Source organism: Canis lupus, chromosome 6 (genome assembly GCF_003254725.2).
Source record: "Canis lupus dingo isolate Sandy chromosome 6, ASM325472v2, whole genome shotgun sequence".
In the NCBI taxonomy this organism is placed as follows: domain Eukaryota; kingdom Metazoa; phylum Chordata; class Mammalia; order Carnivora; family Canidae; genus Canis; species Canis lupus.
In genome coordinates this window covers 20,726,946-20,871,124 of record NC_064248.1, presented here as the reverse complement: position 1 = coordinate 20,871,124, position 144,179 = coordinate 20,726,946, and the positions used below count along the sequence as shown (strand labels likewise).

At 43.1% G+C, this 144,179-nt stretch overlaps 2 protein-coding genes, 2 long non-coding RNA genes and 1 other non-coding gene across 7 annotated transcripts; 3 read left to right on the top strand and 2 right to left on the bottom strand.

The window, feature by feature from the left end:
- The first annotated feature begins 16,796 nt into the window (after window positions 1–16,796).
- Window positions 16,797–24,556, top strand: AQP8 (aquaporin 8). Of its 2 annotated transcripts, none has more exons than XM_035717605.2 (6): window positions 16,797–16,950; window positions 17,157–17,410; window positions 19,228–19,354; window positions 20,964–21,178; window positions 22,763–22,897; window positions 24,062–24,556. In XM_035717605.2, exons 2-6 carry the CDS (start codon window positions 17,214–17,216, stop codon window positions 24,108–24,110), a joined length of 723 nt encoding a protein of 240 aa, XP_035573498.1. In that variant the 5' UTR covers window positions 16,797–16,950; window positions 17,157–17,213; the 3' UTR covers window positions 24,111–24,556. The 2 variants fall into 2 exon arrangements, with proteins under 2 accessions (XP_035573498.1, XP_035573497.1); XM_035717604.2 differs by having other exon boundaries at window positions 16,831–17,018.
- Window positions 19,469–24,124, bottom strand: LOC125755267 (uncharacterized). Its single transcript, XR_007411226.1, has 2 exons — window positions 22,454–24,124; window positions 19,469–22,353 (listed from the first exon to the last, which is right to left on the bottom strand). It is a non-coding gene; the product is annotated as an uncharacterized LOC125755267 (long non-coding RNA).
- Window positions 24,557–32,499: 7,943 nt separating the features above from the next.
- ZKSCAN2 (zinc finger with KRAB and SCAN domains 2) lies at window positions 32,500–51,635 on the bottom strand. Its single transcript, XM_025478584.3, has 7 exons — window positions 50,896–51,635; window positions 49,320–49,503; window positions 46,601–46,692; window positions 46,144–46,270; window positions 42,138–42,824; window positions 39,347–39,838; window positions 32,500–37,114 (listed from the first exon to the last, which is right to left on the bottom strand). The coding sequence occupies exons 1-7, from the start codon at window positions 51,298–51,300 to the stop codon at window positions 36,192–36,194; spliced, it is 2,910 nt and encodes a 969-aa protein (XP_025334369.1). The 5' UTR covers window positions 51,301–51,635; the 3' UTR covers window positions 32,500–36,191.
- A 1,591-nt stretch (window positions 51,636–53,226) lies between these two features.
- On the top strand, window positions 53,227–76,711 carry LOC112679193 (uncharacterized). Of its 2 annotated transcripts, XR_007411225.1 has the most exons (4): window positions 53,674–54,762; window positions 55,532–55,812; window positions 71,630–71,699; window positions 75,982–76,711. It is a non-coding gene; the product is annotated as an uncharacterized LOC112679193 (long non-coding RNA). The 2 variants fall into 2 exon arrangements; XR_003148153.3 differs by having other exon boundaries at window positions 53,227–55,812.
- On the top strand, window positions 57,105–57,295 carry LOC112641111 (U2 spliceosomal RNA). Its single transcript, XR_003124511.1, has one exon. It is a non-coding gene; the product is annotated as a U2 spliceosomal RNA (small nuclear RNA).
- Window positions 76,712–144,179: the final 67,468 nt, after the last annotated feature.

The following is a 144,179-nucleotide window of genomic DNA, read 5'->3' as shown; positions in this document are numbered from 1 at the left end:
TTTTTATTTAGTACCAGTGGCTTGTCTGTTTCTTCTCCATTTCTTTTTTATTATTATTTTTTTTAATTTATGATAGTCACAGAGAGAGAGGCAGAGACACAGGCAGAGGGAGAAGCAGGCTCCATGCACCGGGAGCCCGATGTGGGATTCGATCCCGGGTCTCCAGGATCGTGCCCCGGGCCAAAGGCAGGCGCCAAACCGCTGCGCCACCCAGGGATCCCTGTTTCTTCTCCATTTCTAAACTATTTAATCTATTTTAATTATTGTTATTTGGTACCTAGTGGAGCCAGTTCCCTCTACTTCTATTTCTTTCCTGAATATTCTCACTGTGCCTTTACCTTAGAAATTCATTGGCAGGCTTAGTTAGCTATTCCCCAAATATTCATTCCCGCCTCCTACAGCATTGGGAAGATGGGGGTGGGGAAGCTGCTGGCCAGCTTCAGACTACACTTCCCAGCTCCTCTTTGCCTCTAAGATTTGGCCAATGTGACTAGTTCTCAGCCACAGGATATGAGTGGAGACAATAGGGGTCATGTTGCCCTCAATGTGGCTAAGAAGTGGGTCTCGTTCTGGACCTTTCCTGTTCTCCTTTTCTGACCACCTTGGAAGCCTAAAATTTCTAACAGGTGGGGGGAAACAGGATGGAAGCAGCTGGTCTGTGAGTCACTGCAGAGACAACGCCCTGGCAGAGCACTCAGGGGTGGTAACAATCAATAGCAACCAAACCCACCACACATTTAATGCATTTAACCCCTGAAATGAAAGGTTTATGTGCCACAGCAGCTAGAATTATTTTAATGTATTTATTTATTTATTTATTTTTTTAAGATTTTATTTATTTATTCAGAGACACACACAGAGAGGGAGGCAGAAACACAGGCAGAGGGAGAAGCAGGCTCCATGCAGGGAGCCTGATATGGGACTTGATCTCAGGACTCCAGGATCATGCCCTGGACTGAAGGCAGGCGCTAAATACACTGAGCCACCCTGGGATCCCTATTTTAATGTATTTAACATCACTTTACTGAGTTCTCCCAAACTCCTGGTGTCTTACTTACATTGGCATTAAATTCATAACTCAAAGGGAACTAATGTCATTACAATATGGAACACTGGGCAGCCCCGGTGGCTTAGCAGTTTAGCGCCGCCTTTAGCCCAGGGCCTGATCCTGGAGACCTGGGATCGAGTCCCGAGTTGGGCTCCCTGCATGGAGCCTGCTTCTTCCTTTGCCTGTGTTCTGCCCCTCCCTCCCCTCTCTCTCATAAATAAATAAAGTCTTTAAAAACAACAACAACAAGAAACCAATATGGAACACAATGTCTTTGTATATATCATTAGGCTCTCTTTTATGACCACCAGTAGAGTTTATTTATTTATTTATTTAAAATTTTATTTATTTACTTGAGAGCACAAGTGGGGAGGAGAGGGAGTGGGAGAGGGAGAAGCAGACTCTTCACTGAGCAGGGAGCCTGATGTGGGGCTCATCCCAGGACTCTGGGGATTATGACCTGAGCTGAAGGCAGATGCTTAACCAACTGAGCCACCCAGGCACCCCTACCAGTAAAATTTAAAACAGATCTTTTATATCATTCGAAGATAGTGACAATGCAATAGTGACCATATTTCAGGAATCTCAATGTCCAGTCATAGGTGGCATATGTATTTAATTTTACCTGAATGGAATCATATGACACATGCCATTTTATTTATTTATATATATTTTTAAAGATTTTATTCATTTATTCATGAGAGACACAAAGAGAGAGGTAGAGACAGAGGCAGAGGGAGAAGCAAGCTCATGCAGGAAGCCCAATACAGGACTTGATCCCAGATCCTGGATCATGCCCTGAGCCAAAGGCAGATGCTCAACCACTCAGGCATCCCAACACATGCTGTTTTAGACACTACATTGTTTATTTGAGAGAGAGAGAGAGAACACAAGCAGAGGGAGGGGCAGAGGGAAAGAGCGAATCTCAAGCAGATTCCGTTGCTGAGCACAGAGCTCCAGGCAGGGCTCAATCCCATGACCCTGAGATCATGACCTGAGCCAAAATCAAGAGTCGAAGGCCCAGAGGACTGAGCCATCCAGGTGCCCCTAGAAACCACATCTTTATTCCAAAATTTGTACAATACTACATAGAGATCTATATACAGAAACTGACATTTTTTTTAAAGGGCCAGATAGTTAACATTTTTGACTCTGTAGATCAAGAGGATATTATAGAGGTCTTTAATAAACATTTAAAATGTAAAAACCTTCTTAGCTTTTAGTCAATAAAATAATAGGCAACCATCCAGAGCTGGCCCATAGGCCATAGTTCGCCAGCCTCTAGTTCACATCATCATTTAGAACAACCACTTACTTAAGTAGTCTTCTGTTAATGGACATTTATATGGCTTCCATATTAATTTGCTATTAAAAATACTGTGGCAGTCAACATTGTGTGTAAATCGTTTCATACTATCTATTTATCCCCATAAGGTAAATTCCTAGAAATGAAACTGACCTGATAGGTCAGAGCAGAGCATATAATATTTTACTCTGTGATATGTGTTGTCAAAATATTCTCATTTATATTTACATTCTCATCAGTTATGTACAAGAGAGCCTGTTTTACCACATACTTTTCAACACTGGATATTATCAAACCTCTAATTTATCAGTCTAGTCAGTAAAGAAAAAGTGATGTCTCACTGATGTTCTTACACTTAAGATGACTGTCTTTTCACATATTATTGTGAATTTTTTATTTACAAATTCCCTGTTTGTGCTTTTTGACCACTTTTCTCTGATTTTTTTCACATTGCTTTGTAAGAACTGTACATAGTATAGAGAGTAACACTTTATCCTTGTGTGCAATATTTTTCCCCCCAGTTTTTCATTTTTCTTGTTCCTGGTAATCATTTTTACTTTCTTTTTTTGTTTGTTGTTTTTTTTTTTTTTTTTCATTTTTCCTTTCTGTCTTAGAAGTTCCATATTTGGGCAGCCCTGGTGGCTTAGCGGCTTAGCACCACCTTCAGCCCAAGGCGTGATCCTAGAGACCCGGGATCGAGTCCCACGTCGGGCTCCCTGCATGGAGCCTGCTTCTCCCTCTGCCTGTGTCTAAGCCTCTTTCTCTGTGTCTCTCATGAATAAATAAGGAAAATCTTAAAAAAAAAAAAGAAGTTCCATATTTTATCTGGTTAGGTCAATAGACCCTTTTATTATATAATAGGTGTCTCATATGTGTGTCATGCCTCTCCCCTTTTATGATTATGAAAGCTTTTGCCTGTGTTTTATTTTAGTACTTTTTATAGTCTTTCTTTTACATTTTAACCTTAGGTTTTTTTAGAATTTATCTTTAGGTACAGAATGAAGCAGACATTCACCTTTTTTTTTTTTTTAATAAGGTTAGCCAGTTTTCCTAATACTATTTAGACATCTTTAATCTATGATTTTGAATCCCAATATAAATTTCCATATATTTGAGCCTAAAATAAAGCCTTTGAATTTGAGCCTCACTAAAAAAACCTCACTAGCTATCAAGGAACCGAGTATTTTGATTCTAGCAAATTGTCCACTCCTGGCCTTAAAAAACAAGGTATGCTTTATCTTTAACTGGAAAATTTTTTTAATCTGATAACAATCTGTATATCAAAGATAAAATTCTTATTATTTGGGTTGATAGAAGTGTTTGTGTTTCTCCTGAGCAGAAGGACAGAATTGTTTACAATTGAGAAATACAGCTCCACTAGTGCTGTATGTTTGTACTTTGTACGTATGTGTGACCATGATGACAGACATAAAATAATTTGCACAATGAGTTGCCAAACCTAAAGAGTTAAAAAAAAATCTTAAGATGACATTTCATCAAGGTTAAAGAATAAAAAAGGCACCAATTTGGATGCAGTCTGGGCGGAATTCCAGCTCCAGAGTTCACAGGTGTGGGGTCCTGAGCAGAGCACTTGCCCTCTGTGAGCCTCAACTCTCTCTTCTGTAAAATGGGTTAATAATTAGAACACCTGCCTCACAGTTTTATTGTTGGGTCTCAAGGAAGTAGGCAGGAATCCACTGTACCTGGGGTTAACCATTGCTGTCCAAGGGCTCTGACACCTGTGGGTTTTTTTTTTTAAGAATTTATTTATTTATTCATGAGAGACACAGGGAGAGAGAGGCAGAGACATAGGCACAGGGAGCCTGATGCAGGACTCAATCCCAGGACCCCAGAATCACGTCTTGAGCCAAAGGCAGATGCTCAACCCCTGAGCCACTCAGGTGCCCCCGCACCTGTGGTCTTAACTTCAATTCCTTTCCCCATCTCACACTGGCATCTCCAGTTTCTGGGTTTTATTCAACATGCCAGTGCCTGACTACAGAGTATACTTAGCCAAGTCCTTGACCTTGGCTTTCTTCCTATCCACCCCTACCCCACTGCTCCTGGGGTCCTGTGCCCATTACAGTCCAATGCCACTTGACTTCCATTCTTGCCCAAACCCCAGAGAGTCCTGGCCCAGCAGTGGGTGTGACCTTGTAGCTCCAACCAGAGGTTGCCATGTCCTTTGAGCCCTCTGCATTGGGCTACTGGCTGGGGTCCCACTTGTCCCTTTCCTTTCCCCTTGAGGATACTCTCACCAAGTATTTGCATTCCATGGAAAGATGACTGGGAATGCAAATGTCTGCTCTTACTCTCTTACTGTCAGAATTTCTGGCATTGTGACAAAGAGGGCACAACTGTCTGATGGACCGGAGGGTGGGGGGCATCCTGGTGGCAGCCATAAACACCAGGGTAGTTAATCTGAAGGTGGCTTTTGCTCTCACATTTTGCTTATGTAACAGTTATCATGTGCCTGACACATCTCCCTGATTTGACTGTAAAGTTCATGAGACATTATCTCTTAATCATCTCAGTTCTGGGTGGAAGAGTGCACCACCCCATGACTAAGGATCTGCCCTGCCCCCCACCCACCAGCAATTGTCTGTGGTCCTGAAACACCAAGGAAAGATTTGCTTGCTCAGAGTTCAGAGTTCTGAGATCTGAAAAACAAATGAAAGCTGTGGAAGAAAAGAGAATGTGTTCAGTGGATTCTTTTTCTTTTCTTTTCTTTTCTTTTCTTTTCTTTTCTTTTCTTTTCTTTTCTTTTCTTTTCTTTTCCTTTCTTTCTTTTCTTTTCTCTCTTTCTTTCTTTGGAAAGAAACCAACTCCAACTGACTGAAGGAAGGAAATACACCTGAAAAGGCCGAGGAAAGTCCAGCTTGGCAGGTTTGGGGCGGGACAGGGGGAGGGGGAGCATAAGAAAGCTGTCGTCCACCTTGTTCTCCCTGTTTGCTCTCTTTTCCTCTGCATGCTTTCCACACTCTTCGGGCTCATCCCTCATGGTGACAAAGATAGCTGCTGAGGGCTCCTGGTCTCTACCCCCTGCTCCTGGCAGCACTGGAGAAAGACACATCCCATTGCCAACAATCTCCAAGAAGTGCGTGTTCGTGGTCTGACGTGGACCATAAGCTCATCCCTGAGCCACTCAGGATGGCCTGGGGTTTGGAGTGTCTGATTGGCTGGCCCCAGGACCAAGTTGGGGAGCAGAAGAGTTGAGGGGAGGCTGCTAGCTCTGCTCAGATGGGGGTAAACTGAGAGCCAGTGGAGGACCTGTGGGTCCCTCCAGGAAAATCAAGAGGCTATCACCCAAAGAAAGAGGAATTCTCTCTTAAGCAGACGCTCATGCCAGGCATTCATTACAGGGACAGGGCAGGTGAGAGAGAGAGACAGAGGAAGGGAGACAGATGTCAGGGAAGCCAACCACTGACACAGAGGAAAAAGACAACTTCTGCAATTTTAAGAAAAAATTTTCTTTTCTTTTTTTTCTTTTCTTTTCTTTTCTTTCTTTTCTTTTCTTTTCTTTTCTTTTCCTTTTCTTTTCTTTTCTTTCTTTCTTTCTTTTTTTCTTTCTTTCTTTCTTTCTTTTTCTTTCTTTCTTTCTTTCTTTCTTTCTTTCTTTCTTTCTTTCTTTCTTTCTTTCTTTCTTTCTCTTTCCTTCCTTCTTTCTTTAGTTAGCCATCAAGAAAGCATTATGACACTCATATTCATAGTAGCATTATTCATTATTTAATAAGGATAAGGTGGAAACAATGCAAATATCCATCAATGGATGAAGGGATAACCAAAATGTGGTATATCCACACAATGGAATATTATATAGTCTTTAAAAGGAAGGAAGTTCTGACATCTGCTACAACATGGATGCACCCTCAGGACATTATGCTAAGTGAGACAAGTCAGACATAAAAAGACAGATACCGGGCACCTGGGTGGCTCAGCGGTTGAGCATCTGCCTTCGGCTCAGGGCATGATCCTGGGGTCCTGGGATCAAGTCCTGCTTCAGGCTCCCTGCAGGGAGCCTGCTTCTCCCTCTGCCTGTGTCTCTACCTCTCTGTGTCTCTCATGAATAAATAAATATTTTTTAAAAGAAAGACAGATACTGTATTGAGGTACCTGGAGTAGTCCAATCCACAGACACAGAAGGTAGAATGCTGGTTGTCAGGGGCTGGGGAGTAGGGAGGATGGGGAGTGATTATTTAATGGGTAAAGAGTTGTGGTCTGAGAAGATGAAGAAATTCTTTAGATGGATAGTTGTGATGGCTGCACAATAACATGAATGTACTTAACACCACTGAGATGTACACTTATAAATGGTGACTTATAAATGGTGACACTTATAAATGTCAAATTCTCAGTGCTAAAGACAAGCCTCAGACTAGGAAAAAAAATATTGCCACACACAAAGTTGAAAAAGGATTTGCATCCAGAGTATTCTCCAAGCTCAGTAACAGGAAAACAAAGAACCAGAATTTTAAAATATGGGCTTTAAAGATTTGAACAGTCATTTCAGTAAAAAAGACATGCTGATGGCAAATAAGCACATGAAAAAAATGATCGACCAAATGAGTCATAATTAGTGCAAATTAGGGTGTCTAAATTCCAAAAGTCTGGTCGTAACCGCTGTTGGTGAGGCTCATATGCTGCAGGTGAGAATGTATGGCCATTCTGGAAAACAGCTTGGCAGTTTCTTAAAAGTTAAATTCACACCCACCTTTCCCCTCTCAGTATTCACACAAGAGAAATGAAAGCACATGTCACTGAAAGACTTGTTACAAAAATGTTCATTGCAGCTTTATTGGCAGCATCCAGAAACTGGAACCATGTCCATCCAGGGGCGAGGGGTAAGGAGGTTGTAGGGTCATCATACAGTGGAACACTACACACCAACCAGAGAAAGAGGACTTCGTATGTGCTAGAATGTGAATGAACCTAAAATAAATACAACCAGGGAAGGAAGCCAGATGGAAAAGAGCACATACTGTTTGATTTCACATATGTGAAATCCTGGAAAACTCGAATTAATTAATTAATTAATTAATTAGATTTTATTTATTTATTCATGAGAGACAGAGAGAGAGAGGCAGACACAGGCAGAGGGAGAAGCAGGTTCCATGCAGGGAGCCCGATGCGGGACTTGATCCCCGGACCCCAGGATCACAACCTGAGCTGAAAGCAGACACTCAACCACTGAGCCACCCAGGTGCCCCTTGAATTTATTTAAAGTGGCAGGAAACAGATTAGTGATTGCCTACAGATGAGAACAGGGTCACAAGAGAACTTTGGGGGTGATACATATGTTCATTGTGAGGATGGTCTCATGGGTGGATACATATGTCAAAACATCAACTGTGTATTTTAGATATGTGTAACATTGTGTATCAGCTATACCTCAGTAAAGCTATTTAAGAAATAATTTTTAAAAATCTGAAAGATTCTTCCGGTTTCTGTTTTGAGAAATAGTTTATTTTTTTTTATTTTTTTTTTTGAGAAATAGTTTTTTTTTAAAAGATTTTTTTATTTATTCATGAGAGACACAAGAGGGAGAGACAGAGGCAGAGTCACAGGCAGAGGGAGAAGCAGGCTCCACGCAGGGAGCCTGATGTGGGACTTGATCCTGGGACTCCAGGATCACACCCTGGGCTGAAGGCGGCGCTAAACCGCTGAGCCACTTGGGCTGCCCCAGAAGTAGTCTTTTTTTTTTTTTTCTTCTTCTCCCTCTTCTACTTCTCCCTTTTCTTCCCCTTCCTCTTTTCCCCTTCCCCTTCCTCTTCTTCTTCTTCCTTTTAAATATTACCTTTATTTATTTGAGATAGAAAGCAGGAGCGGTGGGGAGGGGCAGCGGGAAGCCAGGGCAAAGCTGGCTTCCCGCTGAGCAGGGAGCCCAAAGTGGGACTGGATCTTAGGGCCCCCCTATCATGACCTGAGCCCAAGGCAGAGGCTTAACCACTGAGCCACCCAGGCGCCCCAAGATAGTTCACCTCTTGTAGAGATGAAGAGCATAGGCTCTCCAGTTAGTAAACCGATTCTGAGCCCAGTTACGTATGACCTTCAGTGAGTTGCCAGGTCGTTGAACTTCAAACAGGCTCAATACCTGCCATGAAGAGTCGGCAGGGTCATGTTTGCTAAATGCTCTGTATGAGGTCAGGGATGACCTTGATGACCCTTGACCTTTGTTATTGACAACAATTTCCATTTCTGGAATAATAAAGGGCATAGTGAAGCCTTCCAATTTTTTAAAAAGGCAGTTTCTAAATGGGCGTGTTCTATTTTACGGGCATAAAATGTGACAGTCCATGACACAGACACTGAATTCAATGCTCTCTTCTAGGGACCATAGATTTTTGCACCTGCAGATTTCCGCCTGGCTTTGTCCGGAAGGTAACTTTGTAAACACAGACTGGTTTTATTTGCAACTTTTTATTGCAGTGTAATATATGCAAGGAAGAGCGCACAAACTATAACAGCTCAGTGAATTTCCTAAAGTGAACTCACCCTGTTCTGAGCAATCAAGAGACAGAAGGTGACAGCATCTGGAAATCTCCACGTGTCCGGTCCTTTGCTTTGCTTATTTTTGAACTTCATATTGTACAACCCGTACTCTTTTGTGTCTGGCTTCTTCCACTTGGTGACAGTCATCAAATTATTAGCCAGCTCACATGATTTGCATTTTCCATGATACTTTCTTACTCCCTTTACAGACATTATCATCTCTTTGTTCAGACTTGAAGAATGAGTAAGGTTTTGCCAGATTTAGGGAACAGAGTGAGTAAAGGAAACAGACCATCCAAAGGCTTGAGGGTGTGTAGAACTATGGAATATTCAGGACACTAAAAGGAGACATGCATTCTGGAGAAGACATTTCTACTTAGTTCAACTGTTTTCTCTCTCTCTCTCTCTCTCTCTCTTTAAGATTTTCTGCTTATTTATTCTTGAAGAGACACAGAAAGAGGCAGAGACACAGGCAGAGGGAGAAGCAGGCTCCATGCAGGGAGCCTGATGCGGGACTCGATCCTGGGACCCCGGGATCACACCCTGAGCCGAAGGCAGATACTCAACCACTGAGCCACCCAGGCGTCCCTCAACTGTTTTCAATAATTATGATCTTTGGGGGATCCCTGGGTGGCTCAGCGGTTTAGCGCTGCCTTCAGCCCAGGGCATGATCCCAGGGTCCGGGGATCAGGTCCCATATCGGGCTCCCTGCATGGAGCCTGCTTCTCCCTCTGCCTCTCTTTCTCTGTCTCTGCCTCTCTCATAAATAAATAAAATATTTTTTTAAAAAATACAATCTTTCAGATAGTTCTCATATTTTTCTACAATAAAAAATGATGAAATAAATATCCCTGTACATTTACTCCTACCTATTGGAGCTTTTCTTTTATAGGATTGATTTTCAAATATGATGCTTGCTGGGTCTGTGAATTTAAATATTTGATAAATACTGCAAGTTTGTGTCACAAAATCATGTAGCAATTCACATTTCCGCCAAGAAGTCAGGAGCTCGCCTATTTCCCCCTCTGTCAGCATTGGATGTTAATCAGTTTTTTAAAATTTCTGTTCTGTTGCTTTCATTTGAATTATTTTTTTTCCTGGCTATTAGAGAGATTGAGTGACTTTTCATGTTTGTTGGCCATTTGGCTTTCCTCCCCTGCAGAGTTGTTTAGTTTGGATAGTACAGAAAAGGGTAACAGCAGAAGCAGAAAAAAAAGAAAAGACATGAGAATGTTCTGATTGTGCTGAGCAGTGCCAGCTCACAGGAGGTCCTCAGTAAATGGGGGCCATTCTTCTACCATTTTAATTGTTCAACATATACAGATGGTGACCAAGGAACCCTTCCTGGTGAGATTTACTTGGCTGCTTCCTTAGTCTGGTGGCCTCCTGGCTGTAAAAGGTTCTACAGTAACTGACATACCCGATGTCTGGTTACCAGTGACTCAAAAGACATGAACATTTGGGGGCGCTTGGGGGGCTCAGGCAGTGAAGCATCTGCCTTCGGCTCAGGTCATGATCTCAGGGTCCTGGGATCGAGCCCCGCATCGGCTCCCTGCTCAGTGGGGAGCCTGCTCCTCCCTCTCTATCCTCCCACTTGCTCTCTCTCTGTCTCTCTCAAATAAATAAATAAACAAAATATTTTTAACAAGACATCAATATTTGAACCTGTACGCTGCAGAGGAGAAAATAGGGTGCTGGTGGCTGCTACAAGGAAAGAACAGGCTCAGGTTCAAACGAAAGCCGCCGCTTAGCAGAGAGACAGGTGAACAGACTAGGCTCCTCTCCAACAACCAAGCTGCCCTGAGCTCCAAGTAACCGCGCACGGAAGACAGTGGCACAGTTATTTATATAGAAAGAAAGCCACTGCTTCCCCAGAGGCCGAGGGGTGCTGCTCTAAGGTTCTATTTATTTTATTTTTTAAAGATTTTTATGTCATTTACTCATGAGAGATACAGAGCGAGAGAGAGAGAGGCAGAGACACAGGCAGAGGGAGAAGCAGGCTCCATGCAGGGAGCCCGACGTGGGATTCGATCCCGGGTCTCCAGGATCACATCCTGGGCTGAAGGCGGCGCTAAACCGCTGCGCTACTGGGGCTGCCCGCTCTAAGGTTCTATACCTGTCCTCAGGTACAGAAAAGGATCAGCCCGGAGGATCAAGCGTATGCGTTACAAATAGTGGCCAGTTTCAAGAAGAAATTATTAAGTTGAAGGCCTAGCACTGCCAGGATTTGGGGAGGGGGTGTATCAGCTGGAAATGTTCTCTGCTTTGCTACAAGTGATACAAAACTCAACTCCCTGTTCCTGAAACAGAACATATGTTGTTTATTTCAGAGGCTCCCAAACTTTCTTGGTTCACACCCTTCCTGGGCCAAAAGATCTAATCTGTCCTATTTATTAAACAGATAGTTAGGTCCAAAAAACATAGTAAGTATTTATGTCCGAATAACTTAGTAGCCATTTGACAAGAAAATACATGTCTATTGAAAGGGAAAATATCTTATTTATATTTTTATTTCATCTTCAACTGACTATTCAAGTAGCTCAGTTTTTTTTTTTTTTTTTTTTTTTTTTTCAGTTTTTTTTTTAAAGATTTTATTTATTTATTCATGAGAGACACAGAGAGAGGCAGAAACACAGGCAGAGGGGGATCCCAGTGTGGGACTTGATCCCAGGTCCCCAGGATCATGCCCTGGGCCGATGGCAGTGCTAAACCACTGAGCCACCCGGGCTGCCCTCAAATAGCTCAGTCAAAATGAGTTCTTAAGTAACTTCTATTCTTAAATGCTACAGGTCATTTACCCGTGCGATGTATGTACCCTTGGGCACTGCTCAGTTTTCCAGACCCTGGTATCTCGTTGGACACTACCATCCACCTTTCCTCTTCTACATTGATTTTTATGTGGTACTCACTTCTTACTCAGGCAACCCCTGTAAAACCAGCTTTGCAAAGGCATGATTTTATTGGAAGGAATGTAAGGCCACTTAATACTACAACTCTGAACAACCACCAGCTAGTCAGTCACATGGTGTCTGACAGATATGGAGCATCACTGTATTTCCCTTGGAATTTTCTAATACCCTGTAGTCCCTCTGTGAATTCAGTGGGGGCTCTCTGGGGTGCCCTAATACACAATCCAGGAAGTGCAGGTTTATTTAACAAGAAAGCCTGAAGTAGTTGATCTTGGGGTTAGTCTGGTGGCTTGGCGATCTCATCAAAAATCCACTCTTCTGGAGAGTTGTACCTCATGGTCTCAAGATAGCTGCCATGGTGCCTGCATCACGTGCTTATACCATACTGCAGCTATTAAGGTGAGAAAGGAAGGAAGGGGGGTGGGCAGTGTGACAGGATAAAATAGACCTGCTTTTATACTCTAACAGGCACTGGAGGTGGATGGCAGACAGGTGCCTATGGTGACAGAGACATCTTGAACTAAACAGGGATAAAACTTAGAGGCTTTGGTCATGTCAACCAGACCTGGAATTGGAAAACTAAAAAGTTGGCCAAGCCAAACAAGTTCTTAAGAAGACACTATCTCCCTAGCCCACCTAGTGGTTCTAGTGGTTTGGGGAGACCAGGGCGCTGTGTATGGAGACATCAGGCCCGGCAAGAAATCTTCAGTTGTAGAAACATGTTTTGCCTGAAAGACATTCAGTTTTTCCCCGGACAGCCACCAGTCTGGGAGCTACAGAGGCTGGCCCTGGCTCTAGCGAGGGAGCATCATGTCTAGAGGAGAGACATCTAATTGGCCCAGGAGTCGGGGAGAATGGATGCCTGGCCTGAGATTTGAGAGCAGAGTCGAAGCTGGTACAGAGGGCAAAACAGGACTCCAAACTGTGGGGAGAGCAGGTGCAGGGAGGGGTGCGGGCAACCGGCTCATCCGACACATTGTTTAAGGTTCATGTGGCTGGAGATGAAGTCAGGGGAAGGACCCGATGTAGGAGAGATGTTAGAGTTGGAAGCTGGTGGCCAAGAAAGACTTTTTTTTAAGATTTTTAAATTTATTTATTCATAGAGATGCAGATTCAGAGAGAGAGAGAGGCAGAGACACAGGCAGAGGGAGAAGCAGGCTCCATGCAGGGAGCCCGACCTGGGTCTCCAGGATCATGCCCTGGGCTGCAGGCGGGGCTAAACCACACCACCGCGGCTGCCCCCAAGAAAGAATCCTTAAGGATGGTTTTATTAAAAGCACCAGGACAGGACCCATGGGCAGAGAGAGCTGCATGGGGGTCATGAGGAGTGGCCCATTATCAAGTTGGGAGGGGGGTTTGGGAGAGGGTAAGCCTCCTGGGTATTTTGGAAACAAGGTTTCCAGGATCCTGAGGGGGCTGGCTATTGTTGGGAAAAGGTCATTTTTCACTGTTTAGTAAGAACTCAGTCATGAGACCCTTCAGATGGATATCAGTGGCTCTTATGCTTGGGGGATGATGGCCAACATGTATCTTTGGGGTTAGAGATAAAGGAAGTTTCCAAAGGAATTTTTATATGTTAAAGCAGACTTACAGGATCCTGGGGGTCAAGCTAGGATTGCCTTTTGCCCTTAGCGAAATACCAACATCGAAGCAGTTGAGTCCCTAGAGGAATGTCACTCTGCCTGTTTCAAGGACTTGTTGATGGGCTGTAGGTAGTAAGGAAATGTAATAATTCCTCTTCTGCCTTTGTTTCCCACATCAGGACTCACAACCTAGCTCATAAAACATCTGGCACACCTCCCCTACATTGTCTCTTTCCCCATCTGCGGGCTGGTGACCTAGATGGTGGGTCTCCGAGGTGGCAGTGGCCTGGATCCCTGTGTTATGACGTCATAAAGGGCCTGCTGTGAACTATGCTATCAACAGTGGATCCGTTTGTATTTTGTTAAGCCATCAAAACGTTGGGTTCTTTGTTGCACGGGTTTGGCGCCTCTGATGCGTGGATACTCCGATGAACTGTAGTAATAGGTACTATTGACGGGGCACCTGCTTGGAATTGGGCGCTGTGCTAAGTGCACTGTCTCATTTAATCTTACGGGGTTGGGGAGCGCCATTAGCCCACTTTTCCAGAAGAAAACACCGAGGCTTAAAGAGAAGCCAGAGGGTGAAGGCGGAGAAGCCTGACCCCCACTTGGACCCAAGTGCCCAACTGTGCCCTCCTGGCTCACAGTACCAGAGGAACAGATTACATTTGGGTGAGGCAAGAGGCCCAGATGAGGAGTTATAGTAGCTCCAGCTGGGAATTCCTGCTTCTTGTGAAGTGGAGAAGATACCAAATGATTGTAAATATTAATTGAAGGAATGCACGGGAGGTGTCCGGGGCGGGGCCTAGACTCTGGCACGTGTATCATGACCATTTGATTTTTTAAAAAAGATTTTATTTATTTATTTAACGTGGAGCAGGGGGAAGCATAGAAGGAGAGGGAGAAGCAGACTCCCTGCCGAGCGGAGAGCCCCACTGGGGCTGGATCCCAGGACCTTGAGATCATGACCTAAGTCGAAGGCAGACGCTTAACCAACTGAGCCACCCAGGCGCCCTGACCATTTGGTTCTTTTTTCAAGAGACTAAGCAAGAACTGACAGAGAGGCCTGGGTGAAACCAGGAGAAAAATGTCCTGGAAGCAGCTCTTGGCAGGACCTGAGCAAAGTGTGATGAGATGGGGGAAGCAGAAGGCTGGACAGTTGTCTTGTTGCCATTTGCAGGGACAGGGGAGGAAGGGCATAAGAGACATCTCGTACCAGACAGTGGGCTGTGGGTACAGAGGGAGAGCACAGGTCTTAAGACAATCAACCCTAAACCTCCTGACATGTGCAGATAGTCAAAGGAGGGGCTGTGTTCCCAGGCGTCCCGCTGAAAAGAGCTTTCAGCAAACTGTCCCAGCCTCGATGAGTCCTCTCTGTCCTGAAGCAGATACGGTTTTGTCTACACAACCTTGGGCTAGTCCTTTAACTTCTCTGTGCCTTGGGTTTTATCATCTGAAGATGAGGATAAGAAATCATGGGGTTGTTGTGAATATATGCAGAGTGCTTAGCACAGTGTTAGATATGTGGTCATAGTGCGTAGTCAATAGATGGTAGACATTTTCATTAAATTCTTTCATCCCTGACATTATTTCTCTATGTGTCTCTATCTGTACAGAAAAACACCAAGATAATAGTTAGGAACGCCAGAAGACTCTTTGCCCATTTTGTGCACTGCTATGTTTCCAGTTAGCTCTTAGAACCAGTTCACAGGGAACCCTGGGTGGCACAGCAGTTTAGCGCCTGCCTTTGGCCCCAGGCGCGATCCTGGAGACCCGGGATTGAATCCCATGTCGGGCTCCTGGTGCATGGAGCCTGCTTCTCCCTCTGCCTGTGTCTCTGCCTCTCTCTCTCTCTCTCTCTGTGTGACTATCATAAATAAAAAAAAAAAAGAACCAGTTCACAGTAGGGTATTTAAATATTTGTTGAATGGATGAATAAAGAAGCCCATCTCTTTCCTCTTCTTTTCTTCCTCTCTCCCTCCCTCCTTCCCTTCCTTCCCTCTGCCCCTTCCTTTATTCCTTCTTCCTTCTCTCCATCCATCAGCCATCCATCCATCCACACCCATCCATCCATCAACCATCCATCCACCCACCCATCCATCCATGCATCCATACATCTAGAAAGGCAGTAGACTGCAGTGGCTTAACCCACAAGTTCCCCCCACCCCATGTGGTAAAATATACACCACATAAAATTCACCATTTCAATCATTTTTAAGTATAGGTCAGTGGCATTAAGTACATTCATATTGTTGTGCAACTATCCATCTCTAAGACTTTTTCATCCTCCCAAACTGAAACTCTGGACCCATTAAACAATAAGTCCCCATTCTCCTCTGCATTCCAAGCCCCTGGCAACTACCATCTACTCTTTGTCTCTATGAATCTGATTACTCCAGGGACTTCATAGAGGTAGAATCATGCAGTATTGATCCCTTGTGACTTAGCCCATCAGTTTCACAATCACAAAACCTCTGTGACCCTGGCAAATATAACTTCCTGAATCTCCACTTCCCCACGTAACTTGCTATAATAATAGTACCCACCTCACAGGGTTGATGTTGAGGTTTAAATGAGATGCTACATAGAAGGTACTTAGCTCAGTGCCTGGCAGGTAGAAGACATGTAGAAATTGCTCAATAAATATAAATATATAAACATAAATCTATATTCTTTTTTTTTAATTTTTTTTATTTATTTATGATAGTCACAGAGAGAGAGAGGCAGAGACACAGGCAGAGGGAGAAGCAGGCTCCATGCACCGGGAGCCCGATGTGGGACTCGATCCTGGGTCTCCAGGATCATGCCCTGGGCCAAAGGCAGGTGCCAAACCGCTGCGCCACCCAGGGATCCCTAAATCTATATTCTTAATTAGTAGACACGGGTCCGGTGCCGACTGTGTGTCCGGCACTGTTGTAAACCCTTTGTTATATTGACTCATTCAAGTCACACAACGACCGCACGTCGCTGGTGCACGTCACGGAGAATAGCAAGGTGCAGAGAGGTTCCACGGCTGGTTGGCGGCAGAATCGTGATTGAGGTCCAAGCAGCCTGTTTTCGGGGCCCGCAGGCTTCCCCGCGGCGCACGGTGTCGCCTCGGCTGCCTCTGGCCATCGGGCCGGTCATCCCTCTGCATCCACGCACTCATCCTGCATCGGGCTGTGAGGGTGAAGTGAGCGCGGTTGTTGAGATACGAGATATCTGAGGGAATCCAGGAAAAAAATCACTGAGGATGAGTTGGCCATTATTTCCCAACCCCCTGGGACCCCCTCGTGCCCACATGCCGGTCTCCTTTGGACCCTGCTGGAGGCCGCAGGGCGCTGGGGCGCTGGGCCGGCCGCCCCCTGCCAGGGAGGGCCCGACGCTGTCCGGCGACGCGGCTGGGCCAGGGCCTTTCCCCCGGTTGGCAGGCGGCTCAGCAATCCTCCCCTCGCCCCTGCCCCGCCCAGCTGAGATAGAAAGTGCTTCCTCTCCTGGGCCCCAGGGCCGCCTCCCACTCACGCTTTATTGCCCTCTTGGCACCCTCAGGGAGCCTCTGCAACCCTTTAAAAGAGCCAGAGCCTGGAGCAGGACCAGCAGCCCCGGCCCTGGAGATAAGAGGGCCCCGGGGAGCAGGTGCGGGCTTCCCAGGCGGCTCAGGCAAGCGCAGGTGCCAGGTCCCTTTGGCCCTGATGTCTGCAGAGGTGAGCCCACTGCTGGCCTCTGCCCTTGGAACCCGGCCATCCAAGGGGGTGTGAGAACCAGTTCGAGGCTAGGGCGCTGGGGGCTTCTTTCTGGGCTCTCCTCCCACCTGAGCCCACTCTCCCTTTGTCCCACCGCAGGCAGCCGTGTCTGTGTGTGACCCCGAATTTGGCAGTGGCAAGGTGAAGGAGCCAAGCATGGGGGGCAGGAGTCGCGGGTCCTGGTACGAGCGGTTCCTGCAACCCTGTCTGGTGGAGCTGCTGGGCTCTGCCCTCTTCATCTTCATCGGGTGCCTGTCTGTCATCGAGAACGGGACGGACACCGGGCGGCTGCAGCCGGCCTTGGCCCACGGGCTGGCCCTGGGCCTCATCATCGCCACCCTGGGAAACATCAGGTGAGACCAGCTCTGAGCCACCAGCCCGGGGAGCAAAGCTACCGGCAGGGACCCTGGGCATGGACTCAGGGTTCCAAGAGCATCGTAGATGGAGTGTGTGCTGGGGAGTCAGGCTGTCTGGGTTCAAATCCTACCTCTGCAGCCTGTGGCGAGCTCTGTGGCTTTGGGGAAGTCCCTCTCCAAACCCCAGATTCCCCACCATAACATGGGAAGAATAGAGGTGTTTTTTTTTTGTTGTTTTTGAGTTTTTTTTTTTAAAGATTTATTTATTTATTCATGATAGACAGAGAGAGAGAGAGAGAGAGAGAGAGAGAGAGGGAGAAGCAGGCTCCATGCAGGGAACCCAACGTGGGACTCGATCCCGGGTCTCCACGATCACGCCCTGGGCCGAAGGCAGGCACTAAACCGCTGAGCCACCCAGGGATCCCCTGTTTTTGAAAGAGTTTTTATTTATTTTATTTTATTTTTTATTTATTTATGATAGTCACAGAGAGAGAGAGAGAGGCAGAGACACAGGCAGAGGGAGAAGCAGGCTCCATGCCCCGGGAGCCCGACGTGGGATTCGATCCCGGGTCTCCAGGATCGCGCCCTGGGCCAAAGGCAGGCGCCAAACCGCTGCGCCACCCAGGGATCCCTGAAAGAGTTTTTAAAAGAGTTTTGTTTGAGAAAGAGAGCAAGGGAGTGGGGCAGGGGCAGAAGGGGAGAGCAGGAGATGGGGAAGCAGACTCCCCACTGAGCTGGGAGCCCTGTGTAGGGTTTGATCCCAGGACACTGAGGTCATGACCTGAGCCGAAGGCAGACGCTGAGCGGACTGAGCCACCCAGGAGCCCCAAGAAGAGAGGGTTTTTTTTTACATTATTTTTCTCAAGCCCACACATAGACAATGCGAGTCAAGTGCCAGGCGCTGCTCTAAGCACTTTCTAGATAGGAGTTCAGTGAAGGGATCCCTGGGTGGCGCAGTGGTTTGGCGCCTGCCTTTGGCCCAGGGCGTGATCCTGTAGACCCGGGATCGAAACCCACGTCGGGCTCCCGGTGCATGGAGCCTGCTTCTCCCTCTGCCTGTGTCTCTGCCTCTCTCTCTCTCACTGTGTGCCTATCATAAATAAATAAAAATTAAAAAAAAAATTAAAAAAAAAAGGAGTTCAGTGAAGCCTCACAACAGTCTTTGGGGGTAGTTGCCACCCCCTGCTCACCGTATGACCACAGAAGGTCACAAGACTTGTCCAAGGTTACGTGGTCAGTAAGTGGCAGAGCCGGGAGGCAAGGCCAGGTGGAGCGCCCCAGAGGGGAGACCTGGGAATTACAGGGTGAGCTTAGCCTGCACCGGGTGCTGTGCTGCCGACGTTCCAAGGGGGCTTTACTTCAGCCTGGGGAGAGCAGGGTTCAGCCACTTGGGAGCTCTTTTCCAGGGCCCGGGTACCTCTCTCTGTCTACCAGTCTGGAGTCTGGGGTCCCATTCTGAAACGGGGCTGCTCCTCTCCAGGGCTGGGCCTCTGAGCCAGTCTGGAAGGAGTTGAGGGATGGTCACCCACCATGTCTTCCTCTGGGCCCCCTGGGGTCTGGGTGCAGGGCAGGAATGGGGCTGCCCTCTCCTCCCCACTCTCCCCCACAACCCTCCCCCCACCACCTGGCACCTCAGGGAAGATGGGTGGGATCCGTGCCTGGTTTCTACTTGACCAAGGTCCATGATTCACTCTGGTGCTGCAAGGCCAGCCTGGGCCGGGGGGTGGCGTGGGGGGATGGCTGGGACGCATTCCCTCGGGGGGCCTGCCTAGGCCTTGGTCTCAGTGGCTTCCTTCTGCTTTTGTGGGTGACAGTGGAGGACATTTCAACCCTGCAGTGTCCCTGGCAGCCACGCTGATCGGAGGCCTCAACCTGGTGATGCTCCTTCCCTACTGGATCGCCCAGCTGTGCGGGGGGCTGATCGGGGCCGCCTTGGCCAAGGTGGGTGAGCCCCACGGGGGAGCGGGGAGGGGCAGGGCATCGGAGGTGCCCCGCTCTTTTCCTGTCAGATTTTCCTCCAGCGGGATTGGGTGGGTCCTTTTTTCCCGGGAAGGGGGCCTTTGGGTCTCACTAAACACACCCTGTTCTGTCCATGTCTGGACACAGCCCTTCCCTGGAAAGACCAGGAAGCAGAACTCGGGACTTGAAGTTTCTCTTCCTGAGGCCATTTCGAGCTTGGCAATGGCTTTGGACAATGTTTCTAGTGTGTTTTCATTCATTTGTATGTGTATTCATTCATTCATTCATTCATGCATGCATGCATTCATTCACTCGTTCATTCATTCGTTCATTCATTTGTTCATTCACTTGTTCATTCATCCTACAAACTGAGGGTTACTCTCCTTGATAAACTCCTGGACCAGCTTCTCTGAATGTCCTCCAGGCTGCCTGCCTTTACGTGGAGTCCCTCTACCTGTGATGGGAGGTAATATTCGGTCTACACCTGGAACCTTCCCTCCTGCCAGCTCCTCCTCCCCGCCACAGAAGTTTTATAGCTCCACATGTAACTTCATTGATGGACTCCCTTCCTCCGGCCTTTGCTTCTCTTTTTCTTTCTTCCCTGTTGCTGTTAGGTCTCAGTCCAACTGGGGGCCCCCGCAAGATGTAGGCTGTGTGGACCTGTGTGTTGGGGGGCAGGGGGGGATGCCTATTAGGCCGGCTGGTGTATGGTGCGTAGCTGCAAGTGCTAGCCCATTGAAGACTTTGGTCTCGAGTCCCATCTCCCTGGCTCCCCTGCCCTGGCCTCCCCATGCCCCCCTTTGAGAGCCCCCCACCCCGCTGCAGAATGAAGCTGGACCTTCCCGCTCTGATACTCAGTGCAAAGCAGTTCCCAAGCTCTCCCTCAGGCCAGGCCACTTGCAAACCTGCCCAACACAGTAGTGAGCATTGCAGGGCACATCCTTCCCATGTGGCAGTTTATACGTCTTCTCTTGTTAAATCTCCTCGTGACATCATGAGAAGCCACAGTCAGTTCTTAGGGGGCCCTCGCTGCCTGAGCTGGGGGCTGTATTGGCACCCCCACTTTACCGAGGAGGAAACACAGGCACTGCGGAGTCGGGTTGGGCCACGTTCAGCCGAGCTCGTAAGCAGCAGAGTCCAGATTAGGTCCAGGGTCCGGAAGCTTGCTCTGCCGCCTTCCCTCTCCAGGTGCTGGGACGACCCCTGAGGCAACATTCCCCAAGAAACTAATGGGGCTTCACCTTCCAAGGGGCCTTGCGGGTCTAGCGGTGGGTTCATCTGACCACATGTGGTTTCAGGGTGTGTTGAGTAAGGAACTTCTGTGTTCTTCTCAAGGAGCGTCATCTAGTTATATAAGCTCTGGACTCACAACCCCCTGCAGCCACTGCTGGGCGATCCCATTTTACAGATGAGCAAAAGGAGGCTCAGGGAGTCCCGTGGTTCTCACTGAGCCACACAGTAAAAACTGGAGCAGATTGGACAGAACTGGTCACCACTCTAAGGATGGGGGGCATGAGCTTTGAGTCCCCCTCCCCTTGGCTCCCAGCCTTCTCCCTGCCCCCGCTGTGAGGCTGAGCGCTTCTCTCCGCAGGCAGTGAGTCCTGAAGAGAGGTTCTGGAACGCGTCTGGGGCAGCCTTTGTGACAGTCCAGGAGCCAGGGCAGGTGGTGGGAGCCGTGGTGGCTGAGCTCATCCTGACGACACTGCTGGCACTGGCCGTGTGCATTGGCGCCATCAACGAGAAGACGCAGGGCCCTCTGGCTCCATTCTCCATTGGCTTTGCCGTCACCGTGGACATCCTGGCGGGGTGAGCAGTGGGCCCTGTGGCCAGTCCTGGACCAAGCCCTGGAGGAGGTCAGGTCAGGCCTGCAGGGCTTCCCTGAGAGTCAAAGACTCGGTAGCTAATGGGGGCTATGGAGGCGACGCAAACAGAGGAAGTGAGCCGGCATTCGCAGACAATAGGGAGTGGTGGGGACTGGGGTATCTAAGGAGGCACGACTGTTCACCTCTAGTAATCTATTGCTGTCAGGGAACATGACCCAAAAGTCGTTCTAGGGAAGTCAGAAACCTGACTTCTCTCTCTCTCTTTTAAAAGATTTTATTTATTCATGAGAGAAAGAGAGAGAGAGAGAGAGAGGCAGAGGGAGAAGCAGGCTCCCTGCAGGGAGCCCGATGCAGGACTTGATCCCAGGACCCCGGGATCACGCCCTGAACCGAAGGCGGGGGCTCGACCGCTGCGCCATCCAGGTGCCCCAGGAAACTGGCTTCTCATGTGAGGTTTTCCATTTTCTGAAAGCTTGTGTGTTCAGCCAGTGGGTGGGCAGGTTTTAGCCTCAGACCTACACAGAGCCTGCATATTCACTGACTCATTTAGGTTGTGCCCCTCAGGAGGCTCAGGAGGCAAGCCTGGGTCTGGGATTATTTCTCCCATCTTACATATTTGAGGAAAACGAGGCCAGAGAGAACACAAGCGACTTATGTCAAGTCATTGGACAGTGGCAAATTAAGGACAGACGTGGGACGAGAGCCCGAGTCTCCCAGGAAAGGGGGCAAGGGAGCCCCTTCCTAAGGCGCACCTGCTCCCTTCCTCGGGGACACCCAGTGGAGCTTTTCCAGGCCCATCCTCCTGGGAGGCGGGGTCGGGGGTGGGGGGTCGGGTGTGCATAGAGCTGCAGCGGTGCTCTCCTGCCCCTAGCGGCTATTGGCTCCTTTGCAATTGACTTGAGCCTTCTGACTTGGGACCTGGCGAGGCCTGTAGGACCCCAGCTTGGGTGACCCCAGATCCAGAGAGGAGAGGGGCTCCTGGAGGAGGGCCCCACCGCTGTAGGAGACGCTGGGTCCCAAGCTAGTGGCACAGCACAGGCCTCAACAGGGGTAGCTCGATGAAATCCTTGTATGTGACTTACGTGTGAGTCACGGGCTCTTAAATGCATGATCTCGTTCATTCCGGGCAACAACCTGTGAGGTAGGTCCTCTCACCTCCTGTGAAACACAGAGGGGTTCAGTAAAGGTCACGCAGCTAGAAATAGCTGGGCTGGGTTTTGAATCCAGGTCAGCTCGACTCCAAAATCTGTTTACTTACCTGATGACTGCTTTTTCAACGTTGGCAAGGACCCAGATGAATCTTCTCTGCCTGTCATCACAGCGTTCTCTGCTGGCCTTTCTTCTAGAAGGATGTGTGGTGCATCTGCCGTTAATAGCACTTCCTGGCTAATAGCCCTTTCGCCCGTGCCTTCTCTGGGATCCCTCCTCCCTCCGCCAAGCCCCACGATATGCTGGCTTCAAGAGGGTTTCTGGGTGGAGTGTGACCTAGACCTAGTTGGGGAAACAAACTTGGCATGAGTTGGGGCCTGGTCGGGATCCTGGTGACCGCCCGGCTGGGTGTTTGCAGGGGTGCTGTGTCTGGAGCCTGCATGAATCCTGCCCGTGCCTTTGGACCTGCCGTGGTGGCCAATCACTGGGACTTCCACTGGATCTACTGGCTGGGCCCGCTCCTGGCCAGCTTGCTTGTAGGACTGCTCATCAGGTAGGAGTGTGACCCACGGTCACTGGCCCCTCTGATGGATACCTGGTGATGATTTCCAGAGCGTCTGGGGCTAGAATCTCAATTTGGGGTTGAAGAAGGGAAGACAGAGGCTTCTTCAGAGGCAAAGATTATGGCTCTAGGACCTTTGGTTACAGGCAGCAGAAATCCATTTCAACCCAGTTTATGTCACCAGGGGGAATTTACTGGCTCAACATAATTGAAAACTTCACGGGTAGCACTGGCTTCGGGTGGGTTCTCAAGCAGTGTCTTTAGGCCATGGTCTCTGCCCCCCTCTGAGCGGGATTCATGCTCTGAGAGGCTCTCCAGGAGAGGCAGAGATGCTCACCAGGACCTCTAGGCTCATATGCCAGCAGCTCGACGACTCCAGAGGAACTAGAACAACGGCTTTAGCAAAAGTCCGGGGTCTGATGTTCACTGGACTGGCCCAGCTTGGGTCTGAATCCATCACTGTAGCCGTGGGGTCAGGCACGCTTACTGGCTGTGTCTGGACTCGAGGCAAGGTCATGGTTCCCTGTGCAACCATGTGGACCAAGGGTGGGAGAGGAGTGGCTCCTCCCAGGGGTGTCGTACAACTCCAGGGAGCCCTGTCCACCGAGAAATTCATGGCCATGGTGCCCCCAAGAGCAGGCCTGCTAGCAGGTGCCATTCACACGCGCTATAGCATAAACAGCGGGGTGGGTAATAAGGTTGATATTAGGGAAAGGAGCCTATCTGCTTTACTGCATTTCCCCGAACTCTCCTCTTGTGAGCCTCCAAGGTCTGTAGGGTCCTGTGTTTTCTGCTCCAGGTCATGCAGGGGTTAAGATCTGGGTCTGGTCCAAGCTAAGCATACCTCCCACAGTCTGGGAGAGCACAGTCGCTGGGTGGGGCTGGTGCGAAGTGTCGCCCTCACTGCCCACCTGCAGTCCTGGCTTAGCCACTGGCTCGGGCAAAGCATCACGGATAAATCTGCCTGTTGCTTTTGGAAAGGCAGAGATGAGCATCTTCAGGGAAAGGGCTGGGACAGGATTTGGCTATTGAGGCTGGGAAGGCTCAGAAAAGCATCTTTCTGGAGAATTCTGGGCCTGGAGATCTTTGATGAAGGGCTGGGTCTCTCCAGAGCCCCAGATGCTCAGAGACCTCACTGGGTCATCTTTTCTGTAGGCTCTTCATTGGAGATGGGAAAACCCGCCTGATACTGAAGGGGCGGTGACACTGAGGTGGTGGTGTTCCTGCGGCCTCGTCCGGATTGCAGACGGGCGGCCTCCTGCTCGTGCGGCTGGGGTGGAGGCCCAGGGGAGCCGGCCACCCGCTTCCCCCACGTGGGCCTGTCCTTCCTGATGACAGACTGCTGCCAAGGTCTGAGGATGCTCTGGGCTCTCCGAATTCCTCTGTGCTCCTCAGCGCCCTCAGCCTGGGGAGCGCGCTGCCAGCCCTGCCCGGCACAGGCGTTTTTCCCCGACGGGGAAGCTCCTACGAGCAGAAGAGCAGTTGGAAGAGGCTGCTGTGTATGCATGAGCTCATTTCTGCCACCCCCTTTCTTTCTCCTTCTCCTGGCCCCCGACTCCTCTGTTACAGAAGGGCCTTCTGTGCTCGGTTTCCTTGCTTCCTGCACTGCCAGTCTAGCTTTGCAATAAATAGTCCAGTATTTGGTGTGGACTTGCTTTTTTTTTATTTTATTTTTTTTTTTCGGAAATGGGCACTGCTGGGAAGGAAGCAAAAATCCGGGTGGGGCCTTAGCTTAGAGTCTAGTTAGCTGGGGCCTGGCTCAGCATCCAGCGCCAAGGTAGGTACGATGCAGGCCCCCCCCAGAGCCTGTCTCCCACTCAGCTCTGCCGGGAGCTCAGAGTCCATCTCTGATCACAGACTGCAGGGGCCCGCTGCAAAGCCCAGCACCACCCAGGGTGTGGACACGCCCACTCAGGGCACTCTGCTGGGACCAGGGTGGGTATGGGGGCAGAGCTGCAAGGATCTCCGGAAGAAGCTGATAATGTGGCACAACATGGGTCCGGAGAGACAGTGGTCTTTGGAGGCAAGATATGAATATCATGAATAAGGAAGGATTGGAAAAAGAGAAGACATGTTCTGAACTTCACACCTTACAAAAAGAGTGTGCATCGTCTCTGTAAAATCTATGAGTCATTTATGGAAGAGGCTCATTATAACACCATAAAGAAGTACTAGAGAAAAGTAATTCACAACAAGTGAGGACTGGCTCACCATTCCAAGATGAGCAAAACGCTCACCTGAGTAAAAGTGAAGAAAAGGCTCACTAGAGAAAATCACCAGTATGCTTTAAGGCCGCCTGGTGCGAAAACAGACACACTAAGTGCCCAAATAGCCAGAGCAGTTTTTGGAGAAGAGTAACAAATGATAATAATAACATCAATGAGCCTAAAAAAATAAAAAAGACAAAGGGAGGCAATAATACAAAACCAGAAACAAGCAAAGTAGAACACTTACAAAGAGTCAGAAATGTTAAAAGTTACAGAGTCATTTGGCTAAATAAGTAATGAGGGATCCCTGGGTGGCGCAGCGGTTTGGCGCCTGCCTTTGGCCCGGGGCGCGATCCTGGAGACCCGGGATCGAATCCCACGTCGGGCTCCCTGCATGGAGCCTGCTTCTCCCTCTGCCTGTGTCTCTGCCTCTCTCTCTCTCTGTGTGACTATCATGAATAAATAAATAAAATCTTTAAAAAAAAAAAATAAGTAATGAAATAAGCCTTTGGTAAATCTAGTCAGTAACAAAATAGTTATACACACACACATGCCTGCGCACACACTCATGCACACACACACGTGCATGCACACACACTCATGCACACATGTACGCACACAAGCATCTGTATGTATACACAGCATGTATGCACACATGGGCACAGCTAACACTGATTATTTGTTATGTGCTTGGCACTAAGCAGAATGTTTTATATGCATTATCTCATTCACTCCCCACAACAACCCTATGAGGTAGCCCAGTGGGCTGAATAGCATCCCCCCGCATCCCCCCGCATCCATCCACCTGGAACCTCGGAATGTGACCATATGTGCAAATGGGATCTTTGTAATGTAATATGGGTAAGGATCAATCACAGTGAGATCATGCTGGGTTAGGGCGAACCCTAAGTCCAACGAGAGTGTCCTTGGAAGAGACAGAAAAGGACACACAGAGATGTAGAGAAGGCAGGGGGAAGACAGACGGGGGCTGAGAATGGAGTTATATGGTGCCATGTGCCAGGACCAGGGTCCTCAAGAGCTAGAAGCAGCGAGGGAAGGAGCATGGTCTTGTTGACACCCTGGCTGCTGACATGTGGCCTCAGAACTGTGAGAATAAATTTCTGTTGTTTTAAGTCACCCAGTTTGGGTAATTTGTACAGCAGCCCCAGGAACGTAATACAGGCAGGTACTCTTACCCTCCTCATCTTTCAGAGGAACAGATGGGAGGATCCACGAGATGATGTTACCCAAAGTCACACAGTTAAGTGGTAGAGCCAAATTTTACAATCAAGAATGTTTGACTGTAGGGTTCATGATCTTGGTCATCACACTTCACAGTTTCTGAGTGAGGGACAGTGTGTCTCCTGCCTTGTCCCCCACTTGGCTGTTAGTCCTTCATTAAGAGGGGCAGGAAGACAAGCGTCGTAAGTCTTCTCACCGCTAACGTGCAATTGGGTTTCATGTCAATTTGTAGACCACAAGTGCTCAAGAGGAAAGACGAGCTAATGCATCTTTGTAGCGCCACATTATTTCGGGGCAAGAACAACACAGGCTGATCCCAAGACTCTCAAAGTCATTCAGACCCTACAGGGTAGAATCCGAATCAACCCAGATCATTCCCACCCCACCTCGCATTTTCTCAAAATAAGCAAAATCTGGAATTTGCGGATAATAGAGCTAGAAACTCTATGATAGTAAAATACAGTTGCTATGAGTTTGGATTCTGAGAAAGAGCTGAATTTAAATCTTAGATCGTTCATGATTTTGCTGTGTAAGTTTCAGAGGCTATTTCTCTAGGCTTCTTTTTCTGTACAATGAAGGTATTGCTACGGAATGCTCGGGAGTCTGATGCAACATTTTGTAGAACATTCGCTCCATGCCTAGTACAGAGTAAGTGGACAAGGTGTTTGCTCTTAACATGTATGGTTATCTAATTAAAGGTTTTGCAACTTGCAGGTGTCAGAATGGTGGTGAGGGGTGGGTTTCTGGCACGGAATTTGCCTTTCTTTTTCTTTCTTTCTTTCTTTCTTTCTTTTCTTTCTTTTCTTTCTTTTCTTTCTTTCTCTCTTCCTTCCTTCCTTCCTTCCTTCCTTCCTTCCTTCCTTCCTTCCTTCCTTCCTTCCCTCTTTCTTCTTTCTTTCTTTCTTTCTTTCTTTCTTTCTTTCTTCTTTCTTTCTTTCTTTCTTTCTTTCTTTCTTTCTTTCTTCTTTCTCTTCCTTTTCTTTTTTCTTTTTTCTTTCCTTCCTTCCCTTTTCTTTCTCCTTCCTTCCTTCCTTCCTTCCTTCCTTCCTTCCTTCCTTCCTTCCTTTTCTTTCTCTTTCTTTCTTTTCTTTTTCTTTTTTTCTTTTTCTTCTTTCTTTCTCTTCTTTTTTTTCTTTATTATTTTATTTTTATTTTTTAAATAAATTTATTTTTTATTGGTATCCAATTTACCAACATACAGAATAACACCCAATGCTCATCCCGTCAAGTGCCCCCCTCAGTGCCCGTCACCCATTCACCCCCACCCCCCATCCTCTTCCCCTTCCACCACCCCTAGTTCATTTCCCAGAGTTAGGAGTCTTTATGTTCTGTCTCCCTTTCTGATATTTCCCACATACTTCTTCTCCCTTGCCTTCTATTCCCTTTCACTATTATTTATATTCCCCAAATGAATGAGAACATATAATGTTTGTCCTTTTCCGATTGACTTACTTCACTCAGCATAATACCCTCCAGTTCCACCCACGTTGAAGTAAATGGTGGGTATTTGTCGTTTCTAATGGCTGAGTAATATTCCATTGTATACATAAACCACATCTTCTTTATCCATTCATCTTTCGATGGACACCGAGGCTCCTTCCACAGTTTGGCTATTGTGGACATTGCTGCTATAAACATTGGGGTGCAGGTGTCCCGGCATTTCATTGCGTCTGTATCTTTGGGGTAAATCCCCAACAGTGCAATTGCTGGGTCGTAGGGCAGGTCTATTTTTAACTCTTTGAGGAACCTCCACACAGTTTTCCAGAGTGGCTGCACCATTTCACATTCCCACCAACAGTGTAAGAGGGTTCCCTTTTCTCCGCATCCTCTCCAACATTTGTGGTTTCCTGCCTTGTTAATTTTCCCCACTGGTGTGAGGTGGTATCTCATTGTGTTTTTTTATTTTTTTATTTTTTTTAGTTTTTTTTATCATTGTGGTTTTGATTTGTATTTCCCTGATGGCAAGTGATGCAGAGCATTTTCTCATGTGCATGTTGGCCATGTCTATGTCTTCCTCTGTGAGATTTCTCTTCATGTCTTTTGCCCATTTCATGATTGGATTGTTTGTTTCTTTGGTGTTGAGTTTAAGAAGTTCTTTATAGATCTTGGAAACTAGCCCTTTATCTGATACGTCATTTGCAAATATCTTCTTCCATTCTATAGGTTGTCTTTTAGTTTTCTTGACTGTATCCTTTGCTGTGCAAAAGCTTCTTATCTTGATGAAGTCCCAATAGTTCATTTTTGCTTTTGTTTCTTTTGCCTTCATGGATGTATCTTGCAAGAAGTTACTGTGGCCAAGTTCAAAAAGGGTGTTGCCTGTGTTCTCCTCTAGGATTTTGATGGAATCTTGTCCCACACTTAGATCTTTCATCCATTTTGAGTTTGTCTTTGTGTATGGTGCAAGAGAGTGGTCTAATTTCATTCTTCTGCATGTGGATGTCCAATTTTCCCAGCACCATTTATTGAAGAGACTGTCTTTCTTCCAATGGATAGTCTTTCCTCCTTTATCGAATATTAGTTGACCATAAAGTTGAGGGTCCACTTCTGGGTTCTCTATTCTGTTCCACTGATCTATGTGTCTGTTTTTGTGCCAGTACCACACTTTCTTGATGACCACAGCTTTGTAGTATAACCTGAAATCTGGCATTGTGATGCCCCCAGATATGGTTTTCTTTTTTAGAATTCCCCTGGCTATTCGGGGTCTTTTCTGATTCCACACAAATCTTAAAATAATTTGTTCTAACTCTCTGAAGAAAGTCCATGGTATTTTGATAGGGATTGCATTAAACATGTAAATTGCCCTGGGTAACATTGACATTTTCACAATATTAATTCTGCCAATCCATGAGCATGGAATATTTTTCCATCTCTTTGTGTCTTCCTCAATTTCTTTCAGAAGTGTTCTATAGTTTTTAGGGTATAGATCCTTTACATCTTTGGTTAGGTTTATTCCTAGGTATCTTATGCTTTTGGGTGCAATTGTAAATGGGATTGACTCCTTAATTTCTCTCTCTTCAGTTTCATTGTTAGTGTATAGAAATGCCACTGATTTCTGGGCATTGGTATCCTGCCACGCTACCAAATTGCTGTATGAGTTCTAGCAATCTTGGGGTGGAGGCTTTTGGGTTTTCTATGTAGAGTATCATGTCAACGGCGAAGAGGGAGAGTTTGACTTCTTCTTTGCCAATTTGAATGCCTTTAATGTCTTTTTGTTGTCTGATTGCTGAGGCTAGGACTTCCAGTACTATGTTGAACAGCAATGGTGAGAGTGGACATCCCTGTCTTGTTCCTGATCTTAGGGGAAAGGCTCCCAGTGCTTCCCCATTGAGAATGATATTTGCTGTGGGCTTTTTGTAGATGGCTTTTAAGATGTCGAGGAAAGTTCTCTCAATCCCTACACTCTGAAGAGTTTTGATCAGGAATGGATGCTGTATTTTGTCAAATGCTTTCTCTGCATTTAATGAGAGGATCATATGGTTCTTGGTTTTTCTCTTGCTGATATGATGAATCACATTGATTGTTTTATGAGTGTTGAACCAGCCTTGTGTCCCGGGGATAAATCCTACTTGGTCATGGTGAATAATTTTCATAATGTATTGTTGGATCCTATTGGCTAGTATCTTGTTGAGAATTTTTGCATCCATGTTCATCAGGGATATTGGTCTGTAATTCTCCTTTTTGGTGGGGTCTTTGTCTGGTTTTGGAATTAAGGTGATGCTGGCCTCATAGAACGAATTTGGAAGTACTCCATCTCTTTCTATCTTTCCAAACAGCTTTAGGAGAATAGGTATGGTTTCTTCTTTAAACGTTTGATAGAATTCCCCTGGGAAGCCATCTTTCTCTTCTTTTTTAAAGAGATTGAGAGTGAGAGCTAGGGGAGGGAAGAAGGAAAGAGAGAATCCCAAGCAGGTCCCATGCATGAAGCTCAACACAGGGCTCAACCTCACACCCCCAAGATCATGACCTGAGCTGAAACCAAAAGTCCAGTGCTTAACCAACGGAGCCATCCAGGAGCCCCTGGCAAAGAGTTTCCAAATGGACTTTGCACATATATATTTCCTCAGCCAGCTACCCTCTCTGGGCCTCTCAAAGCGGAAAAGATTGGGAACCACTCACACTGCCCAACCCCAAAACCCAGAGCAGCTAAATAATTTAACTCAGTCACTGTGTGATGGAGCAGCAGAGCTCAACTAGGATCCAGGATTTTGGACACATTGTGTTCTTTCTTTTTTTTATTATTATTTTTTTATTTATTTATGATAGGCACACAGTGAGAGAGAGAGAGGCAGAGACACAGGCAGAGGGAGAAGCAGGCTCCATGCACCGGGAGCCCAACGTGGGATTTGATCCCGGATCTCCAGGATCACGCCCTGGGCCAAAGGCAGGCACTAAACCGCTGCGCCACCCAGGGATCCCCATTGTGTTCTTTCTACTCCAACAAGGGATGTGCTGCTCCAGACCCCAGGTTTGAGTAGTGATTCATTTCTTTTCACCAGAATTGGCTTGAGTCCTCACACGCTGTGTTGGTGGGAAGCCCACTGTTGCACTCTTGCATCTGTCATCACACTGTCCAAGAACTCTGTTTCAGCAGTCCCAAAGAGAAGCATGCCCATGTCCTACCTTCATGCCTTAGCTTCTTTGTGCCTGCTGCCGCCGCCATGTGCCTCTCTGCCACATGGTGCTGCTGTTGGGAGTGGTCCTTGGACGTGGCGTGTGCCGAATCACACTCGTCCAGGACAGGGTGGGTTCTTGGAAGAGGAGTCCCTTACTGAGAATTCCAGAGTTTCCACACCAAACACACTGGCATGCTCCATGGGCTCTGTGCTTAGGTACCCAAGCAATCTTATGCCTTAAGGCCAAAGGCTTTCGGGTCTTGCCCCCTCTTCCCTATTCTCAGGTTTTACCACCTCCAAATGGGTTTGGGTCTTCACCTCTCTTGAACCCAAAGCATCGTTTGCCTTTCAAGCCCTTGGACTCATCATGGAGTCTGGGGTGTGTGACTAGCTATATTCCTTTTCGAAAAAAATTGAAGTATAGTTGGCCTGCAGTGTTAGTTTCAAGTGTACAACCTAGTGATTTGGCAGCTCTAGTACATTCATTGTGCTATGCTCACCAGTGTATCCACACGGCCCGGTTACCACTCACTAGTACAGTACTACTGATGATGTTCCCTACGCTGTGCTCGTCATCCCGTGACCTACTCATTCCATAACTGGAAGCCTGCACCTCCCACTCCCCACCTTCCAGCTACATTCCTTTTAGTTCTTAAACACAAAAACATTCATTCTCTCCCTTCAAGTCTAATCAGTTTAACTGGTTTATAGGAATTGAAAATTTTTAGGCCTTAAGACTTTGTTTTTCCCTTAGAGATCTGAAGTCTCTCCTCTAACTTCCCAGACCTGGCTCAGTTCACAGATCTAAATGTCTGTGAGGGAACGGAGGCTTTTGTGGGACAACATTGACAGAACAGTGCACGTGAGTGTTGCAAGCCATCATCTTCACTTCCTTGGGTGAATGGTTGTGGTCTACTGCTGCAGTTGGCTGCACAGAGTAGAGGCTTACAAAGCCCAGGTGAGAGATGCATGCAGTCTACCCTACCTTTAGGTGGATGGCTCTCTAAATCCATCCTGTGGCTCCTCCTACAGTACCTGTGAGTTTAGTTGGAAATCCATCCTTGCCAAGTGGCAAAATCTCCACGTTGGCTCTACGACCTGTGGATTTGAAACTGTTAGGGGAACAAGGGTGAAATGGAAACCACTGGAACTCTTTGAATGAAAACAGTAAATCCAAAGCCACACTGGGGGATCCTGCATCTTTGGGGGAAATTGTCGATACTTGTTCACCACCAGGAAAAGCTGTGGGTGGGGGCCTCGCTCAGAGTACATGAGCTATGTGTTTCTGGGATGAACTCCACCCTAGAATCAGAGCCAATGCTTGGGACAGTGGTGGAGACAGCTCCAAGGGCTGCTGCACATGGACAGCTGGGAACTCACAAAGAGTCTGTGTTGTGGGAGAGCAGGGAGCTGGAATCACACCAAGACTCTTTAAGAGAGCTACTGGGATATGCTTTTATGACCTCTTGGATCAGTAGTCTTTTCCCTTAACAGAACACCTCCTTCAAATTATGGCAAACACCAACAGGAGTCACTTATTTTAGACATTTATTTCACATACAAGTTTTCAAGAAGACATCTAAGTGAATGTGAATACAAAACAATGAAGAGACATACACTGATACCTGGAATGCACTCAGAGGCTAAAGCCAACAGCTGTGCAAGCTGCTCACACATGCCTTGCATTTGGGGCTGCCCCAGCTCCTTCACAGCTGAGTCTCGTGCATTGCTGAGCAGGAGACCTCACATACAGGCTTTCTTCACTGCAGCTACCTGCCATCGGCTACCAAGGAGCTTCACAAGTTGCCTTCTGGTGAACATGAATGAGGAGTCTTTCTCCTCACTGCGCAAGCTCCTGGGCTGCTCACAGCCTCCTTCTTCCTAAAGTATGAAGTGTAGCCTGGGATGCGGCCTGCAGCGGTGGGCCAGGAGGGCTACCTGGTCTTATGACCTCTTCCTCACCTATACCACACCCTGCCACACCCTGCTGTCTCACTAAATATTAGAGCCAGAGCAGTCTTGGCAATCAAGTTCCATGTCTCTTCAGCTAAGGAACACTGGCCCAGAGAGGCTGAGGTTTGTCAAACAACACTCGGTTAAGCGATAGTGACAAGACTAAAACGTGTCCCTTTTGGCTTCTGGTCTAATGCTTGCTCCCCCAGGGCAGGCTGCCCTGAACAGCTTAAGCATATGTGTGAAGTTTCCATTTTAAAGAAGATTTATAAACAAGGTAGGTTGTATGTGTAATAAAATCACTGGTAGGAACTGGAGGTATTTGTGGGGGTAACAAAGCAAGTGTAGGCAGGGAATACAAGCCAGTTTCCAAAGTGCCTTGGATAAAATGTCAGAGAATAAAATGTCCATTTGTTCATACGACTTTAAAAAAAATAGGAATTGGGGTAATCTTCAAAGAAATGAAATAGGATTAAACAAATATAGGTTTTAGGTAGTTGGTTGAGGTGGCTTGTATGTTTTGTTGAGCTTTCCAGCAGCCAGAACAAAGAGAGAAAAGCAGTAAGTTATAAAAATCACAGTGTTTGTAATTTTTTTTTTTCCTGCTTAGGATCAGAGCTTTCCCTGGTACCAAGACCCAGAAAAAAATCTTTTCCTATGGATCTTCATAAAGGCAATGTTATGTGATATAAAAGACATACACTATTCATTTTGACTTTCATGCTCCAGTTGAAAAAAGACAAAATGTAAGTTGTCTTGGTCTAAGATGATAAGTAGGATCTTCTATTTCTTCAGCAGAGACAGAGTTCACGAAGGCAATTTAACCCACGTCCAAAAGCCGATTTACCACTAGGACTATAGGCAGGGAACTTGGGTTGCACCTTTGTGTGACCCCAGACATGTGAAACTCACACAGACTTGGTCTGTTCCACTGGAGATGGAATCGGTCCTGCACCTTTTCTGCCACTGGGGACGTCTGAGAGGCAGAGGTATACAATTTTAGGCAATTCAGAAAAATTCTTTTGCAAGCGATGGTGATTTTCTCATGCTTGAGTCATTGGTCTTTTGCAAGTGACATGAAGGTGAATGGCATTAATTACCTTTTGCTGGAATGCCTCCTCTGTCATATTGCAAGTTCCTTGAGTAGGGGCACCATGTCCTTTTCTATTTTCGCTTCCTCTCATAGAGCCTGGAACATGGCCTTACACATAACAGTACTTAATAAATACTTACGCATAAATCATCTACTTTCCTGAATCATGCTTTGATATAAGTATCAATCCTGTGTATGTATTACTAAGTGGAGATTTATTTCTATTCATGTGCATCTTCTCTAGAGCTGGAATTCCGGAACATCTACACAAAGCACACGCCCACGGGCACCGCACGCATCTCACTGTGCTAGGCACACTAATGACATGACACTGCACTTACCATTAGAAGTCTATAATTCAGACCACACGCAGGAAACCAACCTACCGAGGTGTGAACAATTGTAACATCTCCAACAAATGTAAAATCAGAAACATGTATCAATGTGTACCTGAGTCACCTGCCATCCAGCAGGCCACATCCTATTCTGGCACCATGAAATGGATTTCTTTCTACGCTGCCTACCCCACTTGCTACAATGTTGAATAGGCTTTGAAAGGTTCAAACATACTCAAAGGAAAAATATTATCTCCAGAGGTCTTCAAATAAGAGAACATCTGACAAAGCAGAGAAGAGATAAGATCAAAAGAAGCTATGCACAGCTCTGACTGTGGCTGTCTTTCCACCAAACTTAGGACCTGTTTCCCAAATCAAACCCCCCCTCCCCCCACCCCCAGGGTTACCTATGTACTAAGGGTATAAATGTCACTGGCCTCATCCTGGAGCAACCACCTTTGGAAGATCAGATTTCTTGGTTTCATCTGTAACTTCCAGAAATGAATCAACTACTTCCCTGTCTCTCCCCTCGCCATTTTCGCTCTTCCTTCAAGACCTATTGGGCTAGTGCTAAGGAATTATCAAAGAGATTTTTTAAATAGGAAAACGACAATGGTGTTGTAGATTGGAGGTTTCTGTAAATCCTTCCATGTTTACTCAGTAAGCTATAGAGTTATATAAATTACTCAGGGCTCTACAATTGGGTTGATGATTCTAAGAACAGGGAGTAGAAGACTCAGAAAAGGATAGTGTATTTAACAAATAGCCCTGGAGGTCACAGTCTGAATGAGGTGGCTATCTGATCTAGAGCAGGCCTAAGGAGTCTGACTGGTCTTAGAAACAGTGACAGTTTTCAGTTTCTACTGTACTTTTTCCCTATCCCCTTAAAGTTTGAGAAAACTATCATTAATATAATATTACTAAAGTATTGGGGCTGGGGGGCATGAAATATGCCAACATGCCAGTCATGTTCTAGGTAAGAACCAGAGCAGTTGTAGAGTAGAATGTGTCTGAGTGAAGATTCTACTTTAATGAGACCCACCATGGACATGCATCCTCTTTACTCTGGAGAGGGCCTGGTGGTTCAGGAGAGTCAGATGAGAGCATCCAGAACACCCTGGAGGTTAAGTGTAGGACTTACAAGAAATGGTAAGAGGAACTGGATCAGAGGATGAGAAGCAGCAGCCCAGGGGGTTTTGGTCTTCAGGTCTGGAGAAGGTTAGCATGGTGGGTGAGCAGGTGCTTCTCTTCTCTGTGGAGGCCGAGGTGTTAGTTACATGGTTTCATTGACAATACAGGGACTCCACCCTAGCAGTGTGGATCACCTCGACCAAAAGGGTATATAGTGCAACAGACTTCCGAAGGAAGCGCTACAATCTCAATGTCCCTTTTGTCTTCAAAACTAAGATGTGGTGTCAATCTGATCAGACTCCTGAAAGTTCTACCCGAACAAGAGATCTGTGATCAGGTTGGGTCCAGGATCCTATGTGGTGGGCAACAGGAAACTTTCAGCATGTTGGGTCTGCTTGAAAACAACTCTCCTCCATGTGGAGTCACCTTGAATGGTGCTGAACTTGGCAATCCCACAGCAGAGGTCTTGACATCCTGAAGGGACTGTCATTCTGAACCCACACAGGACATCTTCTCCACTTTGCTAAGGGAGAAGTTGAGAGGAACGGACTGGTCAAGTTAGAGGCAGAGGTGAGAACATGAGGTGGACCCATAGTTTATTCTCAAGCTCATCTTGGGAATTACACTTCATAGCTAAGAAAAGATTGCTTCTAACGGTGAGGCTGGGGTAAAATGGCTAATGGGGGCACGTAGGAGGAGAAGAGGTCAACGTCAAAAAGTTTTCCTGAATTCATCAGTCTTTCCCTTAGGTGGGTTCTCTGGGGAACATGAGGACGGTGGGTGCGGCAGAAGCTTTTCCCTTGAATGAACCTCCCGATGTTTGGTGAGGACAGAACTCTTACTGAAACGTTTGCCACACTGGGCACAGCCGTAGGGCTTCTCTCCAGTGTGGATCCTCCGATGCTCTCGAAATCGTGTGCAGTTATTGAAACTTTTTTCACAATCCACACATTTGTAGGGGTTCTCGCCAGTGTGAACCCTGCGGTGGGCGCTGAAATGGGAGCTGTTGGTAAAGCTCTTCCCGCACTCCCCACACTGATAGGGCTTCTCTCCAGTGTGGGTTCTCTGATGTATGATAAGACTCGAGCTCTGACTAAAGCATTTTCCACATTCTCCACACCTGTAAGGCTTCTCCCCTGTGTGGATTCTCTGGTGGGCACCAAAGTTGGAGGAGTCATTAAAGCTTTTCCCACAGTCAAGACATTTAAAGGGTTTTTCTCCAGTGTGGATTCTTTGATGTCTGATTAGGCTTCTGCTTCTACCAAAGCACTTTCCGCAGACACTGCATTTATAAGGATTTTCCTTCTGGTGGGTCATTCGGCACATAAGACGAGCATTCCTTCCAAAGCTTTCTCCATATTTGAGAAGTCGGTAGGGTCTCTTCCCCATGAAAGGCCTCGTATGAACTACAGCTTTCCCTAAATCTCTAGGCTGAGACATCAGCTTCCCCTGTCTGATTCCTTGAAGGTTTTCCCATTGTCTTCCTGAGATGTATTCCCTTTTGCAGTATTTACCTGGATCAGCATTCTGGGAAATGACCCTTTTAGACTTTTCTATTAATGCCCTATGCTGCTCCATGTCCTTATATATTACCTGTGTTGTGTCCTCCTTGAAACTACCTCCAATTTCGAAATCTGAAAAAAAAAAAAAAAAAAAGTGATTGTAATTTCAGACCAGTCCTGTATTAACATATAGAGCATGGCCTATGGGGCTTTGTTAGGATCCCTGCATACTTCTCTGGCCTCTTGGGTCCTATTACCCTTCTCTGATTCATTATGCCTTATTTTTATTCAGTTCCACGAGCAGTCAGTAACACCTAGTACGAAGTAGGCCTTCTGAAATGTTTCTGAATTGAAATCCAAGTTGTTATTCTCCACCCATATCCTGAGTTAACAGGGGACCAACTTAGCATTCTCCTTGAGGTTCTACTCTCACCCATCCTGCTTTCAAAATTTCACATCTGTGCTAAAACACACTGCGCTGGTGTTCAGAGCAGATTCCAGTGATCCGGTTTCAGTTCCTCAATGGACTTCCAAGTTCACTGATATCTAATCATACCCTACCCAAGGCTATTTCTTCCTTCTCTTCAAATGTTCTTGTCACTGTTTTTTTCCAGCTGTCTCACACATAGACCACACAAATTCAAATCTTAATTCTCATCATTCCTCAAACTGGAATTCCCTCCCTTTCACCCTGTTGTCTATGTCCCACGTTCACTGCAAGGTGCATCTTGCTGCCAGCTTTTCCAGGAGGTCTTCTGGACACACAGTATGATGTGGTGAAAAGACACAGGCTTTGGAATCATACTGCTCTGGTTCTGATTCCATCTTGATTCCTTATTAACTGTGTGGCTTTGAACTTTTTTATTATGGAAAATTCAAACACACAGAAAAGTAGAGACTATAGTATGTAAAATGAATTTCCATGAGCCACTCACCCAGCTTTAATGATGATCTACTCATGGCCAATCTAGTTTCCCTTCTATTCCCACCTTCTTTCTGCTCCCTCTACCCAGATTGTTTTGAATCAAATTCCAGAGACTGTATTATTTCACCCAGGTTTGTTTGATCCCCAAACCTCTGTTCTTCAGCATTCTACTATGCTGCCTTGTTTCTACTTGCCAGTTTGAACATCCCTGTCCTTGCAGACATTGAGCTGAGATTGCTTATATCTCTCTGTCCCAAGTGGGGGGGGGGGGGCTGTGGGATGGGTCGGGGAGAGGAAGGCAGCCATCAATCAGTCCATTAAGTTAAGTGAAAGCCCTAACAATGTCATCTTTCATTTAGCAGTTCTTTTGAAGTGTTCTCATTGGGTCCAACATTGTCCTGGGGTTTGGAGGAAGTCACAGCCTCGTGGTTGGCTAGACAGAGTATGACGATTTAGCAACAGGTCTGCAGCTCGATTTAAAAAATGAGACTCACAAGGAATGGTACTAAAGGACTTTGTTTCCAGTAACCAAACCCTGGGTTATATAAGAATTAACGATTTCAGCCTTCAAATTATAATTTCCTGTATAGACGTTAGCAGAAAGCACATGGATGCCCCCTCTCTAGCCTTTGTTTTGAATGAGCAGAGTATGCTGGAAAGAAAGGACAGAAAGATAGGATGGCTGTGGAATCTTAACACAAGCCTGATGAGGAAACCTGGATTGGGGTGGTCTGTTACAAAAGTCTTGGCAAGAAGCAGAGAAAGGTTGAGACTTTCCTACCACAGCTGGTAGCTGTGTTAACTAAAGAGGGGATCTGTCCAGATGTTCTACAACAGGCGGAAAGACAGTATCTGCTTGGATGTAAATCATGAGAGAGAAAGCACCAAAAATGGTCTCTGAAGTTTTAGGTCAGGATGTGGGAGGACACAGGGAAGAGCTAAGACGCAGAAAGGAAGACAGTGATTTTAGTCTTGAAAGTTTGAAGTCTGGGACTGATGCCCACGAGGGCGCCAGCAGTCTGTGGGAAACATGCCGGTGGGGCGGGGAACCAGAGTCAAGTCTCTCTCTAATCTTGCCTCTGCCTGACCTTTTTCTCAGGCATGTCACAAAGGACTGAGACTTTTGTGTTCTGAGCCTATGGACACACCTCTTTCTCTGACTTTTTTTGCAAGTTCTTCTTCCCCATAGTATTTTCAGGTGACATGAAACACTGACCCAAATAGACAAAAACCAAGGCTGAGATCCCAAAGCCTGAATCACTAGAATTCTTTGAATAGAAGCACCAGGAGAAAGACACTTTGTTTTGTTCATTGCTAGGTCCCCCGTTTCTCACACAGCACAGGATCCTCAATGTCTGCTTAATGAATAAATACTCATGAGCTATACGCTCAGTTACTGATTTTGCAGTAAATCATACTTCCCCCTTGATGGTCCTTACCACTTGGGCTTGGCAGTAGACCTGGAGGCCCCTGGAATGCTGACTCTTGTACAATTTCCTCCTCACTCATTCTCTCGCTGCCAGAATCTTCAGCCATCGCCTCCTGTGAGGCCTCCTCCGGTTCCCAGCCTATTGGTTCCTGGGGTTCAATCTCAATATCCTCTCCCTCTTGCCCTGAGGGTGATGGGACTTCTTCTGGGGTGTTGGTGGAAGGAGCAGAGGCCCGAGAGTTTATCAGGGCATCCATCTCCTTGTAGAATGCGCAGGACTCTAGCACGTGACCATTTTTGACTTTGCGGTAGCTCTTCTGGAGGCTTTTGAACTTGGTCCGGCACTGTTCCGGTGTCCGGAGAAAGCCACACTCACGCAGTTGCTCAGCCACAGCCCCATACAACTTGCTCTTCCGATGACAAGCCTGGAGAGCTTCGTAAAACCGAGTCTCACGGAGGATGTCAAGAAAAGTCTTGGTTTCTTCATACCCCCAGTGTACACCTGCCATGGAAGGATAAAATTCAAAGATATAAGAAAAAGAGTCTGCAGCCTCTAAACATAAGGGGTAAAAGAAAACCCATTCATAGTGGCAACAGGAACTATGATATGCTGGGGGAGAAGATATGCAAAAAATGAGAGAAAAAAATCTGTAATTTACTGAAAGTCATCAAGGAACTAGAAGACACAGAGAGGCGCTATGTTTCTGAATAGTAAAGACTCAAGTTGTACAGGTATCAATTATCAGATGAATCTATGAAGTCAAAATCCCAATAGGATTTTTATTTATTTTATTTTTTATTTTATTTTATTTTTTTTCCCAATAGGATTTTTAAATTGAAATTGTTAAACTGGTCTCAAAGTTTATTTGGTAGAGTAAGAATGTAGTCCCTCAGATCTGCCATTGCTATGGCGATTAACTAAGGGTACAACTATCTTTTCCAATGGTTAAAACTAACAGAGGAGGACACTTGTTAAGTCAGTTTTCCTTGAAGAGGAGAACTAATCCAGAGTCATTTTTGATGTCACTGAGTCCTCTACTGTGAGAGATGAAATGACTCACAAGAATGAGCAGATGTTCTGCTTCTATGGGAGAATCAAACTTCTCAGGACATGTCTGAATACAGTTTGTTAAAACTATGGTATTTGTGTGTTTTGCGAGTATGAAGAAATCACTTCTATCCTCAGTCTTGCCTGGTGATCTCCTCCAGGATAGCACTGCATTCCCATGTTTGGGTCTGCCCTTGTGTCTACGGATTTCCAGATTGGGGAGCACCTGTACAAGTATGATGCATCTTCCCCGTGTTTTTCTGAGCTCTTTTGAATGTAGTCATGAGTGTACCCCCAACTCTCCTAGCCTGATTTTTCCACTCTAAGAACTTACCATCTTCTTTTAAAAAGAATTTATTTATGTAATTGAGAGAGAGCATAAGCATGAGCAGGGGAAGGGGTAGGCAGAGGTAGAGGGAGAAGCAGACTCCTTACTGAGCAGGGAGCAGGATGCAGGGTTCAATCCCAGGATCCTGAGATCATGACTTGAGCCTAAAACAGACGCCTAACTGATTGAGCCACCCAGGCATCTTTTTCATAAAGCAGAGTGGAGAAACTTTCCTAATAATAGTGATACCCAGCTATGTCTCATTGCATTTAACCAGAATAAAGTCTCTCTCTTATTTTGCCTCTGCCTCTCTTTTTTTTTATCATGCACATCATGAAAAACGGAGATATCTGTGTTTAACATCTGCAGAATGCCTTCCTCCATTTTTACCTACCACCTCATTTAACACTAAGGATCCTGGAATCCTGGGTCATGTTTTATTGATGAGAAAATTGAAGCTCAAAGTACTTATCAGTGTGTCTACTGTCACCCAATCATTAACTACCGGGTTAGTTCTGCATGTCCCCAGTTTCAACACCAGCTTTTGTTTACATGGTATATAGTATATCTTCTCTACCTTTTAATTTCAAGGTCTCTGCGTCTTACACTTCACATGCATCTCCTGTAAGGAGTATTTTTTTTTAAATGACTGACAATCTTAGTCTCTTAAGTTTGTAATTAATGATGTATTTGGATTTATGTCTACTATCTTCCTGTGTTTTCCATTGGAATAATCTACTCTGTGTTCCTTTTTCTCTCCTTTCTTGTCTTCTTCTACAATTACAGTTTTTTTACTCTAGTTAGTTATATGTTCTTCAACTGGTTACCCTAGAGTGTATAAAAAGGTATCTTCGACTTACTAGAACCCAACACAACTGACTTATTATATATAACTTAACACAACTTATTATAATTCAATACAACTGGTTGCTTTATACCAGTCCTCAGATGTGGGCTCCCCAGTCCTTTGACTCTATCATCTTTCTTTTCTCAAATATTTATTTATTTATTATTTATGATAGACATAGAGAGAGAGAGGCAGAGACACAGGAGGAGTGAGAAGCAGGCTCCATGCTAGGAGCCTGACGCGGGACTCAATCCCGGGACCCGATCCCGGGACCCCAGGATCGCACCCCGGGCCAAAGGCAGGCACCAAACCACTGAGCCACCCAGGGATCCCCTCTATCATCTTTCTATAGGCTCCAAATACTCAAATCCATGCTGTGCTTTAGCCTGAGAAAGAACCTCCACGGCCATTACTCAGACTGTCCCAAGGCAGCAAAAAACACCAGAGAGTACGTTCAGTGATTAGTGGCAAGGTGCTCACGACAGCACTCTCCTGGTTTGGCTGCCTCCCATCTACTCTTTTTACCACAAGCCCCTATCATCCATTTTCATACCCAAAGGAAAGAGCACAATTCTTACCACTGAGGTTCTGAAACAAGACAGGGGCACCACGAATCTCAGACTTCCGGATAAATTCAATGCCTATTTCATCACCATCAGATTCTTCTGCAGCATCTTCCTCCTCCACCAAATTGATCTGTTCTTTAGCACTGATATCAACTCTCTTTAGTCTGGGGAGAGAGAGAATCTCCTTTGGCTTATCAGCAGATGAAGCATGGGCTGCGGGGTTCAACAGAGCGTCCATGTCCTCAAAGAAGGCACAGGGTTCCAACACGTGGCCATTTCTCACCTTCCGATAGCTCTTCTGGAGGCTTTTGAACTTGGTCCGACACTGTTCCGGTGTTCGGAGAAAGCCACACTCACGCAGCCACTCGGCTACAGCCCCATACACCTGGCTGTTTCGGGGACAAGCTTGTAGTGTCTCATAAAAGCGAGACTCCTTGAGAATGGCAAGGAAAGTCTTTGTTTCCTCATAGCTCCAATGAACGCCTGCTATCTTCTCGTCTTCTAAACCCCAGTGCTGCTGCTCGCCCCATACTCTCCCCGCACTTCGTGCAGGGATCTGAGTGGCATGAACTGGCTTCTCCTTGATGTGGTTGCTTCGTAGAATAATATTCCTTTTGTTAGAAGAGTGTAGACCTAAAGTCCAGGGCTCTTTTCTTTGCTCCAACCGGGCAATCTTGCTAGATGCAGATGCAGTACTTCCTACAGGAAGAGAAACACATTCCATGGTAAACCCAGAGGTCAAAGCTGCACGCCCTAATCTGCTGCTGCAGTATGCCCTCCTGGACATGTTCACACCTATCCTTGAAAGGTCTTGTCCAATCCCCCTCACTTCTAGAGCCTTCCTCAGCCATGACAGTACACAGCATGGTAATTCTTACTACTTATTGTATAGTTATAGTTTTCCTTATATCTCTCTTCTTTGGCACAATCACCTACTAGCTTATATTCCCATTTTACTTCTCACATATGTACCACTTCTTTCTCCAGCTAGCTGTTAAGGAAAAACCTTTAATGGTAAAAAACATATATTTTACTAACTTTGATTCCCTCTCAGTGTCTCACATTGTTTTGGGTTCAGTGTTTACTCCTAACTAGCATTTGGACAACACTTATAAAATTATAAAATTATAAAATCAAGTGTGCTTATATCTGCTCTCCACATACTTATAAAATTATAAAATTTTAAAATTATAAAATCAAGTGTGCTTATATCTGCTCTCCACATACTTATAAAATTATAAAATTTTAAAATTATAAAATCAAGTGTGCTTATATCTGCTCTCCACATACTCCCACCCCAACACACACACACACTCTGGGGCTAGGAGAGATAAGTCAAGAATTTTGGGATACATCTGGCAAGGTTAATAGGAAAGAGATGTAAGGACAGGGAAGCACATCAATAGTTTGTTGTCTTACAGCACTGTGGAGATCAACATGTCTTAATTGTGAACCCTGACCTCAGTAAACCCTGCTTTCCTTTTGGACCAGGGGAAAGTTTCTTAATCTCGGAGTTTCAGTTTCCTAGGGAATGCTGGCCTCTGTTCACAGAAATGCTGGGAATATTATATAAAAAATTGTCTGATCCCAATGCCCAATAGGGACGTAATAAAATTTGGTTTCTTCTCTGGATACTACACACAGAAACTTCACAGAATTCTCGAGAGAAGGAGCATCACATCAAATCCTTTCTGAAGGAACCATGGGGATGGAGATTTGCTCTTTATTTTCATATGAGAGAGTTAAGCGTAGGGTTAATGAAAGCTCAAATATCTATAAGTACCAGGCAGGCAGTGCAAATGAGTGAAAAATATGGCAGTTCAGCATGAGCTCCTTGATTTGGGTCTGGCCAATTGCTGCTATGTGAGAAGGTGGGCCTGTGCTGATATTTGACTTTTGAAGAGATATAGAAAATCTGGATTTACAAACTAATATTAAATTAAAACTCTGTGCAAAGCCAAAATATGTGTATAGGCTAGAATCAGCCTATAAGCCATTCATTTACAATATATGATAAAAGACTGGGGCAGGTGTTTTTGGACTTGGGTCCTTCCACTGTAATCACAGTTGACTCTTAAAGTAGAGGTTAGGGGAACCAACCCCACAGTTGAAATCCATGTGTAACTTTTGACTCTCCCAAAACTTAACTAATAGCCTACTGCTGACCAGAAGCCTTGCTGATAACATAGTCGATTAACACGTGTTTTGTATATTATATATATTACATACTGTAGTTCCTTAATAAAATAAGTTAGAGAAAAGAAAATATTATTAAGAAAATCCTAAGGAAGAGAAAACATATTCACAGTATTTATTGAAAAAAAAATCCATGTAGAAGTGAACCTGCGCAGTTCAAACCATCTTGTTTAAGGGTCACCTGTACGTATGAAGGTAGTGGGCTAAATCTGAATTCTTGGAAGATGATCCCCATCCCACTAGTGGCACATTTTACTCAGGACTCTCATAAAGCATGCCATGTCTGGACAGCATGTGAGCTGAGGTTGCAGTAGGAAATACCTGCATGTGCAAACCCAGGCAGACAGCTGGGATGCCTACTGCTCTGGGAGGACTGCCTTGTTATCTCTGTGTCATCAGTGCCACCTTACTCTGGTCATTTCTTTCAGTTGCTTTAATTGCTTTCTAATTATAAGCAGTTGTTGGTATATCTTTATTCACTGAGTTTGGTATAGCCTGTTTATAATCTCTAAACTTTAGAAGCTACATGTAGTGTTGTCCAACAGAACTTTCTATGATGACAGTAATGTTCTATAATTGTGCTGACCCAAATAGCTATTAAATATTCTGGTGGTGGGCAGCCCCGGTGGCCCAGCAGTTTAGTGCTGCCTTCAGCCCGGGGTGTGATCCTGGAGACCCGGGATCGAGTTCCACACCCAGCTCCCTACATGGAGCCTGCTTCTCCCTCTGCCCCTCCACCCCTCTGTCATAAATAAAATCTTAAAAAAGAAAGAAAGAAGAAACATAACATTATAAAAAATAAATAAATATTCTGGTGGTGGCTATGGCCACTGAGGAACTTAATTTTTAACTATTTCATTTTAATTAATTCTATAAATTTAAATAACCCTATGTGGCTGGTGGCTACCCTATTAGCACACGTCTACAGCCTCTCTAGTATGGGCTAGTACACATTTTAGGCCTGTAATTTTATTAATAAGCAGTCTTTGATTTTTTCGTTATGTATGAACAAACTACTTATTATGCCTACTACTTTTTTTAAAAAAGATTTATTTATTTATTTACTTATGATAGACAGAGAGAGAGAGAGAGAGAGAGAGAGAGACACACAGGAGGAGGGAGAAGCAGGCTCCATGCCGGGAACCCGACGCGGGACTCGATCCCGGGACTCCAGGATCGCACCCTGGGCCAAAGGCAGGCGCCAAACCGCTGAGCCACCCAGGGATCCCCTATGCCTACTACTAACGCAGGTGACAATCCTTCAGACGTTTGCTTCTAAAGTGACACTTCAGTTGTTATGTGTGCCTGTATATTTGTGCTATTTAAATAATTCACAACATACCGCCGAGGTTATTGTATTGATATTACTTTTTTCCTTCCATCTGTAAGATTTCCATCCATCCAACAATTATTTTCTGGCCACTCACCCATGGGTCCAGCTGTATGCAAAGTGTTGGGTTACTGCAGTTAAACAAGAACAAATCATAAAGAGACCTTGTGACTTTATAAAGCTTTTAGTCTAGTGAGTATGTATAAGCTTATATTTAAGTAGTAAGGATATGACAGTCGTATATAATACCTTACCAATGTTTTCATCCTTAAGTTAGAAGAATGTGTATCTATTTTGAACTGGAAGAGAGGAAGGAGTGGGGAAGAGTACAGGGACAGTTGATTACTAGGTCTGGTGAGCTGGCCACAGAAATGACTAGATAACCCAAGGAGGTCCTTTAGGTGTTGACACTTTTAACTAATGTATAATCAATAGAAATAAAGATATCAAAAATCCCCAAATCTTTTATGTGAAAAGGGAAAGAATCCTTACCCAGGGAGACCATGTTCCCAACACTCTCTTTCCTAATATCCCGGTACAGGTCTCTGTGAGCGGGAATCTGATGTACGCTCTTTTTGTAGGAAAAACCTCTCGCCATGTGGACATCTTTCACTGGTCCCTGTAACAACACTAACAGCAATGACTACCAAGATAACCACATGGGTTTTCAAAGGATGAATGATCATGGAGGAAACACAGAAAGGCCCCAGAGAAGAATTAAAATCAGGGAACCAAGTGTGTATGATGTGCCAAATGAAGCAGAAGATATTATAAAGAATCATAAGAGAGATGATCCAGCAAGGAGTCTCATTAATCAGAAGGCTGGGTCCAGTCTTCTCTGCAAAAGGAGTCAGGGGGGAACAGTGTAAAAGTCTGAGGACAGTGAAGGCACAGGAAATTCATGGGACCGAATACCCTAGGGAAGGCAGAGAGAAGATTTACCACGTACCTGAGACACAACAGGTTGTCGTGTGGTTGTTACTTCCTGATCCATGCTGTTCCATTCGTGAGCAGGGGCAGGAACCCAGGGAGAAGGCTGAGCTGCAAAAAGAGAAAGGAACAATCAAGGTTCTAGGCCCTTTAATTCATGCAGCTTCTCCTTTTAAGAAATGAACATATATTAAAAAAAAAGACAGCAAATATAAATTGGTCATTTCATTAATGAGTTCAGAACAATATTCGAAACCATGGTACCCTGAAGCCAGGCTCACAAATGTGAGTGATCTCAGGGAGTTAGCAGACAAAGTGCCTTGTGAAAGGGCCCAGGTGAGGAATGGGGGAACTGGACAGCACACACACCACTGAAAGGACATACAGCTGATGCCCACTTCCAGTTAATGCTTCAGTGGGCAGCAGTGGGCCTGGGATACTGAGAGCTTCTAATTTTTTTCAGGAGAAGCCAGAAATCTGGACTTTTGTATAAAATCTCAAAAATTTTTAAACTTGAGAACTGAAAACGAACAAATAAAATCCCCAAACCAAAAACTCCTTGTAGGTGAAACACAACAAGTCTGACGTGGCATGTGAGTTACCAGTTTGCAATCTCTAGCATAAGTTAAGCAATGCTTTCATATGATAAAGAAGTTAGCATACATACATACATAGATACATGGTCTGGGACGTGACAGGCAAATACACAGTACACTCCCTCAAAAACCAGGAGGAACATATATAAACATACACAAAGCAACTCTGGAACTCACTGTCTAGGGAAAACTTGCAGAATGAATATTACTGTGATCAAGAACTCAAAAGCTTGGGGCACCTGGGTGGCTCAGTGGTTGAGCATTTGCCTTGGGCTCAGGTCATGATTCCTGGGTCCTGGGATTGAGTCCTGCATTGGGCTCTCTGCAGGGAGCATGCTTCTCCTATGTCTCTGCCTCTCTCTCTGTCTCTCTCGTGAATAAATAAAATCTTAAAAAAAAAAAAAAAAAGAACTCAAAATATTGCTCCACTACTTTCCAAAGAAGCAAACTGAATCATTTCCTTGGAAACATAATACAGATATCCCCTGCTTCTTGAAAGTTCATGTGATGCCACTTTGTTTTTTTGCAAAAGACATTGATATCAGTACCTATTTTTGCTAACTGAAAGAAATCCAAAAAAGGATTTTCATTTTTACAAAAAAAAAAAAAAAATGGTGAAAAGCAAAGATACTGTTCAGTGTGTGTTTCTCAGCGAGCTATTATTTTCTATTTTTTTTATTTTTTAATTTTTGTTTATTTATGATAGTCACAGAGAGAGAGAGAGAGAGAGAGAGAGAGGGGCAGAGACACAGGCAGAGGGATAAGCAGGCTCCATGCACCGGGAGCCCGATGTGGGATTCGATCCCGGGTCTCCAGGATCGCGCCCTGGGCCAAAGGCAGGCGCTAAACCGCTGCGCCACCCAGGGATCCCTCAGCGAGCTATTAGAGGCAGTGTGCATTCAAGTGGGGAGAGTGGCACGGGCACAGTGGCACCCTCCTGGTAAGTACATACTTTTCCACTTCGTGAGTTCCTTATCACCCTGGGGTGGCAAAATCCAAATACACTATAAATTTACTGGACTAAGCTTATCGGCTAAAGTAACAGAGCATGTGATCTATGTGAACCTCGAAATTCAGAAAACATTAATATTTGCAATGAATTCTATCACAACATGAATTTCAGGAAAGATAAGGAGTTTGGGTACATAGCAGTGAATCTTGCTACCTGGTGAGGGGTTGTATAAAATCTGTGTGAGATTTGGAGTTTAGAAATAATTGTGCCATTACTGGAGAAAGGGAACTAACATTTACTGACCACCAAATGTACTGATTGGTCCATTTATGCTGCCTCCTTCAATCTACACTAACAGTCTTATTGCTTTCCTTTTACAATTGACAGAATGGAAAGTTTGAGAAGTTAGGTAACCTGACCAAGGCTGCACAGATAAAGGATGGCAGACCTAGGTTTTGTGTCTGGTTTGTCTGCCCCTAAAGCCTCATCGCTTAACCTCTGTGCATCAATGTTCCTTCCCATATCACTTGCCCTAGGTCGGACAGACAAGAGGGGCAGAGACAAGAAGGTATAAAACCCAAGCCTTCCACTGTAAGTTCAATGATCTTTCCATTCCTCTCAGCCTGACACCAGACTGCTGGAATGGAGAGATCACAGTGGACAGGGAAAGACAGGGTGTTCAATTTCCTCCTACTTGACTTATTAATGTCCAGGGCAGCTAGGGAGCCTGTGCTCCTTCCTCTATGAAATCTATTCTTTATTGTTCTCATATGCTACTTCTGTGACACCTTACTTGTGAGTCAATTTTTTAAAGTAAGTATCTTGTTTCCCTTTCCACACAGTCTTTAAAGTTGTTTATATAGTCAGCCAAGAACACATACACATATATCCACGGCAGGACAGAAAAATTCAAGCTGGTTACAGACTGGGAGATTCTTACATTTCACTGCAAGTCCTTGAGGCCAGTCTGGGCAAGCTCAGTTTTCCCCAGAGTCCATTTTTAAGATATGCCTTTTACTTACGCTGTGCATCTTCCTACCTCTTGAAGCTAAAGAAGTCTTTCTCCCCAAATATTCAATTTATTTTCAAAAAGGTATTGAGGGGATCCTATCTGAGTAAGTCACAGTGTTAGGGTTACAAAATACATCTGCCATGGTCTCTGCACTGGGCATGCTCTGAGTTCTTCTTACCATTCTTGGGTAAGGGCCGATGCTCTCTCTTTCGGTTCAGTTGCTCCTTGTGTCCTGAGTGGAGGCTTCCAGCTTCCTCCAGAGACACCACTCCAGTGGTCTCCACCTGCTCTGGCTGAAAGTCCGTTACCTCCCACGCTGCTCCCAGTGGGGCCTGCTTCTCTGAGTGCACAGGGCTGTTAACCTGGGAAATAAAAGCTAGTGCTGTAATGGAAAGAGGGAGGAAAACAGGGCCCAATGAGGGCCAAAGTCCCCCCAGAAACATATCAGAGAAGGACAGAAGATGTGGGAAGGAATGAAAATTTCACTCCATTCCCAATGGAGTCCCCAAGGGCATTGGAGAAATAGTACCGTCCAGAAGTCTAGGTATAAGGAAACAAGACAGTGTTCTTTCTTAGTATACAGAGAAGGAAAAATCTATCAGGAGTAAAATACAGAGCCTCCTTATTATTAGAATAGATACTGAGGGACACCCAGGTGGCTCAGTGGCTGAGCGTCTACTGAGCATGATCCCTGGGTCCTGGGTTCGAGTTCTGCATCGGGATCCCCACAGGGAGCCTGCTTCTCCCTCTGCCTATGTCTCTCATGAATGAATACATAAAATCTTTTTAAAAAAAATAGACGTTGAGTGCTTACATCTATTAAGGTTCACAGATTAGTAAGATACATTCACTACTGAACTGAAAACGTAAAATTAATCTCCACATGTCGCGTCTATCCCTGACCAACACAGCAGCCTGCTGACAGTCAGGTCTTTATACGAATGCAAATCCCGTGCAAGGTGAAACTGCAAATCTTGCAGGATTTTATGAGGTTAATGAAAGGGCTGTTGAAAACAACCAGAAGACCATGAAATGCCACTGACAAATGAGGAGCTGGTGGTTAAACCAGAGAAGAGTGACAAGGATGATGGCATCCAGGGCACTTCAGAAGACACACATTGGAATATTAAAGGACTAGAGAGGGCCCTGGGATAACCGATGAAGTTCTGTGGTTCTTTCCTCGAGTAAACGGCCCTCTTTAGGATCAGGCTGCAAAAGTCCAACCCTGAAAAACATAATGTGTTGTTCTCTCACATAAATTCTGAGAAACACTCCAGAGACTTAAGTATTGTGATGCATAATGTCTAGCTTCATTTGCAAAATAATATTTCAAGCAAGGGTTCTTTTTTTTTAAATCTTTCTATTTAATATGAAATTTGGACCCTCTTTTAAGTAGATTCACTTTAAAGGTCTCTCATTAGTACCACTTCTCCCTCCATAGCAAGCCCCATCTGCAAGGCATCCCTGCCCCGCCCCCCCGCCCCCCCTTACCTGTCCTTTTTCTTTTTTCTTTTTTTCTTTCTTTCCTTCTTTCAATTTTTTTTAATTGGAGTTTGATTTGCCACCATATAGCATCACACCCAGTGCTCATCCTGCCAAGTGCCCCCCTCAGTGCCCATCACCCAGTCACCCCAACCCCCCTGCCCACCTCCCCTTCCTTGTTCGCTTCCCAGAGTTAGGAGTCTCTCATGCGTCCCCTTCTTTCTAAATACAACAATCTGGAAAAAAGAAAAAAAAAAGAAGTCCTCTCTCACCTGCTGTCTTAGCCTTCCAGCCTCTTTCTCCAAATGTATCACCAGGGCCACCGCCTCCTCTCCACTCTCGGGACACTGCTTCTGCGCCCACGCCTGAATCTTCTTCGGTAAAATGGTGAGAAACTGTTCGATCACCAGCAGCTCAAGGATCTGCTCCTTGGAACGCACTTCGGGCTTCAGCCACCGGCAGCAAAGTTCCCAGAGTTTACTGAAAGCTTCATGGGGTCCAGCCACATCCTCGTAACAGAACTGCCTGAAGCATCTGCGGAAGGTCTCGGACTCGGAGCCCTCCGATGCTTCCAGAGAGGGCTCCACCGCCCACTCGGGCTCCTTCTCCACCTTCATTATTAAGCATCCCTCCACCTCCAGGGGGACGTCGATCTGAGGGTCCAGGGATGCAGCCATGCTCCAACCCGCGGCTGGGGGGTGGGGAGGTCAGCCTCGCGCCTAGCTCAGAGCGGAGCCAAATAAACCTAAACCTCCCGGAGCTCGCTGCTTACTGACGTTGGAAGCGTGGCTGGGAGGGCAGGGAAGTGCAGAACGGCAGCGTCAGCCGGAGCCGGGCACTCGGGGCTCGTTCATCATCAGATCTATCCCGGGCGCTGGAAGAGGAGGACGTGCACCCTGAGGTCCCAGACCCGGCGTCTTCTCCGAACCAGGTGTGCTGTTCCGGGGTGCATCTCTTTTAGTGCAACGTCCGCAAGACCGAGGCCAGGGGACCGGGAGAGATTTCAAGGGGACTGAAAAGAAGCGGTGGGCGGGGGCTGGACAGCCGGGCCGGGAGGGGGCTGGGCTCCGGGGAGGCGAGGCCCCGGGTGGGTGGGGCCGGACGTGCAGGCCCCGCCCGGGCTGCGGGGTGCGGGCTGCGGGGTGCGGGGTGCAGGCTGCGGGGTGCGGGGTGCGAGGCTCGGCCCCGGCGGCGCGTCCAGGCCGCTGCGGGTGGCCGGTCGGGCCCGCGGCGTCCGAGGCCGGCGCCAGGCTCTTCCGGGGCCAGGGCGGTCCGGGCCGTCCGTCCGCGGACACCTCCGCACGCCGACGGGAGCCGCCGGGCGGTACCGCCCCCGAGGGCAGCCCGGCCACGGGGACCCAGCGAGGCCTCGCAGGGGAAGGCGGTCGGCCCCGCGCGCGCGCAGCCCGGTCCGCTCCGCTCCGCCCCGCCCGCTGGCTGCGCGGGGGGCGCTGGGAGCCGCGGCCACGCATGCGCCGCCCGCCACCGCGCGCCGCGGGGTCCCGGGAGGCCTCCTCGCGGGCGAGGGGCTTCCGTGTGGCGGACTCTCGCGAGAGCGCGCGGCGCGGCGCGGCCACTCGCCGCCGGGGGACTTGAGAAGCGAGGAGGGGGCGGAGGGACACAGCCGGGGCCGAGCGCACGTTTTGCGGGAGAAGATGGCACAGTGTGGAAAAGGAAGAGTGGGCGGCTTCCCTCGGCCGCGGAGTCTGGGAGGCGGGGAGACGTCTCTGAGGTGAAGGAGCACGGCTGGGGAGGCGGCGCCAGGGCCTTTCTACAGCGGAGAAGGGAGAGGGAGCGGGGACTCCTTTGCCTGGCGGAGGGGTCCCGGGCATCCTCTGCGAGCGGCGCCGGGCGCCCGACTGCGGCCCTAGCTGGGGGCTCGGCCCGGCGGCCCCCCCGCCCCCACCCCCACCCCGTGCGGGAGCATCTGGGCCACCGTCGGTCCTCCACGCGGGAGCAGCGGGGGCAGCCGGGTCCCACCCCAGGGCGGCGCGGGGCGGCCCGTCGGTCCTCCACGCGGGAGCAGCGGGGGCAGCCGGGTCCCACCCCCAGGCCGGCGCGGGGCGGCCCGTCGGTCCTCCCCGGCGGGAGCAGCGGGGGCAGCCGGGTCCCACCCCCAGGGCGGCGCGGGGCGGCCCGTCGGTCCTCCACGCGGGAGCAGCGGGGGCAGCCGGGTCCCACCCCCAGGGCGGCGCGGGGCGGCCCGTCGGTCCTCCACGTGGGAGCAGCGGGGGCAGCCGGGTCCCACCCCAGGGCGGCGCGGGGCGGCCCGTCGGTCCTCCACGCGGGGGCAGCCGGGTCCCACCCCCAGGCCGGCGCGGGGCGGCCCGTCGGTCCTCCACGTGGGAGCAGCGGGGGCAGCCGGGTCCCACCCCAGGGCGGCGCGGGGCGGCCCGTCGGTCCTCCACGTGGGAGCAGCGGGGGCAGCCGGGTCCCACCCCAGGGCGGCGCGGGGCGGCCCGTCGGTCCTCCAGGGCGGGAGCAGCGGGGGCAGCCGGGTCCCACCCCCAGGCCGGCGCGGGGCGGCCCGTCGGTCCTCCACGTGGGAGCAGCGGGGGCAGCCGGGTCCCACCCCAGGGCGGCGCGGGGCGGCCCGTCGGTCCTCCACGCGGGAGCAGCGGGGGCAGCCGGGTCCCACCCCCAGGCCGGCGCGGGGCGGCCCGTCGGTCCTCCACGTGGGAGCAGCGGGGGCAGCCGGGTCCCACCCCAGGGCGGCGCGGGGCGGCCCGTCGGTCCTCCACGCGGGGGCAGCCGGGTCCCACCCCCAGGCCGGCGCGGGGCGGCCCGTCGGTCCTCCACGTGGGAGCAGCGGGGGCAGCCGGGTCCCACCCCAGGGCGGCGCGGGGCGGCCCGTCGGTCCTCCACGTGGGAGCAGCGGGGGCAGCCGGGTCCCACCCCAGGGCGGCGCGGGGCGGCCCGTCGGTCCTCCACGCGGGGGCAGCCGGGTCCCACCCCCAGGCCGGCGCGGGGCGGCCCGTCGGTCCTCCACGTGGGAGCAGCGGGGGCAGCCGGGTCCCACCCCAGGGCGGCGCGGGGCGGCCGGTCGGTCCTCCACGCGGGGGCAGCCGGGTCCCACCCCAGGGCGGCGCGGGGCGGCCCGTCGGTCCTCCACGTGGGAGCAGCCGGGTCCCACCCCCAGGGCGGCGCGGGGCGGCCCGTCGGTCCTCCAGGGCGGGAGTAGCGGGGGCAGCTCCCATTGGGTCCCATTCCCCAGGGGCGATGGGGGGGGCGCCCCAGCAGTTCGCTGCCTCTTCCACGGGAGCGGGAGCGCTTGTGCTCGGCTCCATCCCATACCCCAGGGCTGGCTTGGGGATACTCCTTCATCTGGGGGTTCTTAGGCCCCTCGCTCGGGGAAGTTGATGTGGCTGACCGTGAACAGAGGGGGTCCTGACCCAGAGTCCCGCTCTTCCCTCTCCACCCGCCACTGCGGAGGAGCTGTCCTCACCCCCCAACTCAAGTTTCACCCCTGTGGAACTCAAGAGTGACGCCTGCCTGCCCACCCATCCATCCCTTCATTGACGAGGTGCCAGGCGGTGTTTTAGGCACTTAGCATATACATCAGCGGGCAAAACAAAAATCTCTGTTCTAGGAGTAGGTGGCCCTATTAGAAGAGCTTAGTGACTACTCTTTCTCAGCAGAAGCCTTAGTTAAAACTCAGCCTACAAATTCCAGCAGCCCAGAAGCTAGGAGTGTCGTTTATGTGACAGGCATTAGGTGAGGGAGGCTCAGAGAATTTATTGGGTACCTTGTATGTGCCAGGGGTTGTCTTTGCAGTTCACTTTTCTTTTTAGTATTTTTTGAGCGTGTATTTTGTGGCAGGCATGATGATAGGTGGTGAGCAAAAGCAGGATCCATGGCACTCTTGCACTTCCAAGCCTGTTGGGAGGAGCAGGTATTAGTCAAATAATCAAATAAGCTAAGGTACAATTATAATTGCCCACAGGTACTACCAGGAAGAGGAACATGGTGGGAGTATCCACATATATTAGAGGGATTTGACCTAGTCAGGAGGTCTGAGTAGGTTTCTTTGAAGAGGTATTGCCAAGGATGAGATCCCAGAGAAGAGTAAGAGCTGGTTAGGCAATGTCTAGTCCTCACGGAAGTCCTGTAAACCAGACATGATTGCCTCCACGCAGCAGGTAAGAACATTAAGCTCTCAGTGAGGTGACGTAACCACCCAAGGTAACTTCAGATTAGTGGCAACTCAGGATTCAGTTTCAGAGAAGAAAAGGGTCTTTTATGTGCTTTTATGTTCTCATGGGGCCATTTGGTGGTTTTAGGAGAGGCAGGCATCACAAGCAGCTCAGGGACTTTGGAGAGCATGGCTCATAAGCCTGCAGAACTCCTGCAGATTAATATAAACGAGTGAAGTAGGCAGAGTGTAAGACAGTAGGGGATGGTGGGGACTGCAGTGAGATGGAGGCCACATTTTCTCTCTAAATGAAGCAGGTGGAATCCACACACTTGGCAAATACATTTATTTGTTTCCCCCACCAGAAAGTTAGCTCAATGAAGCAGGACTTTTTGTGTTTGTCACATGTAGCAAGTGCTTATAGGCACTCAACCTCAGCCGCTGTCCACAGCCTTTGAGCAGTTCTTGCCGTGTGTGCAGTTTTACAGATTTTGAAGCACTTTTACATTCACTTTCTTATTTTATCCCCCAGCCTCTTTTTTGGCTCTTTATTTGCTTCTGACATGACTGCTACAATTAAAATTACCTAATGGACACCGCCCCCCCCCCCCGCCCAGTATTTAGATGTGTCTTCCTTTTGAACCTCTCCACCCTCTTCATATTTTAGCTCCTCTCCATCCTAATGTGTTTGGCATTATATCTTGGTTCCCTCTACTTATCTATCCTATCATATTTGAACAGTGTTTTGTTTTGTTTTTGTTTTGGATCGAACTTAGAACTTTAGTGTACTACTGACCTTGGGCCTACCATCAACCACCTTCCACGCTCAGCCTCAGTCCCTGCAATGCCGCCCAGCTGCTTCTTGTCGGGAATAGTACATGAAAGGTTTCATTTCTTCGAAACTGCTCTCCTGAAACATCTTGCTCCTCAAGAAAGTAATCATCTATAGACATCTGAACTTCCTATTCCATCACATGGACATCTTCCACAAGAGAAAATCTCATCTGCATGGGAAAGTTATAGCCTAACCTCCTCAGAGCTTCTCTTGGAGCAGTGGGTACTGGGATTTGTTGTTCATTATACCTCAGATGTAGGTTTTCTTCCTTTCCTTCCCTTTCCCTTTCCCTTTCCCTTTCCCTTTCCCTTTCCCTTTCCCTTTCCCTTTCCTCTCAGTAAAATGTGTGTGTGTGTGTGTGTGTGTGTGTGTGTGTATATATATATATATTTTTTAAGAATTTGTTTGAGAGAGTGTGCATGAGCAGGGGAAGGGGCAGAGGGAGAGAGAGAAGTAGACCCTGCTGGGTAGGAGATTTGATCCCAGGACCCAGAGACCATGACCTGAACTTAAGGCAGATCCTTAACCTACTGAGCCACCCAGGCATGCCCACATACATATATTTTTAATGGAAAATTTCAAACATAAGAAAGAATTAACTGGATTAACTATCATGTCTCATCCTCCAGTTTCAACAGTCAGCAACTCATGGCCAGTCTTGTCTTCTCTGTGCCTCTATCACTTCGTGAATTTTTTGAAGCAAATCCCAGACGTCACATTTTTCATGTGTAACTATCAGAATGTATTGCTAAAAGACAGGGACTCTTAGTTTCAGCATAACTTCCATACCATCAAACGCTTCTCATTAGCATCAAGAATTCCTTAATACTATCTTAAAAACAGTTGTTTGTTTGAAAGCTGGCTTGCAAAGAGAAAAGGCTCATAAATGCTGGACAGGTAAGAAGAACAGATGTCCTCCACATTCTCTAATTAGGTGTTTACATTTACTTTGTAGTGAAAATGTTGGTGATTTGAGAACTGAACAGATTGTGGAAAAAACAGTGAATCAATATAGGTCAATAAATCCAAAGTATGAAGCAGAGCATACTAGTTGGAGACATCTTGGAGGAGTGGTTATTTTCTTAAGACTACCCTCTGAGTTGACCCAAATCCAAAGCCGCTGTCTTCAAATGATCCCTAGAAGAATGTTCACACCAGTCTTTCTCGGTAGTATATCTGACATCACAGTGGTCATTGCACAAACTGCCTTAGAGCAACCTTTTACACGCCATTCCTCTGTCCATGGTGCTGATCCACAAGCTCCTTGGCTGGAAACCATAGGGTTATGCCTTGCTTTAAAAAGATTTGCCGGGGAACCCTGGGTGGCACAGCGGTTTAGCGCCTGCCTTTGACCCAGGGCGCGATCCTGGAGACCCGGGATCGAATCCCACGTTGGGCTCCCGGTGCATGGAGCCTGCTTCTCCCTCTGCCTGTGTCTCTGCCTCTCTCTCTCTCTCTGTGACTATCATAAATAAATAAAAATAAAAAAAAAACTATTTAAAAAAACATTTGCCATCGCTTCTCGGCCTTTTGGCTAAGATCAAGTGTAGTATCTGTTTCTATCAGTTTAATATCTGATACGTCCTCTATCCGAGGACAATATATTAAATGGATTTTTGGAGCAGGGAGATGGAATAGGAGCTTGCTCCGTCCACTCTGCACATTGACCTGGTATTGTAGTACTTCCAGGAACGGTAAAAAAATAAAAAAAATAAAAAATTGCCAAATAAAATAAAATAAAATAAAACCCATTGGCCAAAAGTAGGGTTACCATAAAAGCAAACTATAGTTTAAGTTAACTATACGTTAAATAGTTCCAGGAAGTGCTATCTATGCCTATGCAAAGTTAAAAAAAAAATCCAAGCTAGACAATTTCCTCGTAATGCCTGTTACATCTCATTTCTTTTATGCCCTGAACATTTACAGCATTTCTTTAAAAATTGAAAAGCAGACATGAAAAGGTTGAGTATCTATATTGGTGTGTCTATTTTGAACAGAGTATTTTCAAATATGATGTATTAACCAAGCCATAACTAGTTGAAATAGTTTTCTTTTTCACAAATTAAAAATCACCACTTCCACTGGTTCATTAATGATGGTCAGATAGCTGACAGAATAATAACTGTTAATATGTTCCAGTTCCTTTCACTCCACTGAGCAGTACAATAATGAAAAATTTCAACTATATATGCATGTATAGTAGTCAACAATTCTTTTCCTGGCTATCTATTAGGCACCATGCTAGGCATTAGTGGGCAAAGTATAAAACATAATCCTTTTACTCAAAGTAAGAGTAAAATAGGGAAATAGAATTGTATATTAAGTATAGTGTCCTTTTTCACCTCTTACTACAGTTTTTGGTTTAAAATCTAATTTGTCTGGGGTACCTGGGTGGCTCAGTTGGTTAAGGGTCTGCCTTTGGTTCACGTCATGATCTTGGGGTCCTGAGATCAAGCACTTGTCCCTCTGCCCTTCCCCCCTCACTTGTGTTCTCTCTTTATCTTTTCCAAATAAGTAAAATCTTTAAAAAATAAAATAAAAAATAAAATACAGTTTGTTTGATAGGATGGCTACTCCAGCTTTCTTTTGATGTCCATTAGTGTGATAAATGGCTTTCCATTCCCTGACTTTCAATTTGGAGGTGTCTTTGGGTCTAAAATGAGTCTCTTGTAAGCATATTTATAGAGTTTGCTTTTTATCTATTCTGATGCCGTATGTCTTGATTGGAGCATTTAGTCCATTTATATTCAGAGTAATTATAGAAAGATAATGGATTTAGTGCCACTGTATTACCTGTAAAGTCGATGTGCCTGTAGATTGTCTCTATTCCTGTCTGGTCTTTGTTACTTTTGGTCTCTCTCTCTTCTCAAAGGGTCCCCTTTAATATTTCTTGCAGGGCTGTTTTAGTGTTCATGAATTCCTTTAGTTTTTATTTATCTTAGAAGCAATCTCTCCTATTCTGAACGACAGCCTTCCTGAATAAAGTATTCATGGCTGCATATTTTTCCCTTTTAGCACTTTAAGTATATCAAGCCAGTCCCTTCTGGCCTACTGGGTCTCTGTGGACAGGTCTGCTGCCAGCCTTATGTATCTGAGGACCTCTTGTCCCGAGCTGCTTTCAGGATTTTATCTTTATTTTTGTAATTTGTGAGTTTCACTGTAATATATCGAGGTGTTGAATTGTCATATATCAGAGTAAACATGGTAGAGGTATTTATGTATGAAGGCCTCTGACGTGACAGAGTAATAACCTCTCTGGCTACCAGGAAAAGCTTCATAGAGGGAATCTTAAAAGATGTTTAGCAGGAGGAAGAAGGAAGGCATTCCCAAGGGAGGTAACATTATAAGCATGGGTAGTATTTTCATGTAATGGTATGAAGTTGAGTGTGCTATGAATTTATTATGGGGAAGGAAGTTGTGGAAAATGAAGTTTTACAGACAGATTGGAAGGAATTTGAACTTTATGTTGAAGGAAATGCAAAATGTGCCCATTGCTGCAAGAAAGTGGGGGTATCTCTCTGTCTCTAGGAAAAAGAGATCTCTCGTATAGACTCCTGGAAATAGTCTGCTAAGGGAATACTCAGCATACAGGGATTTGAATAAGAGGATTTCTAGGGCCTATTTTTTTTTGTTCATCCACCCATCCATTAAACACATAGATAGAAGTTAATTGTGTTTCAGGTGAAGTATTGAAATACTGAAAACACAGTGGAAAGGACAGACTTGATTCCTGCTCTTTAGGAGCTTACGTTCTTGTGGAGATTGGAGAAGGAGACAAATAATACACAAGTACGCTTATAAATAAACAGGATAAATTCAGAATAGACTGTAACTAGGCAGGGGTCACTTTAGAAAGTTTGATCAGAGAAGAGATTCTCTAAGGTTTGATATTTGAGCTGGAGTCTCAAGGATGAGAAGGATCCATATGTGTGCAGAATCTACGGAAGAGCATTCCTAGAAAGAGAAATAGTGAGGTATGGAAAGGCCTCGAGGTGAGAAATAGTGTGAAGTGTTCTACAAACTGAAAGGAGACCAGTGTGGCTGGAGCATAATGAGCAAGAGGAGGAGAGGGTCCAGAGTAAGGATGGAGGCAGGCAGGGCCCAGACTATGTTGGAAAATCCTTGTGGGCCATGGTAAAGAGTACGTAATTGATTCTAGAAATTGGCATTTAAGGATTTAAAGCTACTGAGTGACGTAATAGGATGTACACTTTATCAAAATCACACTGATGTTGAGGGTGGATTGGAGAAGGTAAAGAAGAGTGGCCAGATAGGGGCCTATGGATTTACTTTTGGCAAAAGATTCGTAATGGCTTGGACTTGGATGTGACGACAGAGGTGGAGAGAAATGGATATGTTCTATATATATTTTTTTTAATTTTTATTTATTTATGATAGTCACACAGAGAGAGAGAGAGAGAGAGAGAGAGAGAGAGGCAGAGACATAGGCAGAGGGAGAAGCAGGCTCCACGCACCGGGAGCCTGACGTGGGATTCGGTCCCGGGTCTCCAGGATCGCGCCCTGGGCCAAAGGCAGGCGCTAAACCACTGCACCACCCAGGGATCCCTGTTCTATATATTTTGAATGCAAAACTGTTAGGATTTGTCATAGCTTGGTTATGGAACATAAGAGGGAGGGACCCTCATTTTTTTTTTAAGATTTATTTATTTATTTATGATAGAGATAAAGAGAGAGAGAGGCAGAGACACAGGAGGAGGGAGAAGCAGGCTCCATGCTGGGAGCCCGACGCGGGACTCGATCCCGGGACTCCAGGATTGTGCCCTGGGCCAAAGGCAGGTGCTAAACCGCTGAGCCACCCAGGGATCCCTGGTTCCTCAGTTTTTTATTTGAGCAACTTGGTTGATGACACTACAGTTTTTGATGTGGGGAGACCTAGTAGGGTCTTGTTTGTTGGGAGTGGAGTAGTGGTGAAAATTAATTCTGTTTTGGATGCCATAATTTTGAGATCTCTATTAGATATGGAAGAGTCAAGTGAATAGTTGGGTATATCTCAAGAAAGAGGTCAGAAGTGGAGATAGAAATCTGCACCAATAAAAAATAAATTTATTAAAAAATAAAAAATAAATAAAAAAAAATAAAAATAAAAAAAAGAAATCTGCAAGTCATCAGCATATATTTTAAAGCCATCAGATTTGATGAAAACATATAGGGAAAGAGCACAGATATATATATAAGGGGAGAGAAGGAAGATCCATGCTCCAAGAACACAACCCCATTGTTGAGTAGACAGTAGAGGAGGGGAATTGTTATAGGTCGAATTGTGCCTCCCCATACATATTTTGAAGTCTTAACCCCCAGTAGCTCAGAATGTGACCTTATTTGGAAATATGGTTATTGTAGATGTATTTAGTTAAGATGAGGCCATGCTGGAGAAGGACACCTGATTCAGTATGATTGTGACCTTATAAAAAGGGGGAAATTTGGAAATAGACCTATGCACACAGGGAGAACTCCATGTGAAGACTGGAGTTATGCTATCAAAAGCCAAAGAGCTGGGCAGCCCCAGTGGCTCAGCGGTTGAGTGCCGCCTTCAGCCCAGGGTGTGATCCTGGAGTCCTGGGATCGAGTCCCACATCAGGCTCCCTGCGTGGAGCCTGTTTCTCCCTCTGCCTGTGTCTCTGCCTCTCTCTCTCTCTCTGTCTCTCATGAATAAATAAAAATCTTAAAAAACGAAAAAGCCAAAGAACTATTGGAAGCTAGGAGAAATCCTTCCCTAGAACCTTCAGAGGGAGCATGGATGTGCTGGTAACTTGGTCTCAGGCTCTTGGCATCCAGAGCTGTGAAACGATCAACTTCTGCTAAGCCGCTCAGTTTGTGGTGTTTTGTTATGGCAGCTCTAGAAAACACATAGAAGCCTGAATTAAAATAACTAGGATGTAAAAAGACAGACCACTAGAGTGTGGTATCATGGCATCTAAGGAAAACAGGTGTTGAAAGAACAGAGTGACCATTTTCATTAAAGGCTGTTGGGCGATTATATAAAAGGTGAAAAGGGGTTCCTGGGTGGCTCAGTTGCTTAAGCATTGGACTTTCGATTTCAGCTCAGGTCATGATCTTAGGGTCATGAGATTGAGCCCCCTCATCAGTCTCTATGCTCAGTAGAGAGTCTGCTCAAGATTCTCTTTCCCTCTCTCCTGTCCCTCCCCTTCTTGTTCTCTCTCTCTAAAATAAATAAATCTTTAAATAAGAGGAGGATAGGGATCCCTGGGTGGCGCAGCGGTTTAGTGCCTGCCTTTGGCCCAGGGCACGATCCTGGAGATCCGGGATCGAATCCCACGTTGGGCTCCCGGTGCATGGAGCCTGTTTCTCCCTCTGCCTGTGTCTCTGCCTCTCTCTCTCTCTCTCTCTCTCTCTCTCTCTGTGTGTGTGTGACTATCATAAATAAATAAAAATTTAAAAAAATAATTTGCAATTTGCTAATTAGTATGTACATAACACAATTGGTGATACAGAGAAATATGTGTGGTCTCCATTCTCAGTGAGTGTATGATCTACTTGGGAAAAAGAGGCATTCACATGAAGGAGATTAAATACAATTGTATTAATGAAGCGACATGAAGACTTTGCTGACCAGGGTGATTTCAGTTGTAACCAAAGAAATCTAGCTTATATTGTATTAGGTTAAAAAAAAGTATTCTAGTGTCTAAAACAGTGCCCAGCACACAGTAGGGCTCCTATAAATATTTGTCACATGGATGAATGAAGGGATTTTATTATCTCATATAACTGAAATGGCTAGGAGATATTTAGGTTTAGGCATAACTGTATCTAGAGACCTAGATCATATCCTTAGGCACCTTGTTCCCTCATTTTATCAGCTCTGCTTTTTTCTGAAGTGGCCTAATTTTCAGGAGGTTTTTTCCCATTATATGGTGGCTGCAGGTCTTTTGCAAGAGAGTTCCTTCTTCTCCTTTTTTTCAGTGGTTTCAGCAAAAATCCAGGAACTGAAGCTCATAGGGTTGATTTGGGTCATGTGCCCACCCCTGATCCAATCACTGTGACCAGGGAGATGGAATACTTGATTGGTCAGCCTGGGTCATATTTGCATCCTGGGAACTGAGCCTTTTGAGCCACATGGACCAAGAGTTTAAAAGGGCTTTTTTTTTTTCCCCCAGAGAAAAATTGGGCAGATGTTACTACCAGCAGAAGGAATGAAGGAATACAGGTAAAACTAATGGATGTTTGGTCACAAGGCCCTAGTCTTAAGAGGTTGTTGTAAGACAGTATAGAATTCTACATGATTGTATCAGGTAATAAGTATCAATTCAGAGCGTTTGGAAGTGGTCAAAACAAACCTCAAGGAGGAGACTGAAATTCAGTTATGCTTGAGGAGTGAGCAGGAATTGGCTTGATAAGGAAAAGGAGTTCTCAAGGTGAGTGGGAATAGAGGACACGCAGTAATGTAGTGACTTGAATGGGGAATTGGTGAAAAAGAGGGAGATTGGGGATGCCAGAATGTAAAGATGACTGACAAGATACCGTGGGCCACCACAACTGCAAGCACACTTAAGGCAAACCATGTTTGAGCTGGTCTGTAGTGCAGTCTCTACCATCATCTGATACCTGCACAGTGACCTTTCTGGGCTATAACTGGTCTTTGCATCTGGAGTTCTGGGAACACCTGTTATGACCCCAGTGCCTGCTTGTGGTGTTGCTTCCTAGTTGTTAGCAAAGGCTGATGTCCATGTAAGCCATCTTGTGACCAACCCGCCTCACCCTTGTAATTGACTGTGCCAAGTCTTTTCAAAAGTACACCACAGACCTTTTATTTTCAGAGTAAGGCAGTGGAAGAGCTTGCTCCAACACTGCCAAACAAAAGAAAAACCCGTTACATCAAAATCAAGTGCAGCAAAAGCAAGTAGCAGTTGGTGAATGAATCAAAGTTCCTTGGGTGCAAACCACACCTCTCTTGGTCACCGCTACTTTGCCTCTGCAAATCTAGAGAGAGACTCAGCACTTGTCCTGGGTGTTCACCCAGTCAACCATGTACATATAAACAAGGAGGTTCCCTGATGTAAGGGAGTCCAGGTTGCTGTCTGTATAAAGTTAATATGTATTTAGTATTTATAATGAGCCAGGTTCAGTTTTAAATGGTTCATGTATATATTAACTAATTTCCTTCTCATACCAGCCTTGGGAGGTAGATACCATTATTATTTTTTATTCACCAACAAGGAAACCGAGGCTCAGAGAAGTTAAATAACATGTTCAAGGTGTCCTGCATATGGAGTGTAGGATCCTTGATTCAAATCCAGATGGTCTGAATCCAGAGTCTATGCTTTTCACCATCACTTTGTGCTGTGTCTCTGTTCCTTTAACTCACAGTGACTGGAAAGGTTAGTCAGCTCAGTTCATTATAGAAAGGACTTTAGTTCTCCTAGCCAGTCAGGAAGAGATTCAGAGTCCAGAGGCTGCTACCAACATTCTTTTTTGTGTTATGTGTATTACCTTTCAGACAGGCTAAGTTTGCCTTTCATGGGTGCCAGGAAGTCCCCTTTATCTTGATCTCCATCCCTCCATCCTTTTCTAATAAGAGCCAACAGCCTTCTTGTGCACCTGCTCCTTTCATCTGTCTGATAAGACCCATTTGCCTTGAATTCTCACAATTTTTAGAGCAAGGTACCTAAAGACATCAAACCTTTATGACTTGTATTGATCAACTCTCATAGGATAACTGATGCATTATCACACTAAAGGACTCTCTTCACATTAGGGGGCAAGTCTAGGAGGAGGGACAGTGGAAATGAAGGGGCAGAGGATCCTATCTTGCTCCACAAGTGGATAGAGCACATAAAAAGGCTAAGTTATTAGGTAGACTGATGAGTCCTATACTTTCAAGACTAGCACTGCAGGTAAGGATATGATGAGAATTTCTTGTAGGAAGTGCTGTAAGCCTTCAGACAGGCTTAGAAACAGATAATGGCAAATTGTTACCCTGGCCAGATGTGTCTAGGTTTAGGTCTGTGGACTGCCCACTTGACCTTATTGGCCTAGGATTGAAATGGAGTCATCCTGTGTGAGAATATGTAAGAAGGGCCGACCAACTCTTCTCTGAGCTGAGCAAACTTCTCTCTCTCTCATCACTCAGTACATCTGCTGATATGGGTCTTCATGTATGTATGTGGCTTGTTCTGTGTCTATCTGGAGTTTGGGTAGGGTCTAAGTAAGTACACACTTGACCACACCCAAACTGTGATCTGAGAATGGGCTAGTGGGTCATATTCCAAGAGAAGTACTATCCATACCAGTTCTCTGTGGTTGCTGGGAAGATAAGATATATGTGTGGAGCTATGGTTAGTGTACCAGCTTGCCATAAATAATGTTTGCTTGAGAAAGAGGTCCACAGGGAAGAAAGCAGGGGCCCAAAATGGGGAGGGTGTCAGAGTCCCAAAGTCATTTTTTGAGCATCTGGATCCGATAGCACCTGAAGTCAGAGCGCCTGGTCTTTATTTTTGAGTCATTCCAGTTCTTGTTTTGCTTAAACCACTTTGTTTTTTTGTTTTGTTTTTGTTTTGTTTTGTTTTGTTTTTTATTATTTTATTTATTTATTCATGAGAGAGAGAGAGAGAGAGGTAGAGACACAGGCAGAGGAAGACGCAGGCTCCATGCAGGGAGACTGATGGGGGACTTGATCCTGGGACTCTAGGATCATGCTCTGGGCTGAAGGCAGGTGCTAAACCACTGAGCCACCCAGGGGTCCCATTGTTTTGTTTTGTTTTTAAGGTTTTGCTTATTTATTTATGAGGGGTATATATATAGAGAGGCAGCGACATAGAGAGGGAGAAGCAGGCTCTCCCTGCAGGGAGCCCGATGCAGGACTCTATCCCAGGACTCTGGGATCACGCCCTGAGCTGAAGGCAGACGCTCAACTGCCGAGCCACCCAGGCATTCCTGTTTAAGCCACTTTGAATTAAATTTCTTTTACTAACGACCCAAGCAATTCTGACTAATATGTAATAGAAGTATTTTACATGCTATCTCCAGTGTCTTGGAAATTATCTCCATTTGACAGATGAGGAAAGGGAGCTTGAAGGTTCAGGGAATTTGTACAGATCTTATGGGTGGTCAGAGGAAGACCCAGGATTTGGTACAAGGTTGAGCTTGAAACCAGACATCATTCTTTACCAGAAACCTTTGAAAATGTTTTCAGTTTTAGTTTCTTTAAGAAACATAAGCACCTATGATTCCAAGTCTCCTTTGGAGATGCTCCGTGCCTGCTGCTCCATACCAGAATTGACTCAGCGAGTTGTCGGGCTGACTCGAATTGTTGTTTATATAGTCTGTGAACTTGCAGTTTATGGTGTTTTGTAATTTTGTTTTCCCTGCCGTTTCGCTAATGTGGCTTTGTGAGCAAACATCGCCTGTGATTTAAATTCACCACAGTAATGAAACGGGTACGCGCACACACGCAGGCACACACGCTTCTTCAGAACAGTCCACAGCTTTCTGATTAATCACATGTGTAAAGTACAGTGTTTACAGGAAATCAGCAGGTGGCAATTAGCATCTTGGAAATTATCTGGGAAACAACTGGAGCTGCCACTTCAGGAGGGAAACATGGCAGTAATCAGCAAAGTGACAAACCCCCTTGGAGCTGGGAATGAGCAGGGCTGGGAGTGGGGGGCTGCCAGGCACACAGCAGCTGGTGGGGGCAGCCCGGTGTGGATCACAGACTGCTTGCCAGCCATGTTCTTTTACTCTCAACACTGAAGAAGCAAGTCTTTGGGTGGAAATAGTTGAAATAGTTGCCTGACAGGCAGACTGTCTCAGGACAACCGTTAAAAAACACTCACTACTACCACCACCACCACCATTCAGACCTCGGTCTGGGCACAAGCAGGCGCTGGCACTACTGATCTAGTTAAAATATGGAACTATTTCAAGAGTCATTTGTAAACCAGCTACTGTCTTGAGCCCGCCGAGTGGTATTCCACTGCCGCCTTTCCGGAGGAAAACTCTCACATCCTCAGGAGCCAGTGACCAGAAGGTTAAAGCCCAAATCCCGCTCTAGTGCTGAGTCCAGGGTCCATTCTGATGGGTCAGTGCCTGTGCTGTCTGATTGTTGAATATTTCGTGTATCACCCCTCAGGAGTTTTGGTGACCGCTGTGGAAGGCAGAAACAGGATGGGTATATCAGAGGGAACAGGAAGAGAGAACATTGCATGGTCCGTTTGATACTTAAGGTGCTCTTCATCCATAATTGAAAAAATAGATATATTCTTTTTTTTTAAAAGATTTTATGTATTCATGAGACACACACACACACACAGAGGCAGAGACACCCGCAGAGAGAGAAGCAGGCTCCTCACCAGGAGCCTGATGTGGGACTCCATCCCAGGGCCCCAGGATCACAACCTAAGCCAAAGGCAGACACTCAACCGCTGAGCCACTCAGGTGCCCCCAAAATAGATGTATTCAATATGTATATTTATGCCTATATCTAATCATCTATCTGTATCTATACCTACACGTAGACCTATACTTACAGCTATGCCTGTACCATCTATGTCTACATCTATACCTATAATGAAGGGGCAGTGTAGCCATGCTGTATTATTTACTAGCAGTGTGGCCTAGCATCAAGAACAATGTCAACCATTGGTTCTCCACACTGGCTGCGCATTAGAATCATTTCTTGAAGCTTATGCAAATCGCAGGTGCTGGGGGGGGGGGCCCCATAAGAGATTCTGGTCCTATGGATCCAAGATGAGTTCCGACCATCAGAATTAAAAAAAAAAAACAAAAAACAAATGCCCCTCAGATGATTTTAAGGTGCCACTGAGCACCACTAAAACCTTCTAAGGGATCCCTGGGTGGCGCAGCGGTTTAGCGCCTGCCTTTGGCCCAGGGCGCGATCCTGGAGACCCGGGATCGAATCCCACATCAGGCTCCCGGTGCATGGAGCCTGCTTCTCCCTCTGCCTGTGTCTCTGCCTCTCTCTCTCTCTGACTATAATAAATAAATTAATTAAAAAAAAATAAAACCTTCTAAGCATGCACTTGGTCATATAATGAACACCGGTGCCCATTTTGCGGGATTCAGGGAGATAACATATGTAATGCTTTTACCAGAGGGTAAGGCTAAACCCTATACATGTTAGTTTCATTAATAATTAATATTCAGTACTTAAGAAAGCAGCTTTGTTATTTTTTTAGATACATGGGGAACAAGTAAATTCATCCTAGTTATGAACAATTCAAGTAACAGATAAAGAGTAAAAAGTGATGGTATCACTTATCATCTTATGTACTTACCATACTTAAGTGATTATCCTTACCACCTATGCACCCAAAGACACACTCTTATGTTCCCATGCATATCCTTCTCGAAATTTACCTTTGCCTTTACTTACAAAAAAAAGTTCACCTTCCTGTAAGTCTTTAATAATGTAAATAGAGCCATTTGCATTGTTTGGTGACTTCTTTTTTCACTTAGCAATAGGTCTATATGTCTTGGAGATCTCTCTATGTCAGTAAATACAAGTCTACCTTGTTATTTTAACGATTACATCCCTCATACTGATAATGGAAGCACCAAAGTTTACTTAACCACTCCCCATACCTGTGGGCATTTTAGAGTCTCCAAATTTTTGCTCTTCCAAATACAACTGCAGCAAACACTTTTGTACGTCTTTATGCAGGGGGATGGGTTTTCTTTAGATTATCCCTACAATCGATAGTGCTGGGTCAAAGCATGCATTTTACATTGCAGGTAAGATGATGTTCAATTCTGCCTAATTGCTCTCCACAAAACTGTGTTAATTAGCATTCTTTTTTTTTAAAGGTTTTAATTTATTTATGATAGTCACACAGAGAGAGAGAGAGACAGAGACATAGGCAGAGAGAGAAGCAGGCTCCATGCACCGGGAGCCCGACGTAGGATTCGATCCCAGGTCTCCAGGATCGGGATCGCGCCCTGGGCCAAAGGCAGGCGCCAAACCGCTGCGCCACCCAGGGATCCCTAATTAGCATTCTTAATGATGAATTTCTTGCTTTCCATCTCTTTTATTTCCCCTAATTTTTTAGGGGAGGTATTTTTGCTTTAGGAAAATACAGCCCGTGGCTGGGTAGCAGGACTTAATTTTTTTTTTTTTTTTTTAATTTATGATAGTCACAGAGAGAGAGAGAGAGAGAGGCGCAGAGACACATAGGCAGAGGGAGAAGCAGGCTCCATGCACCAGGAGCCCAATGTGGGATTCAATCCCGGGTCTCCAGGATCACGCCCTGGGCCAAAGGCAGGCGCTAAACCGCTGCGCCACCCAGGGATCCCCGGTAGCAGGACTTAAAAACAAAGAGTCTCTGTCTTTTACTTTTCCCTAATGACAGCGAGCACCTTTTCATGTGCATATTGGCACATGAAGTTCCCGCTCAAGTATTTCACTCTTCAAAAAAGTGGGGCTTTGTGTCTTTGGCATTTTGGTGTATGGTCCATTTCAAATTCATTTTTGCGTGTGCAGTGATCAGAGGTGGAGATTCATTTCTATTTTTTCCTGTATGGATGTTCATTTGTTCTAGCATCATTTGTTAAAAATTCTTCTCTTTCTTTTTCATTGACTTGGCACCTTTGTTGAAAATGAATGAATTGAATATGTGTGAGTCTTTCTAGACTCTATTCTGGTCCATTGATTAGCCTCTCCTTACTTTGAGTCTTCACTTTTTAATCGGAGATTACTAATATCGTTTGTTGACTATCTTCTATTGTCTGAATTTTAAAATCAGGCCCAGTCTTTCCGTTTAACAGCAAGGGATAAGAAAAGCAAACGAGGGATCCCTGGGTGGCGCAGCGGTTTAGCGCCTGCCTTTGGCCCAGGGTGCGATCCTGGAGACCCAGGATCGAATCCCACATTGGGCTCCTGGTGCATGGAGCCTGCTTCTCCCTCTGCCTGTGTCTCTGCCTCTCTCTCTCTCTCTGTGACTATCATAAATAAATAAATTTTAAAAAAATTAAAAATATTAAAAAAAAAAGAAAAGCAAACAAGAGAACTGTCTGACTGCTAGAAAGCCCAATTCACAAGCCCTCAGGAGACTGAGCCTAGATTTTTAGTGTTGTCTGCCACTGGTGTTGCCTGCCACTGATGAGTGGCCGTCTGGTAACAGAATGAGGCAACATAGCTTTACCAACGTCTTCTACCTAAGTTACGACCGTGTCAGGAAGAGATAAACAGAACCACAGCTTCAGCCCAGTTCCTTAAATTTGGATCTCAAGCCCATCTCCCACTCCTACTTTTCTAACGTCACAAAAACCTCCCAAACTATACCCCAGACCTTCTGCCTAAGTGGAACCTTCTAGACCCATATACAGTTCTGCCTATAATTTGTTTATTGTGTCCACTGCATCGGCATGTGACTTTTCTAACTGTAGTATCATTATCAAGAAGAGGAGACCCTCTGTATCTACTTTGCTAGGGCTGTCCTAACAAACTACCAAAAACTGAGGGACTTCTCACAGTTCTGGAGTCTGAGATCAAGGTGCTGGCAGAGTTGGTTTCTTTTGAGTCCCATCTCCCTGACTTGTGGAGGGCCACATCTTCTCCTTGCATCTTCTTCCTGCATCTTCACATTGTCTTCTTTTCTCAGAACACCAGTCATATTGGATTAGAGTTACCTTAATGACCTCATTTTAACTTATTTAACTCCCTTAAAGACCCCATCTCCAAACACAGCCACATTTTGAAGGTCTTGGGGGTTAGGACTTGAACATGTGGTTTGGGAGAGGACACAGTTCAGCCTATAATGCTCTCTAATGGAGTGGTCAGACATGGGCTGGCCCCATTCAGCCACAGGAGGACACCCTGCTGTACCTGGCTGGACTCAGCTATGATTTCAGCTCACCTCACTCCTGTAGCCCCAGGAATACACAACCCTCTATTCCCTTTTCTTCTCCTAAGGGCCTCCTTGAATTCCCACTTTAATTTTAGTGCTGTTAACATGACATACATAATATATCCAAACCTTTTATAAATTTATTTCTTAAATTAATATATTTCTCTCAGTGCAATAGAGTTACCTTTTGATCAACTTGCCTTTTAAAAGTTTTGCTTCCTTTTTTTTTTTTTAATTTTTATTTATTTTTATGATAGTTACAGAGAGAGAGAGAGAGGGAGGCAGAGACACAGGCAGAGGGAGAAGCAGGCTCCATGCTCCGGGAACCCGATGTGGGATTCAATCCCGGGTCTCCAGGATCGCGCCCTGGGCCAAAGGCAGGCGCCAAACCGCTGCGCCACCCAGGGATCCCTGCTTCCTTTTTTTCATCCTGTTTTATATTTTCTGTTTATAGTAATTCCTTGATCTGTCCCCCCCCTCACCCCCCCCTCCATTCTCCTGCTACTGTTGCATTGATTGAGTTTCTTTGGTTCATTTTTTTCATATTGGGTTTTGGAAATTATAGATCTTATTCTATTTTTCAGTGGTTGCCCTAACATTTTAACACATTAAAAAATCATTATTAAATTAGAACACAAATATGAGAAAAAAAGCTGAGCAATACAGAACCATAACATGTAAAGTGAAAGTCTTTCACTTCCAGACTTTTCACTTCTTATTCCACTCCCCAGAATAACCTATTTTTTTTTTAACCATTTCTCTTTTTAAGTATTCTGGTTGTTGCTTCCTTAACTTAAATAATATTTTTATACTTTTACTTTTTTATTTATCATATATAGGCAGTATTTATTGATGTTCAATTTTGAAAGTTAAGGAATAATCTTAGTTAAAATCCCACCTCCAAATTTAACTAGCTACCTTTTTATTTGTAGTTCTTCTAGCGATCATTCCTATAAGGTAAATATGATCTTTAAAATTTAATTTTTGTTCTATTATCTTTAGACAGTATCTCTTGGTACTATCAAAATGGTGGAAATTAATGCTCTTACATTTTTTTTACTTCCGTCTGCCTCCCAACTTCTGTGCGTTGCAAGGCTGATAACATTTACATTTTGCTAAATAGGTTTGGCACAGAAATTGAAAATGAACAAACACTACTTACAATATTATGATAATATAACTATCTTTCATTGCAGAACCAAGTAGTATGATAGGACTTCTAGAAAAGAAAACATGATCTTATGTTGTGAAACCGCATGCCCAAAGGTAAGTATTCTGGGGTATCAGGGTGAAACAGACTCTTTTACCATCCATAGGATCTAGTTCAGAATCACTTTACACTTTAGTTGGCTTCATATTTGATCCTAACTTCCTTATATGGCTCTCTCTCTGTCTCTCTGTCTCTCTCTTTTTTTTTGGTCCTAAAATTTCTGATTTCCTTCCCCTTTTCCATGCCCACCCCTGCCCACAACCCAAGAAGCATATCTTTGTGACTTCCCTAAGATTGCTCATATTTCCAACAGATTCCTAAGACCACCTTCTTTATATGTAAAGACACCTGCCCCAGAACCTCTAGGACTCCCAGCTTGGGTATAAACTAGGTGCTGCACAAATGGCCAAGGGTCTCCACTTCTTATACTCTTAGGTTGGTTCCATTCTACCTTATAGCCCCCCTCCCCCACTTTTTTTTTTTAAATAAGGGCATGAAATGGGCACTTGCGTGGCTCAGTCAGTTAAGTGTCCGACTCTTGATTTCGTCTTAGGTCATGATCTCAGAGTCATGAGATCCAGCCTTGTGTTGGTCTCTGTGCTCAGCATGGAGTCTGCTTGAGATTCCCTCTCTCCCTCTGCCCCTGCCCTCTGCTACCAACCCCACCTCCCCCTCCACTGGCTCTATGAGAGGTCAGTTTTCTGAATTCTTGAATGTCTGAAAAAATAACTCTGCTACATTTTATGCATAGTTTGGCTATTCATAGATTTATATTTTTCCACCTGGCAGAACAGTTTCTCACATTATTTCCTTTCTTATTTTATCCCCTCTGTTCTCTTTGTTCCTTCCTTCTCAAACTACTGATGGACCAATGGAGGAATCTCTATATTCTCTATTTCTCTGAACTGGGTTTACCTCAGACTTTCAATCTCTTGGTTCTTTTGTAATTCATTCGAGGAGTCTCTCAGCTTGATCTCTGAGATTATAAGTTCAGACTTTACTCCTTGATGCTATGCTGCTCTTACATTGAGATATCTTAAATGATAGCAAGCATGGTTTTTAAGATTTATTGTTTTTAAAGTTTGTTTATTTTTAGGTTCTCTCTTCACCTAATGTGGGGCTTAAACTCATGACCTGAGATCAAGAGTTGCATGGTCTTCTGACTGAGCCAGCCCAGTGCCCCAGTTTTTAAAGTTTCTAAGTAATTAAATTACTTATTATTTTTTAAAGATTTATTTATTTATTTATGAGAGACAGAGACAGGCAGAGGGAGAAGCAGGCTCCCTGCAGAGAGCCCAATGTGGGACTCCATCCTGGATCCCAGGATCACACCCTGAGCCGAAGGCAGATGCTCAACTGCTGAGCCACCCAGGCATCCCATTTATTTTTTATTAACATGATTTTTAAATATATGTGATTTCTTACAGAATATATTTTAAAAGATTTATTTATTTATTATTTGAGAAAGAGAGAGAGAGAGTAAAGGAGTGACAGAGGGAGAGAATCTCAAGGAGACTCTCTGCTCAGCATGGAGCTGGATGTGGGTGGGGCTTGATCACACAATCCTGAGATCACCACCCAAACCAAAACCAAGAGTCAGTTGTTTAACTGACTGAGCCACCCAGGTGCCACTCTTATAGTATATTTCTGAAACTATCAATTATATGATTTTAACATTTTCTTTTGCTTCTTCAACTAATTTTTTTAGGATTTTTTTTCTCCCTTTTTCATGAAATTGGTGCTTTGCTTTCATGGCACTGGTTTTCTTCTTAGACTGGAATAGAGCTTGAAATCTAGATTCTATATAATTTTATTTTGGAAATTCATAGACATTGCCTACCTTCTGTATATTCAGTGTTAAAAAGTTTGATATTGTTTTTTTCTTCTATGGGTAGTTGGTTTTACATTTTTTATTTCTTGGAATTTCTTGGAGCTTCTATGTTATTCTTTTTGTCAACTGAAAGATAAACACACCTTCAGGAATCACCAGATGTTTGGGAAATAACATTATCAAGAGTTTGGTAGCAATATGAGTAAACTGAAGAACCAAGGCATGAGGAAATGGGAAAATAGAGAAATATAGAAAAGACAGACCTTAAAACAAGCAAAACTCACATTTTTAAGTCATTAGACAAGAAATGACATTCAAAACCATTTTATAGGCTGATATGAGAAGCAGCCATTAAAGATCTTAAAAAGAGCACAGTGCTGTAAAAAACTCAAGATACATTAGATCATTGAAAAAACACCATTGAAAATAACATCTGTGATGGTTTGTCCCAGCATGCAGCATAAAAAGACAACAAAAAGGAAAGAAAAGAAATGATACAAAATTTAGGAAGTAGGAAGATAAATCTAGAAGCTCAGTAGCTTCAAATTCATGAGGCAACATAATTCTGAACTGAAAATTTTAGGATCCAATATACCGTTTGCATGTGAGATTCTCTTCCTGCTTGAATGGGGATGGGAGTTCTCATCTGTGAACTTGGGGTTTCTTGTTGGTCTGCTGAAAAGAACTCTTTTCTTTTTTCTTTTCTTTTCTTTTCTTTTCTTTTCTTTTTTCTTCTTTTCTTTTCTTTTCTTTTCTTTTCTTCTTTTCTTTTTTTTTAAAGACCTGTTTTTATACCTGTAGGACCTTTCTTCAGTGTATATTTTGGGCTCTCCTTTTCCTCTCTTTTTATTAAATCAAAAAGACCAATCCATAGTCTTTTTATATCTCAGAAACAGAACTCAAAATATCTGAGTTTTCTTGTTTTATTTTAAGATTTTATTTATTTATTCAGAAGAGACACAGAGAAGCAGAGACATAGAGGGAGAAGCAGCCTCCCTGTGGGGTGCCTGTTCCAGGACTCGATCCCAGGACCCTGGGATCATGACCTGAGCCTAAGGCAGACTCTCAACCACTGAGCCACCCTGGTGCCCCCAAATATCTGGTTTTTAAAAGATTCACAATTTTGAAACTATTTTGTGTGAATCTTAATAAAGAAATGTGTTGTGGATCACAAGAAAGGTTTCTCCATGCTAGAAAAGGGAAAAATGTGGAAAAAGGAAAGGCTAGAATAAACCCAGTGGTGTTGGATTGGAACTGGATCTATCAGTGTGAATTCATGGTTTTAAATATTGGTAATAAATGCCAGAAATAAATATATTGTGTATATATATCTCTGTCTCTTTCTTTATCTATCTATGGGGTGGGCTAGCAGCAATAACAGCCCAGTAACTAACAATGCACATACCTAGGACCCATATCATGGTGTTTAAATATAATTCTCCCAATCAAAAGAATCAAAACTTCTTTAAAAAAAAATAATTTACTTATTTTGGGGCAAGGATGGCAGAGAGAGGGAGAGAGAGAATCTCAAGCAAACTTCCCACTGAGTGCAGAGCTCAAAGCATGGCTCAGTATCACAATCTAAGATCATGACCTGAGCAGAAAGCAAGAGTCAGATACTTAACCAACTGAGCCACCCAGGCACCCCAAGAATCAAAACTTCTGAAAGAAATGGCTGATTCCAGAGCAAGAGCAGGGAATATACAATATGATCTGGGAATATTTGTTATACCAGAAAGCTAGGAAGAAACTAAAATGATGGGGATATGTTAAAAAGACTCAGGAGCCAGTTTTGAGGGGCCTGCACTGGCCAAACTGGGGATAGTTTGAACAACCAAATAAATAAAAAATAAATAGTAATGGATAATGATCTATAGCATTAGATAAGGATCTACAAATCCAAATAGATTTAATAGATTTATCCATATACCTAGATGAATAGAGGAGGGAAACCTTTTGCTTACAGTTGGATTGCAACTGGTAAATATGGAAGCAGTGAAAGAATCAGAAGAAAATCACTCTTTGGTAATCATGACAGTCATGATTTTTTAAGGCAAAAATCAGCAGTGGATGTTAAAACTAGTACGTAAATGTATGATGAGAAATAAGACAGAATCTCAGAGTATCTACCCAAAATAAATTTATTTTTATAAAAAGAGAAATAGTAATAGTTGAGAAATAGTTTAGAGTTGAGAAATGTGGCAGATATCACCTTGACCTAGTAATCCTATCTTTCTGCACTGAGTGTAAGTCCCCAAGCATGGGGATTTATTTCTGTTTTATTAACGTCTATTAACTAGAATAACACTGGGCACATAGTAGGTCCTCAATAAACAGTTTTTGACTGAATATTCAGGTTTATGCTTATATTTATAAGCTCATACTCATAAGCTATGTTTTTTTGTGAACTTTTTATCATTACTTATTCTTTATCTACTTGATCTGTCATGGGCTAAGAAAATGGAATGAATGCTTAATGCCATTGCATTTTTGTCTTGTTCTTGTAGGTTCTGCTGTCTTTGCTGTAAGAAGCATTGTGAAGGCATGTTATTTAGTATGTAAACATATGTAAACACATATTTTATTTTAGAGAGTGAGAAACAGAGGAAGAGGGAGAGAGAATCCTGAGTAGGTTCCATGCCCAGCACAGAGTCTGACCCCAGACTGCAGTCTCACCACCTTGAGATCATGACCTGAGCTGGAATCAAGAGTCAGTTACTTAATGAACTGTGCCACCCAGCAGCCCCTGGTATATAAATATTTATAATGGTTAGATCTTCATGTGGGCTGTACCTTTGTCATCACCAACATAAACCTCTTTGCTTAATACTTTCTTCATGTTGTTAATCTAATCTCACAGTTATGAAACAGTTCACGATTTCTTTTTTCATCTGTATTTTCTTTTTAAGCGCTCTAATTTATTGCCTGTTCATTCATTTCAGCCGATACGCTTTCCTAAGTCTCTGCCCTCTTTTCCTGTGTTGTCCATAGCAGTCAAGAGAGACATGACTATTTCGAGGCAGACTGTATTAGCTCTAACGGAATGATTTCCTCTTTACTTCTCCATCTGTCCAACTAGCATTTTACCTTGTGAAACGTTCTTCGATTTCTCAGGTAGAGCTAGTTACTCTCTCCAATGTGTAATATAATACTTTGTATATTTCTGGAATAGCCTTTAGCATATTTATCAGACTATATTTTAATGTTTTCTGCAATAAAGATGTCCTGTTCTCTGTAGTTTTGAAATTCCTGAGGCCGAGGATGTCCCCACAGTCTGGATTCTGGCTTCTCATTATGAATTACTTTAGTTTTCACCTTGTGAGACAGTTAAAGCAGGACTTGGGATTTCTTTACATCCCCTGAAAAAGAAATCACACTTCCCTAAGCATTAGTAAGCAGTGCAGATCTTACTGAAGATTTCGTGGGGAAGTAGCAGAGAATTTTGCATGATACTTCATACAGCACACAACTTCAAAAAATGCTCACTGCCATGAATCTCCTAGCCTGTTTCTCCTTGGCCTAAGCTTCCAGAGAGCATCAGACTCCAGCCACCCCCTCTCCTTCACCTTCCTTGAGAATTGTCCTCTCTTCCTCTATCTCAGAACTGACAAGTTAGATCCCTCCTGGCTTTTGTATACAAACTTGCAAACCACAGCCTTTTATCACTACTACCTTCACATTTGCCAGAGACCAGTATAGAAGAATAAAAATAGTTTGCTTTTAGTAAACAAAAAAGCCCTTCAGTTACCACCTACTTTAGAGCAGAGTCATATGATCTTTTTTTTTTTTTTTTCTTCTTTGAGAGGGGTCACATTTGTCCTTTGGTGGCTTCTCACAGTGTTTAGTGTTTCCAGGCAGGGTTACATTCCATGCTTCATGTATCCTCAGCAGAGCCCCTCGAGGCATCAAGCATCGTGAATGTAAACTGCAAGGGAAGGCATCTGTCTTAAACCACCTCCATCTCAGTGGGGAAGGCAGGATTGGAATGCAGGTCTTTTGAGTTCAGCTTCAGGGCTGTTTCTCTTGTTTTTAGTGGGCACATATTCCTCAGGCTATAGCCCTCCAGTGTGCAAACACGTCACCTCCTTTCAGTTAGATACTCTGGCTTGATTTCTATTCTGAGTCCCACTGTGGAGAAGGTTGGACTGTAATCTTAGTCAATTTGAACGAAGTTCTTTCAATTCCAGCTTTTCTCACTCAATTCCAATTACTCTCAGTCAGTTCCTCATTTTCTTTCTTGCACTTGTGTCCATGTCCCAGGGGAGCTTACACAGTTCCTTAGCATTGCTGAGCCCACATCCTCTCCTCTGTCCCATCAGGCATCCACAAAGATTGCTCATGTTTGTCTGTTCCCCGCTTTCCTTTGTGTCACCCTTGGCCAAACTGCAAGGGTTCCTTGAGTACACCTTCCGTGGATCCTTCCTGAGTGGAAATAGGGGCAGGGAGAGAATCAGATGGAGCCTCAGAGTGGGGCAGGAGGGACCACAACAGGGAGTCTTGGCTGGGGGTAATGACAACTCACAGCTTTTTATAATGGATTTGTGGCTTCACATTGTTTGCTTTTCCCCCCAAAGATTTATTTATTTATTTGAGAGAGAGAGAGAAAGGGAGACAGTGTGTGAGTGGGGAGAGGGAGAGCAAGAGAGAGTCTTGAGCACACTCCCCACTGAGCATGGAGCCCTATGTGGAGCTCCATCTCACAACCTTGACATCATGACCTGAGCCGAAATCAAAGCCAGATGCTCAACCAACTGAACCACCCAGCTGCCCCTCTGGTTCACCTTTGTGTCTTTGAGTAAGCCACCTACCCTGTGTTGGGTTTCAGCCAGACTGGAGTGGAGGTTGGGAGGCCCTGACTTTTATCCTGGTTTTATGCATGCACTGGCTAATGAGGTAGAGTGCGTGTCTCATAGCCTCCCAGCATCCATTCTCTCATCTGCAAAATGGGCTAATAGCATCTGGCATGACTTGCCATACGGGAGTTTGCAGAGGATCCAATGAGCAAGTGGGTAAATTTTGAGTCCTTTAAGAAGTCAAATATGTGTATGGAAAATGAATGTGTAAAGATTAGGAGATGTCTTCTCCTATCCTGTCTTTCAAGGGCTTCCTGACATAGTCAAGCTTACTGGCAAGAAAGACAGAGGTCCTCCATGAACTAGTTATGTTTTTTTCCACTGGGACAGTGACCTTGCTCCTTCAGGTGATACTTGTGAGTGTCAATCCAGAAGCTAACAGCAGAGGGCATCCTGTGCCCAAAAATGACAGGACTCTCTTGCAGACTCCCAGGAGTTCTAAGAATGCATGGCCAAGGATTATGATAAAATACATGTTGGATCCACTAATATTGGAATCTGGGAGTGCAGCTCAGGATTGCTATTTGTTTTTGCTCTATATACTTCTTTAAAATTATTATTATTTTTTTTAATTTTTATTTATTTATGATAGTCACACACAGAGAGAGAGAAAGAGAGAGGCAGAGTCACAGGCAGAGGGAGAAGCAGGCTCCATGCACCGGAAGCCTGACATGGGATTCGATCCCGGGTCTCCAGGATCATGCGCTGGGCCAAAGGCAGGCGCTAAACCACTGTGCCACCCAGGGATCCCCTTAAAATTATTTTTTTGAAAAGAACACACACACTTGGTTAAAAAAAATTAGAAGTGTACAGAAGTTTTATATAAGACTACCAATAGTACCTATCAGGCCCACACAACCTGCACCCCACCCTTTCACAACTCTGACCTCAAATCCCACCCTCTGCACTGGCTCCAGCCCACCTTTGCCCTTGCTGTTTCCTTTAACCAGAAGGCTCTTCCTGTAGATATCAAGGTGATATCCCTTACCTTTCAGATCTTGATTCAAATGTCACCTTCTCTGGCTTTCTCCTATAATATTGCATTCCTTTCAGCCCTCCCTCCCCTCATTCAAATGGTGCCTGGAACATGGCATCATATGTTATTATTATTGCTTCCCAGAGTGCTTATTACTTTTGCTCAGACAGTATATTATACTTGGTTATTATTAAAATTTGTCTTAACCCTAGAAAGCAAACTTCATGAGGACAGGAACATTTTTCATATTCTTTTCTTTTCATTGGTATATTGTCAATGCTTAGAACAATCATTCGCATGAGAGTAGGGGCATAATAGGTTATTTGTTGACTGAAGCTATGTGGTTACTCCATTTCTGGAAAGCACCCTTAGGAGAATATGATGAAATGAATTGGCATCTTTTATCCATTCATTCTGGGATTCTGGGATTTGGTAATGTGGCCAGGCTCTGCTGGGTGGTTTTTCTGTTCTAGGCCAGGTGAGGCTGATTTCAGCCTGGCTTGTGTCTGTCCACACAGGTCCACTGAGGTACCTTGGTTTTCCTTCACATGGCCTCTCATCCAATAGCAGGCTGGTTGGCTCAGGTTCATCATATAGTATCTTCTAAACTCAGTGGATTTGGCAATTCACAATGTACAAGTGCCATTAAAACGTCTGTGTATCACCTTTGCTGTCATTCCTTTGGCCTAAGCAAGTCACATGACTAACCCACATTCTTGGTGGGAAGAGTTGCAAAGTCACATTGAAAAGGGGAGGAGGGACACCTGGGTGGAGCAGTTGGTTAAGCCTCTGCCTTTGGCAGAGGTTCCTGGGATTGAGCCCTGCATCGGGCTCCCTGCTCAGTGGGGAGCCTGCTTCTCCCTCTTATGTCTGTCGTACTCCCTGCTTGTGCACTCACTCTCTCTTTCTGTGAAATAAATAAATAAAATTTATTTATTTTATTATTTAACTTTTTTAAAAAATTAAAAGATTTTTTTTTTAATTTTTATTTATTTATGATAGTCACAGAGAGAGAGAGAGAAGCAGAGACACAGGCAGAGGGAGAAGCAGGCTCCATGCACCGGGAGCTCGATGTGGGATTCGATCCCGGGTCTCCAGGATCGCGCCCTGGGCCAAAGGCAGGCGCCAAACTGCTGCGCCACCCGGGGATCCCAAAAGATTTTATTAAAAAAAAAATTTTAAAGATTTTATTTATTTATTCATGACAGACACACACAGAGAGAGGCAGAGACACAGGCAGAGAGAGAAGCAGGCTCCATGTAGGGAGCCCAACACGGGACTAGATCCCAGGTCGCCAGGATCACACCATGGGCCGAAGGTGGGGCTAAACTGCTGGGTCACCGGGACTGCCCTAAATAAATAAAATTTAAAGAAAGAAAGAAAAGGGGAGGAGAAGAGTTACAGGCTATTTTTTCAATCTACCATAAGTATGATTCAGTTGCCTTTTAAAAATGTAATATCCCACCAATAGTGTATTAAGATACCTATTTCTCCAATCCATTGTGGACTGTGTATTAGTACATTAAGAGAAAAAAAAATTCATTAACCAGATAAGTGAGAAAGTAGTGTATTATTTGCTCAGAGAATTTAAAAGACATCCCTGATAAGAGGCAGAGCCTGACCTCTAAATACTGGCTCTCACCTGGCTGCAGTGCCTGCCCACTGTGAGGAGGGTGATCAGTGCTCCCCTTCACTCTGGACTCAGCCCTGTGACTTGCTTCAGCCAATGGGGTATTTGCAGGTGTGATGCAAGCAGAGACTTCAGATCCCCTCAGTGCTTGCTAGCTCTTGTACTTTTCTCATTGCCATGGGATCATGCCCAAGCTAGTGTACTGCAGAGTGAGAGACCCTTGGCGCAGAGCTGAATTAGCCTATTCACCCAGCAGAGGCAGTCCTGATCAGCTGACAGCCAGCTGACCCCCAGACGTGTGAGCAAGCCCAGCCAAGATCCACAGAGCTGCCTGGCTGGCCCTCTGTTGACCCCAGGTGTGTGTGTTAACTGTCCCTATCTCACTGGTTTCCCCTGTTGATTTATGAGTTTAGAACATAGAAGTAGAGGGACCCACAGTGTTGGGTTACAGAGGAGCCCACTTAGATCCCAGGGTCTCCAGGCTTTAGGGAACCCATGTAGTTCCTCTTGGACCTACAGGTTTAGGTGCTCTGTGGGAGCATCCTCTACAAAACTGGTTGTCCCTTCCTCTCTCTTGTAGCTTCTCCAGCTCTGGAGAGCTTCAATGGTACAGAGGCTGTTTAGCTGGGTTAGAAAAATCTTCGTAGTTGTCAACAGGCTGGCCAGAGCCAGACCCTGACATCTGATGGAGAGGGTCATGAATGGCAGAAAAGGAAGCTGGTCGCTGCTGCCCAGAGCCTGACTGGAGTGATGGATGAGAGGCCTGGAATGCCAGGAAGGATAGAGATGTTTATGTTTCCAAAGGCGGGGCACTTTCTCCCAGGGCACAGGGCTAGTGGAAACAGGGTCAGAACAAATCACTTTACATTTTTTCTCTTTTATATATATTTTTTTCTTCTGATGAGAAATGACTCTTACTTTCAGGGCAAGATAGACCAAGGAAACTATATTGGAGTTATGTGTATTCTATGAAAATTTTTTTCTCTTGAATTTTCATCTTATGGGATGCTGACCTCTCTGAGAATCTGATGAAAGCTATGGGCCCATTCCCCAGGAAAAATACTCATAAATGTAAAAATTTTACTTATGATGTTAGGAGATTTATAGTTTCTCTGAAACCCACTCTTGAACCTAGATTAGGGGATTCTAGGAGAGAGGGAGGGAGATAAGGAATGCGTTGGAAGGGAAAATAGGAAGGCAGTGGTAAGAATGGTGTCAGAAGTGAGGAGAGTTTAAACAAGATGTTGAGTTTGGACTGAAGATTGAAGATTGCTCTAGTCTCAACTATATCCCCTCTCCTTTCTGCACTAGTCCCAGAATCCACACTTCTAAAAATCATGTCTCTCAGTCTGTGACATCATACTTTATGTATCATTTTGCAAATTTGCCTTTTTTAGTCAACTTTGTGTATTTGAGATCTCTTCAGGATAGTATACATTGATCTAGTTTATTGATTTTTAACTGCTGGATGGTATTCTATAGTATGACTATACCATTTTTTAATTTATCTACTCCCTGATAATAGACATTTAAATAGTTCCTTTTTTCCCTGTTACCAATGGGAAATATCCTTGTATATGTTTCCTTGTACACAAGCAAGAGAAGTTTCTCTCCAGACTATACCCAGCAGTTAAATTCCTGGGTTTTGGACATGAACATTTTTTTCTTAAGATTTTATTTATTTATTTGACAGAGAGAGAGAGAGAGAGAGGGCACAAGAAGGGGGAACAGAAGAGGGAGAAGCAGGCTTCTGCTGAGCAGAGAGTCTGATGCAGGACTCAAATGCAGGATGCTGGGATCATGATCTGAGCTGAAGGCAGATGCTCAAGCAAAGTGTTCTCTCCTTCTTTCAAAAGGTGAATCAGATCATTTTATTTCCCCTCAATTGTTTCGCAAGTGTGAGATACCTTATTGGGTCTCCTCAGGATCCTGTGGGATTTGGCTCCTACTTTTCTCTCCAGACTTCTGTCTTGCTCACTTTGCTCCAGCTGCCCTTCCCTCCTTCTAATTCTTGGAACACTCCAAACTCATCCCCCACATCTGAGCCCTTGCTCTGTATGTTCTTTTCCTTGATCATCCTTACTTGAGTCTTTCTAGACTCCTTACACCTCATGTCTCTGCATGTCACCATGCCAGAGAGGCATTCTCTGTCTATCCTTGTCTAGAATCTGTCTCCTATATTCTTTATTATAGAACCATTGTTCCTTTATTTATTATTTTGTTGCTTAAAGACTTTTTGTTTTCTCCTTCAACTAGATTATAAACTCCATGAGGGCAGACACCATGGTTGTTACCACAATTGCCAGATTTAGTAAAACAGACAACACAAAAGACCAAACAGGAATTATGTCAAACTTATGTATCACTTTGGGGGAGAACTGACATTTTTATATTATAGTCTTCTAATTCATGTACATGGTATGTCTCTCTGCTTTTTTAGGTCTTTGACTTCATAGTTTTCAGGATATAATTCCTGAACATACTATTTTTAGATTTAGAGTTCTACATATTTCATTTTTTTGAGCAATTGTAAATGGTATTATATTTTGAAATTTGGTTTCCATGTGTTCATTGTGAGTACCTAGAAATATAAATGATTTTTGTATGTTTGTCTTATATGCTATGACCTTACTGAACTCATGTATTAGCTCTAAATGGGTTTTTGGGTTTTGTGTGTGTGTGCACATATGTGTGCATGTGTGTGTATTCCTTGAAATTTTCTATATAGAGCATCATGTCATCTGCACACATAGACCATTTTATTTCTTGTTTGATTAGTCTATTTTAAATTTTCTTAACTTATTGTACTGGCTAGAACTTCCAGCACTATGCTAAATAGCAGTGGGGAACAATAGCCATGTTCTTGAATAGCTCATTTGTTTAAACGCAGGTTTGCATGATGCCACAGAGAGTCCAACTTGTAATCAAACCAGGTCCCACGACATATTGTCTGTGTGATCTTAGAAGAGTGGCTTTGTCTTTCCCACATTCCCTCATCTCCCAAGTTGAGATATCTGTGCCTTGGCTTTGTTAGAGGGCACATAGGATGTCAAGGTTAGGAGCTGGGCTACCTGGGCACAGATCCCAGCACCACCATCCTAGCTGTGTGATCTCAGGCAAGTTTCTTGCCCTCTGTGCATCAATTTCCTCCTCTGTTAAAGGAGGAAAATAAGATTAACCACTTATAAAGTTGTTGCAAAGATTGAGTAGGTCAACAAATGTAAAGTACTTAATACCTGGCACACAGTAAGCACCAGAGAAATATTTGTTCTTGTTGTGATGTTTTGAGTGAGGTTTTAATATGTATAAAATTCCTAGCACAGGGCAGATACTAAGTAAAACTTCTTCTGACACTAAGTCTCATGCTAACTAAAAATAATTAAATAGCACCAAAGGGCTTGTGAGGAGAAGCAGCAGTCTCCTGCTCCACCTCCTTTCCTGTTCTCTGGAGGCGACCATTTTTGACTTTTTGAGCTATTTTCTAAATAATAAGCTCCTTTACCTATTCCTCGATGTAACACCCTTTAGATATTATCTAATTACATCCTGAAAAATGGTTGAGGATTTAGCTCACTTCTACTACCTATCTCCCATCCTTCTTATGTCATGGTATCACTATTTATATCACTATAGCCAGTATTGTTCACCAAACAGCCAAAATCTCATTAGATTTCTTTTCTTGAAAAATTTTATTGTCGTTATTTTAAATTTTCTTTTAAGATTTGTTTATTTTAGGGTGAGAAGGAGTGAGTGTGAGTGGGGGGAGGGGCAGGGGGAGAGGGAAAGAATCTTAAGCAGACTCCTGCTGAGCCTGACAGGGGTGAGGGTGGGGGGCCTGACTCTGGGCTCCATCTCACAACCCTAAGATCATGACCTTGAGATCATGACCTGAGTTGAAACCAAGAGTCAGATGCTTAACCGACTTAGCCACCCAGATGCCCCTGTTTTTCCCCTTTGTGTCTGTACTACTTGCCTTTCTCATACACACCATTTTTCAAGGGCTTAATCCTATCAGTTACTCTATTAAGATTCACTTTTTTTTTCCTCTAGAGACTTCCAAGTCTTACACTGTTTTCTGTTATGCAGCTGTCATGACAGTTACCAAAAAATTAGTCTTTTTCCCTTTCACTTCCAGCCTAACATCACCTCCAACTCCATTGTCAGTCATTACCTGCCTGTGTTTCTTTGTTCATTTTCTGTCCCTGCTTCTGGTCAGCTCACTTCTTTTTCCCAGCCATGTTCTTTCTTGATCTTATTTGGCCTTCTCAACAGTCCACTCATAATAGTAGTATTATTACTCTGCCAGTCAACTTTTGGCTCATTATATATTAGCATTTTGAAGTGTTCTCATTTACATAGGGCACCCCAAAGATAACTTGATCCACAGCTAAAAGGGCAATTGTTCTAATGCGTAGGTGATTTAGGCAGAGCCCTTGCAGGGAATAGCAAACTAAGGGCAGCTGATTATAATGAAAGGCCTAACCAAGGTATAAATGCTTCAGGCATGACAAGAACACAGACTGAAAGACCTGATGATCTATTTCAGCAGAAAAATATCCATCAAGAGAGGAACCTTTCCCAAAGGAGTGCCCAGCCAAGATGTGGGCCTTAGAAAAGCTGGATCCATATTTTAGGAGCAACAGCCCACTTTGTTGACAGGTCATAAGTCAAGAAACAAGTTTAATAGAGAATTCATTGAAAAACACTGTTTCAACACCAGGCTAAAGGTGGCCCCAGAAGAGTAGGACTTAAGGTTTTTTAACATATTATTGGTTGGTATCAGATATTGAACTTAGAAGGTTACTTCTTTAAGATATATAGAGCAACATCCAAGCTTCATGACCTTGGACCTACTCCAGAGTCCCATGTATTACCTAAATGAATCAATTTGGACCAACTATGTACCTACTTGGCTTCTGTTGTGCATTTTTTCCCTCTTTAATTTCTGTTGTTTTTGAGCCTGAATTACCTCCAGAAATTGGCTCTCACTTTCCCCGCCTAGCCTTAGCATTGCTGTTAAAACAACTGGGTTCTGGACCCTGGGGCCTCTGTTGCCGCATGCAGCAGATTTATACTTCCAATTTGCCTTCTCTTGGTATTCTAGTCACTAGTTAGGACTCTGTCCCTCTCTTATGTTCTACCTGCCTCTGACCTCTGCAGCTCCAGAGTGGGGACTGCTGCTCCACCTCCTGCTTTATTCAACCAACTGCTGATACTGGCTGCTTGACTGGTATCTTAGCTGGGTCCATCCCAGGCCCTTTTTCCCCCAACCCATGCCCCTCTCCCTGATACATATAAGAGGGGATATGGCAAGTCCTCTCATTCAACCTCTCTGCGTGTAGTATAGTAATTTCTCTCTTCTTAGAATTGTAACCTAAAGGTCATACTCTAAGGCCACACCCATTATGAAACTGCAGTGAGGGGCAGGGGAAGGGGGTAGTCTATGTCAAAGCACATCCACAAGCTTCAGAAGTACTCTGTTTCATCCTCACCTCAATCTCAAGAATTGCTGAACTTAATTTTCTTTTTTCTCCTTCTCAATCATTCTGCCAAATAGTATCAGAGATCAAATGACCCTGGACACTGAAGAAGACTGGTTATTAAAATCAGCTTGTCGCATAAGAAGGTAGCAGAAGAAGGTGGGTGGAGCAGAGAAGTCTCTGCTGATGCATTCACAGGTGTGAGATATGCCTCAGTCAACATTCATCCTCACCACACTTTATGCACAATCTTTTCCATCTCCCCCAGTTCACTAGAGCTGTAAACATCTTTGTATCAGCCCTGAAGGAGACTTCTGAAGAAAAGAAGCCCCTAAGGAAGGTTTTTCCCAACCAGGTTCCCCTGAGACATTTGCTGTTCTTGCTGCCAGCATATATTTCTCCTTCTGGTGACAGAATTTATTATTTTCTCTGGGGAATCACTCTGTTCTCCTACACTAAGTCTGATTGTGTTCCAGGTAGCCTGTGACCCAGCTGTGGGTAATGGGGGTTCCATTCACTTTTGGCTGTCGTGTTTAGGGGTGACACATGACCCAAGCTCATCCAATCAGTTGTGATCACTCCCTTTGTTGGAGTAATTGGAAAAGAGCATCCTCTTTCCATTACTATTGTTGGGAGGATAAAAGCTAAACCTAAAACTGGTATCAGCCATCTTCCTTAGATGAAGGTCAACTTGCTTGATAAAGCAGCCAACGTATGGAAAAGCATAGTCAAGAGATGGGAAGAAATGAAACTGAATCGGGTAGTTATCACCTGAGCCCCTGAACCCAGTTGTGTCTAAAGCTGTAGTCACTACCCCTTGACCTTACAGACATTTGAGCCAATAGCGCTCCCTCCTTCAAATTTTTAAGAATTGATTAATTAATTTTATTATTAGTAGTATTATTTTTACCTAAGTCACCTTGAGTTTCTGTTAACTACAGCCCAAAGAATCCTGACTAGAGCAGCCAGTTATTTTATTGAAATTCCTTCACTCTGAATTCCATGGATGGTGTGTAATATATTTGCCAAGTTTTATAGTGCATTCTCAGATGTTCGTTTCCCCAAACTCCTGTTATGTTGTCTTGGGATTTCTCTTTTCCCCTTACTCTTCCCTTCAAGGATTCCTTCTATCTCAGAGCTTGAAGTATGACAGGTGACCTATGCTCCTCAGCACCGACAACTTATTTAGGAGCCAGCAACATAACTTTACTTCCATTTTCCGGAACAGTTGTTTTTTAGGTGGAATAATTCATGATACACAGCTGGAATGATATGGAGGTTTCTTACCTTATAATATCAGCAGTCTTTGGTTTGTGAATGGGATATACATTTTCCCAGGGAAACAATAGGAGGTGATTAGGTTCCTAGGCTAGCCCACAAGACTAAATTCACCCCTAGTGTAGGTGAACAATAGTGCTATCCCTAATTATTGTACAGGATCAGCCACCACATGGGATTATATTGGGATGGCTTATTCAAACTGCTACGTGGCAAGAGAGTAAAATCTGTTTCCCACCTACATGCCTATCAATGTGAGTACTCCCTACTATCTCTTACCCCCAACTACAGGATGCTGCAGCAAGCCTTCCATTAAAATTCCATGACCTACAATTTCAGCTGGGTCTCCTGCAACTACCATTTATGTGATGAGACTCTTTGGTCTAGCCCAGATCTTTACTGAACATCAAACCTCTGTGTCTTGACACTTGTGGACATCTTTATCAGTTTGTAAAATTCAATATTTACAAAACTGAACTCACTGCTTTCTCCTCAAACTGTCACTCATCTTCCCTAACTTGATAGTACAGCTGTTGGTCCAGTTCAGGACAGAAGCCAAGGAGTCATTCAAGACATATATCCCCTCTTAATTATTTGCTATTGTCAACCAGTCACTCATTGTGTCCTACAGGTTTTTAGTTTGGATGCTCATTACTCTATTCCTTTTGCTCCATTCCCCCCAGTCACAGTCTTCAGTAGACCTTCATAAATTCTCACAGAGGTCACAGCTTTAGTCTCTGAAGTGGTCTTGCTTCTCATTCTAGGCCCCCTGAATCTCAATTCTTCATTTCAGCCAGAGATTATTCTTAAATATGAATCTGGTCAGACCACACCATGCTGACATCATTCGTGAAGGATTTAGGCTTGGGTTCGGTATCCTTATCTTAGCACACAGGACTCCATGTGATCTGGTTCTTGACAACTTCCCTTTTGTTTTAGCCATTTTGGGAGCAACCACATCCATTTATTCACTTTTAAACACTTTTAAAGTGCCCAGCACTGTCCTTTCTTGACACTAAGAATATAGCAGTGAACAGAAACAAAATCCTTGACCTCATAGAGCTTCATTCTAATTGGAGGTGGTGTGTATCAGAGGCAGTAACTACAGTGGAGAGAAAGCAAGACAGAAGTAGAGAGTGACAGGGGAGGGCCTTCAAGGAATACCTCACTGAAGAGGTGATATTTGAACCTAGACTTGAAGGAGGTGAGGGAGCAAGCCATGTGGATATCTAGAGGAGGAGACAGTAAGTGAAAGGGCCTTGGGGTGATAGCAAGGATCCATAAGAAAGCTAGTATGGCTGGAACAGAGGGGGAGAGGGAGGGGGAGTGAGTTGAGGCAGATCACATAGAGTCTTGTAAACCATTCATTGTAACTACTTTGTTATCCTGAGGGAAATGGAAAAACCACTGGATTGTTCTGATCCTAAGAGAAATATGCCCTGAATTTATGTCTTAAAAATGAACTACTTGTTCCCTAGAAAGTGTCATAACTCCTCCTCCATTCTGGCTGTTATCTACATTGTTCTCTCTGCTGACAACACCCCTCCTCATTTTTTCATTTCTCTGAGTCACCTCTTTATCTGGGCCTTCCCTTACCCAAAGGGGGATCTCTACATACTCATAGCACTGTTATTATAAGTGTTTTTGGAGTGAGAAAAGAAATGAGTAAAGGTATGAATCTGATTTGAAGTGAGGAATGCCATGTATGCCGGGGGAGGCTGATAAGCAGACATTACTCTTAATAACTAATACTTTTTGAGTGCTTACTGTAGAATGGGAATAGGATTATTGGTAAATATTACATTTGATAAGGCTTATAAAGATCCTCCACTCCCCAGTTCGTGTCCCTTCATGTTATTTGCTCCAGTTCTCCTATGTCACAGCAAGACAGTCAGCAGACCCAGTGCCACCAGCCAGTCTTGCTCCATCTTTTGAAATGGATACTGGATGAGCATGAAGTACTCCAGGTATTTTTTTTTTAAAGATCTTTGTTTTTAGAGCTTGGAGGTCTTAAGTAAGAATCAAGTCAGTCTAGGAGCCAGACATCCACATATTCTAGGTGGAGGGAACTATCACTTTAATGGAAAGAAACCACTATCTACTGAGGGTCCGCATAGCACCTCTCACATATTCCCACTATTTTTTGGTCAGTATATATGCTTCATACTTTTTCAAGAGACTGGGTCGTCTGCTTTTACAGTCCTTGGATGACCAGGAACTCCCAAGTTACATGTCCAGCATTCAAACAGCTTCCCATAGTTCCTAGCCTCTATCCCTAGCATCCCAGCTTCACATTCCCCAGAGAGAGAAAGAGATTTGTCTCAGCCTGAGCCTCTGTCTATACTGACCTAGTCAACCATGCTGTGAACCAGGGCCACATAGGAAAGTCACTTGAGCTGATGTCCAGAAGGGAAAAGGCAGTTCTCAGAAAAGGTCGAGGCTCTTAGGTCTCTACCTCAAACCCTACCTGGTCAATTATACTAGAAGAATTCTAAGTAGAATTAATAATAATTACCTGATCATGAATATTAACACTTAAATTATTTTTAAAGCAAAAATTTAAATAATAGGAACAACTTGATATGGTTTAGCATTTTTCTTTATACAGTTTAGCTGTTCTTAATAAAATTTAATTTAATCCTTATTATACTGTTAGGACTCAAAAGAAGGATAAGTTTCAAAATCTGAAAGCCTACGAGATTGTGCTTAGCTCCTGTGGTTTGAACTTCAGATCATCTGTGAAGTCATAAACACTTACAGAAGACTTCTGTAATAAGTCTTCTTATTTCCTGAGAAAACTCTGATGCCCTGTTTTCATTCGTTGGTGAGAAGGGATTCTCTTGCTTCCTAATTTTCTTTCTTTTTTTTTTTTTAGATTTTATTTATTTATTCATGAGAGACACAGAGAGAGAGAGTTTGAGAGAGAGAGAGAGAGAGAGAGAGGCAGAGACACAGGCAGAGGGAGAAGCAGGCTCCATGCAGGGAGCCCAATGTGGGACTTGATCCCAGGACCTCAGGACCACACCCTGGGCTGAAGGCAGGCACTAAACTGCTGAATCACCCAGGGATCCCCAGCTTCCTAATTTTCTAATTACTGTTTATTGCCTCTGGCATCCTGCTTGCTTTACTTTCTCTGAGACTTCTTTCCAAGAAGGAGGACCTCTGATTCCTCACTAATCAACTTTTCTTTTTCAGCAGCTTGACATAAGCTGGAAAAGGAGAAGCATTTCCTATAAGCTTCATGCCTTTCTTCTTCCTTTTAAAAAATATTTTATTTACTTATTTGAGAGGGGGGAGGGAGAGAGAATCAATGAGGGAGGGGCAAAAGGAGAGGGGACTCCCCACTGAACAGGGAACCTGATGTGGGGCTCCATCCCAGGACTCCTGAGATCATAACCTGAGCTGAAGGCAGATGCTTAACTGACTGAGCCATCCAGGTGCCCCTCCATGCCTTTCGTCCTACAACTCCGCTGCCTCTACTCAACACCAAGGTGTTTACCAACCACCTGTTAGGTGCCAGGACCTGTAGTGAAAACAGGTTCTAGCTCCAGCTGTTTTATTACCTTGCTACTCTGATAACAGATTTTCTTAAAGGACACAATCACATTTTCTCAAGCTTTCTAAAGTATCTATTAAAAATATTTAGCTAGGTTATACATTGACTTCTCCAAATATAGACCTAGAGAATTCAAAATGAGCTGAAGAATCAATGCAGGTTGCTTGGCTTTTTTTTTTTTTTAAAGCATATCCTTCTTCAGTTTACATTTTTTCAACATTCCTGGCCTGACAACATGGTTATACAACAGGTTAAGATTCAGAAAGTATGTTGTTAGGTCTCATAGATAACTTGTATTCCCACTTTAGCTAATTTGTAATCCCACCTTAGCATAGCACCTTTGTACCAAACTAAAACTTCCTGTTAAAGATATTAAAAATTAGTAATACATGCCTTGATTTATCCAGCTGAGATGGTTCTGTTGGAGACAGTCGAGGTCTGAGATGTGCCAGTTTGCTGTTTGTGTATTTGATCCTGGAGCAACAGGACAGCCTTCATCTGCTGGGGCAGTTCCATCCATGTTTGTTCATGAGGTTATTTTGGTGGAGTAATGCACATCATGAACTCACCTACTCTCTTTGATGAAAGGGGAAGGATGTTGCAAAAACTTGGCTTGTTGCCAAATCCCCTGGAAATGTCTATTTACTGTGCTTCATAGAGCGATGTCTATGATTGAATAATGATGCTTGAGTTCTTGACTGCAGTCTGTAGGGGATGCCTCTTTCGTTTGCCACCTGAAAAGCTGCAATTACCAAAATTGCTTATAATGCCTCTCCTTTAGGAGTTCCTATCAGGAATCCCTTCAGGAAAATTCATTCATGCATGCATTCATTCATTGCTCTCTTCTCCTGGCCATGTGAGCAAACGTGTTCTACCAAAGCACAATGAACCTGCTGACCAAAAAAAACAAAAAACAAAAAACAAAAAACAAAAACAAAAAAACAAACAACTCAAAATTTTGATGGTTAAGACTAGATGATCACCTGGGATAAAACCAATTAAACCAATGGTATGCTGGAAAATATTTGACAGCTTGCTAAAAGAATTTAAAAGCTCTGATTTATAACATTTGCCGATTTCCCTGGTGTAAATACTCTCTCTGTGACTGAGTTCAGGCCACCAGTGTGATGCCACTGGAGGTGGATCTGGGGAGAAGTTGTATGCAGTGGCCCCCATGGTTATATGAGTTGGTTGTATATGCTCTACACTCTGTGGGTGTGTGTATGGTTGGATGTGTATGGTCACACCCTTGGGGGGCCAGGGTGGCTCAATCGGTTGAGTGTTCAACTCTTGATCTTAGCTCAAGGTCTTGATCTTGGAATCCTGGGTTCAGGCCCTGTGTTGAAAAAAAAAATGGTCACATGCTTGCTGACTTTCCTCCCTACCTCCTGTTCTTGTTCTTTTCCTCCTCCTCCCCATCCTTCTTCCCCTCCCCCACTTTCTCCTTCCTCTTCTTCTTTCCTGATTTCTTTACCCTAGCATTTGCTTTCTTTTCCCTTCCTTCTCTCTGGCTTCAACTCTTAACCTGTTCTGCAACCCTGACCTCAGTTCTTACCTCTGGGTTCTTTGGATTTGTTGTATGTAATGTTCTCTTTCCATCTCTTGGGATTCTACATCCTCCTACCTTGCTGTGCTTTGGCACTTGCCATTTCAGGGGTTCTTGGATAGAAACTCCTTGCCAGAGGCTGCACTCAGTTGAAGACAAATCACTGCTCTTATTCACAAGGTGGGCTGGTTTCAGCTCCCTCAGCAGGAGGTGGGGGTGGGGGTGAGGACATCATTCATAAGGAACAGCACAGCAATTATCAGGCCTGGGGACTAGTGCATGCCCAAGTTCAGATCTTAACCCTGCCACTTCCTTTTGTGTTATCCTGGACATGCTACTCATCTTGCTTTTTCTGGCTTTTCATCTTTAAGACAGAGGGCCTCATTGGGCTAGTCTTTGATTAAACAGATTTATATTTGTAAAGTGCTTAGAATAGTGCCAATCACACAGGATGTGCCGTGCAAATGTTTGTTAAATAAATAAGACCTGTTCTACAAATATTTACTGAGTACCTAGTTTGGGCCAAGTACATGTACAAGGCACTGTGGGCACTTTCAAGACTGGAACAGTTTCTTCTCTGAGTCGTTCACAATGTAGCACAGGGAGAGGAGGGAAGACATATACAGAAATTGCCTTAATATAAAGAAGAAATGAAAATAAGCTATTGAGAATTAGGCAGTAGATACTGTGATAGGTACTTAATATCCACTATTTAATATCATTTGGTCATCACTTAAGAGATACCGTCTTTATAGCATTTACATGAAAAACTATTAGAAAGACCAAACATTTAAAATCATTTGCCTATTTATGTCTTTCTCGTGGGTTATCAACAGTTCCTTTTCTTTCTTTCTTTTTTTTTTTTTTTAAGATTTTATTTATTCATGAGAGACACAGAGAGAGAGAGAGGCAGAGACACCGGCAGAGGGAGAAGCAGGCCCCATTCAGGGAGCCCGATGTGGGACTTGATCCTGGGACTCCAGGATCATGCCCTGGGCCAAAGGCAGGCGCTAAACCGCTGAGCCACCCAGGGATCCCCAACAGTTCCTTTTCATTAGATGGTGTTTTCCTGGTGGGGCATTCATGTTTTTAAATTAATTTTTCTTTTTATGATGGATATTTCAAGCATGCACAAAAAGACACAATAATATAATGAACCCCTAGGCACCTGTCACCAACTTCGACCATTAGCAACCTATGGCTAATAATTGTTTTGATTTATTCATATCCTCCCTCACTACCCCTATATAGATTAGAAGAAAAGGAAATTCCAGATATTATATAATTCTACCTGTACTATTCTCATTTTACAGGTGAGCAAAATGAAGCTTAGGGAGGTTAAGCAATTTGGTGAAGGTCAAACCGCTAATAAGTGGCCAAGCTGGGACCTGAACCCCCAGTCTGTTTTACTCCAAAGCCTGTGCTTTTAACTGTAATGCTAAAATTTGGAGGAGGCTACAAGTGCCCCAAGGAAGGGAAGAAAATGGGAGTTCAGAAAGGAATCCAAGAGGGCTTTGCAAAGAAATGGCACTTGAGGCTGTTGAAGGGAAAATAGAGACTTTTAAGAGAAATGAAAAGCTTACATTAAGGCACAGAGGAAAGTGATCGTCCGTTGAGCAGTGGGTTTGAAGAGTATTACTTAATGTGTGGCAAGCCGGTTAACTTAATCAGAATCATTTGGGGGAGGACCTTGTTTAAAATGCTGATTGCTGGGACCCCCACCCGGAGGGAGGGGCCAACTCTCTGAGGTTTGGGGCCTCCAGTTCCATTTTTAACAAGCTCCACAGAGTGTCTGATGTACTCTATAGCTTGAGGACCACATGGAGGCATTCAGTGGAACCAGTAGGACTGTAGGGATAATCACTCAGTGCTTTTATTTTTGTTTTCCACTGTCTGTTCAAATCCATTCCATAGCCTTGAGAGAAATCCCAGGGAAGCCCCATGACTTTCCAGGTCATTGTTAATCAGGTCTCCACTCATCTCAAGCCATAGAAAAGTCTTATTTTAGCAAATATAGCCCATGTAATACTTCAAACTCAGGTTAAAGATTTTTACAAGGAAAAGAAAAGCCTCTGTCTTCCTGCTTCTAGGGTATGCTTGGGCTGGTAGTCCACATTGGGGAAGGAGAAGGTGGGGATCTACTTCTCTTTTTCCTGGTTCAGGCTTCTCCTCTCATCCCACTCATCAGATTGCTTCCAGATTTTCCAGAGCTGCATTGGATGGAGGGAGACAGTGTCAGGTATAGAAAAATCCTTACTTTTACTTTAGCACTGCTTTCTGGAGGATAAACTATTTTAATTTTCCAGATCCTAAATTGGTCTTCATATGTATTTGTCCTGCTATTCAGCTTTTATGCCAGGTTTTTAATTTTAGCAAACCATTATTTAAATTTCCAAGAATTCTGCTTATTTTTATTGTTGGCAGCCTAATTTTGACTTAAGAATGTGATACCAACTTTTAAATATCTCTTAGTACATTACCTATATACTTACTTCAGAGTTCTCTTCTGGTTCTTGTGTTAACTTTACTTCACTTGGTGTTGGTTCCTCCTTTATTCAGCCTCCTACCTCTCTTTCATGCTGTTTGCCTCAATTATTTGGTTATCTAGATTGATTAGTGTGATTATTTTGGCACAACTGAAAATCAGTGTGGCTCAAAGTAGTTTAGGATCACAGGGGATCTAGTGTGAGAATATGCAGGACGATTGAGTTTAAAGAATGGAGAAAGTGGCTGCATTTTGGGCACAAAGACTCCTTATCTGTTGGGTCATCTGGAAGGGACTAGGGAAACTGATTTACTTCTTTCTCAGCCCCTAACCCTTCCTCATGGAATCCTCCTGTAGCAGACCCCCTACAGGATTAAGAGGAATGTTCTTTTACCAAAAGAATCAGTTATGCAAGAATGATTCAATATTAGGTTACATAAATTACCATGTTAATAAATCAAGGGGGAAAACCATTTAATTTAGAAAAATGCAAAAACATATTTAATAAATTTCAAAGTCCAATGCCAATTTTAAATATTTGGTTACATTACAAAAATGGACATGTACCTAACATGGCAAAATATGTAAAATCCATACACATTTATACAGATAGTAAGAAAAGCCATTTTACTTTGCAGTAAAACATGAAAGTGAGGCATAAAATGACACCTACAATCACTATTATTAATATATTTTTAGTATATAAGCAGTGAACATTATGTATAGAAGTTTAAAGTAACAAAAAATACAATGGAAATTGGAAGTCTTTCCTCCCATAATGCCATGCTCAGGAAATAACCAATATGAATATTTTGATACCTTTTCTCTAAATTTTACTTTCCTCAGCAAATTAAGATTGTTTTTCAGATGGATCACAAAATGGAGTCAAAGAATCAGCCAACACATTTGCTTACTTATTTTTAAAAGATTTATTTATTCATTTGAGGAGGAGGTGTCCAAGGCCGGGAGGGACAGTGGGAGAGGAAGAAAGGGAATCTCAAGCTGGCTCCCCGATGTGGGGCTCAATCCCATAACCCCAAGATCTTGACTGGAGCTGAAATCAAGAATCAGATGCTTATCTGCCTGAGCCACCCAGGGGCCCCCAGCCAACACATTTAGACAGGAGTATAAAGTAACATAACAGTTTCAATTGGGGACAAAAGTTATTGTTTTTAAATTCAAATCTATTTTATTTTATTTTTAAAAGTTTTTATTTAAATTCTAGTTAGTTAACATACGGTGTTATGTTCATTTTGGATATACAATTTAGTGATTCAACACCTTTATACAACACCCAGTGCTCATCACAACAAGCGTACTCCTTAATCCCCATCACCTATTTCACCCATCACCCTAACACCTCCCCTCTGATAACCATCACTTTGTTCTCTGTCACTAAGAATCTGTTTCCTGGTTTGTCTTTCTCTCTCTTATTTTTTTTTCGCTCAAAGTTGTAATTTGGAGATGTTTCAGTTATTTATTGATATGTAACAACCTGACAAACTACCCCAAGGCTCTGTGGCTTAAGACAACAACCATTTTTGTTTGGTTATGATTCTGCCAATCAGAGTGTTTCTCTCTCCTCTCTCTTTATATGGCCTTTCCATGTGGTCCCTCCATCAGGTGAACCAGACTTCTAACAGGGTATATGCAGACTGACAGAGGCACAAAAATAGAACCTTCTAGGCTTCTGTTGATTAAAAGGAAGTCACAGGCCCAGTGCAGAATCAAGGGCAAGGGGCTACACAAGGGTGTGAATAGCAAGAGGCATGGTTTGTCAGGACCACAGTTTAACAGGCTACTACCACAGACAATATGCTTTTAGTTACAGACAACCCAAAAGAATCAACTGGAAAATAATTAGGAGCAATAAGAGCTTAGTGAAATAACTAATAACAGAATAGATAAAAACAATAATATACCTAAACAGCATTACAAAGTTTAATAAAATCAAAGGTAGTATTTACCATACCAGTAACTTACCTCATGAATACTTATTTAGACACTACCACATAACTAATATTATGCTAGGCTTTAGCCATACAGAGGTACACAGATTAGACATAGATTTAACACTTCTAAAATTCACAGTCTAGAGAAGTAGGTATACATTCAACAAAGTCCCTGAGGTAGAAAAGAACTAGTGCATTAGTGAGTTATTGCTGTAATGAATGCTGGCCCAAATCTTAGTGGCCTAAAGCAATAAATATCTATTGTTCTGCTCAAGAGTGTTCATTGTTGATGAGTGCTAGCTTGGTATATGGGGTGGGCCCAGGTCTCTTCCATTCGTCTATTGGTCTGGGACCAGCAGCTAATCAGAGTGCTCTCCTGCCAGATGGCAGAAATCCCAAGAGCCAAACCATGTCTGCCCATTTAAAGGCTCTGTTTGCACTATATACTTACATTCTGTTGGCCAAAGCAAATCACATGGCCAAGTCCAAATCAATGAGACTAAGATTTATAATTCTATTATGTAGAGAAAGTAAAGAAATAGAAAAACAGTGATCTAATTAACCATAGTCAATAACTTGAAGAACTGAGATAAGTCCACTGAGGCTCAGGTGTCATGAACAAGAAGGATAGTGGTGGGATATAAGGTCGAAGTGACTGATAGATAGGGGCCAGATCATTTAGGGCTTTGTTGGCCTTACTAAAGGTGTTGGATTTCATCTAAGTGCAATGCAGAGCCATTGGAGGCTTTAAAGCATGAGAGTGATTTGGTCAATTTGCCTTTTAAAAAAGATGCCCCTTGACAGCTGGGTAGCTCAGTTGGTTAAACACCTGACTCTTGGTATTGGCTCACATCGTGATCTCAGGGTTGTGAGATCGGGTCACATGTTGGACTCCACACTCAGCACAGGATCTGCTTGAGACTCCTTCTTCCTCTCCCTTTGCTCCTGCCCCCCAGGCTTGCTCTCCCTCTCTCTCCAAAATAAATAAATCCTTAAAAAAAGATGCTGCTGTGTAAAGAACAGAAGAAGAAAAGAGGACATAGAGTAGTTATCAAGTTATTACAGTAAGTTAAGATGGTGGCTTGGCTTGGACAAGGAGAGTTGTCTCCTTGTAGACAACTAGTGTAGATGAGAGAGATAAAAGGGTTGAGATATATTTTAGAGAAAGTGTAGTTCGATTTGGTCATGACTTAGATGGGGGTTGAAGGAGAATTCAGGAATGACTCAGATTCCTGGAAATTGTGCAGGTGTCCTAATTGCACTGGGGAGGATCTGGCAAAGGAACAGATTTGAGGAGGTAGATTAAAAGTTCAGTTTTGGAAATACCGAATTCCATATTCTTGTGAGACAATAGCCATAAATATCTAGGGATAAACTTAACAAGCAATGTGAAGGCTCTATATGAATAAAACTATAAACCTCTATTGAGGGCCATAAAAGAAGATTTGAATCAATGGAGTGTCAAACCTTGCACTTGAATAGGAAGACTCAAAATTGTAGAGATGTCAATTTTCACTAAATAAATCTATAAATTCAATGCAATTTCAATCAAAATTTCAATAGCATTTTTTTTCCTTGAAACTTGCAGCAATTACCAGGGACATTCTCTAGAAGAAGAGTAATGAGAAATAACCTGCTCATTATATATTAAAATACATTATAAAACAACAAAATTTATAGCAGCAGAATATAGACAGGGGGGTAGACCAATAGTTCAATGGTGTGGAATAAAGTGTGAAAATACAGATCCAAGAATAGATGAGGATTTAGTATGTTACAAAGGTAGCATATCCAAGTGGTGGGAGAAAAGACTATTCAGTAAATGGCTTAAAGACAACTGGATAGGTCTTTGGAGAGGAAAGGCATAAAGCAGCATTTGCAAAGCTCTACTTTTCTCTTTTTATTTGCTATATACTATTCTATTTCAGTACAGGGTGAATTATACTATACCCTATTATAGCATAAGGTAGTAAGTTATATTCATATTGATGTACTTTTAGGTTTTTCCTTTTTTAAAAATTTTTATTTATTTATGATAGTCACACAGAGAGAGAGAGAGGCAGAGATACAGGCAGAGGGAGAAGCAGGCTCCATGCAGGGAGCCCGACGTGGGACTCGATCCCGGGACTCCGGGATTGCGCCCTGGGCCAAAGGCAGGCACTAAATCGTTGCACCACCCAGGGATCCCGGTTTTTCCTTTTTTTGTTAATAAAAATACTATACCCTATTATAGCATAGGGTAGTAAGTTAAATTCATATTGATGTGCTTCTAGGTTTTTCCTTTTTTGTTAATAAACAATAATGTGAAAAGAAAATGTTTATATAGCATCTTTGGACAAATGTGTGAATCCTTCTCTAGTGTAGATTCAGAGATGTGAAATTGCTGGGTCAGAATGCATGTACTGTTTTCTTTTTCTTTCTTTTTTTTTTTTTAAAGATTTATTTATTTATTTATGATAAACATAGAGACATAGACATAGAGATAGACATATGATAGACATACCAGAGAGAGAGAGAGAGAGGCAGAGACACAGGATGAGGGAGAAGCAGGCTCCATGCCGGGAGCCCGACGTGGGACTCGATCCCGGGACTCCGGGATTGCGCCCTGGGCCAAAGGCAGGTGATAAACCACTGAGCCACCCAGAGATCCCCTGTTTTCTTTTTTTTAAAGAACTCCTGAGTTTCCCTTTAAGATCCCAAATAACACCTCAGCAACAGTGGACAAGAAAACAAAAACAAAATAAACTCAAATAAAATAGATGGATCAAGTTAATAAAAATAAAAGCAGAAATAAATTTAAGAAAACAGTAATTGAGATAATCAATAAAACCCAAGCTGGAGTTTTTGAAAGAATGATAAAAATATACAAACTCTCAACAAGGGTGATCAAGGCAGAGAGAGAAGATACAAATGGTATTATTCATGACAAGAGAGAGAGCACAGATGCAGAGATTTTTAAATTAGAAGACTTCTTTGTATAGCATCTTAGCTGAAGTCAGAGGGTGAGGTAGGAACTGCAAATAATGAAAATTGCCGCTGAAATTCTTTTGTAAATTGGGCTGATGTTAGAGATAGGTATGCTCTTGCAAAAATCTAATGATTTTTCTTCAGCTTTGAATCCCATCATTATATTTATGATTCATGGCCGACTTATATGAAAAATGTCTTTAAAGTACTGAATTATTCTTGGAGTGGTGAGATACTCAAATGTAGAAACAGGCTGATTGCATGAATAGCAGATTCACATCTTGCTCATGTGAGGCATAATTTCTTTAATTGGAATAACAGGAGGAATTACCCACCTGGTTTGAATTGTTAGGCTCTCTTTTATCCCCTCTTCTTTTCTTTAAAAAGATTTTTAAAAAATGAATAGAACATGTATAGTTGAATTCACATAATAAATGTATGAATGATATGATCCAACTATATAACTTTATATACCAATCCATTTGAAAACCTAGATAAAATGGACAAAGATGTCAAGGAAAATATAAATTACCAAAAATTGGCCCAAGAAAGCCAATAGAAAACACTTACAAAAAATAGGTAAAGACCCATCTATCAATTTGCCCTTCCCTCCCTATCACCTGGGACACAAGCCTTTTGTAGTTATATAGACAAGTTCTAAGGGATCTCAGAGAAGAGCTCACTCCCATCTTACATTTTAGAGTGTAGAAAAACATCAGACCCCACCAGTATTATTTTATAAGACTAGTTTATTTCTGATTTCAAGCTAGAAACTACCATTACAGGCGAATCTAACTTATGAATGTAGGGGCCAAAACTCTAAATAATACCAGATAATTGAATCTAGTGATGTATTAAAAAGAATAATATATTTTGATCAAGTAGAATTTATCTGAGAAATTCAGGTTGGGGAATCAATGTAAATACTGGATGGGAAACTAGATGAAAAGTCCATGGGATCTCTTTGTATTCTTTCATATAAAACTACAGTTACTCAAAATATAAATTAAAAATGTAAAAAAAGGCTGTACATAATTTTCAATTTTTATATTTTTGTCAAGTTGCCCCCCTAAAATGTTGCTTCAGTGTGTACACCTAATGATAATAAGGCATAGGAAAGTGTCTGTGTTTCTCCAAATTTAAACAACAGAGAGATACTACTGTATTTAGAGATTAAAAGGTAACAGTCATTCAATGGGTACTGGGAAGACATTGGTAAAATGCAGCATCCTTTCAGGATTAAAACACAGGAGAAATAGACACAAAGGATACCTACCACAAATATACAGCAATTTTTTTTTATTGAGGTGTAACTGACACACAATGTTTAGTTTCAACTATACAACATGGTGATGTGACGATTCTGTACATTATGCTCTGTAGCTACCATCTGTCACTGAGCAGTGCTATTACAATGGCATTGACTATATTCCCTATGCTAATATAGAGCAAATATTATACTTAATGATGAATCTTTAGAAACATTACCGTCAAAGTAAGAAGCAATGCATGGATGTTGGCTTTAACTACCAATCATTACAAACCTGGTGAGGGCCTACCCCATGCAACATGAGGAAATGGGAGAAGATAGATACTGGACAGGAATGTAAATTATAGGATGGTATTAACTAAAACATTGTTTTCTCTGTTCCCTTGGCTGTCAGTTATACTTTAAAAACCCTAAACCACATAAGGAGCATATTCTCTTTCCTCTTCTGTAACTCCATTATATATATGGAATATCTCTATAGGGGCACATAGACATTAGGTGAATTCACGAAGTTTGTTTAACTGGGTCCCTACTGATGAATGTTGGATTTTTTTCTTTCTTTTCTTGCTATTGTAAACACTTCTTTGCCTTTGTGTCACTGTATTTGAGGGTTAAATGTCTAGATCTTGAATTGCTAGATTAAAAACACCCTAGATGTCTTTCAACACGTGGACAGTGAAACAGATTGTGGCTTACTTTGCATTCTGAACCATGGAATATACCTCAGCATTTTAAAAAGGAACAGATTATTGGTACACACTACAACTGGAAGGAATCTAAGGAATTATACTGAGCGAAAAAAGCCAATCCTCAAAGGTCACCTACTATATAATTCCCCTTATGTATAGCATTTTTAAGTGACACAGTTTTAGAAATGGAAGACAGATTAGTGATTTCCAGAGGTTAGGGATGCAGTGGGGTTGGATGGTGGAGAGTTGGAGGGTATGTAGGGCTGGTCATAAAAGGCAGCAGGAATCATCCTTGTGGTGGTAGAACTGTTCAGTGTCTTCACTGTGGTGGTGAATTCTAATGGGGATATGTGAATCCAAATGTGAAATTTTATAGGACTAAACACACACACACACACACACATACACACACACAAATGAATATAAGTAAGATGGGGAATCTCAATAAGATGAATGGTCTGTATCAATGCCAGTATCCCAATTGTGATATTGTACTCTAGTTTTGCACAATGTTATCACTGGGGAAAACTGGATGAAAAGTCCTTGGAATCTCTTTGTATTCTTTCATATAAAACTACAGTTACTCAAAATATAAATTAAAAATGTAAAAAAGGGCTGTACATAATTTTCAATTTTTATATTTTTGTCAAGTTGCCCTCCTAAAATGTTGCTTCAGTGTGTGCTCTTAATGACAATAAGGCATATGAAAGTGTCTGTGTTCCTCCAAATTTAAACAACAGAGAGATACTACTTTCAACCTATCAAATTGGAAAGAATTAAGATATATATATATATATTCTTATATATATTATATATATTCTTATATATATTCTTATATAATTCTTATATATATTCTTATATATATATATTCTTATACCTTAATTCTTTCCAATTTGATATATATATATATATCCCACCACTGACCAGGGTTTGGGAAATAGGCACTCTCAAATGTTGTTTGTGTGTGCTGTACGTTGGGTCCCCAGGAAGGAGACTCTAAGGCAGAGTTATGGGTAAGGGGCTTATTAAAGCATGTTATTGGGATCAGCAAATCCAGAAGGAAAGGGGAAAGTAGGATTGGGCACAGGGAGAAACTAGGCTAAGAAGCAGTCTCAGCAGAGACCTCAGCTGACCTACAGATAGTTTTGAAGTATGGATGACCCTTCAGAGTTATCTTCAGTTGGAGGATGAGCTTTTTGCTCTCCTGTATCAGTTATTGGATGTACCCATTGTGCCAGGACTGGAGTGATTTATGAAAAATATTGACTGATGTCAAATGGCTGAGCATTTTGTCCCCCAAAGTGTATAGTGCTTTGTCCCTGGTGGATGTTCTGTAGTGGACAGGATTATATTCACCCTCTAATGCACTTCGACATGTCCACCCACTTTGTCTCTGATATAGAGTCACTCTCTGATCAGGCCAGGCCATTCTGCTGGCTCACTGGGTTTACATATATCTAAGCCTCAGATCCCTTCTCTTTCTTCACAAAACAGATAATCAGCTGCACCAGTTTGTATTTTTTGCTGTGCAGATATTGAAATTTTTTATGTGGTCAATTTATTTATCTGTATTTAATCTTTTCTTTTATGGCTTCTGGATTTTGTGCCACAGTTGGAAAGATTTCCCATTCCAAATTTATTTTATTATTTTTTAAAAGATTTATTTATTTAGTTAGTTATTATTTATGATAGAGAGAGAGAGGCAGAGGCACAGAAGGAGGGAGAAGCAGGCTCCATGTTGGGAGCCCGATGCGGGACTTGATCCCGGGACTCCAGGATCGCACCCTGGGCCAAAGGCAGGCACCAAACGATTGAGCCACCCAGGGATTCCCCCAAATTTATTTTAAAATCCATATTTGTTTCAAGTAATTTTTTATACTTAAAATTTTTTGTCCTTTTGAGACTTGTTATGATATAAAAAATGAGCAGATGATCTAGTACTATTCACTCAAAAAGCTGGCCACCAGTCTGATACCATTTATTTAATAATTTATAATTTTACCACTGAATTGAAATGTTACCTTATATACTAAATTCTCTGATGAATCTCATGGATACTTTCTTAAATCTTCTTAATACTAAGTTGTCTTTGCATTTCTATTTTTTTTTTTAATTTTTATTTATTTATAATAGTCACGCAGAGAGAGAGAGAGAGAGGCAGAGACACAGGCAGAGGGAGAAGCAGGCTCCATGCACCGGGAGCCCGACGTGGGATTTGATCCCGGTTCTCCAGGATCGCACCCTGGGCCAAAGGCAGGCGCTAAACCGCTGCGCCACCCAGGGTTCCCTGTCTTTGCATTTCTAAAATGAATCCTACTTGCTCATGATTTATTATTCTTTTATGTTTTCTTGAACTCTCTTCACTAATATTTTATCTAGGAATTTTGCATGAAAATAGCCACTCATTTTTATTTAGTTATGCTTTAGTCTTACTGCTTTTTATAGCAAAAAGGAGTTTTGGGACTCCTGATTCCAGGCATTGGCCCCAAGATAAAGCTGAAAGTATACTTTTTTACAGTGTGTGTGTGTGTGTGTGTGTATTCGTTTTCTAGAAGGAAACTCTCACAAATGGGCATTGAGGATAGAGAAATGGGATAACTCACTTAGTTAACCAATATCCCCGAGAAGGGAGTCATTCTATCCAAAAGAAAAGCACTATATTAGTTATCTATTGCTGCATAACAAACTACTACAAACTTAGCAACTTAAGACACATTTTCTCACAGTTTCTGTGGGTCAAGAATTTGGGAATAGCCCAGCTGGATCTTCTGCTTAGCATCTCACAAGACTTGAATCAACTTGTCAACCATGGCTTGGTTCTTATTAGAGGCTTGACTGTGGAAGGTTCTGTTTCCAGCTCCATGAGGTTGTTGCCAGAATTAATTTCCTTATAGCTATAGGATTTATGACAGCTTACTTCTTCAAACCTTGTAATGGAGAGAGGAGGGAGACTCTTGAGGCTGCTAGCATGAAAGAGTCTTACATTATGTAACATAATCAGGAGACCCATCACTTGTCATATCCTATTGGATAGAAGTCAGTCACCACATCCAATGGGATGGGGTAATAAAAGCACCTGAATGCTAGGAGGCAGGGATCATGGGAACCACCTTGAAGTCTGCCACACACCATCATATGTGACTGCACACCCCACCTCTAAACTATAAAATCATCTGATGAAGAGCTTCTAGGATCAAAACCTGAATTTGCTGCCAGGTAAATAGAGATTTTATTTGAGCTGAAGAAATCTAGTCTACCTGCCAAATATTTTCCTTCTAAACCCTCATTTGCAAAATATAAGGGGAAAGAAATCACCAAATATTTGAGAAAAACTGACATCACAAGAAAGATGCCAAACCCACCAAATATAAAAACTAACTTTTGAGAAAGAATTAAGGAAGGAAGAAAAGATTGGCATTAGTATCAGTGCCTCAGAGAGATACAGGAGTCTGTCATAACCATAGAAAGCCACTATGGGGATCCCTGGGTGGCGCAGCGGTTTGGCGCCTGCCTTTGGCCCAGGGCGCGATCCTGGAGACCCGGGATCGAATCCCACGTCGGGCTCCCGGTGTATGGAGCCTGCTTCTCCCTCTGCCTGTGTCTCTGCCTCTCTCTCTCTCTCTCTGTGACTATCATAAATAAATAAAAATTAAAAAAAAAAAAAAAAAAAAGAAAGCCACTATGATAAATGGGAAATTAGAGGGCCTAAAATTTTAAAGTAGGATTGTAAAGCAAAGCTCAAGTCAACAAGAGGGCTGAAGACTGAAGTAGAAAATTGGAAGTGAAGGACTCTTCTAGAACATGGAATAAAGGGTCTAGAGGTGTAAAGCATAAGAGATATTAAAAGACAGGCAGATAGACCTTTAAGTTACAAAATTGATCAAATAGATGTTCTGAAAGGAGTTAAAAGAATGAAAGGGAGAGTATGATGACAGAAGCAATGAAAGAAAATTTCCTAGAGCTGAAGACAGAAGCACAGAGTGTTGAGCAGTATCAATAATAGCAATAAATACCCATCAGGACACATTAGATAAACTCTAGTACCCCAAGGGTAAAGAGAACATTCTTGAAACTTCCAGAAGAGAAGAAACTAGCTTCCAAGAAAGAAAAAAAGAGAATTAGATTAGTGCATCAGACTTCTCAACATCAGCACTGGATCCTAGGAGAAAATACAGTTTGGAATTCTCAGAAACTTATGTTGCACCTAAAATTCTTTATTCAAATTATTAGCTAAGTATGGGGACATTAAAGACATTGTCATCTCTACAGATATCTAGGAATTGTGTCATTCAGAACTCTTCTCTGAAAGTATTATTTCAGGATGTTCTCCAGCAAAAATGAAAATGGAAATTCAAAAAAAAAGGAAGACCTGGGACCTGAAAAAGCACAAGGATAACACAACAAATAGTTAAGGGTAAAGAATTTAATGCATAATGCAAACAGGGCAACAGTTTTTTTTTTTTTTTAAATTTATTTCTGATAGTCACACACAGAGAGAGAGAGGGGCAGAGACACAGGCAGAGGGAGAAGCAGGCTCCATGCACCGGGAGCCCGACGTGGGATTCAATCCCAGGTCTCCAGGATCGTGCCCTGGGCCAAAGGCTGGCGCTAAACCGCTGCGCCACCCAGGGATCCCAGGGCAACAGTTTAGAATAAAAACTCAGCTGCTTTCAACTCAGAGAGTGGAGTGGGCAGCTGGGGAGAGAAGTGAAAACAAAGGGTCATCAGAAGGAGGATATAGATCTTGATTAACTACCAGTGTAGCGAGAAAAACAAAGTTTGTACTTTAGTATTATATATATATGTTTGGAGATCTATATCTGTAGATATAGATATATAGATAGACATAGATATATATCTCCAAAACAACTAGAAAAATTGAGCAAAGAAAACATCAATTACATAAAAAGAGGAAGAAAAGGGGAAAAAATTAAGAAAGACAACAACAGAAAACCTGAAATATGGTGGTGAAAATAAACTCAAGTGTTGGTATTCAGATTAAGTGTAAATGACAAATTTTTCTATAAAAAGGCAGAAACTATAGCCACCATTTAGTGTATATATACCATGTTTTAGTCTTTAAATAGCTGCTTTTGTTAAGAGCTAACCTTTAACACTGGGGTTCCTGGATGGCTCAGTCAGTTAAGCATCCAAATCTTTGATTTCAGCTCAGGTCACAATCTCAGGGTCCTGAGATCAAGTTCTGTGTTGGACTCAGTGGGGGAGTCTGCTTGAGATTCTTTCTTCTTCTTCCTCTGCCCCTCACCCAACTCATGCACACTCTCTCCCTCTTTCTCTCTCTCTCAAGTAGACAAGTCTTTAAAAAAAAAAAGCTAACACTAAATCCTGCAAGGTAGTTTCTTCTCTTAGAGATGAGACAACTGAAGTTTAAGAGAGATGAAGCCATTTGTTTCAAGCATAGGAGCTGGACACAAACCCAGACTCTTTGCTGTTTAAGACTATGCTCTTAATCGTTCTATTAAACCACCCCTCAGCTGGGTTAAAAAATAAAAAAATTATTTATATATTATTTGTAAGTGATAAACTAATGCAAAAAAATATATAAAGTCTGAAAATAAAGAGTTGAAAAAGGTAATACTAGGCAAATAATAACAATGAAAAGAGGGGCAATAATATATTGATATCTGTGTGATGTGATATGAATAAGGCAATTCTGAGAATAGCACATATAATTATATATATGTTAACAAACATTTATATATGTATCTGTGTGTTTGCTGTAGAATTGGTGGTGATGTGAAGGGAATATATATGTAGATTGAGTTGTGGTATAATGCTCTTTTATTTGTGTGATTTTAAAATATATATTTTAATATAGGGAATAATGATCTTTTAAGGTTATCAGTTTAGCTGGGGAGGAGGCAAGTGCCCAACTGTAATGCAAACCAAGGCAGGAAGTAGGGAGAGAGGCTGTGTACTATGTTGGATGAACACAAAACTCAGCCTTAAAAGTGATAAAACGGGGGATGCTTTTCAATAGAGATGTCACCAAGCACCTTCTCTCATCAGACTGCCAGTCAGGGGGTTGAGAGGGAAGAATCTGGAGGCACTGTATAAGAATGACAGTGTCAGTCACGTGTCTCCATTTCAAAGCAATGGAATGTTTTCAATCAGAAAAATGGAAAAAACAAAACATAAACAACTCGACTTTTCTTATTTCATCCCAACTGGGTTGTCGGTCCCTTTGCAGTTGCTATGGCAACAGCAGCTCTCTTTTTCTTCATTTAGATCCTTTTCCAAATTGAGAACAATGAATGTAAGAGATCAGAAAGTAGGAAAAGCAAGTAGGCATTCAAGGCATTAGAATTATTTACCCTGGAGAAGAGAATGCTAAGAGGTGGCAATTATATTGTTCTGGGCTATTAAAGGTTACTACTATATAGGTAGTTTGCTGCTTGGGCCCAAGATAAAATCAGATTTATTTGAACTAGAGGGAAATAGCTTTTGGGAGAAAAAGTCCCTGGTAGAAAGTTCTGTGGAACTGCTTTTCTTCTCTCAGGGCAGGTGGATGAGGAGGCACTGGTTGTCATCTTCCCCTGAAAAGTTGTTGATCAGTGAAACAATATATCAGAACAACAAACACCAAGCAGCAAACACACAGAACTTACTCTGGTTTTATGTTTAAATATAAAATACAACTCTGCCTGTTTTGTATTTATTAGCTCACTTAATCTTTGCAAGAATCCTAGGAGGAAGAGACCATTCTTATTCCTATTTTATAGACAATAAAACAGACGGTGAGAGACTATAGTGGTTTGCCCAAGGTCACACAGCTGATGGAAAGCAGAGCTGGGATTTGAACTCAGGAAGCCTGTATTCTTAACCAGGGATAGATAATATATCTCGTGATAGATTATAACTTTCTTTTTTTCTTTTTTTTGATTATAACTTTCTTGAAATAGACCCAATTGCTCTGGGGCCTTGGTGGGAATCCTGTGTAAAGCCCCAGCAGACATGAATTCTAGTCTTACTGATCCATCCAATGAGTCCTTCAACAATGACTTATTGAATGCCTACTATATGCAATCCCTACGTAGGCACTCAAGAAGCAGCAGGGAGCAGGTGGATAAAGTCTCATGGAGTTTTAGTATAATCCAGGAAAAGACTACAGGATAGAAACAAATAAGTGAATAGGATAATTTCAGGTACTAACAGGTGCTGTGAAGGAAATAAAACTGAGCAATGATAGAGAATAAAGGTTGGTTGGGCTGCTCGGGAAGGATGCTTGGGAAGGTCTTTCTGAGGAGGTGCATCTCAACTTGCATTGAGCCCTGGTTGATGGGACAGAGTGGCCCTGTGCAGATCTGGGGGAAGGACCTTCCATGCAGGGGAGCAGCAAATGTGAATTTGGGAACAAGCGTGAAAGTGGAAGAGTGGCGACAGAGAGTGGTGAACCAGGGTAGGGTAAGCATTGGAGGTTTGAGGTGGCTTCAGATGAGCTTGGGAGTGGGATGAGAGGCCGGGTCATCATTTGGGGTAGGGGTACACTCCTGGCATGCAAATAGCCTGCAGTGCACAGGACAGCCCCCGCTGGGAAAATTATCCAACCCCAAATGTCCATGAGAAACCCTGGGTCTCTTAGCCTTTGAGGCCAAGGAAAGGAGACTGAATTTTATTCTAGGTGAAAGAGAATCCTTCAGGTGACTTAAAGCAGTGGGATGTCTTGATGAGATTTACATTTCAGAAGATTAACTATGACTGCTGAATGGAAAATACGTTGTAGGAGAATCAAGAGTAGAAGCTGAGATTTTTGTGTTAGTGGCACTAAGTATTCCAGGTAAATGGAGTATTGCAGGTGGTTTATTTATTTATTTTTTTAATTTTTATTTATTTATTTATTTATTTATGATAGTCACACACAGAGAGAGAGAGAGAGAGAGGCAGAGACACAGGCAGAGGGAGAAGCAGGCTCCATGCACCGGGAGCCCGACGTGGGATTTGATCTCGGATCTCCAGGATCGCGCCCTGGGCCAAAGGCAGGCGCCAAACCGCTGCGCCACCCAGGGATCCCTTGCAGGTGGTTTAGGGGTGTAGCAGAGGGTTAGGGAGGCAGAGGTGACCAAGCTCACTGATGGGCTGAATGTGGAGCTTAGAGGAGAGAGAGAAATCAGGCGTGACCATCAGGTTGTACACAACCTGCACAACTGGGCAGGTGGGCACTGCAGCTGCATATTTACATGGAGAGGAAGGAGGTTGGGGATAATGGGAGAAACTGGACATGCTAGGTGTGATGAACCTATTAGCTATACAAGGGGAGATGTCACATAGGCTGTTGGAAATACAGTCACATAAGTGACTTATGTCACTTAGTTTCTGGCTTTAGAAAATGAGCAATCACCCTAAAATCCTCTGATCCTGGAGTGATACAACCTGGATAGAGGCAGGTTTGGGAGGGGGGAGGGAGGACTGGATTTTATGGACTTTGGCAGTATCATCCAATTCTACATCTCCTTGGATTTCCCCCTCACAGCACTGCTATGCAAACAGACAAGAAGAAATGAGTCCTGTTTTGCAGAAACTAAATTATGCTGTGTAACAACTGATCCTCCTAAGGAGCCAGAGTGAGTCAGTAGTTGAATAATGGCCTGGGAGCATCCCAAAAACTAGGGGTGGGATCTTCCTGGCAGCTAAGGGAGATTAATAGAAATAAAATCACACCATGCCACGAAAGGGGCTATTTTCATCTGCTGAACCTCCAAGGAGGGGACAGGACCTTGGAAGACTATAACCCATGATTCTCACCAATTTCTTTCCCTGTGGTCCAGAGGCTCTGTATCTTCTCCCAAATTCACTGTGATCTTGCATTTCTGACAAGGTTTGGAAAGACCCGAAGCAGGTACACTACCTTATTTTAAATTTGCAGCTGTTTCTTTGGGATCTAACTACAGGCTGAAAAGGGGCTCATTCTTTTGAGGTAACCCGGAGCCAAATGAGCTGAAACATTTTCTGGTTTTGTTTTTTTGAGAAAATGAAATGACCTGAGCAGCCAAGAGGAAGGCCTAGAGTTAAGTTTCCTCTGTTTTTACTGTTTTTGAGGCTAGGCATGGACAGCAGTGTCCTAGGAAGCACACCCCACCCTCTGCTAGCATGAGTGGCTTTCCCAGCTGCAATGGGGTAATGCCCAGGGGAAATAATCTAACTGTGTTACTGGTAATTAAATGGAGAATGTCAAGTCTCCCAGAGGACTGCTGCTTATTGGAGAAGTGGAGAGCAATCTTTGCTTGCAGCCACTCACTGGTAGAAAAGTAAAATGAGCTTTGTTTTGATGAAGTGTCCTAGAGCTAGTGAAACATCCCACAAAGGGCATTGTCTCCGAGACTTGCTGAATTTATTGTACTGAACCATAAAGCTAAGGCAAAAAAGAAAAAAAGAATCTTGGCAGTTAGTTTAGAGGGGAGAGGGAGTGGATATTAACATGGACACTAATTTTTCAAAGGCCTGACACACGCCAAGCTCAGTAATATGGGTATAATGTTGAAACAAGGGTCTTAGGCAACTATTTTGGGCTTCTGAGACATACAGTTTCTGTACAACTTTGTAGTATGGAAGCAGCTATAGACATATGCAAATGACTGAGTGTGGCTGTGTCTCCATAAATCCTTCTCTATAGAAATGGATAGGGGGCAGGGTTTGGCCTGAGAGCTGTAGTTTGCCAGCCTCTGGTTTAAAGCATGGTTCTTATACCTTACTGTTTACCATGTAGGAGCTTTATAATAAAACTGACGTCTGACCTCACCTCCAGAAATTCTGAGTGCAATCTTGAGTAGGGCCTGGGCATCAGTACTTTAAAAAAACTCTTTAGATAATTTATTGCACAGCTAGGGATTTGAATCAATGGGTTTAGAGTTGTGGCTTTCACCTGGTCACACAGTAGAGTTGTGTGTGTGTATGTGTTAAAAATACTTATGATAGGGCTCTTGGGTGGCTCAGTCAGTTAAGTGTCCAAGTCTTGATTTTGGCTCAGGTCATTAGTCTAGGGTCATGAGATCCAGCCCCAAGTGGGGCTCTGTAAGAAGTCTGCCTAAGATTCTCTTTATCCCTCTCCCTTTGCCTTTCCTTCTCCCCAGCCCTCACTCTGCTTGCTTGGGCCCACTCTCCCTCTCTCTCTTAAAAAAAAAGGAATATTTATGACCAGTAATATCTTTACAAAGACTTAATCGGTCTGGATATGGTTTAGGGATAAGAATTTTCTTTCTTTTTTTTTTTTTTTTTAAGATTTTATTTATTCATCCATGAGCGATAGAGAGAGAGAGAGAAGCAGAGACACAGGCAGAGGGAGAAGCAGGCCCCATGCAGGGAGCCCAAAGCGGGACTCAATCCTGGGTCTCCAGGATCATGCCCTGGGCTGAAGGCGGCGCCAAACTGCTGCGCCACCGGAGCTGCCCGGATCAGAATTTTCTTAAACCTTTCCAGGTGATTCCCCTGTAAAGCCAGATTTGAGAACCACTAGTCTAGAAGGCAAGACAAATAGGCAGTTTCCATACAGGGGTCTTATAGTAGTTTCAGCAAGTGAATTGTTTATTTATTCACTGAATAAACACTTATGTAGGGGATCCCTGGGTGGCGCAGCGGTTTGGCGCCTGCCTTTGGCCCAGGGCACGATCCTGGAGACCCAGGATCGAATCCCACGTCGGGCTCCTGGTGCATGGAGCCTGCTTCTCTCTCTGCCTGTGTCTCTGCCCCTCTCTCTCTCTCTCTGTGACTATCATAAATAAATTAAAAAAAAAAAAACACTTATGTAGGGCTTGCTGTGTGCTAGTCTAGGGTCATAGGCATTTATAGATACTAACTCATTTAATTTTCATAACATTCTCTAGGGTAAGAACTATTCATATCCCCATTCTGTAGTTGAGGAACTGAGGCACAGAGAGCTTAATTAGGAACAAGGGGGTTGAAGGTGTTTTAGGAAGGGCTTCTAGGAAACTGAGATGCCTGAGTCGAGACCTGAAGGGCATGTTCAAGGCGGGCCAGTAAATGCTGGTGAGATTGGGGCGGTACAGTGAGCAGTGCTTCCCAGAGAGGGTCTGTACCAAGGCCTGGGGGTGAGAGATGGCATGGCCTTTTCTATAAACAACAAGTAAGTTTGGTGACTGGAGTGTAGAATGTGTTCTGTTCTTGGAGACTTCAAGAGTTTTCCTTTAAATGCAAGATGAATTGATTCCAGAGAGCTGTTATAGAGTATAGTGCCTAGAGTCAGCAATACTGTATTGTGCACTTAAAAATTTGCTAAGAGGGTTGATCTCATGTGCAATGTTCTTTTTTTTTTTTTTAAAGATTTTATTTATTTCTTTATTTGACACAGAGAGAGAGAGAGAGAGAAAAAGAAAGAGAGTACAAGCAGAAAGAGGGGGAGAGGGAGAAGCAGGCTTCCCGCTGAGCAGGGAGCCCGACATGGGGCTCGATCCCAGGACCCCGGATCATGACCTAAGCTGAAGGCAGATGCTCAACGGACTGAGCCACCCAGGCACCCCTGCAATGTTCTTAACACACACACACACACACACACACACACGCACACACACACGAAGAACAAAAGACAAAACCGAACAAAGGGACATAAGGAAACTCTTGGGGGTGACAAATATGTCTATTGCCTTGATGGTGGTGATGGCTTCGTGGGTGTGTGCATATGTCCAAACCCACTGTATACATTAAATATGTGCAGTTTTTTGTACATCAATTATACTTCTGTTTTTAGAAAAGAATTTTTCAGTAGAGTGGTGGGGATAAAGTTACTTTTTGGGAGTGAATGAAAGGGAATGACACAGGAGTTGAGAGTAAAGATAATTCCTGACAGAGCCTTGAAGAAGACAGGAAGTACAGGGTAGGGGACAAGAAGGAGAGATGGGATTGAGGGCACTAGGATTTATTTTAAATGAGAGAGAGTTGTTCAGGCTTAATACTGATAGGCAGGGGCCAGAACAAAGAGGTAAGGAGTGAAGGGGGCAGATGACAGAGTAGAGTTTTTTTGGTTTTGTCTTTTTTTTTTTAAAGAGAGATTAGGGAGGGGCGGGGGCAGAGGGAAAAGAACAGAGAGAATCTTACATAGGCTCCATGCTTAGTGCAGAGCCTGTCATGGGGCATGATCTCAGAACCCTGAAATCATGACCTGAGCTAAAATCAAGAGTCAGATGCTTAACCTACTGAGACACTCAGGTGCCCCAACAGAGCAGGGTTCTTCAGGACGAGAAGACACAGTCTAGAATGTATGAGGACCTGTTAGCAAGTAGGGCCTCCTTCTTGGGCAAGGAAAGGATGATGTGGATGCGTATATTTTGTAGGTGAGTTGGCATGTAGGTGGAGAAAGATGTATCTGATGTTTTGTTTTATCAATTGTGGCTGTTGTGGGTACAAGGAACAGAGAACTAAAGCTTGTGTAAGAGAGCTTATCAGCTAGAATTGCATGCAGAAAGCCAAGTATGGATGTTTAGTCTAACAGGGGTCTTATATTTAAATCTCAAATATGAGACTCTAGGTGTAGGTAGTTCAGGATGATACAGCTACTTAAGGAAACATAAAGAATTTGAGCTCTTTCAAGCTACCTGATTCACCACACTTAACATGTAGCTTTTGCTCTCCTGGCCATATGATATTTACTGTTGGTCAAGCATCATGCCTGATCTCTAGGCAGGAAGGAAGGGTAACAGGTGGGTGTCAATTGATAGTCTTTTTTTTTTACTTAAAAAAAAAATTTCCAGGGACATCTGTGATAGGCTACCACTTATTGGTCAGACCAAGTCATATGACCATCTGTCCGCAAAAGGATTTGGGGAGGCAAATACATTTAATTGGCCATTTTGTCCTCCAAACAAAATCAGAGTTATATTATTCAGAGGGGACAAGAGGAGAAGAAATGTGTATAAGGCAATAGCAAGGTCTACCACAGAATACACGAAGAATCTTAGGAACCCAAGGAGAGCCATCCTTACAGAATTTGGAACAGAGAACTAAGATTCTCCCTCTCTAAGGATGGCAAGGAATTGCTGTCTTCTCCATGTCCCTCTGCTCCATTTTCCCTTTGCCACCAGCTTATTCTATTTACATTTTGTTTCTACTTGATAGTAACTTCTGTGTACCCATGAATTGTACTGGCTACCCAGCTGACCTTCATTCAGGTGCTTTGGTTTCTCAACTCCAGATTTGGGAGATTGGATACTTTTCTGAGCCAGGCTTATAAATTGGCTTACAATGGCCAATTATTGGCCATTGGCTGGTCAATGGATGATCTGAGTTTTGCTGGACAGTGGATGGACTCATCCACTGAATTGAGTCTTGGCCATACCCTGACTACAGGAAATGTGAGAGGTAATTTCCCTTTGAAGGAGCTCTGGGAAGGGGAAGTCCTATAGCATTTCTATTTTCTCTGGGAAGTAGAAGGTGAGGTCTTAACCCAAGGGTATGCAGAGAAGAGATAGATGAGAAAGCTCAAGAGACTAACTTTCTGAAGCCTAGAAGATGCTCAAGCAGCAGGAAGGGTCCCATTGAGTTTTCCAACCAACATTTTGCAAAGATATCATTATTCATGATTATTCTCTTCCAGCAGATCTCACAGTCTAGTATAGATACATGGAAGGCAGATGTTAGATTGATCCAGAGTTGGCATTTTCCCAGGTAGATGAGAAAGTCAGACGTTAGTAAAGAAGATTAAAGGATTTATTTATTTATTTATTTATTTATTTATTTATTTATTTATTTATTATTTTAGATTAATGGATTTAAAAAAAACCAAAAAGCCTATATGATTATCAGCTGTTGCCAAAGAAATATTGTAGGATTTAAGATTTGAAAGGCATGGCATTTCTTGTTGGATGATGACACAGTCTAAAGTTTGATCATGGAAGAAGATGGACAAAGAGAAGCAGAGAAGGAGTTGAGAAGGCACAAGATTTGAGAAGTTGAGTTGAGAAGGCACAGGATTCAGAAGGCATAGGTAATGGATGGGTTGCTCAAATAAATACTGAAGTCACTTGGAATGATGACAGCATTTGGAATGGAGAGGAAAATTATTTAGTAGAATATGGAGTATTTAGTGAAGGAAGAGGTTGTGGGTAACTATGATGTGAAGGTAGAGAGAGTCAAATCTGGATCCTATTTTTATTCCTTTTCTTCCTCACTGTCCGTACACAACAAATAATCAAGTCTTATAGATTTCATGTCATAAAAATGTTCTCTAACTCACCCACTTATGTCTTCTTCCGCAACCCTAGCATAACCCATCATTTTCTCCCACCTTTACCACTGCCCTAATCAACCAACATTGACTTTTAAAAAATAATTTATTTATTTATTTTAGAGGCAGAGAAAGAGAGAGAGTGTGTGCAACTGAGCCAGGGGAAGGGTAGAGGCAGAGAGAGAGACAGAATGTCAAGCAGACTCCCCACTGGGTGTGGAGCCCAACTACTGGGCTCATTCTTAGGACTCTGAGATCATGACCTGAGCCAAACCAAGTCCCATGTTCAACTGACTGAGCTACCCAGACACCCCAACTAACATTCACTTTTGACTGTCTCCAGACCTTCTTCACACTGTAACCAGAGTGATTTTTTAGAAAAAATGTATCTTATTACTGCTAAAGATCCTCAATGGCTTTCCATTGCTCTGAAGATAAAATCTATGTAGGATATTATATTTGTGTTCAATACATGATGTCCCTCCCTAGCAAAGGGTTCTACTTCTCTGCCTCCCTAGTGTTAGGCTTGGTCATGTGTCTTGTAGGGAGATTGTATAGTCCTACCCAGTAGAACACAAAGGTAGCCTTGTAACTTGCTTTGGCTAATGAAACACAGACCAACATGATGTATGTTACTTCTAAGCAGAAGCTTAAGAGCCATATATATGGCTCCTCATTTCTTTCCTTTCCCTCTTTTATAAGAGTGGCATTGGCCCCGATAAAGGCTGATCCATCAGGCATGAAGAGAATATAGAGACAAGCCTCACAATGGGCATATCACATGAGTTAGAAATAGGTTGCTATTGTAAGCTATTGGTATTACTATAGCAAAACTTAATACAATCTGTAAGGGGTTGAATGATTTAATGATTTGGTCCAAGTTCTCCAATCTTATCTCTCAAACATTTCCTCCCAGCTTAAATGTCATTTCCCCAGAAAAGTCTTTTATAACTCCCTTCCTCCTCCAGCAACACGGGACTAATTTAGATCGACTATTATTCTACCTCGTAACATCTTTTTCATTGCCTTCATATCACTCAAATACAGTCTGTGATATTTTTTTGAGCACGATTATCTGCTTACCACAGGAGAATGTGAGTTCAAAGGGGGCAGAAATTAAGTACGTGTAGTTCTTCATCATGTCCCAGTGTCTGGTATACAAAAAGTACTCAATTAACATTTTGTGATCAAATGGATATATCTGAGTACAGATCACAGGTGAGTCCAGAAGCCAGGGAATGGCTGATGTAGCAAATGGGAAGAGATGGGTGGGAAGCAAGAAGTGGATCCAGGGCAAACAGAAACAGGTCGTGGGCAGGGGTAGAGTAGTGCATAATGAAATGACTGCAGGTGAAGGTTCACAGTGGAGAGGGCCTCTTACAAGATGCCAGTCACCGTTTCTACAGATAGGACGGTCACTGTTCAGGGCAAAGAGCAGGCTTGTATATAAGGCTACCATCCTGTCTCTCCCCTCTCCACTCCTTGTTTTGGGATTTCTCATTCCATCAACTTGTTGAACATCTTCCAGATGTCAGGTATATTGGGGATATAGTTAGTAAATAAGCTAATGCATAGTTTTGTGAGCTTACCCAAGTGGGGAAAACAGGCATGAACCAAATAACTACCAGTGCCAGATGAATCCTCTAAAAGAGAAATTCAGAGGCCATAGGAAATCCCATAGAGAAGCAAAGCTGTGTTTACATGTCTGTTCTGTGCTCCTGCTACTCTTTCTGTTTGCAGTGTCCTTTCCCTTGATCTTTGCCTACTCAAATTTTATCCATGTTCAAGGCCTCCACTCAGGAGGTTATTTTATTTAAAAAGACCATAATCCTGTGGTCAGGGAATTTCTCTGTTAACCTGCCAGTGGTCTGGAGGTGCTGTGGTCCAGGGTCACTCACTCTAAATAATGATATTTCTGTCTAGGTCTTCTTCACCTTTATGTAAAGAGTTACAGGTGTTCTCAATGGGATACTGTCAGTATTTACTAGAGAGAGCTAAGAGGGTATGGGGTGGGGCCCTGGCAGCATGAGCCACATGCTGCCTCATTGCCTCATGTTAAATCCCATAGCCACCCATTTCTCCCAGCACCCACTGGGTTTTGATGGAACTATATGCCTTTAGTATATTCTATCTTATCTTGTGTGTTCATGTTTTCCTCTTACTTTCCTGTAAGCTCCCGGAGGCAGGAACCATGTCTGATTCATCTTTTTATCCTCTCTATGGCTTAGCAGAGGTCCTGTCACAGAGAATCTATTTACTCAATAAATGTTTGCAGAATTGAATTGTGGGGGATACCATTGCTCCGTAGGGCACTATTAAATCATATCCATTCTTTTTTAACACCGTCAAAAGATATTGTCATAACATTGTCATTGACTCAGAGAATCCATTTCCAGAATTTTATCTATTAAAATTCAAAAAAAATTTTTTTTTACCACAGGAATAGATCCACATGGTAACAAGTCATATAATCCAGAAGCATTTATTGACAAAAAGCAACAGCCTTTCATCTGCATGTACTCTTCTCTCCAGAGACCTTCTTTTTAACTATTTCTGTTTGTTTCTACTGGACTCTAAACAATACAGTTGCCTTGAACAATGCAGGAGGTTAGGGGTTTGGAGCCTTTGTGCAGTTGAAAATCTGCATATAACTTTTGAATCCCCAAGTACTTAACTACTAATAGCCTACTGTTGACTGGGAAGCCTGATCAACAACTTAAAAGGTCAATTAACATGTATGTTGTATGTTATATGTATGCTACACCATATATTCTGACAATAAGCTAGAGAAAAAAATGTTACTAAGAAAATCACAAGAGAACTGGAGGGTATTATGCTGAGTGAAATAAGTCAATCGGAGAAGTACAAACATTATATGGTCTCATTCTTCTGGGGAATATAAATAATAGTGAAAGGGAATAGAAGGGAAGGGAGAAGAAATGGGTAGGAAATATCAGAAAGGGAGACAGAACATGAAGACTCCTAACTCCGGGAAACGAACTAGGGGTGGTGGAAGGGGAGGAGGGCGGGGAGTGGGGGTGAATGAGTGATGGGCACTGAGGGGGGCACTTGACGGGATGAGCACTGGGTGTTATTCTGTATATTGGCAAATTGAACACCAATACAAAATAAATTTAATATTTAAAAAAAAAGAAAAAAAAAGAAAAATATACTCACAGTACCATTCTGTATTTATCGAAAAAAAAATCCACACATAAGTGGACCCATGAAGTTCAAACCTGGGTCACTCAAAGGTCAAATATACTCACATCTCTATTTTTTGTTTTATTTACTGCAAGCAATTTTTATTTCCTTTTCTTTTCTATAAAAAATTTAATTTGGGTACATGAACACTTTTCCTTCTGTCTTATTCTCCCAATAGTTGGTATGTTTGTTTTTAATTCTTTAAAAATGACATTTATACCTTTATATAATATAGTTTAAATGCTATTCCTATGTTCACATTTCTTATTTTATCAATGTTATTTTTCTACATTCTTTGTAAGATGAGGACCTTACTGTTTGCTTTTATTGTTTCTTCTGTCCCAGCTTACCTTCCCACCTCCCCTTTCTGAGGACTACCTTTTTTTTTATTTTTAAAAATATTTTATTTATTTATTCATAGAGATGCAGAGAGAGAGAGAGAGAGGCAGAGACACAGGCAGAGGGAGAAGCAGGCTCCATGCAGGGAGCCTGACGTGGGACTCCATCCAGGGTCTCCAGGATCACGCCCCGGGGCTGCAGGCGGCGCCAAACTGCTGCACCACCAGGGCTGTCCAGGACTACCTTTTTAAAAAAGATTTTATTTATGAGAGAGAGAGATAGAGAGAGAGAGAGAATGAATGTGCACCAAGAGAGCACAAGTAGGGGGAGGGGCAGAAGGAGAAGCTGACTCTTCACTGAGCAGGGAGCCAGATGCGGATATTGGACTCCATCCCAGGACTCTGGGATCAGGACCTGCACTGAAGGCAGATGCTTTACTGACTGAGCCATCCAGGTGCCCCAAGACTATCTTTTTATTTTACATTGCCAAGATGGATAACAGCTACATTCCATTCCTTAGACACAGTCAAGTTGTTCTTTGCCATTAGGTTGACAATAAAGTTGAATACAAACCAATGTCCTCATTATTACAACGATGTAATTATCCTTTACGCCTGGACCAAGGATTGAGCTAGGATTACATTTTCTTTTCTATGGATATAAAGTCACAACACTTGGATCATTCAAATCAGAATGTTAAAGCATCAAAGTTAAAAGATTTTTATATTCTTTTTTTTTTTTAAGATTCTATTTATTTATTCATGAGAGACACCGAGAGGCAGAAACAGGTAGAGAGAGAAGTAGGCTCCCTGATGTGGGCTTCGATCCCAGGACCCCATGATCACCTGAGCCAAAGGCAGATGCTCAACCACTGAGCCACCCAGGTGCCCCAAGATTTTGTATTCTTAACATCGATTGCTTAAAATCAGGACACATTTAATTACTTCCATGTTTAGACCTTACTTTCTTATAATTTTTTTTAAGCCTGGAGTTTCTCATTACCCTTTGTTGCCAATGATGATAATAATAATGTTCCTTTATTGTATTTTCAATTTTTCCACCCTCTCAAATCGATACTGAATATATTTCTTTGGTACGTCCTCTCTTCCAAGACCTCTTGGAAGGAATGGGATGAGGGAGGGTTGGGGATACTCAGGCTGCCATGTTGAACCACAGATTCTTCCATGCTTGAAATTTCTTTTTTAAAAATAAAATTCTGTGAAATGTGATTGTGACCAAGAATTATCCCAGGTTCTGAACGGTTCTCATGCCAGGCCAGATAATCTCTCTGTCTCATATCGGACTTCTTGTATTTTCAGTTTTGTTATTCTTTGTGCCTTGAATTTATCAATAAAATGGGGATAAGAAATTCAAAGATTTTATTTATTTATTTATTTGTGATAGAGAGAGAGAGAGAGAGAGGCAGAGACACGGGAGGAGGGAGAAACAGGCTCCATGCCTGGAGCCCGACACGGGACTCGATCCCGGGACTGGATCCCGGGACTCCAGGATCGCGCCCTGGGCCAAAGGCAGGCGCCAAACCGCTGTGCCACCCAGGGATCCCCGGGATAAGAAATTCAAATTGTGTCACAGGAAAAATGACTAAGAAGGGTAATTCTTAGCCATTCATTTCTTGGGGAAAAATCTATATACAATAGTTATATATATATATATATATATATATATATATATATATATATATATGCAAATTAAATACATGAGCTATATATAAGGTTATTAGGTTTAAAAGAGACTATATTGTAGAAGAACTATCTCTGTGAATAGTAGAGTGATATTGTAAAGTACATGTCATTTTTATTTCTGTGGGTAGGGGCCATTAATTCGTGATCCTCTGTCCTTGCCATGCAGCACCATCTGATATCAGCTTTAGGATCAAGTTCCTAGTTCCTGAGGATGGAGGCTGGAGCCTCAGGTAGGGTTAGAAGCCCAACCCATGTTGAACGAAACACCTGACCTTTGGAGGGTACAAATCCTCCCTTCTACTTCTCAGTCTAGTGAAAAGTCCTCATTTGGCCTTTCTGTACAGAGAGGGGAAAAACCCCTGGACTGTCACTATCTTTCTTCATTTCAAAAGGAGCAAAAATCTCATTAAATCTATAGGCTCTTGTCCTCTGCTCTGAAGCCAACCAGGCAGTTCTGAATTACTCAGAAGTTAAAGTGATTTGGAGGTTACTGCCCACTATCCCTACCCCTTCTAGTCTCAGTGTAAGGGTGGCTTTCTGAGGGCCCTCTCTCCTGGCTTCATAGAATGTAGACTAGGTCAGATCCCCTTGTAACACACTTCTGCATGGAAGGGACAGATACTCAAGTTAAGCCTGTTTAAGCAGAAAGGGAATTCCCTGAATCATGTAATTGAGAAGAGCCAAGTAGCATTTGTGGATAGAGCCACAGTGGATATAGAAGCTGAATTTGTGTCTTGAAGTTTGTCTATCTGTCATCTCGTCCTATCTTTGCCACTCTGCTGCCTCGTCCTCCTCCCCCACTTCTCTTCTTCCTCTTCTTTTTTTGTCTTAATTTCTTCTTTCCTTTTCTCCTCCCTTCCTTTCTTCCTTTTTTAAAAAAATGTTTGTTCTTTTAGCATTCTGTACTACTGAAGTTCTAGTTCTAGTTTATATTAACCTCGTAACCCACAATCATAGCAAGTATAGCACAAGAGGGAAAATACGTCATTCTCCCAGATTCAAGTTCCAGAGAAGATGCTCATTGGCCTTTTTCATAATAAGTGCCCACCCCGAACCCATCAAGGGAATAGGGTATACTAGAACTACCTATGTCTAGTTCACATGTTCACTCCAGATCACATGGAATAATATTTTGTTGTCTGGCAAGAGGGGTTCTGTTGTCCAAAGAAGGGGAGAAAGGTGCTGGGTATATACAAGATAATAGCATCCATTTCCAGCAGACCATGAACTTGCTTTTTTATTTCTATACCATGAAGCCAATAAAGCTTGAAGCTTTAATTAAGGTCCCATACTTGCATACACCCCCTTATAACATTTATAAGTAAAATATTTTAAGTGCAATCCATTAGGACTGATGTTTCTGTTCACTCTGACTTTCCCTTCCCCTGCGCTGCATTTCCTTCATGTTGAGTAGCTTTGGAGGGACTACAGATAATTTTCTATAACTAAGTTGGGGATACATTTTAGTTTAAGGTTAATGAGATAAATATGTAGTTTTCAGTCACCTATGCATATGGCTAAATTATTGCTTGCAATCTCATGATAGAAATGGCTTTCAGGTATACTACTGCTGTCTGCTGTAAAAGCTGATGGGGTGATATGATATGACAGCTCAGGGCCAGAGTTGAATCAATATTTGGAATGGGCCCTTCAGTACCTAGTACCAGAACTATATGGGCAGGGGATGAGAAGCAAAGTTTGCAATGTGCACAGCTAAAAACCTCTTCTGCAGAAGATTCTTCCAAATCTTAAAGCTCACATGTGAAAACAACTTAATAGAGGTTTTCCAAGATAGGATTTTTTTTCTCAACATACTGATAATAAATTATGAAGCTTAAAGAAGTGATTTAAAAATTTGGGGGCACCTGGGTGGCTCAGCCAGTTAAACCTCCAACTCTTGATTTCAGCTCAGGTCTGGGTCTCAGGGTCATGAGTTCAAGCCCTGTGTTGGGCTCCACTGGGCATGGAACCTACTTAAAAATTTCTTTTTTTTTTAGTATTTATTTATTTATTTATTTATTTTATGATAGACATAGAGAGAGAAAGAGAGAGAGGCAGAGACACAGGAGGAGGGAGAAGCAGGCTCCATGCTGGGAGCCTGACGTAGGACTCGATCCTGGGACCCCAGGATCGCGGCCTGGGCCAAAGGAAGGCGCTAAACCTCTGAGCCACCCAGGGATCGCCTCTTTTTTTTTTTTTTTACTTAACCATATGAGGAAAAACAGAGTTATCTTTCTCTTCTTTCCATTGAGAATCGTGTTATAAACTTGTCATCATATTGAAAAGGCAATCAGAATATACACCAAAATAATGGAGAAAGAAATATATAAATATTACAATATTTTTTCTGGATTCAAAAATTTATAATTGTGATTTTTAAAATTCATTCTTAACACATATTTACTTTTTCTTTGGAGGCAGTAATGCAATGTAACATTTATTAAGTACTTCTGTGTCAGACACTTAGTTTTGCTTATTTTTAGAATTTATTTTTTAATTTACCTATTTTTGGGGTGTACTATTCTGTGAGTTTGACAGGTGCTTTTGTATCTAATTTTGTATTTACTTTTTTTTAAAAGGGAAAAGGGGGGGGGAAGGTGAGTGGGGCAGAGGAGAGGGAGAGAGAGAATCTCAAGCAGACTCCACACCCAGGGCACAGCCTGATGTGGGGCTTGATCCCATGACCCTTAATCATGATCTCAGCTGAAATTAAGAATCAGGTGCTTAACCTACTGAGCCACCCAGCTACCATATAATTTTTTATTTACTTTTATATCTAATTTTATATTTATAATTTTGTATTTTTTAAAAGAGGGGCCTGGGCATCAGTGCAGCCAGTGTTGAGAACCACTGCTTTGGGACGTTGTCACAGAACCCCAGGTAAGATATGCTGGCCATCTGGATGAAGAGAATGGCAATAGAGAGGAATTTGAGATTTATTTGGAGACAGAATAGACACACGTGGCTGAATGTGGGAAGAGGATGAATGGGAAGAATCAAGGATCACGCCCAGGTTTCTGGCTTGAACAACTCTTAGCAATGGTCCTCAAACTCCACCATGCTCCAGAATCCCCGGAAGACTTGTTAGAACACAGATTGCTAGACACCACCCCCAGAGTTTCTGATTCAGTATGTCTGCATGCAGGGCTTGAGAATTTGCATTTTTAATAGTTTCCCAGGAGATACTGTTGGTCCAGGAACCACATTTTAGTCTAACAGTAGAGCTTTTAAAACTTCTGATCAAGCCAAATACCAGTGAATTAATTCAGAATCTCTGGGCATGGGATCCAAGTATCAGGCTTTGGAATCACTTGGGAACTTGTTTAATATATTCATATATCTGGAAAATCCCCAGATTCTGATTCTAATTGGTCTGTAGTAGGGCTTGGACACATATACTTTCACAGCTCTACAGGGGATTCTCTAATCACATGTCACCACCCTTGGGAGTCACAGAACTAGGTGGATGGTAATGTCATGTGCTGAGGTAACTACAGGTGTTCTCTCTAACACTCTACCATAGTTTCAGAGGTCATCTACTTCAGAGGAGCTTGCTGTCATCATCCTGGGCATGTGAGACACTTAAAACTTCTGGACTAACAGGAGCTTCCTCATTTTCCTTTCATGCTATAAAGTCATAATGATATATGATATCCAGGGAGCTAGCTGTTAATTCAGTCCTTGTAAGAATACAACAGAAAGTGTCATTATTTAGGAATGGCTACTCCTTATTGTATCCTCAGTGCCTAGCACAGTGCCTAATCCATAGAAAGCATTAAATACCTGTTTATTGACTAAATGAACTACTTTATGAAAATGAGAAATATATAAAAAATAAAAAAAACAGAAGTTTTAGAACTTTAAATATGAGTAGTATCCATTGAGTTCACTAGGTCTCAATGCTGGTTGTAAAACAGGATTTTGATATGGGTCCACTTGCAACACACCAAGATAAACTGACATTGACCTGACAGCTTCCAGGCCATGAGGAAGCAAAACTGTGAATGCACAGCCCTTGAGGAGTTGCAGGGGGAGTCTTGTCAGGGAGAACATGTCCTAGAGGTACCTCCAGTATAAGTGGTCAGGTTCCACATGCTCCTGTGTCCTCCATCAGCATATTCTTATGATGTAGCCAATGAATTCACCACCATGATCCATGTTACGCAAGAAATGTCACTTCTCTTTATCTTCTTAATTTCTACTGTGAGCTGGCAACCTTCCTAGCCAATGGGAAACTCTATATTATCTTTACTGGAAGGCATTCTCCTCCTCTGACCCACCCTGGAGGGATGTGTAGGGTATTAGGAGGAGTTAAATATTTGGAGCTGTCCATTCTGGTTTTAGCCAATCCTCTTTACCTATAATAAGTCCATAGGGTGCCTTGAAATTGGGAAGCTCAACTTCCATCCAGTGCCTAGACATGAAAATTTTCACTGGGTCTGCAAGTGACCAAGGCCCAGTCTTCCTGGGTGCACCATATAGTCATTTCCCCAAAAGTCCTGCCTAGTCTTCTGTGCTCTGTTGGGACATGGGTTAATAATTCTACTACTGAGGATCCCATCTTTTTCTTTTTGTGGTGGAATCTCTCTCCTGTGTTTCCTCCTTATACTCACCACCTTCGAGCACTCACCAATCTCCCTCCACTAGGATGCCTAGAATCATCTTTGTAATCTCAGGATTTCACAAAAATCAGGGAAGGGTACTGTCTTTCAGGAGCTTTGACTCTGCTCTGAAAACCCTTTGAAGACAGAGAAAACAAAGGGCTAGCTACCTTCTCAGACATGGAGATGTTCAGATTCCAAAGCACAAAACACACTACTGTTCTTGTACTTCTTCATTTTGTTAATATCTCAATAAATTATCCTGCCACAATGGTAAGTTGGAATAGGATGCATCTCCGAGCATCAAACCATTCTGGATGTCAATGTGGTGTAAGTCCCAGGGCTTCTGTGGCTATAGTGGAGGTAGTTCCCTAATCCCCTTGGCTGTGTCAGTAAGGGAATCTCCACTGATTAGGAACACTTGCAAACACAACAATAAAAAAACCTTGCAAGTGAATGTCTGCACAGCTCTGTGGAATGTTCCAGAACATTTCTCTTAGCATTAAATTGGCATTTCATCTGAACATCTACTAGAATTGTTCCTATTCAAAGGCAGTACAATCTAATTCTCTCTGCAAAACAGGCTAGATTATACTAATGAATCTCTTTAGAGGGAAGATTTATCCTAATTTCAATGTCATTAGTAAATCTGGGCTAAATAAACACTTACTGTCTGCTGGGTGCCAGGTGCTGAGAACTGAAGGAGAGAAAGATCCTTAAAAACTCAGTTAAGAGGGAAATAGCAACAAACTTCTATAATATGAGGTTATAAAATATGAATGAAAGGCTCTAAAAGCATGACAGAAAAGCCAATAGAAAATTCATAGAAGAAATGACATTTGATCTGGGTTCTGAAGGACACATGAATATTTTTCAGGTGGGGGTGAGAGACAGGGCATTCCAGAAAGAAGAATGTCCAGAGCAAAGGGACAGGGGGAGAGCTTTGCAGACTCCCATGTAGTGGTGCACACCCGCACACATGCTCACGAGTGTGTTCACTAATGCATGCATAGGAAATGGAGTAGGAGCTGGTTGGAGTTGCTTTTGAGGAGGAGAGCAAGAAATACTAGAAGTTTCTTTAAATCTAACCTAGTTTTATAACTAACACGTTAATCTCTTGTATTAACCTCTTAGATACTACTAGTACTACTGGGACTACCACAGAGATCACATTTGTTGCACTCTTACTAGGTCCCAAGCTGAATGTATTTTGAGGATTGGCTCATTTCATCTCCAGGTCTTTATGAGTCCATTCTCCTATTATCCTCATTGACAAATGTTCTCCATCTTTTCACATCTAGATATCACATCTTTCTGTGTAACTGCCTTATTTCTTAAGAGTCATAGAGTTAAAAAAATAGTTTTTAAAGAAGGTTAAAGGCTCTGCTCTGAAGCCATCTGAAGTCACCTAGCACAGTGTCCACTTAAATCTGTTGCTATACCACAGGAGGTTTTGACCTTACCATGTTGACTCTTCTGTTTTGACCATAAGGATTCTTGCTCCTGCTTTAAAAAAAAAAAAAAAAAAAGATTTATTTATTTTTTATTTTAGAGAGAGAGAATGCACACATGTAGTGAGAGATGGGGCAGAGAGAGAAGGAGAGAATCTCAAGCAGACTTGGTGCTGAGCATGGAGCCCAGGGCTTGGTCCCATGACCTGAGCCAAAATTAAGAGTTGGACACTTAACCAAGTCACCCAGGCATCCTGCTCCTGCTCTTTTGACCCTGAAATGCTTTGAATCTAAGATTTATTTAGAATTATACCAACTCAGGTGAACTTTCTGTCCAGAAGGTGTTTTCTGGAGTGAATTCTATTAAGCCAGTTTATTCCCCTATCAGTTTTGTCCAGAGCACAGTTAGACCATTTCCAAAAATGTTAACTCTGCTGAAATCATTTTCATTTTAAATTATTTTCCACTTAAAATTTGAAACAAAAATTGATGTATTGATTAAATATTGTCTGTATCAAATTTTATTGATCCTGGCTTGTACTTTGTGCAATAGTCATCATTTCTATTAAGTCCATCTTTTCCTTCTGGGTCAAAATTTATAGATCTAAAAGTTGTTGTTTTTTTTTTTTTAAGAGTTTAATTCTCCTGTCAATTTGTAGTCAATTACAGGGTCTCTTCTTTCTGTACAGTTTCAGCTGTTATCGGTTTTATTTAGCATTTATTATTTACGCCAATAATTTACAGATCAGCCCACTGCAAATTGAATTAAAGTAGTGATGTTTTGTATTTGTTTCTCATTTGTGAGGAAATTGTAAAAAATTTTTGTATGCACGTGTATGTGAAGAGAGAAAGATTTAAAAAGAGAGAAGGAGAGAGATGGATTGAGAAAGAATACTGTTTGCAAAGCTCTTAAATGTATGTCAAAGTTTAAGTATCCATGGGGTCCAAGTGTCAGGATATGAAAGCACTGTTTGTCATGGATCAGTGTTTGTTGTCCTTGGTAGAGGCAGAATCTGAGTTCATTAGCCTGAGGAAGGATCCTGGAGGAGGGGTCTGAAGGCAGCAAGAGTTTCTAGAAAGCATCATGCAAGATACTGATTGACAGTTATGATTCTCCAGCTTTACCACTAAAATAGAGATGACTAGATAGCACCAGCCTTATGCATTTCATGTAACCAGTATCACTTGAAGTAACCTGAAGTTAAAGGTCTTAGACTCTTGACATCATAAGGGTTTTCAAGACAAAACCTATAACTCTGGGGGGTAGAGGAGGTTTGTGCCTTCCAGAATATCCATTTCCTATTGGATTGAGCCCAACTTTTTTTTTTTTTAGCATAAATATTGGATCCTTCAAATTTGGTTGGTGTCCACTCTCAAGCCTCCATGCCAATGCACACTTCACTCAGGCCACTCTGAAATTTTACTATCTATGCCTCTTTGTTCTCCCCATGTTAGTTTTACCTGGAGTTCTATTTTTCTACCCTTCTCCCTGGAAGACTCCTACATATCTTTCTAAGCCTTTCCCAAAGGGGCCCTCCCTCCTAGAATTAGGAATATGGAAGGGACGTGGAGGGGAATTTTTTGGATGTGGAGGACATGGGAATGACTTGGTGCAAATTGTGTGTATGGGGCAGACAGAAGAAATCTTGGACTGGGAGAGTCTAAGAGAGGCAGGCAATTGGGAAGGACTGGGGAAATGGGAAGGTCTGCAAGGAATTGGGGAAGCATAGGCTTAGACTCAGGGATGCTATAGGCCATGTGAGGGGATGGGGACTATGGGGAGTTGAATGTGACTAGAGGTAAGTGGAAGGTGGTAGATGTCGTTGTTAGGAGAGCTGACTGTGCACCCCTTTGCTCTCTGCAACACTCTGCGAAGACCCTAGTATAGAACTGAGCACATCGGGTGTTGGATGCTGTTTCTCTTGCCTCCAGCCATCTGTGAGTTCCTCTCAGTCCTGGGATGTAGTCAAGGAGGAGTGTGAAATGGCTGAGCCTCCATCTCCTTGAGAGCAACTCTGGCTAAGGAGTGAGCTGACAGGCAGGGCCTCTCCAGTCTCTTCAAGAGCTACCTGCTCATCTTCCCCCAGGGCATTCTCTGCTACATCACTAAAACATTAAAGCCCAGAAGACAATACCTATGGCATCTGTTCAGGGAATGTGTGACCCTCATGGGGAGGACCCAGGCTATGAGACTGGAGGTTTTTTTTTTTTTTTTTAAGATTTATTTATTTTATTTGAGAGAGAGAGAGAGAGAAAGAAAGAGAGAGAGAGAGAGATGGCATGGTGGGGAGGAGCAGAGGGAGAGGGAGAGAATCTCAAGCAGACACTCTTCTGAGTGGGGATCCCCATGCAGGGCTTGATCTTATGATCCTGAGATCATGACCTGAGCCAAAATCAAGAGTCAGACGCTTAACTGACTGAACCACCCAGGCCCCAACACTGGAGGTCTTTTTAACTTAAGACTCATCAGGTTTTTTGTCTGGGCTCTGTCCTGGACTGGAGGTGGAGATCATCTACTAAGAGTTATGAGCTAGGTTGAAAGAAAACTATAAAGTAAATTTACTGAATAGGGACATCTGGAAAACAATGTGTCTGTGATCCTCTATGAACTGCTGGTGTGTGACCTTGTGTGACCTCAGGTAAGCTACTTTATTTCTCTGAGCCTGAGTTTCTACATCTTCAAAATGGGAATCAAATAGCTATCTTTTAGAGCTGTTGTAATAAGTAAATGTGTTATGGTACCTTTAGTGTTTATTTTTTCCATTTAGTTTTTAATTCCATTTCAATTGATTTTTGTGTCTGGTATAAGGTTGGAATTTAACTTATTTTTTCCCTGAATGAATAGACAGTTGTACTGCAACACTATTTATTGAATAACTCTCCCCTTGCTCTCACCAATGAGAAATTCCATCTTTATCATACACTGAATTCTGATCTGTTTATTTCTGGACATTCAAATTGTGTTCTGTTAATCTGTTGGCCTATTTCTGGACTAATATCACACTATTTTATTATTGCAGCTTCATAATATGTTGTGATATGTGGTTCCTTATCATTATTCTATTTCAAGATTTCCTTCACTGTTCTTAGGCACGTGTTCCTTTTCCCCCTCCAAAAATGTTGGAACTCAATTTTTAACTGTGGACAATATCATAGGGATTCAGGGAATGTCTTGGTCATCTTGAGCTGCTTTACCAAAATACCTTAGATTGGGGTGGCTTAGACAATGGAGATCTATTTTTCATAGTTCTGGAGGCTGGAATTCCAACAAGGTGAGGACCCCCTCTTTAACTTGTAGATGTTCACTTTCTTGCTGTATCCTCACATTGTAGAAAGACAGAAAGAGTTCTTATGTCTCTTCCTCTCTTTATAAGAGCATTAATCCCATCGTAAGGATCTCATCCTTATGACATCACCTAAACCTAATTACCTCCCAAAGACCCCATGTACAAATGCCATCACACTGGAGATTAGGGCTTCAACAAATGAATTTGGGGTGGAGACACAAATGTTCACTCCGTAATAGGGATGAATGGCATCTCTTTAAAATAGTGACTTTTCCTAATTAGGAGAATGGCATGTATTTCAATTTACTTAGGTTTTCTTTTTTGTCTTTTGGTATTTTCATTATATAGTTCTTTCACATTTGTAATTAAAAGTTTTCCTGGGTAATGAGATACTAATCACATTCATGCTAATCTAATACACACACTGTTAATCACATTCCCTCTTCATTCATCACACTCAGGTCACATCATTATTGCAGGGTCTGCCATATGAGGACAACATGACCCTGTTTTTTGGGAGCATTTAATCAGGCCAGTGGAAGATGCCCTGGCATGACCATGCATGGCCTTTGGGAACTGGCAGGATGATGTAGACATCTGAACTTTTCTAACATCAGGGTCTCAGAAGCAAGGATCAGCTATGGAAATGGAATCAGGGAAAAACTAGTCTTTTAATCTCAGGTAAATTAGGGTGACTCGTGGAACCAGAGATGAATCTTGTTGCATCCAAGAGGTCAAGTTAGTGGAAAACTTCAACTCAGTAAGAGCATTAAGCACACAAAAGCAACCCAATGTGGACCTGAACACAGGGAGATTTTCCATGGCAACACTACAGAGAGGTGGGATTTAGGAGGGGCTGGTGCCTGCAGCTTTGTGTGCTATTAAGGTGACCAGTCAGTTTGGACAGCATGGGGTGGGAGTGGGTTTAGTAAACAACACAGGCAAGATTAGAACTGATATTGGTCCAGCTTCCAGGACTGCATTCTTTCTTCTTCTACCTCTGGGAGCTCCCCAAATACTGCTGTCCTCGCTGTCCCTTAAACACTTGTACCCTCTGTTTCCCCCACACCTTCCTCCACTTCTTATCCTCCACACACCCCTACCTTCTTTCATCCTCCATCCAGCCCCCGCTCTATCATGCTTTATTTTGGTGGCTTTGGCTGACCGTGAGGCTCCCCAGTTTGCTGGAGTGAGGGACAGTCTGTAGACTGAGGAGAAATGACTTCCTCCTCTATCTCACTCCCTCTTCTTATAGCATAAAAGCTTCAAGCCATCTGTAACATCAGATTGTTCCATAAATGACACATAACATGAAAATAGGCTTCATAACCCGGAATAGCAAATAAGCACATTCCCTCCCCTCTCATGCAATGTCCTGTATGAGATGAGTCCTTTTATCTAAATTCAAGCAGATGGTGCAATTTTCTTGTCCTTCCTCATGTCCACATCTCAGTCCTGGGGATAAGGGTCCTGTCATTTTGGCTGGGCTCTTCGCTTCAAGTTGTAATTGTTGAGGTTAGTTTGACATTTGATGGAACATCTGTAATTAATGCGTCACTCAGATGGCACAAAGGAAAGGGAACATGGAGGGACCTTTTTATTGAGATGGAAATTCCACAATCAATTTAAGCACCCTTTGAACACCTACTATGCACAAATTACTGCTTAGGACTGGGCTATAGAGTTTAGCAAATGATCCTTAGCTTCAGGGACACAGCCTCTGCAGAGACAGCAATTGTCAGCAAAGAACAGTGTGACATGGTAAGTGTGATAAGGAAAATGTTCACAAAATGCTCTGGCAATAGGTTGGAGTTAGACAGAGAAAACATATTTGTAATACATATGACAGATAAAACTGTACAGTGAGCTGTCACAAACTGATGAGCAATATACTAACACCCAACAGAAAAATGGAAAAAGGCATGAATGGGATCATCCAAATGGCCAGTAGATATATATTAATCAAAAGAAGATACTATTTTACCCCTGGCAGACAGGCAAAAATTAAAAATGAGAGGAAATTCCTAGAGCTGGAAGGGATGCTGGAAGAAACATGTATTCTCATATATCATTGGTGGAAATGTGAATCATCAGAGTCATTTTGGGACCATAGCCATGCCATATTTATGTAACTTAAAAATATACATATTGTTTGTTTTGATCTGCGCCACTTTTGGCAATCTAGCCTACAAAAATAAAATTATTTGTTGAGGCAATAAAATTAAGAACAATTTAGGATTAAGTGTGGCCCTTCCATGTTATGGCATATTAAGTAGCTAATAAAAAGTTTGAGTTAGATCTATGACTATTGACTATTGACCTGAAAGGATGCTCATTATGCATTATTAATGAAAATAGCAAGTTGCATAGGAACTTACCTAACATGATTTTGTTCTGGCAAAAACCATGAGAAAAATTCAGTGTGTGTATATGTGTGTGTGTGTTTGTAATTATTTAAATAAGTGTGGAGAAAAATGGAAGGAGATACTCCAGGTTGTTAAGACTTGTAATTTTAGTAGGAAAGAAGGTGGGAAAGGAGAGAGGATAAGAATGACTATTTTTTCTTTAGTAACTCCACCTCCACCCCTCTAAAAACTAGTTTTAGATTTTCTGCTTTGGAGAAGACAGAATAGATGTAATTTTTCCTATTCTTCCTGCTAAGTAAAACTAAAATTCCTGGATGTTGCACATAAAACAAACATAAGACTCTGAAAGGTGGAGAAAAAAAGGCATACTGGCTAGGGAGTAAGGAACAACATGTTGGTGAACTCACTTGGTTTTATTTTCACTTCATATTCTGGACTTGGAGCTGAAAAAGTCAGTCACCCAGAACACAAATGGAGCAGACAAAAAAGCACCCCAGTAAAAACCTGACCTCACTAGCCAAAGCACCAGGAAAAGACCAACCTAACAAGAGATAAAATTTCAGATAATAACTGCTTTACTGTTACACCATAGAAACTGTGGCCCCAGTCCCAAACACACCAGCAAAGGCTGAATGGGAAGCCTAGAATTCCACTTTTTTTTTTTGACAATCTAGCAAGGTATCCAGCTCTCACAGTGGATGGTATCAGAGAATGCTAATTTAGAAGTTGGGACTTCATCTAATGCCAACAAGTTCCCCCATCCTCATCCTGTGTAACAACAGAGATGATGTGGAGAGTCGACTTTCACCCTTACCTGGTAATAATGGAGTATCACTCCCTCTCCCCTCTGGGGCATGCCATGGGAGGCCTAAGTAGAGCCACAGCATCACCACTGTTTGGAGGTTACAAGGCAGCTCCCACCAAGTGTCCATGGAGACCACATGAAGAGCAGGAACCCCCATCTTCTGCAGTAATGAGGAAAACTCTATTTGGATGTCAACACAGACCAAGTGGGAAACCTGCATTTATACCTCTATCTGGCAGGAACGAGGCAGCATGCCCTCTTTTGCTTTCAGAGTGATATCAGAAAAATCCATAAAATGGAAGGTTTAAATAAGATCTGAATTCTCATAACATAATATGAAAATGTTCAGTTTCAATTGAAAATCACTCATCAAACCAAGAACCAGGGAAGTCTCAAACTGAATGAAAAAGACAATCAATAGATACCAACACTGAAATGACAGAGATGTTGGAATTATATGACAAAGACTTTGAAGTAGCCATCATAACTGCTTCAACAGCATTGTAAACAATGTTTGAAACAAGTGAAAAAATGGAAAGACTTAGCAAAGAAACAAAAGATCTAAAGAAGAATCAAATGGAAATAATGGAACTTAAAAAAATAAAACAATAACTGAAATAAAAGCTCAGTGAATGGGCTAACAGCAGAATAGAGGGGGCAGAAAAAAAGAATAACTGAACTGGAAGATAGAATAGAAATTATAGAGATAAAATGGGCCAAAAAATATGAACAGTGCCTCAAGGACCTATAGGACTATAACCCAAAATCTAGTATTCATGTCATCAAAGGCCCAGAAAGAGAAAAAAAGAGGATGGAGTTTTAGAAAGTGCTTGAAGAAATAATGGCTGAAAGCTCCTCAATTTGGCAAAGGGCATAAACCTACACATTCAGGAAGCTGAATCAACTCCCAGAAGGATAAACTGAAAGAAATCTGTGCCAAAATGTATTATAGTTAAACTTCTGACAACTAAAGACAGAGGAAAAAAATCTTGAAAGCAGCTTGAGTAAAAAGACAACTATAGGGGAAAAAGAATATAAATGACAGTAGATTTCTAATCAGAAAACATGGAGATCAGAGACGCCTGGGTGGCTCAGTGGTTGAGCATCTGCCTTTGGTTCAGAGTGTGATTGCTGGGTCCGGGGTTGAAGTCCCATGTTGGGCTCCCTGCAGGGAGCCTGCTTCTGCCTCTGCCTGTGTCTCTGCCTCTCTCTGTGTGTCTCTCATGAATAAATAAATAAAAACTTTTTTTAAAAAAAGAAGAAAACATGAAGGTCAGAAAGATGTGACACAGTATTTTTTAAGCACTAAAATAAAATAGCTGGTTATTGAGAATCCTATACCAGTAAAAATATCCTTGATGAATAAAGGAGAAATTAGACATTTTCAGATAAAGAAGAACTAAAAGAATTTATAGGCAACTGACCTGCCCTACAATAATGATTAAAGGGAGTTCTCTAAACAGAAAAGGCATGATAAAAGAATCTTGGAATACCAGGAAGGAAGGAAGAACGCAGTAAGCAAAAATATGGGAAATAATACTTTCTTTCTCCTCTTTAGTTTTCTAAATCATGTTGACAGTTGAAGCAAAAATTATAACACTGTTGGATGTGGTTCTAAAGCATTAGTAGAGGAATTACTTAAAACAATTACAATTGTTTGTTAGTAAGTAAAGAAACATAAAATGTAGGTAAGGTTTCTACACTTCACTTAAGCTGGTAAAATTCTGACACTAGTAGATGTGGTAAGTTATACACTAACAAGTAGAACAACTCTAAAAACTGTACAAAGAGATACACACTTAAAAAAAACCAATGGAATTCTAAAATTCTCAAATAAAACACAGGAAGGAAGGAAAAAGAAATCAGAAACAAAAACTGAGAGAACAAACAAGGAGCAACAAATAAAGGAGATGTAAGCCCTAAGATATCAATAATTACACTAAATGTAAGTGATCTAAATATAATAGCTAAAAGATATTGGCAGAGTAGATTTAGAAACATGACTCAATTGTATGCCACCTGTAAGAACCTCACTTCAAAATAAGGATATAGGCAGGTTGAAGTAAAAGAATGGAAAGAGACATACAAACATTAATCAATGGAAAACAAAAGTGGCTACATCAATACAAGATAAAGTAAACTTCAGAGCAAAGAAAATTATCACAGAGAAGGCTGTTATATAATGATAAAATAATTAATCCACAAAAAGACATAGCTGTCTTAAATATGTAAGTGCCAAACAACAGAGCTGCAAAATATGTGAAGTTAAAACTGAAAAGAAAAAAAAAAACTGAAAAGAAAGGAACCATAGACAAATTCACATTTATAGTTGGCATTTTAAATATTTCTTAACAATTGATAGAACAAATAGAAAATCAACAAAGATGTAGAAAACCTCAGTAACATGAGTCTGTGGGATCTTATCAACATTTACATACAGAACACTCCTTTCAACAATAGCAGACTCTACATTCTTTTCAAGTACCCAATGGGACATATACCAAGGTAGAACATGTCCTTGACCATAAAACAAACCTCAAAAAATTTAAAAGAGCTGAAATAATACAAAATACATTCTATAATCAAACTAAAAACTGACCTAATGCTGAAAAAAACTCTAGCTAGTGCAATGGCAAGAAAAGCAAATAAAAGGCATATAGGTTCGAGAAGAAGAAATCAAGAATCAGCCACTTTACCCACTGAGCCACCCAGATGCCCTAAGAAAAGATTTAAATAAACATGGAGACGTACCATGTTCATTTATTGAAAGCCTGAACCTACTAAAGATTTGGAACATAGTAAAGATGTCAATTTTCCACAAATTGACAGGTTTATCACAATTTATATAAAAATCCCAGGAAGATATTTTGTAGATAATAGACAAGATTATTATAAAATTTATATATAAGGGTAAAGGAATTGGAATAACTAAAACAATTTTGAAGAAGATTGAGGTAGGAGGAATCACTTTATCTGATTTGAAGACCTATTACATAGTCACAGTAATCAAGACTATACTGGCTGAGTTAGGAAAGACACTTTTAAAAAACATATTTTATTTATTTATTTGAGAGGGAGAGAGAGAGAGAGAGAGATAGCAAGAGAGAGCACAAGCAAGGAGGAGAGGGAGAAGCAGGCTCCCCGCCAAGCAGGGAGCCTGACATGGGACTCGATCCCAGGACTCAGGGATCATGTCCTGAGCCAAAAGCAGATGCTTAACAGACTGAGCCACTCAGGCACCCCAGGAGAGAACCTTTTTTTTTAAAAAAATTCTAATTTGGAAATTAGAAACTTAAAAAAAAAACTCTAGTTTGTCACAGATGGATATTTCATAAGATAAAATAAAAGTAAATGTTTACAAAGTGAAGTAAAAAAGCAAGGACATATACAAATCCTTAATTTTTTTAATCATCAGTTTCCACAGACATAAAATTTCTGTAAATATTTCTAAATGCTCACTCTCAATTTCTATATGTTGTTGTGGGTTGTGAACTGGTACCAGTTCAAGTGGAAAAACTTTGAGTAGCACTTCCCCGGGTGATGGGAAGCTTATTGAGCAGAGATGTAAAATACTGTATTAATCAGAGTCAGGTGGGCCAGTAGGTTCTCAAGGTATAGAAAACCAAACCCAGGGAATCCCCCCAGGACCTTTGAAGGGGATCTGTGAGTTCAAAACTATTTTCATGATCAAACTAGAGTCAAAACTGTTTCATAATAAAGCTAAAAACTACTTCATGATAAAACTGGCACTTACCGTGAATAAAGGCAATAGCACCACAACTAACTACACCACACCAGTGGCCACTCTGTTCTTCACTGCAACACACTTGGCTTAAAAAAAAAAATTGCCAGGAGCTCCTGGGTGGCTTAATTGGTTAAGCATCTGACTCAATTTTGGTTCAGGTCATGATCTCAGGGCCGTGGGATTTGGCCCCACATCGGACTCTGTGCTCAGCATGGAAGCTATTTGAGATTCTCTCTTTCTCTTTTTCTCTCTCTGTCCCTCCCCCTGCTCCTATGTACTCTCTCTCAATAAACAAACAAAAAAGTGAAATCTTTAAAAAAGAATGCCAGCTTCACTTATAAATGTCCTTGATGTAGTAGTAAAAATTATTAATTCTATTAGATCCTGAGCCTTCAGTATAAATCTTTTTATTATTTGTGTGATGAATTAGGATGTATGCATTGGGCACTTTTGCAAACCAAGGTATGATGGCTGTCTTGAGAAAATGCAGCTGAGGGGGCACCTAGGTGACTCAGTTGGTTAAACATCTGCTTTGATTTCAGGTCATGATTCTGGGGTCCTGAGATTGAGCTCCACATTGGGCTCCTTGCTCAGCGGAGAATCTGCTTCTCCCTCTCTCCCTGCCCCTGCCCCCGCCCCTGCTCACTCTCTTTCAAATAAATAAGTGAAATCTTAAGAAAAAGAAAGAAAATACAACTGAGTTGCAAGCCCATTAGATTTTTCAAAATATAAAACAATGCCATTCCTTTTACTAAATTTTTGTTTTGGAAAATATAGTTATTTTTAATGATCTAGATTACTTGAAAGAATGACTGACCAACTATGATTATTCAGATTTGGGTATTTGGCAGAAACTTTCTTGAGAATGAATGGAGTGAACCAATCACTCTAAGGAAAACAACTGACAGAATTTGTTGCAGTGGATAAAGTGCATCTCCCAGGAGAAAATGAGAGTCTTTAAAAACATGTGTCTGCTACCATGAACTTGACAGCTTTTCAATTCTTAGAGACCTTTTGATGAAATTGGTGATATTAATTGATGTGATTTTAAAAAGATGTTGTATAATGAAATGTGCCAACATTTGGAAGATCTACATAAGCCGGTGAACTAATATTTTTCAAATGATCAATGCATGATATTGCAAAGTCATGCAAGCAAAAGATCCATCAAACTGTATGATGGAGCATCATACAGTAGCAGAGTATGAAAAGTTTACTGATAGGATTTCATATTCTACATCACAAATAACCTTTAAGAAAATAAGCACTTGTCAAATTTTGGGATAGTTTCAAAAAAGAATATCCACAATTATCTGAAAACATTATTACAATGTTTTCCCTTTTCAAATCTTTTTTCAATTATACATCTGTGGAGGCTAGATTTTCCTCATCTACTTCAACCCAAACAACATATCACAATAGATTGAAAGCAGAAGCAGATAAGAGAATCCAGCTCTTTTTCTAAGTCACATGTTTAAAAGATTTACAAAAATACATAACACCACCCTTCTCATAATTTTTTTTGTTTTGAAGCAAAACATTCGATTACTTATTTGTTTTGTTATTTTATTCTTTATAAAGGTATTTATATTACCATGTAGTGAGTTATTATTATTTTTAAATGAACAAAATAGAAAAAACTTCTTAAATTTCCTGTTGTAATTTCTAATGTGGTCAAATGTGCTAGTCATAACCCACGCAAGCAAGTATCTTTAGGACTGTAAAGTGATCCTGAGATCAGAGTTGAGAACCCCAGGCCATGGGCTATGGGTAGCATAGCTACAAATATGGAAGCAGCTCAGAGAAGAGCCATGCAGCTCACACTGGATTGTTACTTAAAGCAAAAGAAACTTTCATTATGTTTAGCCCTTGATATTTGGAGTTTGTTATGTAGCATAGCCTAGTGTAGCCTGCCTCACACACACTCTCAAATCTGTGTTTTAGGGAGATCATTTTGGCAGCAGCGTGAAGGGTTGGATGGGGATGGGGATGAAGATTCAGGATGAGGCTGAAAACAGGGTCATAAATCCTGAAGTTGTTTTGGAGGATCTAGTTCAGGGTCTGAACGAGGTCTGAATGGCAAGTGGGTTTAGGTCCCTGGGGAAATGAAGTTATTTGCCAGATCAGTAAGTCAGTGTGCCTAACAGAAATTTTGTGTTTCAAAGAGAAAGGTAATGAGGAGTTCCATAGTGAACATTTGAGTGTGAGCTGCCTGTGAGCCATCCAGGGATAAGAATAAAAAGTACTTTCATGGCTCTATGTGCTTATTTTAGGCACCAAACATACAAAGTCATTTACTGTACATAATAGTCTTGTGAAGAAGATACTCTTATTATCCCTACTTCATAGGGAAACTGAGGCATGGGAGTGAAGTGATTTGTCCAAGTGAAGTGGTCACCCAGCAAGTGAGTGTTAGGGAGGGATGTGATTCCGATCTGAGGATTCAGGATTTTAGAACCATGTCTTTCTATCTCTTGTTGCTCAAAAGCTACTTGATAGAGCCTTGGTCCAAAGAGTCATTCGGTTGTATATTTGTTAATCTCAGCAAGGATAATAACTTTCACTCTTTCCCTCTGTCTGTTCATATTGGGAGACACAGGATTGAGCAAACTCCAAGACGTGTCCTGACCTGATGATACATCAGAAATTGTAGCAGCTCCTGTTAGAATTTCCAGCTTTACAGCAGAATCTAGCCTATCCTAAGCCTGGCTCACAGAGCCATGCCTTAAACACAAGCTAGGGAATGTTTGTGAAAGGCTAGGGGGGTAGCCACCATGGTTTAATGAAAAACCGCAAGGATTCGTCTTTACTGAGCTGGCTTCTGGACTCTGGGATGAACAAGTGCCCTGCATTGCCTAGCTCTGGGGGGTTAGGGGGGTGGGCATCACTCACATTGTATTTGAATTGCATCCACTGGAGTTGCTTTGTGTACTAACATATCTCATTCTCACTCATTAGCATCAGTTTCCCATTTGGCATCACCTCTTGGGTTAACCTCAAATTGTTTCGGTCCTCACTCTCCCTCCTACGTCATCCAACAGGATTTGGAATCTAGCTTATGTTCCTCTCAAATCACAGTGATTTGGCTTTGCCTCCTGGTGCCTCCTGCCACCAGCTCATCATGTGGATGCCTGACTCCATGTCTGAGAGGGGCCAAGGGAAGGGAAGAAAAGAAAGTTCTGAGATGTTCAGATTCTGTGTGCGGCACTGAGACTCCTGCAGGCGGCAGTGAGGGAGGGGCCTGAGGGTACCTGCCCTGTCGGTTCAGGGGAGAACTTCTGGGGAGAGTAGAAATAATACCCCAGGAGTTTATTGTCACCTCACGTTCCCTCCAACCCATCCTGAAAAGCCTGTTAGAGCCAGGATGAAATCCACAAGAGATTTGTTTCTAAATGTGTCTTAGTAGCCCTGATTTATGACCCAATTCAACCCAGGACACCCTGCTTTACACAGTAAGTGTAAAATGGACCGATGTGGAGGGCCAGGACATGTCATTGAAACAAAAGCTTGCTTGCTTTCAGATTCAGATCCCTGTGTGTCACATGCTTCCTATGTCCCAGGCCCCTTCAGAACAATGTTTTGAAATAATTATTTGTACTCCAGATGTCAGCTGCTTGGGTGCTCTTAAGACCTGTGGCATGCTGGGTTTATCTCACCCTTTGAAATTTAAGTAAAATTGATGGTAGCCTTGTAAACCAACATGAGTTCCAGGAGGAAAAGGATGGAGTCTTCTTTTTATCTGGGTGTGGGCAGGAGGAGGAGCTGCAAGGGTTGGTGAAGCACACAGGAATAGAAGCACTGGGGAGCCACTACCACCCTCAGGACCAAGAGGTAAGGACAGGAGGAGAGAAGCAGTGTTAGCAGAGCCTGAAGGAGCCCTAGAAGTAGGAGAGGGTCAGCCAGGCAGCCAGGAGTGGCAGTAGTGGGTGGGCCACAACAGAGCCCAGCTGAGGGCCAGGAACAAAATATCCCACCTCCTCTTCCTTCCTACCCTGAGCTCTTGCTGTCCCATCTGGTTGGCTGCCTCCATCCAAGAGGCAGAAGATAAGGGATGCCTGGTGATTCAATCTGGGAGGTTATCCCTCCCTGGGCACAGGGCAGAGAGCAGTGAAGGGTATGGCATGGCAGTGAAGGGTATGGCATGGAACCAGTGCCTATCTCAATCCCATGTACAATGGGAAACTCAGTTTTTCATGAAGTTCTTGGGGGATTTATGCTAGAAACAGGATAGGAGATCTAGAAGAGGGTGCCCGGGTGGCTCAGGCAGTTAAGCATTTGCCTTCAACTCGGGTCATGATCTCAGGGTCCTAGGATTGAACTCCACATCTTTAAAAATAAAGGAGATCTAGAAGAAAATAGGATATTCCCATAACAACCTCTGTATCTTACAGTGGTTTAACCTGACAAATCTTTATTACTGCCATGCACACTGAACATGCTCAGCTCCATTTGGCTTAGGGGCCTCAGCTAATGGTACTGTAACTTCTGGTAGGTTCTCAAGGGAACATGGAGCCATCTCAGTTCTGAGGGTGGTAGACACTTCTGTATGTGCTTTTCACTGCTTCATCCTGGAAGTGACAACCATCACCTCCACTCATATCTAATTAGTTATCCCTTGTTTTCTGATGCAGTTCTCTATCCTACTTGATATTCCTTCCTCCCTCCTTTGAATTTCTTCTCTCTTCCATTGGCTGACTTAACATTCATTTCCAGAATTTGACTCCGATTTCCTGACTCCATGTTCCAGAGCTCTTTCCTGTATCCAGCACCACCACCCTTTCTGCATCCTCTCTCTCTCTTTTTTTTTTAAAAGATTGATTTATGATAGACAGAGAGAGAGAGAGAGAGAGAGGCAGAGACACAGGAGGAGGGAGAAGCAGGCTCCATGCCGGGAGCCCGACGCGGGACTTGATCCAGGGACCCCAGGATCACGCCCTGGGCCAAAGGCAGGTGCCAAACCGCTGAGCCACCCAGGGATCCCCCTCTTTCTGCATTCTCTTCTTGGAAAACCCACTCTTGCCTTAATACCCTCTGCCTGACTCTTCTATAATCTTATGCACTTCAGCTCTGCATATCAAGAAGCCAACACCTTGTGAGAGTCATTAATTTTCAGAAGCTTTTATTTCAGCGACTCCAAAGATAATTGCTAAAAATAGTTGCATTCCCTGCAAGACACAGTTAAAATCAACTCATTTTGTGGTCAGGCTTCCCAAAGGCATGAGTGTGTGCTGAGAATACAAGTGTCTTAGTGGCTGTGACACATTTCCCCCACAAACAGGCTTGCAGTAAATAATGATTTCTCAGAGGCAGTCTTTGGTGCTCAGAGTTGGGACGGGTAGATATGGATGCCTGGAGATGTCCAGGTAGGCCTGGGGTCTCCCAGGAGGGGCAGCAGCATCATTTTCCATGAATGCAGGAGTGGTGTGAGAAGACAGGTTACTGGGGACCTCACACCTGGCCTTTTGGCATTACAGAACTCTACAAAGTAGGTTCTTTTTTAAAAATTTTTAAAATTTATTTATGATAGTCACACACAGAGAGAGAGAGAGGCAGAGACACAGGCAGAGGGAGAAGCAGGCTCCATGCACCGGGAGCCCGACGTGGGACTCGATCCTGGGTCTCCAGGATCGTGCCCTGGGCCAAAGGCAGGCGCCAAACCGCTGTGCCACCCAGGGATCCCTACAAAGTAGGTTCTTAATGTACAAAACCTTCCATTAATGTCGGCGGTACCCTTTAGTATAGGTTTGGGGTCTAAAAGAAATAAGCAGTAGGTTGTTAGTGGGTACCGATCCTATTTTCCTTAATCCCCATGTTGGCCCACAGAGAAGGTAGTTCTGTTAACATTTCTGATCTCTAATAAGTGAGAAAAGGGAACTTCTGTACTTGGGCAAGGCTTGACTTACCTCCTCGTTGGGCATACCAGTGGCCACTTAAATCCTTTCCACTCTCTGTGTCTGGGGTCTTCCTCCGAGCATCTCTCTCTCACTTTCTCCTTCCCTCCCTCCCCTTCTACTCTCTGCCCTTCCCTTCCTCTCATGGACCTATGTCCTCCCAGATACAAGAAGGGTTGGCATCCCTTTCTCCTTGTAAAGACCAGGCAGGCTCTTCTGTGTTTGCTCCGACTTCTTGGGTGGGTAAATCTGGATCATACTGATCTCAATGTGCCCATTTGTAAGGTCAGTTGTGCAATGTTCTTCAATCCAGCTGTTGAAATAAAACTAGTTTTGCTTTTGTTCCTTCTCTGGCTCCTTGCATCTTTTCATTAAATTGGTAAGAATCCATATGGGAAGGAAAGGTATTACCGATGTCCCCAGATTTTTAACACATGTAG

Bases quoted from the DNA above. Each gene is read 5' to 3' on its own strand.
- AQP8 (XM_035717604.2), top strand. The intron at 17,411-19,227 runs GTGAGACCAGCT...TGTGGGTGACAG, and splicing joins GCCACCCTGGGAAACATCAG to TGGAGGACATTTCAACCCTG. The intron at 21,179-22,762 runs GTGAGCAGTGGG...GGGTGTTTGCAG, and splicing joins ACCGTGGACATCCTGGCGGG to GGGTGCTGTGTCTGGAGCCT.
- ZKSCAN2 (XM_025478584.3), bottom strand. From the start codon at position 51,300: ATGGCTGCATCCCTGGACCCTCAGATCGACGTCCCCCTGGAGGTGGAG. The intron at 46,693-49,319 runs GTAAGAAGAACT...CTCTTTTTGCAG, and splicing joins TCGGCCCTTACCCAAGAATG to CTCAGCCTTCTCCCTGGGTT. The intron at 39,839-42,137 runs GTAAGAATTGTG...CTTCCATGGCAG, and splicing joins CTTGTTTCAGAACCTCAGTG to GTGTACACTGGGGGTATGAA.